This window comes from Sebastes fasciatus, chromosome 12, assembly GCF_043250625.1.
Source record: "Sebastes fasciatus isolate fSebFas1 chromosome 12, fSebFas1.pri, whole genome shotgun sequence".
Classification (NCBI taxonomy): Eukaryota; Metazoa; Chordata; class Actinopteri; order Perciformes; family Sebastidae; genus Sebastes; species Sebastes fasciatus.
Window position 1 is genome coordinate 16,069,491 of NC_133806.1, and position 142,535 is coordinate 16,212,025.

General features: G+C 41.7%; 9 protein-coding genes across 18 annotated transcripts in view; 4 read left to right on the forward strand and 5 right to left on the reverse strand.

Moving 5' to 3' along the window:
- Positions 1-9,034: 9,034 nt before the first annotated feature.
- crabp2a (cellular retinoic acid binding protein 2, a) lies at positions 9,035-17,451 on the forward strand. The gene is made up of 4 exons (XM_074653556.1): positions 9,035-9,385; positions 13,908-14,086; positions 14,617-14,733; positions 16,743-17,451. Exons 1-4 carry the CDS (start codon positions 9,304-9,306, stop codon positions 16,791-16,793), a joined length of 429 nt encoding a protein of 142 aa, XP_074509657.1. The 5' UTR covers positions 9,035-9,303; the 3' UTR covers positions 16,794-17,451.
- A 13,218-nt stretch (positions 17,452-30,669) lies between these two features.
- itga10 (integrin, alpha 10) lies at positions 30,670-61,842 on the forward strand. The gene is made up of 30 exons (XM_074653548.1): positions 30,670-31,564; positions 39,609-39,720; positions 39,836-39,945; positions 40,034-40,122; positions 42,473-42,587; positions 42,686-42,813; positions 43,398-43,546; positions 49,575-49,725; positions 52,809-52,974; positions 53,972-54,045; positions 54,133-54,277; positions 54,750-54,898; positions 55,033-55,176; positions 55,885-56,091; positions 56,189-56,319; positions 57,551-57,717; positions 57,862-58,004; positions 58,096-58,206; positions 58,288-58,373; positions 58,480-58,621; positions 58,715-58,807; positions 58,927-59,003; positions 59,545-59,634; positions 60,242-60,326; positions 60,454-60,567; positions 60,643-60,750; positions 60,830-60,943; positions 61,035-61,130; positions 61,218-61,331; positions 61,417-61,842. Exons 1-30 carry the CDS (start codon positions 31,513-31,515, stop codon positions 61,468-61,470), a joined length of 3,516 nt encoding a protein of 1,171 aa, XP_074509649.1. The 5' UTR covers positions 30,670-31,512; the 3' UTR covers positions 61,471-61,842.
- On the reverse strand, positions 61,708-69,745 carry polr3c (polymerase (RNA) III (DNA directed) polypeptide C). The gene is made up of 13 exons (XM_074653549.1): positions 69,584-69,745; positions 68,684-68,830; positions 67,786-68,050; positions 66,993-67,294; positions 66,751-66,855; positions 65,378-65,551; positions 64,842-64,893; positions 64,670-64,730; positions 64,437-64,587; positions 63,441-63,542; positions 63,261-63,310; positions 62,182-62,331; positions 61,708-62,078 (listed from the first exon to the last, which is right to left on the reverse strand). The coding sequence occupies exons 2-13, from the start codon at positions 68,828-68,830 to the stop codon at positions 61,997-61,999; spliced, it is 1,641 nt and encodes a 546-aa protein (XP_074509650.1). The 5' UTR covers positions 69,584-69,745; the 3' UTR covers positions 61,708-61,996.
- A 613-nt stretch (positions 69,746-70,358) lies between these two features.
- Positions 70,359-79,983, forward strand: rnf115a (ring finger protein 115a). Of its 2 annotated transcripts, none has more exons than XM_074653558.1 (9): positions 70,359-70,517; positions 73,953-74,011; positions 74,218-74,299; positions 74,548-74,831; positions 74,997-75,065; positions 75,155-75,227; positions 75,310-75,403; positions 76,894-77,009; positions 78,788-79,983. In XM_074653558.1, the coding sequence occupies exons 1-9, from the start codon at positions 70,440-70,442 to the stop codon at positions 78,905-78,907; spliced, it is 975 nt and encodes a 324-aa protein (XP_074509659.1). In that variant the 5' UTR covers positions 70,359-70,439; the 3' UTR covers positions 78,908-79,983. The 2 variants fall into 2 exon arrangements, with proteins under 2 accessions (XP_074509659.1, XP_074509660.1); XM_074653559.1 differs by having other exon boundaries at positions 70,360-70,517; positions 74,218-74,272.
- A 5-nt stretch (positions 79,984-79,988) lies between these two features.
- Positions 79,989-91,149, reverse strand: gba1 (glucosylceramidase beta 1). Its single transcript, XM_074653557.1, has 12 exons — positions 90,986-91,149; positions 90,717-90,797; positions 88,013-88,204; positions 87,786-87,932; positions 86,270-86,403; positions 85,575-85,747; positions 85,400-85,489; positions 85,167-85,314; positions 83,137-83,361; positions 82,507-82,670; positions 82,284-82,400; positions 79,989-80,669 (listed from the first exon to the last, which is right to left on the reverse strand). The coding sequence occupies exons 2-12, from the start codon at positions 90,790-90,792 to the stop codon at positions 80,564-80,566; spliced, it is 1,572 nt and encodes a 523-aa protein (XP_074509658.1). The 5' UTR covers positions 90,793-90,797; positions 90,986-91,149; the 3' UTR covers positions 79,989-80,563.
- A 1,185-nt stretch (positions 91,150-92,334) lies between these two features.
- On the reverse strand, positions 92,335-99,734 carry dap3 (death associated protein 3). The gene is made up of 13 exons (XM_074653560.1): positions 99,574-99,734; positions 99,353-99,394; positions 97,649-97,762; positions 97,407-97,508; positions 97,187-97,295; positions 96,989-97,081; positions 96,781-96,911; positions 95,214-95,294; positions 94,059-94,223; positions 93,889-93,948; positions 93,702-93,791; positions 92,680-92,797; positions 92,335-92,571 (listed from the first exon to the last, which is right to left on the reverse strand). Exons 2-13 carry the CDS (start codon positions 99,389-99,391, stop codon positions 92,486-92,488), a joined length of 1,188 nt encoding a protein of 395 aa, XP_074509661.1. The 5' UTR covers positions 99,392-99,394; positions 99,574-99,734; the 3' UTR covers positions 92,335-92,485.
- A 4,458-nt stretch (positions 99,735-104,192) lies between these two features.
- On the forward strand, positions 104,193-121,090 carry LOC141778977 (uncharacterized). Of its 5 annotated transcripts, none has more exons than XR_012596163.1 (14): positions 104,193-104,692; positions 107,785-108,633; positions 109,510-113,548; positions 114,997-115,339; positions 115,521-115,694; positions 115,784-115,878; positions 116,374-116,447; positions 116,582-116,627; positions 117,756-117,796; positions 117,887-117,957; positions 118,053-118,244; positions 118,743-118,834; positions 118,951-119,087; positions 119,173-121,090. XR_012596163.1 is itself a non-coding variant. In XM_074653567.1 (14 exons), exons 2-13 carry the CDS (start codon positions 107,989-107,991, stop codon positions 119,071-119,073), a joined length of 5,922 nt encoding a protein of 1,973 aa, XP_074509668.1. In that variant the 5' UTR covers positions 104,193-104,692; positions 107,785-107,988; the 3' UTR covers positions 119,074-119,087; positions 119,173-121,090. The 5 variants fall into 5 exon arrangements, 1 of the variants encoding a protein (XP_074509668.1); XM_074653567.1 differs by having other exon boundaries at positions 118,053-118,231; XR_012596164.1 differs by lacking the exon at positions 119,173-121,090 and having other exon boundaries at positions 118,053-118,246; positions 118,951-119,000.
- Positions 121,091-122,662: 1,572 nt separating this feature from the next.
- rusc1 (RUN and SH3 domain containing 1) lies at positions 122,663-139,979 on the reverse strand. 4 transcript variants are annotated; one of them, XM_074653568.1, is made up of 13 exons: positions 139,827-139,979; positions 134,733-138,094; positions 131,386-132,186; positions 129,631-129,753; positions 129,442-129,518; positions 129,213-129,230; positions 128,803-128,977; positions 128,354-128,459; positions 128,159-128,205; positions 127,607-128,085; positions 127,294-127,520; positions 126,989-127,156; positions 122,663-125,505 (listed from the first exon to the last, which is right to left on the reverse strand). In XM_074653568.1, the coding sequence occupies exons 2-13, from the start codon at positions 137,965-137,967 to the stop codon at positions 125,340-125,342; spliced, it is 5,622 nt and encodes a 1,873-aa protein (XP_074509669.1). In that variant the 5' UTR covers positions 137,968-138,094; positions 139,827-139,979; the 3' UTR covers positions 122,663-125,339. The 4 variants fall into 4 exon arrangements, with proteins under 4 accessions (XP_074509669.1, XP_074509670.1, XP_074509671.1 ...); XM_074653569.1 differs by lacking the exon at positions 129,213-129,230; XM_074653570.1 differs by lacking the exon at positions 131,386-132,186 and having other exon boundaries at positions 139,827-139,978.
- Positions 139,980-142,393: 2,414 nt separating this feature from the next.
- Positions 142,394-142,535, reverse strand: part of fdps (farnesyl diphosphate synthase (farnesyl pyrophosphate synthetase, dimethylallyltranstransferase, geranyltranstransferase)) — a 4,717-nt gene continuing 4,575 nt past the window's right edge. For both annotated transcript variants that reach the window (XM_074653562.1, XM_074653561.1), the window contains one exon: positions 142,394-142,535. This exon is cut by the window's right edge and continues 639 nt beyond it. The gene's annotated coding sequence lies outside the window, so the exon portion shown is untranslated.

The window sequence follows — 142,535 nt, forward strand, 5'->3', positions numbered from 1 at the left end:
TTTTTCTTTCTGAGAAAAAATGTATTCTACCTTAATTTGAGAAATTCCAGTCATCTTTCTTTGCGTTGTACTCCGGGGCATTTTCTCTCTGCCTTGGAGCACATAGCCTAAATGCAAAGTAACAGTAGCTTACTGAGCAGAGTAGACAGCCAAAGGCATACGGAAGATTAGTAAATATATTACTATTAATGAGCCTCAACACGCTCTCCTCACATGCTGAGACTGCAGACACACAGATGATGGCAGTATTGCACAACTTTGTTTGTCAACTGAAAGAGGTCAAAGAAAAATAGCCACTTTTCTATTATTTAACATTTTTAACTGTGTTTTTAGATGTATGTGTATAACTGTGGATGTAGGCTGACGTTGGTCAGGTTCGTTTTGTTTTTTTATATCAGCTGTTTGCATCCACCAAATCAGAAATGCACATTTGAGCACACGAATCAACCAGGTACGTCTCAGATGGATGTTCTCCATCCCTTTCTCGCTCTCTTTTCCACACAGATTCTTGAATGTGTGTATCCATGCTAGAGGCCTACATACATTGACTAATTCTCTATTCCTTAAACCTTACATTTAATCCTTTAAAATGTAACTTTAAACTATTTCAAAGGAAACAATGTACATTAAGCAACATTCAAATAAATGTAAATGTACCCGAGTTAGCTGAGAAGCCAGTTTGATTTGAAGTTGATGAAACCAGACAGACCTGGAGGAGCTGAATCATGCATAATCTTATAAACTAGACAGACGTTTTTGTATTTCATGAGGTTCTCCAAGCTAACCTCTTATGAGTTGGGATTAACCTACTGTTAGTAATTAATGATTAAAAAGTTGATTAAGCACAGATTTATTTAGTAAAATGCACGATGTAAGCACAATATTTATGGAAGCAACGAAGCCTTAAAACTAGATTATAATTCAGGGACCCTCTTAAAGATTATGTAAGAATGCAGGTGTTGCCTTGAATACTTTTTCCATTTGTATTTATTAGTTTACTGATAGGTCAATAGGGCATGCAATAGGTCCAGCTGATTATGAAGTTTAAGAGTGCCCTCTGCTGGACCACAAGGCAAACTATTTCAAATGGTGTGTTGTGCTTATAGACTGTACATTTTCTAACAGGTCATTACAGTTTAAATATAACATTTTTCCCATGTTCAAATGCAAGTTTGAATTCCGAATAAAAAGTGACAGCCTTAGTGTGCAGTATTAAACTATTTTTCACAATCTAATTGCCACACAGTGAACCTGAATCCTTTGAGTTACCTGCTTTGCCTGGTTGCCAACCCAGCCTTCACCTTTTTCACTGTCTAAACTCTGGTAACTTTGACCTAACCTTATTTCTATAACCAAGTCCTAAACCCCTAAAAGGCTCTGTGACAACTGGAGGTTGATCCTCATCAAGAAATATGCTGAAACCTGTTGTCTAAAAAAGCTTTTTCTGAGGCAATGAACCTGCCCATCTTTGCTTCCAAAGCCGATTATATTCCAGTGCCAAGTGAAAATAACTCCACACACTGTGATCATTGAAACGAAACTTTTGCAAAAAGTTAGTCTCACTCAAGAAGCAGATGAGAGAGAGAGGAAACTTTAACCCACCAACAAGCTCTTATTTTTGCTGCAGGATCTTAGCGTGCAGTTGCAGCACAAAAAGTTTGCTAAATTGGTTTTGGTGCATCGACTGCATTATGTCTGAGTCTGAGCTGGTATTCGTGCTCACAGATGATCCCTTTGGAAAGAAAAGCAGCCCTGATCTTGTAAAGCTTGTATAACTTTCCATTCTGCACATCCTTTCCTTATATAATTTTCTGCTTCGTGATTCTTTTACAGAGACAGAAAAAGAAAAATTGTTTCTTAGTTTATAATTCCGTTTTCTGATTTTTTTTATGCTTTCATTTTCTCACAGGCCGTTGGCAAAGTCGTATGATCATAAAGGAATCACAGGACACACCTAAACTTGTTATTTTTCTGTTTCCTGCCCAGAGGCACCAGGGAATGATATGTCTGCTGAGTGCTATACAAGACAACTAAGAAAAAACAATAAAACACATAAATATGTTACCATGTCGTCAGGTAATTCTGGAGACTTGAGGGACCTAAACTTGTCACTTACAGTAACAGTGACCGGAGGCTGACCTCCAGTGAAATATTCAACTATGACCATTCCTAATCCATGACATCATCATAGTGTCTCACACACACATGCACATACAGTATAGTCGCATATAGCACACATTCAGTCACATGCATACACATGCTGACTGCGGACACACGCACAATCATGGGTGAGGAAAAAGAAAAGGCGAACAACAATCGTTGACTCGGGTCAAAGAGGAAAGGCGACGAGAGAATAAAAGAATGAGTGCGGAGTGAGAGGCGGTGTGAGGGTGGAGGGGCAGAGCGGTAGGATGCAAGAAGAAGAAGGAGGGGTAAAAAAAAAACAGGGCTGCACTTTTATTGAACTTTTTTAGCGGTTTTTAGAAAAAACAAAACACATGCACATAAAACAAGGTGGAAAGCAGCGAGAGTATGGGAACCAGCGCTTGTTTTTCTTCTCGGCTTTCCACCTCTACTCCCGTCCACTGTACTTCACACATGAACATCTCTATCTACTTCACTTCCTTTCTTTACATATTTGACCTCCCTCTTCTCAACGCTTCCCTTCTGTTGTCCTCTATATCTTCCTGTTGAGCGTAAAGCAATTCAGCATCATTCAGCCCATTCAATGCTGTTTTACAGTGCTGTTGTCACGTAGCACCTCGGAGGGGCCCGTGGGCTCGTTAAACCGTAGGTGGCAGCGACCGAGTGGACAAACTGCAAAAACAGAAGGGAGGTTTGGAACAAGAATGGGACCAAATTAAAAATAACTTTCACAATATAAACTTTTCAAAAAAAGTTTTCAGTTTTCAGCAAATCTTCAGCTTTCCTCTTTTCCTAATCTAACCTCTCTCAACTCTCGCTCTCCCTCCGTCCAGACCAACTCATAACAAATGAGCACGATAATTAGAACCACAAAGACTCGAGGGGGAGGGAAGAGAGATTTTAGGAGTTGGGTAGGGTCGGGGGGGTGAAGGACAAAAGGAATAGAGTGTGAGTAATACAGGCGTCTGGGTGCAACTGCCCAGGCATCTGGAGGTTTAGTCTCATGTACACAAGGAGACTCAGCTTGACTCATACACACACAACACAAAAATTCCCTGGTAGAGTGACGAGATGCGTGTGGGCAGGATTTTAAAGAAATGTCTGACACTTGATTCCCTGTAATATCTGATTTTACCCAAGAATAATAATAAACGAGTAACAAATGTCTGGTTGATTTCAACACACACACACATGCATGCACACACACATATATTTCTGTAGACAAAGCTGCATTTACAGCATTCACACAAAGCTGACCTCGTCTTGCCATGAAAACAATGAACTTTTGCCCCCTAAACTTTTTTTTCTTTTAGGATTTTGGCAAGCTGTGATTACACACATTACATTCACAATACCTCAAGCACACAAGGGCACACTCCTGCACACTTTCAGTCTCAATTCTCTTTCTCAGTTCCTCTTTTCTTATCTTTTTCCTCTCTGATGTTTGGTCTGCACACAATTTGGGCTGTGAATTTTTGGCTTTTTGGACCCGTATGACCTCTTAAAATGAAACTCTGTGCCTCCCGCTGTATACGCCTGTGAGCCCTGAGTGGTTTCTGCATGTCAGACTGTAATTTTTAGAGGCCCGAGGAGGAAGAACTGCGCAGTATTTCATAAGGAAAGAGCAAAGATTAAAGAAAAGGACACCACTTTGTGTCACAGAACAGTCTTTGTTTCTTTCCTGTCCAGTTAATCCGTGCAACCCTTCAGATTTATCGTACGACCCCTTGGGGAGGTCCTAACCCCCCGCTGACACAGAAGTAAATCATAAGCGGAAAATACTGTAATTCGTGACACTTTTGTCTGCATGCATGTGCACTTCTTGCCCAGTGGCTTCCTGTGAGGGTAAAGGCCACCGATAATGACTTCCAGGAGTTGGCGGTGGGGAAGACCAGGGTCAAGTTCACATCTGGGATTACCGGGGTTACTGGGGTGAGCAGTTTTTACTAGAGGTCATATGGATGATAAAGTGGAGAATGCCACTGAAGTGTGATTTTACCACGGGCTGATCACACACACACACACACACTTTCACATGCACAAGCTTTAACGTGTGCAGACAAGCAGCTCCTTTCAAAAATTGCGATTGCAACATGAATGCAATACAGGCCACATCTGCAATAGGACACCACAACACTAAACATGCAGCAATTGTTGCATGAAGTGTAATATGGTGCATGTAGTTTCCCAGTTCTCTTTGGGACAATAAATAGTCTGTAGACAGAGTGGATGTTCCACAGATATGGTTCAAATCTGTGTCATTTGAATGAGGAGAGGAAATAGGAAACAATAAGCAGCACAAGAGGAAGTGAGCGGGGAGATATTGTAGAGTTCACCCCGGGGAGAGTGTTGATACAGGGTTCAGCCTGACTTGAACGAGACGGAGTGAAACCAAAGAGAGAAAGAGAGAGAGAGAGAAATGGTCTCTCTCTCTCTCTCTCGTTATCATGATTTCATGTTTTTCGAAAACAATCAATTTTCAGATGCCTGATTAAATTATGGTGACAGAAAAATATAAAGATAAAAACACGAATTAGGGGGATATAAAAAGTTAAAACTGGAAGTAATGATTATTTTCATTGTGGATAAATATGTTGATCATTATGAAAATAATGATTTTCTAAAGTCTAAAGTGACGTCTTTAAATTGCTTGTTTTCTCCACCAATAGTTAAAAACTCAAAGATATTAAAACTAAAATGATATAAAACAGAGAAAAGCAACAAACACTCACAGTGGAGAAGCTGAAAATCAAAATAGTTGGTGATTCATTTTCCATCAATCAATTAATCAACTATAATTCAGAACTTCCAGAAAATATAATATATAGTATATAATATGTATAAGTATCAGGATGTCCAAAAGAGAAACAGAACATTCAGCATTAATAAAGCTGTTTCTTTCTGTTATTCTTTCTGGTGTCATCGGGTGTGTTTCTGTCGTGAACTCGGTCTGATGAGTCAAACATTACTGTAAACAATTCACAATACTCTTTGTTTTTACTTGCTAGTGTGAATCTCTGCGTTGGCAGTTGGAGGTATCAGTTACCAACGAGGTTATTAGTATGAGAGAGAACACAGATGAAGATGACAGAACAAAAGAGGTGAACAGTATACGGGTGGATTTTACTTGGAAGGGAAAATAAGGAAACGAAGATGAGTGAAATAAAGTTGGCACCGGAGGAGCAAACTAATACCTCTCACGCCTCCAAAGACAGAGGAGTCTCTCTTTACATATCTGTGGCCTTCATTCTTTCTCTGTTTCTCAACCTCTCCATCTCTGTCACTATCTGTTTGCCTTTGATCTCCCAGCTCTCTCGCTCTCCGTCTCTCTTTGCTGACTCACACCCTATCCTTTTCTCCGCAACAATGAGATAAAAAATGACCTGCACTCCAGTCTCTAACTTTCTCACTAACGTTTCCCCCCCTTTCCATCCTCTCCCCTTCTGTTTTCCCCTTCTCCCTCTCTTCAGTGTGTTTGAGGAATGTGTCAGAGCAGCACAAAAGAACAAAAGCTTGACAGGAGGAGGAGGAAGAAAAAGGAGAAGGGGGGGGCAGAGAGAAAGTTGCGTGAGGTAAAGGAGAGGCAGAAAGGAAAAGGGGGAACGGAAGGGAAGGAATGAGCGGCGAGAGAAAGGTTGAGAGGAGCAGAGCACGGTCCAGTGGATCTGAATGCTGAGCGGCGCTTTGTCATCACGTGCTGACATGCAGCATCACACACATTTCAGAGCTCTTTATCAAGCCCCCCCCTCTGGACAGCAGGCACACAAGATGGGTGAGGCTGTCGCTGTGCTATACTGCACGGCTGCCTGTTTGATTCAGCGGCCTTTGATGCATTTCTTGTTGTGTCATGGTAATATGCTAATGGCCTGCGGCGAGGCTGAAGATGAATTTTCCACAACGCCAGACAGCTCTCTATTGTGACCTTTGTGTTTGCATCAGTCACTTTAAAACTGGGGGCATGATCAATTCCCTCTTTCTGAACAGACCATGTTCGACAGACCACCATAGCAGCAGTGAGTGCAGACTGATACTGTGCTATAAATATATATATATATCCAAGGCTTATATTCTTGTTTTAGATGTGGAGCCATTGTGCCTTTACACTGTACTCTCCTACTTTACTGACCCTTTATTTCATTGTTGTCAGAGCCAACCCTCAAAAGGGTTAACAACTGCAAGTCAGCTGCAAAAAGTGAACGACGGGAAAAGAAACAGAGAGGATGGGAGGCTGGAGAGGAAATTACAGTTGATTTGTCTGATGGCTCACCTCTGTTGTTTGGACCAGGAGTAACTTGTGAGGACATGCTGTGACTGTGGCACGGTGTGTGGCCAATGAGGAGTGTGTGTGTGTGTGAGTGTGTGTGTGTGTGTGTGTGTGTGCTGATAAAGGAGACAATGTGAGTGAGCTTTGTTCACATCAAACAGAGCTGCAGGGCCCGATGCAAGATGCTGGATTTGGACGCAGGCCTTGTGCGTAAAAGCGTGTATCCCGTTACCAAATATCAATCTGAGGCTAATATCCACCTTTGTTAGCCAGTGTGTCTGTGTTATAAGTCTGGCACTGATCCGGTGTATTAGCAGGATGTGTATGTGTAGCCTATGGCTTTTTTGGGGGGGGTGGGGGTGGTGCCTTTACCTCGCGCTAATTCGCCGTGCAGTGTAGCGGATGGGATCATCCATCAAGAGTCAATAGTTAACGTCGGCTTTGTGCCGTTGCCATCCATCATCCACGCGTGCGTGTGCGCAGACATACAGTGTGTGTGTGTGTGTGTGAGAGAGAGAGTGTGCATGCTCTTTATAGGACTACCTCCTATGAGTAAAAGTTAATTTTTGGTTTAATATGTAGTGCATGTTGTCTAAAAAACTTTCCATTGTATGTTTCCTACAACTGGAGCATGTTCTCACATTTCCAGCTAAAGTCAGGCATCATCTCTTTACTAATTCCTTTGATATGCACGGCCTATAAGGATGAAGCATGCGTTTACTTATGTTAAACCACAGCTCAAAAGTGATAAAATGGTTGTCCCTGAAGCCCAGTTTATTGTGGCCTCATGTTGTGCAGAACCAGTATTTCTACTTTGCATATCTGTGATGGTAGTACTGGCAAATGACAGTGGAGGACTTGATTGGGGCCATCTTTTAGTGGGCCCGTGCCCCTGACCCTGCCCCACTGGCCCGTCTGACGCGCTGCTCCACATGCCCCGGCGTCACCTCCTCCTCTTCCCCCTTTCTTCCGTCCGAGCAGCGGGGGTGGGGGGGTTAAAAAGCTCTGAGGAGACGCCGCCGACCTGCGCCAATCCCACCTCTTATTTTAATCTCAGCCTCTCTCTCTCTCTCTTTGCCTCCCTCCTGGGTTCAGGGTGTTTTTTCCTCTGACGCAGGTCCCCGTTAAATGGATAGCCCACCGGTCGAGGGCCAGAAGCTGTATCCCATTACCACCGCTTTTATTTTTATGACACACCGCCGTGGCGCACAGGAGGCTGGGGGTGAACTTGGCCTCCCTGTCTCTCTCCTCACACACACACACTCTCACACTCTCTCTCTCACACACACAAACACACTCTCTCTCACACACTCACACTCACAGCAGCTCTGCCATCCACTCACTCAGTCTGCCAGTTGACTGGTTCTTCCTTCGCACCGCCCTGCCAAGACGACATGTTCTGTCAACAGACTGGCCTGGCTGACATCCTCCCTGCTTTGCACTAATAATGTTCAGCGCATTGAAGTCATTCATTCAACCGAGCTATTACTGGCTGCATCACAAGTGTGCAAACACATCACACACCTGAACATTTTATATAATATATATTAAAAGGGACTATTTGTAACTTTCAGAAATGCTTGTTAACAGCGCCACCTGTGGCCGTTAAGCCAATGAAAGTCAGCGTCGGGCTCGAGCTTGCTCGCTCTAAATAGACATGAACGAGCATCGCTCAAAACAGTGAGGCGACACACGTCAGCTAAAACCACAATATCACTCTATATTTCACCTGCTTGGCAGTAATGTTAGCTGACCAGATGAAGATCTCTCCATGAATCACTGCTGATCCTAATGTTGGCTTTTCCTGCTTCAGCCTCCGGGGCTGAAAAAGGAAAAGCGGGTCGGTGCCAGGGCTGAAGCAGGAAGAGAAACGTTATCGCCTCCCGACTGCGCCCACAGGGAGACACCGGCACCCGATCGGAGACGATAACGTTTCTCGCTGCGGAGCCCCGTCACTTCACAAGACACGGAAAACCTCTGTTGGTCTGGAGGAGCTGCAGCAGTTATTTCTGCACAAACGTCCACTGTACATTCACTAGATATTCTCAGAGCTACTAACTCTTCTGCAGTGTGTAGTGAGCGCGCGTTCACGTGTAGAGGTGGAGCGAGACAGCGAGCATGCGCGCGGTGTGAATGAAGGCAAGCAGGCAGAGGAACAGTGACCCCAGCCATACGGGAGCGCGCATGGGATCCCGACCCGAGATAGATTTATACGCTTAAAAAGTTACAAACAGTCCCTTTAATACAAAATATATTCACATTACATTCAAATTACACATATTACTGGGTGCATTCCATATTTAAAACACAAATATTGACAATTTATATAATTTGTATTATTATTAGTAGTAGTAGTAGTAATAATGTTTTTTGATATAAAGTCTGCACCGGAGGTTTTTCTCCAGAGCGCACAGGACCATCTGGGCGCGGTCACTTTTGGCTGATTCAAGGTCCGCGCGTGGATGAGAGGCGTCTATGGGCAGCAGCTCTAAAGTGCACATGTTGCCTTCAGGGGCGTGGTCAGGCTGGTGCACTAAGGGCACTTTGCCTGTATAGTCTGTTGGCCTGCGGGGCGTGCCCGTATAGAAAGGAGGCGTGTTCATCCCTACACAAGTAGGTTTGCTCTCAGTGCCATTCATTTGCAGCGCAGCCACTTATACAGCGCACCGGCACATAGGTGAGATCAGAGCTCAGACTGTCGCTCACTCATCCTGGGAAGAGAGCAGAAGGAACTGGACCGGCAGAGTCAAACCATCACACACACACACACACAGACACACAGACACACACACTCAGAGATATTCATAAGAGACAGTTTTTGTCTCAAGACGCGCACGGACCGCAGCGCACCGGCCTCTTGGACCTGACAGTTCAATTACCTGCAGCCTAATAACATGGAGCGCAAAACCCCCGATTTCTCCGGCACCTGGGACATGAAGAGTTCAGAAAACTTCGACGAGCTCTTGAAAAAGTTGGGTAAGTGTTGGAAATTATTATTCTTAAAAAAATAAAAAAAACTCACTGTGGCCGAATGAGTCAGTTCTATGGTAATTTTTTTTGCGCAAGAGTGGTTTCTTATAAAGCTTTTTTTTTATCTGTGCGTAATAATGAGATCAGATGTGTCAGTTTGCGTCAGCTCAAACTGCATGGAGCTTTCTCAGCACATTATATTATAGGTCAAATCTTCCTCTGTGCCCATTGCACCAGCAGAGGATCACCCACTGTACTGCATGGGTGGGGGGTCTTTGTCATTCTGCACAAACTCAAAACTCAATGCTTGGCCCACAGCCAACCTCACTCACCCCTCATCCTCTCCTCCTCTCCTCTCACCCTTTGGCCTAACCCTGACAACACAATAGAGACAAACGGCTGCACATCTGTCTGTGCTGCAGCCTCAGATTGTGTGTGTGTGTGTGTGTGTGTTGAAGAGGACCGTTATGGGATGATACAGTGCAGGACAGCCACCACATTATCTGAAGTGACAGTCACCTGCTGCTGAGATTCACACTGTTTTGTTATAGGCTACATCACTGGTGCATATGGAGTCTGGATAGGCGTCAGGTGTGTGTGTGTGTGTGTGTGTGTGTGTGTGTGTGTTAAAGAGGACCGTTATGGCATGATACAGTGCCGGACAGCCACCACATTATCTGAAGTGACAGTCGGGGAAAAGGACAAAAACCTGCTGCTGAGATTCACACTGTTTTGTTATGGGCTAAATCACTGGTGCATATGGAGTCTGGACAGGCGTTGGGGTATGTGTGTGTGTGTGTGTGTGTGTGTGTGTGTGTGTGTGTGTGTGTGTGTGGAGTCAGAGCCGTCTGTCGTTAGTAGCCAATTCCCATTAGCTGACTTGCCAGGGCACCTGGAATTCATATCATCACATAAGCGCACACACGGAGAGATGACTGAATGCCACACACCCGCACACACACACACACTGTCCACTGCATATAGATGTTATTGAAATAGCTGTCAAGTGGCACTATTGTTCTGAATATAGACACATCACCACTTGGTGGGACTGTGAATTCCAACTTCTCTGTTAGACTGATGCACCGATTAGCGTTTAATATGCAGTCTCTAATTCTGTCTCTTTATCTCCACCTCCTTCTGCGGAAAGTGGGTGGGCTATAACAAAGGAAAAATGGCAATGTGATGATATGGCACCGTGCGCAATAGTGAGAGGGGCAGGTTCGTTCGTTTGTGCGCATTTGTGCATGATTTTGTATGGGTATATGCTTGTGTGCAAGAGTGCCAAAGAGAGAGGTGTGATACAAGTATTCATGGAGGAGGAATTGCAACAGGACTGCACGCTAAACACCACTAAGAGACACTAGTCTATCTTTCACACACAGCCACAGACAAAGTACCACCATGTGTCATCCCTCTGCACGGGCATGACTGACGGAGAGCAATGGCCCTCAGTTTCATTGGGGGGCAAAGCACAGATGGACGCAGCCTGTCACCACCCTCCTCCTTCCCTCCATCCTCTCTTCCTTTCCTCACTCCTGCTCTCCTCCCCATGTCCCAAATGCTTCCTCTGCCCTCTGCTCTTTGACCTCTGACCCTGACCGTCTGTCTATCTGTGTGTCCTCATGTGGTCAGGTCTGTGTGAATTTAAGCATTTTGGTCAAAAGTCTGTTCAGGTCATTTCGAACTTCTAACAACTGGTAGTTACTTGAGAAGCTTCCCAAATGGCCCACAGGCTGGGACTCGACTCCTGTCTTCAGTCTGAGCCGACAGACTGACGAGGTCAGTTTAGTGTCTGCAGGTCGGTTTGTTGCCTGAAATAATCTGGACTTCTAGGAAGGACAAATGTGTTCTCAAGCAGTTATATTTTCAACTAAAGTTCCTGGAGCTATAAAGCATCATTTTATAAATAGATCATCGGAAGTGGTACCAAGTTTAAGTATTTTTTGGTTTATTTATAGGTTATTTGTGTTTTAAGTCTAAATCCATACGTTGACTATAATTTTTGATAATATCTTTTGTTTCTCAATAGTTATAGGAGTAGTGGTCACCTTTAAGTGATACTTTCCATTATTAACTAATGTGTCAATTATTTTAAACTGCTAAATTACTTAGTCCAAAATGACACAAAATGGTTAAAAAGGCAAAGAAACCAATGATAGAAGAGAGAAAAGCTGCAAATCCCCACATTTTTTGAATCTGAAACAAGCAAAATTGGTGGAAATTAATTTTCTATTGTTTGACTAATCGATGCAGTATGCAGTGGTGGAAGAAGTATTTATATCCTTAACTTAAATAAAAGTTGCAATGCCACAATGCAAAAATACTTAATTGTAAGTAAAGGTAAAAACTTTTCTAAAATAAAAGTATTGTCAGCAAAATGTATACGTACCAGCAGATTCTTTTATATATATTTATATATATATAAAAAATAATCACACTTTTGTGTGAATAAACAGTAATATGTTTCCGGACTCACTGAACTGTAATTACCACGTCACTTCCTGATGGCCACCTTGCCGGTTGGAGACGTGTAACCATGGTAACTGGTACCAACCTCAGGTGACCAAACGATGATTTGTGAGAATCATCAAGTCCAAACTAATTTAAACTACTAATTTTAACTATATTACGCCTATAGCAAAGTGGAATCTTATACTTACACTTAACTTGAAGTGTTATTGACGTTACAGAGCTGTCCTCCATTGTCTGTTATGAGCGTTGTCGTTACTACTGCATTGCATTGTGGGATATTTATGCCACCGTAGTGTCCACTGTTATAACCGGAAATAGTATGTAATTTGCATACTATTGGTTTCCTACGTACAGAAAAAAATCGCATATACTGTATACATGTAGTATATGCTACTAAATAGCATGTTGTATGGAATTTTGGACGCAACCCGTATGTCTGAGAAACTGGTACTAAATATAAGAAAATAAAAATGACGTTAATAAGACACTGATTCGGATACAGTCCGATGCCAGAGGTAACAATCAGTCTTTTCAGAGTTTTACACAACACAAAATTAATCTGCACATGATGACGATGCACATAAATATTGCGTTGTATGTGCAGCACATACAGTGCATACAGTGTACAGCCTGGACAGCCTGGACATCCTGATGCAGGCTGAATGACTGTGCATTTCAGAGTGTGTATATATTTACCCTTGGTGACAGGTGGGAATGTGTGAGAGGTGAGGAGTGCGAAACCCAACTCGACGGCAGATACACGCTGGACGACGTACATACACACTTCCCCCTCACACTTGGGCCGAGATCTTCACACACACAGACCACTGCACCATGTCTGTCTGACTCCCCTCCCTCCCTCCCTCCCTCTCTCCCTCCCTCCCTCCTTCCCTCCATCCATCCATCCACACCAGTCTGCTCCTGGTTCCCTCTCTTTTCCCACACTGTATCATCAGTTTTACTGCATAGGAGTGTGCTATCTCTCTGTGTGGTTGAAGAAAGGGGAATAACGCAGATTGCATTGCAGACGGTACAAATCCCCATATTAGTCTGTGTGTTTGAGTCTGTGTGTGTGTGTATAGAGATGATTAAGTCAGAGGGGAATGCAGATGTGCTGGGCATGACCTCATTGTTTCCTCTGTCATCATTATTGGACAGAGCTGTGCAATGCTAGGCTGCTCCTTTTACACTGAGTGTGCAGGGGAATGCTATGAATAAATAGCAACACCACAAACACACACACACAGACAGGGCCTAAGGCCTGTGGTTATACATAGTTTGGTAAAAACTGGTTTAGTTTGCTTTGCTCCTTAGGGATGAATCCTATCGACTGCTGCAGGAATGAGTCCTAAAATTTTAACACTTCCGGTTCCCTTGTCTTAAAGTCAATTTTATTCACATTTTTTGAATGGGTATTTGGTTAGGATCCTGAAATAAGGTCTGTGGTTAACACAAGCTTAAGAGATTTTCACGTTTTGTTTCGTCTTTTAATATCCCACTCGTGAATTTTGAAGCTTTTACGTGTCTTAAAAAAGGTAGTTTCTAACAAAAGGCTAAATGAGACTATTAAACATCATCACGCCAAACACTAGTCCACCTTTAGCTTAGTGAGGTCAAGCCTTGCAACTGTGTAGTTCGCTAACGTTAGCTTTTTACTTCTGGCGATTGCATTCACGCTTCAAAAATCATAAAAGTGGTGTTCATTTGAGAAGATTATCATGCTGAACAAAATGTGTAAGTACCAAAAACGTTCGTTTGCAACAGAGTTTATTTTGTGCAATAATCCAAAATCCAATGGAAAAATCCCATTGACTCTTTGTTGAGGGAACCTGTGCGATGCTAACGTCCTGGTTGGCCCTGCAGCACTCTATGAACCAACCCTGTGACCCAAAAAAGATCTGCCTTGTTCATTCAAAGTATCCACAACAGACTGTGGAAGAACAAGTGTTTACTTGTGTCTTTGTGTTTGTTGTCCTTTATATGAACCCCAAATCTCTTCTCACATATACTCTTTCTTACTGTCTTACGTGTGTGTGTGTGTGTGTGTTTTTAGGTGTGAACAAGATGCTGCGTATGATTGCGGTGAAGGCAGCCTCCAAGCCACTGGTGGAGATCACGCAGGACGGAGAGACGCTGTCCATTAAAACCTCAACCACGGTCCGCACCACCCACATCACTTTCACTGTGGGGCAGGAGTTCAATGAGGCCACGGTGGACGGACGTCCCTGCACGGTACGTAGCACTACTTTCTCTGCACACACACACACGCACATAAGCAAACACACACACACAGTGAATAAATGGGCGTTTGGGGAGGCAGCTGTCCAGATTACATCAATCTGTTTAATTTGGCTTTTCATCATATTTGGACTGATAGCATATCTTTAATCCTCCCTTAGTCTCTGAAGGCCTATCATGCTACGCTACGCTCCCTCACACTGTTTACGAGCCCTTTCAACTTCCCGTCTTCCCTCCGTTTCCCCTTCTTGGCCTTTCCTGCCCTCCGTCCCTCCCTAATTCTCCCCGTTGCTTTCCCCGTTTTCCCATACATGGCCTCTGTTTGGCCGTCTCCAAAGCAAACACATGCAACCAGATGAGCGCATCACAAGTTATCACCTCTCAGTGATCCCCCCGCTCCACCTTTGTTGTTTTCTCGCTCTCATTATCTCGCTTTCCCTCTGAATGGCGTCGTATACATCTATAAATCCAACAATTAACATGTGTCTAAAGGTTTTTCTTCTTCTCTCCTTCTCTGTCGTCAGAGTCTTCCATGTTGGGAAAGCGACAGTAAGATCAGCTGTGAGCAGACTCTGCAGAAAGGAGAAGGGCCGAAGACGTCCTGGACCCGAGAGATCACCAATGACGGCAAACTGATCCTGGTAAAGCACACAAACTATCCACTGAACCAGAAATTAGATTTAGAAGCAACAAGCGTAACACTTTACTGTAGATTATAGAGCACAAACTACAGTGTGAGTTTGTGGTACACTTGGGGTATTAATACAATTCTTAACCGTATCTATCTGTAGTGTTGTGGACATATTTTGGGAATGAGTCAGTTACATGTCAAATCAATTAAAGTATTGCTTTAAGCCTCATGAGGGCTAAGTAACTTTGCTAAAATTAAATCACCGACTTTATTTCTGACCGCACACACGCAATGTTCAGCTGCATCTTCCTACCCAAAACTGCATTACTATACCCCAGTATTTTTAGTAATTAGACATATAACAATTAAATAACAAATGAATGTACCCTTTAGTTATTTAATACTCTTTACAACATATTTAAAAACTTCTTAAAATGTAACATTTGTTTTGTAACCATGCTCTGCCCAGGATTTCATACATTTAAAATTAATTATACCTAAACTATACTGTAAATTCCCCGCGATATCAGTTACTCCACTTACTATTTAGGAATGACATTATTGTATCTCGCATCTCATATTTAATAAGTACCAGGAAATTAAAAAAAATACTTGCAGTGTATTTTTCTCTATGCCACTCTTAAAGTCTTCCTCCCTTGTACCGACATTTTTGTACTGGCAGCTTCTGGTATTTTATTATCACCCTATTTGGGCAACAAAATTACACTGTAATTTGCAGGCTATAACCTAAAGCGTTGCCTTTAGATTATATAATTATATATTTGTGCTTAGGGTACTGGCAGAAGATAAAAGAGCTTCTGTCGTGATTATAAATGCATATACAGGCATCAGCTTGATGTCATAAAAGCAAGACATGGGAACTGATCAGAACAGGGACATTTTTTCTTTCTTTCTGACAGCTACCAAAACTATCTTCTGTGAATAATAAGATGCCTGTCCCACAAACAAAACAGTATTTAATAAGAAACCCCACCAAGCTGGCACTTCACGTTGACTAAAAACAATTTTGATAAGTATTTAAAATAATTATTTGACTAAATGTTGGTAAAGCAGTGCTGTGTCTCAATGCCCGTTCTTCCGTACTTACACTTGCTATTGAGTGCATAAGTGCGTTCACACTATGAGTACCCGGATGGTGTACCCATAACGCTCAACAAGTTGAGTGTGGAACACTGGACACTTCTCATCCTAAATGGTTCCCATCTTTGTCATGTAGCGGAAGGGGAGGCGCAGATAGGGGCATATTTTCTACCTTGCGTGAGGGAACACACAACACAATCAAATGAGCAAACAAGCCAGCTAATATTTTGGTGGGCGACTATCGTAGTCAAAGTTGGCAGTTATGATCTGTCCGGTTGCAATTTGCCATTAAAAGGAAGAAGAAGAAGCAGTCAAATGTTGCAATCATAACTTATGTTTAGTGCACAACAGCCGCGTTCGATTTGAGACAACTGCCGAAAATCACACACTACGCAAGTAAGTACATAGTGTACACAGTGTACTACATGGACGTGTGCTAACGGAAGTATCCGAATGGAGACAGCACAGTTCAACCAGAGATGACACATGCATCCTACAAAGTCCTCTCTGGAGTGAATAGCTGTTTTTTTCACAAACTGTAAACAGAAGAAGTATTTATGGGGCGCTGGTTGCTTGAGGGTTGGCAGGAAGTTCAACTCCAAGTCTCCTGACGTGCTTTTAAGCACCAAACCCACAACGGCTATTTAGAAGCCAGCAGTAATAGAACGGTGTGAGTGTTTTGCACAGAGTTGCATGTTTGCAACAACAACTTTCCGTAAATGAGGTTTGTTCAAAACTGTTTGGCACAGTGAGATTATGTTGGTCTTAAGTGCTGGAAAAATAGCTCAATTTGGAGGTTTAGAGAAAATCCGCATTAATGACTTGTTCTACGAAATACTTAACTTTTAATATGAATTCACACTGAACTGTAGATAACCGTGCCAGTACTCTAACGTCCACATTCTCCTCTGTTTTCAGACCATGGGAGCAGATGATGTGATATGCACCAGAGTCTACGAGCGACAATGAACAAGAGCACTTCTCACTTTTCGTCCTTCCAGCCCCCCCCACCAGCTCGCCCTCCCTCTCCTGCGTCACCACTTGCATCTCTACGCTGGGAGATAGCAGTCTATAGTTTTATTCCAGTATCTCTGTTAGCTTCACTATGTAATACGTGTGGTAACTGTATCTAGTATGTCACATATCTACACGATGGTCTTAGGTCCTGAGTTATCTGCCTGTCTCTCCAGCTCCATCAAACGTGACCAGCTGGGTTTTAAACATGAGAATGTGTGTTGGATTTGTTGAGTGACGGCTCATTTATTTGGCATTGTATGTGTGTGTGTGTGTGTGTGTGTGTGTGTGTGTGTGTGTGTGTGTGTGTGTGTGTGTGTGTGTGTGTTTGTGTGGCACCAGACGAGGTGTGAGACTATATTTGTAGATGTGTAAACCAATCTTTGAGCTCTTCCAGTTTCAGGTCAGTTTTGATGTGCCCCTCCTCTCTGTTCCTGTAGCCGCCGCCCCACAACTTTAACCTTTTCTATCTCACGCGAACATTTTATATTTATTACTACACTAGGAGTCTGATACAGTACTGCTAAAGTTTTTACTTTGTCTCTTTTATATGAAATGTGATCATAGGAAACAACACTTCTATGTGAAAACAATAAAGCACGATATTAACTCAGCCTGACGTCGACTCTTGGCCCTCCTGTACCGAAAACCATTAGGGGCATAACAGCATTTAACAGCGCACATGTTTTATGGTTTGTGAGTGTAGCTGTGGAATATGTGCACATTAGACGGCTCCATCTTATTTTAGGCTTTCTGTCAGCTGTCTGCAACTAGAATAACTTGTCTGCCCCCCCCCCCCCCCCCCAGTCTCTCTTGCTCCCTCTCAGTTTTTTTGTCTCCCCATCCCTCCCATCCATCTCCCTCTGTCAATCATCTCTGCCCTCGTTATTCCTCCCTTGCCACGCTTCAAGGCTGAACATTTTTCCATTTTACTTTTTCTCTCCGTCTGCTCACTTTTATCACACATTTATATGTGGATCTGCTCATCCTGCAATTTTCCCTGGCATGTGAAGCGACATGCACAGAGCCAACCAGTTGCGGGAATGCCACTGTTGGACTCTGCTTATTTCCATTTCACTTGCCAGTTGGTTAAATTTGGTTCATATTTCTCTGGAAAGTCTTTGAAGGCTGTTTGACTTAAAGGAATAGTTCAACATTTTGGGAAATACGCTATGCGCTTTCTTGACGTTACTTAGATGAGAAGATTGATACCACCCTAATGTGAATACTGTGTAAATTTTAAACTAGAGACAGCAGGCGGTTATCTTAGTTTATTACAAAGACTGGAAACAACTGGCTCAGTCTGAAGGCCTACCAGCACCTCTAAAGCTCACTAATTAATGCGCTACATATTGTTTGTCTAATTCACACACAAACGGAAGTGTAAAAATTACAATTCACCATGTTACGGGTGTCCGAGTGTGCCAGACCGGGACCTACAACTTCCTGGAGTCTTTGCTGGTTGCCAGGTAACTGTTCCTGGCCAAGAAATATAATACCTTCATACGAAGTCGTGTTTACCGTGTTCACCTAAAGAGTCCATATGAACGCTCCCCTCTTGTCGTATTCACGACCTTGGGAGTGGAACATTTCTGAAAGCTCAGAGTTCATGAGTTGTGACGTGTTTGCTGATGTTTTCAGAAATGGCGGAGGCCATAGAAGTTACGTTTTTGGTGGATGGTAAGTTAATTTATAGTAATATGTTTTGGTAAAGGAGGTTGCGCTTCAACAATGGGATTCACAGTGAAGTGCTAGATCCAAAGTCAAATAAGCATAAAAATGTGATAGGGTAGCACATCCCAGATTTAAAAATCAAGGAGGACAAAATACTAGCATTTCACTTGTTTAATTGGCTCACATCACAATAGACTACGTTACGAGGGCCAGCGATCGGCTTGGGGTTATCTAGAGTCACCAAAGTGGCCAGGGCACCCTGGAGGGCACCCCTCATGGGCTTTGGGTCTGATAAATGCATGCATACCTGAAGGTCAGCGCTCATTGGCATGTATTAGCTCCTTTTGCTAATACATTAGTTCCAAGCTTCCTTTGATCGCTCTCACGTTACCTGGATAACTGTGGCAATTCTAGAGCTAATACATGCCAACGAGCGCTGACCTCCGGGGATGCGTGCATTTATCAGACCCAAAACCGATGCGGGGTGCCCTCTGGGATGCCCCGGCCACTTTGGTGACTCTAGATAACCTCGAGCCGATCGCTGGGTCTCATAACCTATGTCTTTCATGATGTGAGCCAATTAAACAAGTGAAATGCTAGTATTTTGTCCTCTTTGATTTTGAAATCTGGGATGTGCTACCCTATCACATTTCCATATATTGTAATCTTAGTGGTCTGCAGCTTGACAATATTTAATTTAAAATGGTAATTTGACACACATTTGACCTTTAACAAATATTGCACCTCCTGCGATTTGAAAATTGCATCAGGCCATACTTTATTGCCAACTATTATATTTGAAGGCAGCAACAGTCCAGTGCATAACCCCCTGAAATGGCGAATTGTTGTTATTTACACTTTGTTTTTTTACGGATTAAACCTACAAGATATAACATGTTAATTAGCGAGCTTTAGAGGTGTTCATAGGTGGATTTTGTCCGTTTTTGTACAGAGTCAGGCATTACTGCATGAGGGTGGTATCAATCTTCCCATCTAACCCTCGACAAGAAAGTGAATAAGCCCAAAATGTTGACCTATGCCTTTAAACATCCTAATTTAAGGAACATTTGTTGTAATGGTAACCAAGAATGTTGATAGGACAAACAAAGGTAAACTTGGGAGCGTTATGGGTCGGGCAGTGAACTACCTGTCCAATCATCAAATGATTAGTGGGCGTGTCTATAACGGCAGGAAATGCCATTTGGATTACAGGGCACAGCTGATTGACAGCAGATGTGCTTAACAAGGAGTGGGCTGTTAGGGGACCTGGAAATGAAAAGAGGGCTGTGGCGAAAGATGGATGACTCCGGGTTCACACACATACTGTATACATACATGTACATACAGTCATACAACAAGTAAAGACTAGATTCCTGAGAGAGGAATTTGATGTAAAACTGCTTCTTTTTTTTAACAAACTATCTCTTCTTTATTTCTCTTCTTGCCCTGCAGCTGTGTGTAGTTACAGTGTGACCCCAATAAAGTCCCCTCCTCTGCCTCCTGCCCTAATAAAAGGGGTAAATAACTACCCCTCCCTCACTGTTTATTACCCCCTGGGGCAGTAAAAGGCAGCTGTCTGGCCTCCTTCAAAACGTCAGACCCCTGTAAAAAAAAACACACACACATGTACACACACACATTCACATACCAAACTAAAAACACACATTCTGGGAACTCGTCACACATACCATCAAACACTCGCACTGTACACGCGCCTCATAAAACACTGCCGTGGCTCACCCAAAAGGTGGACAGACAAACTGAGAGTGTAGGAGTGGAAACTCCTAAAAGACGTAGCACCACAAGAACGTTTGAAAAAGCCGAGAACAAACTGAACATATCATCTCTGCTGGTGACATCCTGACTGCATCGCTATCCCTGCAGGTTGTTGACTTTGCACAAAACGTTAACAAGGAACAGAAGACAGATTGGCGACGTCGGTACAAATATACCTCACTCCTACACTCCCTGTAAGTCAAGAAATAAACAGGGACACACTGTAGAAAGAGTACACGCACGCATACCAACAAAATAAAAAACACCTGTACGATGAATGAATACGCCTACGCACAACTAATGCACTTCATCCATCAGAATTAGATGGATATCAGATACCCAGTTTTAACATGTCTAACAAGGTAACCATAGTAGCCATCTGAATAGAAACCAAACGTTGGTGCTATTGTGTGAGAGCGGGTTAGTTTAAGTGCCTCGGGGCCACGGCTGAGTCGGGTTGCCGTTTGATAGATGACTTATGAGCGGGGAGGAGTGGAGTGTACTCGTCTGCATACTTGAGAGTATGTCACAAAAAGGCAAAATGGGTGATTTGTGATCTGGTTGACGCAATTATTGCCACGCAGGTCAAGTGCATACTGGGTTAGACAGTAAAGAAGAGGGAGAGCTCGTAGAAAAATGCCCCGCAGGTTGCTTAGCGGGAGAGAATTCTGGGAAAAAAGTGGCACATAGTCTGCAAATTCATAGAGAGAGCATGCGTGTGACAGCGTGATGACAGGTGAGTGTCATTAAACACCCTCACATACTGTACTGTCTCTGTCCAGGATATTGATTTACACCTGGGAGCCTGCACAAACTGATACACTCATCTAACAGTCACACGCACACCGTGGTTAAAGTGCACCAATCTCCTGTGGCAAACGCAATTAGACCACCCAGGAAACCTTTGAGGCTGCTTGTAAAACATTGGTCAAGAACAGTACACATGAGGGCATACCACACACACATACTGCTGCTCTAACATCGTTACAGTCTGAATGTTTACGGGAAGGAGAGTAGAAGAAAGGAGTCAGTCTTCAAACCCACTTTTACACACATCCACATGTTCACATAAAGAACATTTTTTAATATGATTTCAAATTATCTCCCTATCTTTCCCTGTCAACATGCAGAGTTAATAAGCCACAGGAGAGGCATGAGAGAGCAGGGAAGGTATGCAGTAAAGGTCACACGAAGACGTCTGGAAATCAAGAGTATAAGGTTGGCACCTGAGCCGCACAGGACACTCAAACCAACAAACTTCAAACGCTCTTCTCTTTAATGTCCTTCCATTAGGGGAAATAAAATCAAAGAGGAGTGGAATGGAGAGACGAGGAGACGTTGAGTCAGAGACTAAAGGAGGGGTGAGGTAAGGAGTTAAGCTTCCCTTTAACTTCCTCGTCTAATTTTATAAAATGTGACTCATTCGCTTACACACAAATGGGCCAAAGATTTTGCTCAGACATCTGCAGATCTACTGTCAGCTCAGTGGGGAGCATCATCACTCTGTTCCTCAGGGCAGGAGGAGGGTGGGACAATGGTCTCACAGTACACCAGGCTGAATGAAGTCTTTGTAGAGATGAAGAATGTAATATTAAATCTGATTACAGACTCTGACGCTGACCTCTGGATAGACCGATGGAGACGATGGAAAGATGCAAGATAAAAGAAAGGGACAGAGTGTGGGAGAAGTTAAAGAGAGAGAAGAAATCTCTAGGACATAGACTTTGCATTATTATTTTAGATACAACTGCTTTGCTAAAAAGTATAGGGACACTCAAACACTGCAAAGCATAGAAAGTTGATAGAGTGCACTTTCAAACCCAGTTGGGTACAGGTGCAGGACAAAAAAAATAATAATACAGAGCTGCAACGATTAGTCGACTAACTAATTAGTTGATTGACAGAAAAATAATCGCAAACTATTTGGATAATCATTAAAATAATCTTTTATGCAAAAATGTCAGAAAATACTGTTTGCAGCCTCTCAAATATGAAAATGACCTGCTTTTCTCTGTTTTATATTGTGTTAAAGTGAATATCTTTTGGTTTTGGATTGTCAAAGCGACACATTTAAAAGACATCTTTGACTTTGAGAAATTGGAATGGACATTATTCATTATTTTCTGACATTTATAGACCAAACGATTGATCGAGAAAATAATCAACAGGTTAATTGATAATGAAAATAATCGTTAGTTGCTACCCTAAAATAATACTTACAATCTATTGGAATCTAATACGACTGTCTATAATGTTCAGTTTTTGTTGACACTGTCAGAAATGTGTAAATTCAATTATATGTTTATCACTGAGGTCATAGCTAAGGTGGTTTTGTACTGGACAACATTAGATGAAAGATTTTCTTTTCCCTTCTTATTTACATACATGAGGGGTCAGAATATTAGAATCATGATGCATCACTTCCTCTGACCTGAATGCTAAAACATATAATTCGATTAACACCTCTATGACAATGTCAAAGAAAACCTGAGCATTATAGGCATCATAAAAGTAGACTTTATGGAAGAACAGTTGTATTGGATTGCATTAAACTGCATAGGTGTTAGGGCTGTCCTCGACCAAAAGAAATTCCTCCTAGTCGACTAACAATCACTTTGTCGATTAATCGATTAGTTGATATCATCGACAGATCTGCGAAACAGTTTCTCCACAAAGAATCACACAAAAGCACCATTTAAATCTCATGTTTACCAGAGATGTGCTCACAAGTTTCTTGGAAATGAGTCATTCAACATGAAAAAAGCATGTCATTATAAAAACATGGCCGTTAATATGCTGCTTCCACAACAAGTTCTTCCACACCAAACTCAAAAAAACATCTTGTTTTTGTGCACGGGGACATATTCTGTACTCAAGTGTGGGCACATACACTGGTCATGTAGTGTAGCATGTACACATGTAGCCATCAACATAAGAGCTATATGTAGAGATGGATAAAGGGAAGAGAGGCGCCCAGGAGGATCATCAGGCATTACGGGGTGATCAACTGTCAGAGCTCCATGACTCATTCCTTTTTTTATCAAATCAGCTCACTGCCAAGACACACTCTCACACACAAACACACACGCAAGCATATGCCCATTTCACCCATGACTTGTTTTGTTAAGGTAAGCCACAGCTACTGTGCTTTTGTTACGGATCAACAGGAAAACCTGGAGATGAGTGCTTTCAATACATTAAGCTTCAAGTGATCCCTGAGAGCCTCCAGGGAATCAAAGAGGAGGTTTAATGAGGTATAATATTAAGAACTCACTGGTACTTTTAAAAAAACCTGCATTTGATTACCACATACATAAGGTACAGCTTATCACCTTCTCTTTCCTTTCCTTTTTTTTCTTCCCTTCCTCAATCGCTCCATGTCTTTCCTCTTTTGACCAGCTCCAGACGGCGGCCTGGCCGACACATACCGGAGACCAGCATGTCATAGCTGCTGGACACACTGACTGATGTGTGCTGTGGTGTTGTTTGATTGATTGCAGAGGACTGTGATTTCAGGGGTGGAGGAAGCACACCTTGTAAAAAAAAAAAAAAAAAACTGTCTGCTGCACATGCAAACTCACACAAACACACTGAAACATGTGTGTGCATGAAAAGATATCTGCTCCCCAACACAAATTGTTGTATGCGTGAGAGAGAGCAATGTCACTGCACACTGACATAAAAAAACGGGCGGAACATGTTGGCACGGCTGCTGCCAAACCCAACAGGATTGACGTCGCAGAAGCACCTGGTGACGGATAGAAAACAGGCTCGTCTGCTAACACTACGCTGTCACTACCGTTCGACTTATCCACAAATCACAGCTACTGTACTGCACTGATGATATGTAACACACTTGTGTTATGGTTTCCTACTGCCCTCCGTCTATCCATCTACGCAGCCGCGCTCTATGTGTGACACTGATTTACTGATGAACAGGCAAAATATCCCATGGACATGCCAGCTAACGTAGTACGCCCAGACATTCCTTCTGCTCCTCATCCTAAAATGTGCATTTGCTTTGAAAGGTGGAACACTGAGCATTAGATGTCAGCTCAATGTCTGATCTCTGCTGCAGCCTGTGATACAACACACATGAAGTTTAGAATATTTTCTGGTTGTGCATTTCTTGATTTTAGACCAGAAAAAACACAATTGCACATCTTAAAGGGATAGTTCAGGTGTTTTGAAGTGGGGTTGTATGAGGTACTTATCCATAGTCAGTGTATTACCTACAGTAGTTGACGGCCGGCACGCCCCCATTATAATATGCATAATCAGGAGTAATCATCAAATATGCATCATAGAACTAGTCTAAAACACTAGTCTAAGTAACCTTTGCTTTTAAAGTCTGTGTAGAAAATCTAAATGGCTAATCAATGTCAATGTCAAATTCCTTAGTAGGAACACGGAGAATAAAGTACGCTGTCCACCTGCATTCACTCTCCTGAGCAGTTTGTAAAAGCTGTAAAAGTTATCTACTCTTCACTGATTCATATTGTGTTGTTACAGCAGCGTGACACTGCAAAGTTAGATTTTATGCCTGACGTTAATGGGCTCCTGCAAAGCTCCCAGTGGTGTGAAACAGTCTGTATGTGTGTTTATTTTGGCTCTCCCTCCAGCTCCACCTCTGTGCAGGAGTCTGTGGTTGTGTACAGTCAGGTTTGGGTGTGTGTGAGCAAGCGCATCTAACTTAACATACGGCTGCCAGTCAGCATGACTATGATGCCAGTCGAGTTACAGTAACAGCTGCCAAAAAACAAGCCAATGTGGGTCACATACATAAAAAAGTGTATGTGTCTCTTGGTGATATGAGATGAGAACCGGAACAACTGAGAAGACAGAAGGTGGAGAAAGGAGAAGATAAAGATGAGGAATAGGAAGGCAATAATGGCAAGGACACTGATGGAGACCAATGTCAATTAAGCAGTAACTGTAAGAGCAATGATGGAGAGATCGAGGTCAATTATCCAATAATCATTATCTTTTCCCCCACTGGATTCATAAATCAAAAGCTAATGAAGTTCTTCTCGTTTCCAGATGTGTTGGCCACTTATGAGTTTACTCTCCAAACCCATTGCACTCTCTATCCTAGCCCAGGCAGAGATCCATCACCACATGATGAGTCTCGAGTGGGAGAGGCGATTTGCAAGAGACAGAAAAAGACACTCTGCAATATTACTACAAATGTGAAAGGAGGAATTCAGCATAATATGAATGAGTCATCAGCTGACCATCGTGGCAATCAGTAGGCAAACTGGCCTCGGATGATCTTTGTAATTAGCTATAAAAGGCCAGCTGTTACAGTACTCAAGAGAAACCATGAAGCTGTTCAGACAGGATTGGAAAAATACAATAATTGGAACAGAGCGACACCAAGTGGTGACAAGTGAGAATTGTTTTAGCAGCAATAGTTTTTGCATTGACACCACACAACACCAAAAACCTCTCTGGTTGAACCTCAGACCAAAATCCTCAAAATCTCTCAGTAAACCTCACCTTCAGATGATACATTAACACTATTAAAAACATGAAATACTGTAAATACCATTGCGAACTAGAGGCAAAAATATAGAAAAACACCAACACCAAAGCAGACTATATATGTCGATAAATCAATAACAGCAGGCCTATGCTTTTTCACAGGTATTTATAGACTATACCTTTAACTTCTGCAACAGCCTGTTACCAAATAGTATCAGATTTCAGCAGCTTCTGTTTCTGAATTTTGTCATACAATAAATAAAATATTATATCGCAGTGTTCAAAGATCCAGATCCAGTCCCTCCTATATTCTCCTATATTGAGTCGGGATGCACCGATACCGGATCGGATATCGGGCCGATACTGACTCAAATAGCTGGATCAGGTATTGGCGAGAATGGGGAAGATCTATTAAATTCAATTTGATATTTACAGTATATACTATATACATTATATACTGGAATTTCAATTCCAGATTTTTTTGCCAAGTTGTGTACAATTTATTATTTAAAAATATATATATACTGTATCAATTCACAACATTTTTATATAAATATTTATGTTTTTTTTTTTAGTACATTTTGTTTTAAAAAGTTAAGAAAGTGATGTTTAAGTCAAGTCTGATGTTGCCTTACACATAACAGAATGATCCCAGTCACTTCCACACAGCTAGGCATACAGCTTATTAATTAAAGACAGGTATCGGATCTGTGCTCAGTATCTGACGATACCCAAAGCCCAGGTATCACTATCGGTATCGGTATCGGGACTGAAAAAGTCAGATCGGTGCATCCCTATAGTGAGTTGATCAACAGACATAACACAGTGTATGTAAATAACATCAGCTGACAGGAAGTAAACATGGACTCAAGCTGTTGCCTAGCAACGCAATTCCGTTGCAATTTTACTGAAATGTTCTAAAACTGAGCGTTTCAGACAGAGGGTACATACAGGTATATTCAGGCAGACAGTACGAGGAAAATAATGTGTTTTTTGAACATTACAGCATGTAAACATGTTCTAGTAGAAACACAAAATACAAGTATGAACCTGAAAATAAGCACGATATGGGACCTTTAAAGCAAGAAGTTCAAAACTGACCCAGTTTAAAGGCTTTCATGTTAGTTATAGTTGCAGTTACAGTAATTCCTTGGTGTAGTGATTCTTGGTCACAAGGTGTCAGAAGGGACAAGCTGACAGAAGTGAGGATTTAGTTTATGAAGCCAGAAACTGTCTCTACTTACACATCCAGCAGAAACACCCTGGAGGTCTTCTTTATGGCACCTGAGGAATATTCACATAATGTTATAATTCTCATTTGGTCGACCAAGTCTTAAGAAAAATATCATAAATATTCCACTTTGTTCACCTGTCACTCACCTGGCTGCTGGGGAAGTAGCATTAAAATACAGCCAACCAACCGTCGTTGATGGTTACCATGGGAAACCGACCACTACTGCCCCTAGTGGAAGGAAGTAACTTTTATTTATTTATTTATTTAGCTATCTAAAACCAGTTATCAATACAATTTGTATATATTGTTACTTTATATATTTTGCTTCTATAGTTACCATATACCAAGTACTTCCTTTATTATTATACTGTATATTATTTGTAAATACACCATTATTTTTATTTTTATTTTATTATTTTTTGCTACTTAACTTACTGTTTATTTAATGGAGCTTCCCAGCAAAAAGTATTTCACACGATTGTACTTGTATAACCGGTGGGACAATAAACATCTTGAATCTTGAATATTGAATCTTGAATCATGAATTTAAGATTAAACCGATAGGATAGGTAAATATAAAAGCAAATGACGTCATAAACATACACTGAAATAAAATAGACTAAAGTAGCCTTACATAAAACATTCCACGGATCAACATAAATAAATGGAAAGGAACTTTAAGTAAAACATTATATTGGGAGCACAGTCACTTTTAACAATCCCAGTTTTTCGGCAGATGAGATTTACATTATTAATTTGATTATTATCTTAGCAAAATATTATATACATAAAACTATGTGGCTTAAAAGAATACCCTCCTTTTATAATTTTAAAGATACTGATTTTAAAACATATTTGACTATGATTGAAAACTTAAAACTCAAAAATTCTAAATTGGCAAAAACTGTTAGATTGTTTAGAAGTTTCAAATTTATTACAATTGTTAAACAGACCCCGATTGTTTTTTGTTTGTTTTTTATTATTTAGTTTTTGTTTTTATTCATATTTTCCCTTCCTTACATTTTATTTGTTGTATAATTTATTTAATTTTTATATTATTTTTATACTGTAAAATATATTTGCAGAATTGTATTGAAAAATCTGAACATGTTTATGAATCTACTGTGTTGAACTTTTGAAATAAAGTATTAGAAAAAAAAAGCCGCAGTAACTGTAGAGGCCTGAGAGTGGCGCCCAAGAGCTTCACAAGAATATTCAGGACAGAGAGGTCTGTGTATTAAGTGCAATTTATTATCCATCGTTGACATTATTTCATTATTTGATTTCAGTTTAACTCCCTAGGTCCAGGTCAAAAAAGACACTTACGTTGCCAGTTGACTTTCACAATACACAAATTAAAAATGTAATTCATGTAGTGCAGTAAAAGTATCCCTATGTATGAAAGCTGCGTTGATAATGTTTTCATTTTGCCATGCCAACAACAGTAAACAGAGCTTTCATCTGACAAAACCCTCCTAGATGGTGGCACACCAAACTAAATCTAAAAAAAGAGATCAGTGGATTGATGCTAATTTGAGGACGAGGTTTAAGTTGGAGAATCACAACATATTAAAATAAAATGGGCATTTTCATGTGGTCCATCAACACAGCCATGGCATCCATTCATACTCTAAGTTTCTACAGTTTATACATGTCCTTTATTTGTGATCATTTAACCCTCCGAGACCCACAATAGACCCGTTTTTGTCCTTTTTAAGGGGGGGACAGGGGGTCTTTAGTGGGAGATAGTAGGTCAACAGTAGAGGTCACATAGAAGTGGTGTACATCATCTGAAAGCTGGGAACCTGAAGATTAATTTGAGATGCAGCTCAGAGCTGTGTCAAGTTGTTCTAGTCATAAATCAGATTTAAACATGAATTCATTAATTATTTAAAATAAATAATAAAGCTCTAAGCTGTCGAGCTTAAAACATTATGATCGAAGTATATGATGACCATGATGGCAAGAACGATACTGCTTTCTGGCAGCCGTTATAAATAGTTTATAAGTTGTTGTTATTAATTACTTCATTAATAATTAATAAATCAAATGAATAATCTAATACAGCCATAAATAAGAACAACTTCACTTTTGGGTTGCCAGGTTGTGGAAAATCCTCTTCCAGCATGATACTTGATTTATCATTTTAGCAACACATCTCCCCAAACTTATTTTCTAGAATCTGAACTAGAATCAGACTTGATGGATTGTTGTAGAAACCCTTTATTGATGATTTATTAACATAATAAGTATTTAATACGCTTATCAACATGGGAGTGGGTTAATATGCTGCTTTATGCAAATCTATGTATACATTTATTATTGGAAATCAATTAACAGCACAAAACAATGAAAAATATTGTCCAGAAACCCTCACAGGTACTGCATTTAGCATAAAAAATACGCTAAAATCATAACATGGCGAACTCAAGCTCAACAGGCAACAACAGCTGTCAGTGTGTCAGTGTGCTGACTTGACTATGACTTGCCGCCAAACTACATGTGATTATCATAAAGTGGGCATGTCTGTAAAGGGAAGACTCGTGGGTACCCATAGAACCCAACTTCGTTCACATATCGTGAGGTCAGAAGTCAAGGGACCCTTTTGAAAATGGCCATGCCAGATTTTCCTCGCCCAAATTTAGCAGAAGTTTGGAGCGTTATTTAACCTCCTTTTCGACAAGCTAGTATAACATGATTGGTATCAATGGATTACTTAGGTTTTTAGTTTCATATGATGAAAATTATTTATCGCGTTAACTTTGACAGCCCTAATAATAATATTATAAAAATGATTTAGTCTCTTCATGAATCAGTGCTGATCCTAGTGTTGGCTTTTCCTGCTTCAGCCTCCCGACCGCGGCTGGAGGAAACAGGGAAGACACCGGCACCCTGTCGGAGACAACAAAGTTTCTCGCTGCGGAGCCCCGCCACTTCACAAGACACGGGAAACCTCTGTTGGTCTGGAGGAGCTGCAGCATTTATTTCTGCAAAAACGTCCACTAGATATTCTCAGAGCTACTAATACTCCTGCAGTGGGTAGTGTGCGCGCATGCACGTGAGAGTGGAGCGCGAGAACGAGCGCGGTGTGTGAGTGAAGGCAAGCAGGCAGGCAGAGGAGCAGTGGAGCAGAGGAGCAGAGTACAGCAGAGACTACGGCCCTGTAGACCAAAGCTACAGTCTCCCCCGCGTCCTCCGACCGCGGCCAACACTGTTTAACAGACGGGCTTCACTAGATATAACTTTGTGGTTTTGCTGCTTCCGTGTAGTTTGTGTTGGAGTCTTGTCTGAACAGCGTAACCACACGCGAGCGCGCATGGGACACCGACCCTGGTGATTTATACGTGTAAGAAGCTACAAACAGTCCCTTTAAGTTATCAATTACAGCTTATATCCCTTTTATAAAAGGCGCTTTATTAGAAAGTGTTACTTAGTTATTTTCCACAAAGTTGGAGATCTCATGTGTGAGGGGGGAGCTCAAATAAATAAATCAGTCAGAGGTGAGTAAATTGAAAGATTTGACAGAGAGAAAAGAGTATGTTTGAAAAAGCAAGAGAGAGAGAGAGAGAGAGAGAGAGAGAGGGAGAGAGATGAAAGAGAGAGAGAGAGAGAGAGAGAGAGGGAGAGAGAGAGCGAGGGAGAGATGTGGGTTTGAGGTTTGTCAATGTGCAGCAGTTGCTCAGAGAGGACTCTGGTGGATGTTGGAGGACGAAGGGAGTGGAGGGAGTTGTGGAGCTCTGAGGATAAATGCGCTCTTTCATTTCTAAGTGAGAGAAATCCGTTACTAGAGGCACATATTCACATCGGCAGAAACTCCAGGGAAACAACCCAGTTTGTTCTTAATGTGAGAAAACCAGTGGAGAGGACCATGGAGAAGAATTTATCAGAGGAAACTTACCTCAAACTTTTGGCTTGATGAGAGGGGTTTGTGTCCACAGGAGAGCTTGATGTTCAAAGACGCGCTCCGGAGTCTGGAGGGATAAACTCACTGTTTGGGAAGCTGGTTCACATTAGTAATGGTTTAGTGACTGCGGGCTCTTGTTGGATGGGACAGGTGCAGGATTTTCACGCCCAAAACATGGGTCAATGAGGTGTCAATTAAGTTGTTTTTTCCTTCTCTCTTTATCCTAAAGAGCTTTATGCGCACTACATTATAATTTTCTCCTGTGGTGCCACTCAAATATTCCCACAGGGACTTTTAGAAAGGGAAAAATCTTGTGTTTGTTTTATTTTCATCTATAAATTTAACAACTCGAGACTGCTTTTGTAAACGAGCCCTCACAGGCACAGCAGACATGCCACTGCAGCACCGTTGGACTGGATTTTACGCATCTCTTGGGGAAAGAGAGCACTGAAAAAACGCTTTTTATATATATGTGTGTGTGTGGTGGTGGTGGACGTCGATGCACTGCATTTTCAACAGCTCAGGGGAGACCACTTTGTAAGCAGAGAAAGACAGAAAAGAGACAAAAAGAGGACAGACTCTACATTCATTGGGTTGCATAAATGGAGCTGCGTAAATACCTGTTGTGCCTGGAGTTCATCCTTCTCCTTAAAGGTAAGATCTACTTTATAAGTTTTGGTTTAGAACTCAACTTTCAATTTCGTTTTTTGCACATTTGCTGTTCTTAAAAATAACTGAACAGCAGGAGGGGGGGATTTTAGACAACTAAAGTCAACCTCTTTTCCATGATTGATGCCTCTTCATTTCCCAGTTGCTCTCCTCTCCTCCAGCACTGTCTCTCTGGGTGACATGGACATTAACCTCCACAACTTCTGCACTTTAACAGACAACATGTGTGAATGATTGTGTCACACGTGCCTCCCTCAGAGTCTCAAAGAGCTTTATTCTGTGTGACAGTAAGCGACTGACCATGAAGACATTCCTAACGTGATTGTGTGCAGGAGAGAAGTACATTATGGTCACACTCCATTTGTCAAGCAGATCAAAGGTATAGAGGAAGTTGTGCATGAGTCCAACAAAGTATATGGGTCCTTGATCAAAGTCTGATCCTTTAGTAAATCCATCAGTTATGACAGTACTGAGGAAGCATTTCATTCTCGTTGGAGGCCTCCAGCTACCAGAAGATGTTTGGAGCGATCAGAGATCCTCTGCCAAAAGGTTACTGGTTCATCTCCACTTACAGCTGACACCTTCTAACCCTGGCAGCTGTGTAACTCAACCACACCGGTCATATCAGCCACATCCATCGCTTAGACTTGAAGTCTAAAGTTCCCCTAATAGGGCGCCTATGCCATGCCATGAACATCAGCCACCCTCCTGTGCTCATGTCCGTCGTGTCAGGGCAACCTCACACACCTCATTGAGCTGCTCGCCCGGCAAGGAACCTAAAAGAAAAAGACCATTGTTGTCTACCAACACTAAGTGTTTATGCAGCTGATAAGCAGCGGTTTAACTGCTGCATTGTAGCATGAAGCAAAATGAGATCAATAGGCTGAGATATTATGTCGTGCAAGGCATGTTAAGTTTGTACCTGCTCTGAATCACACAGACAGTCGCTGAAGTCAGAATAAGATGTTGGCATCTGTGCCAAACCGTAACACGTATAGACTGAAAAATGATAATCCACGCAGCCAGTTTTCATGCTATGCGGAAATGCTTCTCATCCAGAAGGAATGAGTGAGGACCACATACTTCTACACACACCTATCTACACATGCCAGCAGCCAAATGTTGCCTGTGGTTTGGTTTTACACATGCCCCTCCATTATCAGTTTAAATGAAGCATGTACAGGGTAATTGTTCCCCTTTTCTTTAACTGTGCAACCTTTGATTGAATTTGTACTGTAGCTTATGTGATCTTAGTGTAATGTGTGTGAGTTGTGCATGTGTCATACAGGAGCATGTAGGTGAGCGAGTATGTGTGTAATGTTAATGGTTTGAGCAGAGCTCCCCTGATGTGGACAGCAGGCCTCCCATGCCTGTTACACTCTGTTATGTTTTACTGAGATGTCGAACACAGGTGTTTTTTTGACTCCAGTTATTCATACATCTTCGCTATTATTCTCCCAGCTATCTTCTTGTGTTTTTTTTTACTCTCCCATAAGTTGCTGACTTTCATTCCTACGCCCCCTCTTCTTCCTCCCCCATTCCCCACGAGAGGGTGACAGAGATGAGAACACAACGCGAACGAGATAATGGAGAGAAAATCTGTGAAAGGGGGTGAGAAGAGGTGAAGGAAGGGGATGCATGGGAAACACGAGTCGGTTAAATAAAGATGATAGAAACAGACAGTCGAGCAGACATCTCCACTGCAGGACATTTCACAGAGGTGCTATAAGTCAGGGATGTAAATGAAAGGGACAGAGAAACAGACAAGGAGAAAGGGAAACTTAAATATGTTAGTCCAATTAAAACAACATACATCAAAGTCTCTGCATATTAATATAAGTGCTGGCATATAGTAAAACATTGCAGTGTTAAAGGGGACATATCATCATTTTCAGGTTCATACCATAGACTGTATATAAGAAGTAAACGTAATCACCGTGACGTCACCCATTGGTTTGAGGACTGCCGTTTTGAAGCCTTGAGTTCAGCATTTTGGCCGTCGCCATCCTGGTTTTTGCAACCCGAAGTGACACAAGAGGGTGGAGCTAAGTACAACCGAACGTTGATTAAGACATTTTTAGGCGTGTTATCATACAACGTAACTTTCAATAACTGTTGCTCGATATACGACGTCACCTGCTCTGTGCATCGCTCGTTGTACTATGTCACTTGCTGCAGCCGTCCGCGGACTTACAAACGTATGTGCGATATGTCAAAAACAAGCGTCCTTCCAAGCGTAATTGAGAATGCATTTAAGTTGTATGGGAACGTAATTATTAGGAGACAGGGCTGGCAAGTGGCATAGGAAGGGGAGCCAAATCTGAATGGCTTGTTGAATCAGGTTTTCTGATCGGCAACCCACAAATACTCTGACGCGGTTGTCTTATTTCACAGTTTGTGGTTTGGTAGGCACTCCAGATACCCAAATGTATGTGCACCAGCACTGAAATAGTGAGTTTTTCATGATATGCTCCCTTTAAGTTCAGTTTCTGTGCCCAGACCTATACATATACTGCACAATCACAGCCATACGCATCCAGCAGCGGTAGCGCCCAGAGCCGAACGTGTGGTTGAGAGAATCTGGACCCAGTTTGACTTGATAAATGTTTGCCGCCAGTAGTCATGGCGATGGGTGGTCAGACAGGCTGCGGTACAGTGTCATATATAAACCCCAATGAAAATGAAGCCAGAGGGAGGGAGGACAGGACAGGGAAAACAGGGAACGATGGTACAGTTTTGTGGGCTGTGGAGGGAGAGGGGGGCCTTGTGGTAGAGTTTCAGGGTGTGTGTGTTTTAGGAGAGGGGGGTAAAAGAAAGGAGCAATTTATGGTTTATGAGTGAAATAGGAGGATGACAGAGAAAATCAGTAGCATGGGTTGTTATCAGGGGGCCTGGTTTGTTGGGGAAAGCAATTTGGAATCGGAGAGGGTGGGTGATGTTGCCACAAGAAGAAACAGAAATATTTAACTACACTATGTATAAGAGGGTTGGTGGGAGAGAATAACGTGTTGCAACAAGGCTAGATAGAAAGATTTTTATTCATTCTGGCCATGGAAACGGAAGGTTTAGTATTAAGGAATGACTCTGTCCTTGCCTACGCATCTTCCCATCGGTGAAGTGTATTAAACATCTGTGTAGAATCCGGTAGATGGCTGAATCTCATCCAAGTCACTGGAGGTTTGGATGTTGAAATATTAGCTCACTCAGATCTGCAAGATGAGCCAAAACAAGACTTGTGACTAGCGTTTTTGGATCGCCTTGCTTTCCAGCATCGGACGCTTGATGGGCTGCCACTAGACACTAGGCACCTGACTGGATGAACACTTTCCCTTGTGGGCTACTGCTCCCAGCTTTCAAACCGGAACGGACATGGTGGCTCATTTAGAAACTCTTTTATTACGAAAATAGTTCATCGAAATGTGTTTCTGAAAACATTTCATGCAAGAAATAAGCCATGCAGCTGCTCAGTCTGTCTTTATTATAGATCGACGACGGTTAGTTTAAAGGTTTCTAGGGAGTTTCCAGAGGTGGCGAGTCAGGCTGGATTTGCATAAAGTAGCCTAGACCTTGGCCTACAAATTAATTTCGTGGGATATATGTACAAATTACAGTTCATTACTTTTTCGAAGGTATATATGGGCATATGTATGAGAACAACCTGCTTTGGGGAACATGGAAGACTGTACGTAATTTTATGACAATCCATCAAATATTTGTTGAGATATTTCAGTCTGGACCGAACTGGTGAACTGATCGGCTGAACGGCATTGCCATCTTTAGAGTCACACTATAAAAACACACATATTTGTAGCTGTAGATGTTCAGTGAGTAAATCTGAGTACAAGAAAAAGAAGAAACTTGGCTGAAAATGCAATGACATTACAGGGAAAAACATCTGTACAGAGGAGAAAACGAAAGAGCAGGTAGAAAGACAACAGCATGTGAGAAACGCAGAAGCAGAGATGGAAGAGAAACATTGCACATATCTAGTTTCCCACTCAAAACCAAGTGGAATCCCCCTCTGATTGGCCTGGCCAAGGTAACTGTGGCTGTGTGTGTCAGTGTGTATTTGTGGGGAAGTATCTATATACAAGTGTGTGAGTAGCTGCTGTATAATCACGGCAGCAGTGTTCTGGTCTTGTTCCCCATCTGGACTACTTTTCTCCAGTGGAATCACTGAGTTATGTACAGTAGGAGAGTTACTGTGGATGCCCCGGATGCTGCTAAATTACATGTCAACTCTAATTTATTTAGAAATCCCCTTTAGCCAAGCACATCCTACACACCCTGCTTTCCAGGGCTACAAATAACAAACAGTAGATGCACAAGTGGGAAGAGTTAAATACCAACTGTCAAGAGTAGTATAGCATTTCTGAGACTGAACAGAAAATACTACACGATGATGCTCTTTAATTTAGGTGGAATTGTGGAGGAAGAAGGAGCAAGGACAGTTATTCCTGTCAGCTACTGACAGCATCAGCAAACACACTGAAACAGGAAATAAACGTGGATGCATTTGTTGTCGGTCTGTACAGTACACGTTGCACTTTTATTAGGGCTGTCAATCAATTAAAATATTTAATTGTGATTAATTGCAAGATTGTCCATAGTTAATCGCGATTAATCGCAAATTAATCACACATTTATTATCTGTTCAAAATGTACCTTAAAAGGAGATTTGTGAATTACTCAATACTCTTATCAACATGGGAGTGGGCAAATATGTTTGCTTTATGCAAATGTATGTATATATTTATCATTGTAGATCAATTAACAACACAAAACAATGACAAATATCATCCAGAAACCCTCACAGGTACTGCATTTAGCATAAAAAATATGCTCAAATCATAACATGGCAAACTGCAGCCCAACAGGCAACAACAGCTGTCAGTGTGTCAGTGTGCTGACTTGACTATGACTTGCCCCAAACTGCATGTGATTATCATAAAGTGGGCATGTCTGTAAAGAGGAGACTCGTGGGTACCTATAGAACCCATTTTCATTCACATATCTGGAGGTCAGAGGTCAAGGGACCCCTTTGAAAATGGCCATGCCAGTTTTTCCTTGGCAAAATTTAGCAGAAGTTTGGAGCGTTATTTAACCTCCTACGCGACAAGCTAGTATAACATGGTTGGTATCAATGGATTCCTCATATTTTGTAGTCTCGTATGATGCCAGTATCTTCACTCTAGCTTTAAAACTGAGCCCACTAGAACAATTCACGTTAATGCGTTATTATTGCGTTTACTTTGACCACCCTAATTTTTTATACATTTTAGTACAAAAATTGATCCAAATGTGAAACACACAAACAGCCTTGGTATGATCCTGACATTTCCTCTTGCGCCACCATGAGGTTCACATGTTCTGAGTGAAATGTCTCAACAACTGGATGCCTTAATGCCATGAATTTGTCACACACACATTCATGTCCACCTCATGATGAACTGTAGTAACGTTGGTGTTCCCCTGACTTGTCATCTAGTGCCATCATCAGGTCAAAATGTTTATTTGTCCAATACTCTGGTTAATGACTTTCCCATCCGGTAATTAGGAAATGTTAGCGTGCTAACACACTAATGGTATTCATGATAAATCTTATACCTGCTAAAAAGTCAGCATGTTAGTTCTGTCATTGTGAGCATGTTAGCATGTAGCTCAAAGCACTGCTGTGTTTACAGCCTCACAGAGCTGCTAGCATGCAAAATATCTTATATTGGTAAAAAGTATGAGCAAAAATTATTGTTGTATTTTATATCCAGTAAACTATTTATGGTTAGTTACAGTACATGTTATGCTTTAAAATATTACATGACTAATTGATGGACTGTATAGTCTATAAAGGAACCAGAGACAACCTGAGACCTGAGGCATGATGTAGATAACCAAAGAACTGGAGAAGAGTTCTGTGACTTTTTTTGATTTTGAATTACATTACTGTTTCCAGAAAACTTTAAATTCCTGGATGCACCAGCTCACAATAAATCAATTTACTAATGTGAAGACCTGCAGTGATGAATGAATGAGTCATTCATCTTAAATCTTATTTATTTTGAATTCTAAAAGGTCATCAGAAAGCTCTTGTTACTATTTGTTCATTCAGTTTCACTCTGATTAGCATAACAGGAAACATTTAATCCGTGTGGCTGTGTATTAATCAACCTTTATGTCTTTTTTCTGCTGTTGGAAAACCGTATTTAGACTTTCCCCTTCAGACTGTGAAGAAATAAGAGTGTGTGTCTTTCATTTTGCCAGTAGCAACATGTTTTCATGCGTCAGTTTACACCTAAATGTTCACAACTCAGTGAGCTTGTCTGACTGCCATCTTGTTGCTCTCTGTCTTCTCTGTGTCTCCCTCACCTCTCGCTCTCGTTGTATGAAGGGCAGGCTTGTGTGTCACAACAGGGGGCTTACTATACTCCATAGTTTTTCTAACCCACACCCTTCCCTGCCTTGCCTCTTCTCTCCCCTCTCCTCTCCCTCTTTCCCCTCAGACTGAACTCCCTGTTTCTTCAGAGGTTGCCTTTGGTCACTCTGTTTATCCATCTTTTTCAGCCCCCCTCTTCTCCCTCTCTCAAATCCCCTCTCCCAAGGCCGAGAGGGAAAATAATAATCTGACTCTGCACTGTAGATGTTAAGTTGTGTACACACGGTTTCCAGCTCCAAATTTTGCAAGTTTTTGACTGATTTTAACGGCTGTTTAATATTGCTTATGTCAACTCGTATTCTTAATACCTTAAAGCAAATTGGGAAACACGCTTATTCACTTTCTTGCCGAGAGTTAGATGAGAAGATTGATACCACTCTCATGTTTGTACAATAAATATGAAGTTACTAAAAAGTCTGGCCTATAACCCCTTGTAAAACGGCGATTTGTTCTGTTTTACACTTTGGTTTTGGTACTAATTGAACAAGCGAGATATCACGTGTTAATTTGTGATGCCTCAGATGTGCTGGCAGGCAGATTTTGTTACCTTTGGACAAAGCAAGGCTAGCTGTTTCCAGTCTTTATGCCAAACTAAGCTAGCAAGCTACTGGCTATAGCTTCATATAGGGCTGGGCAACATGGAGACAATCAACTATCATGATGTTTTTGAACAAATACCTCGATATCGATATTGAGACGATATTGTAGGGTTGACTATTGGTGCTTTCACAAAATATTTACACAATGAGATTTTTGATAAATAATCATCAGTAATGTGGATATAATGACTAAGTGGATAAAGACAAATAATAGAACAGCTGGAACAGTCTAAGTTCAGAAAATTACACCACTTTACTGTAAGGCAGCCTTTAAAACCAGGAAAAGACAACACATATGCCATATTACAATATCTAAGATGATATCTAGTCTCATATCACGATATCGGTATAACATTGATATATTGCCCAGACCTAGCTTCATATTTAAAGGACAGATATGAGAGATGCATCGATCCTCTCATCCAACTCTCAGCAAAAAGCGAAAATCCAGTTTTCCCCTTTAAGTTGCTTTAAGGTTGGAACAATCATGTTATTCTACACTGTCTGGAAGTACCACATCTATATTCTGTATCAGCCAGTTCCAACTCTTCATTTATGCTATATTATGTCTACACTGAGTGAAACCAAAGACTCAAACCCAAGACTTGTGTTATTAATAAAGCTCTGTGATGTTATATTATGACTGCACCATCTCATCATATGGAAATATTCTAGATGTCATATGGATCATTTTATATATACGTTTTCTCAAAATTCAGCCTGACATATTTGGTATCTTTGGAAACTTTGGGATCTTCACTACAATTTAATATTTCGACACAGTTCTGTGGGACTGAACAAAGTTTGTCTGCAAAGCATGAGTTTGTGATGACTGACCCACGTGCCCACGGGGTATTAGAGGTTAAGGGAATGCAAATAAAAAAAATACAAAAACGTGTTGTCTCCAAAGAGATGAATTGAACAGAGTCACAGTAATCAAGAGTGAAATAATGATAAACTAATGGTTCATGCACGCTTACTTTCACATTATGTCTTTCAGGGTTGTGTCAGTGTTTCAACATAGATGTAAAGCATCCGCGCATCTTCACCGGTCCAGAGGACGCTCTGTTTGGCTTCTCTGTTTTACAACATGAATCAAATGGAGAGAAGTCGTAAGTTTGTGTTTGTGTGAATGAAGAAATAATTAAACTGTCATGATACTTACACAAAGAGGATGTACAATGAGTGTTATGATGATAAATGACTGACTGTGTCGTTCTGTTGCAGGATGCTGGTTGGTGCTCCGTGGGACGGGCCGCCCAACAACAGGAAAGGAGACGTGTACAAATGCATCGTGGGAGAGGAGAGGAACTCAAACTGCAGCAAAATGAATCTAGGTGAGAGAAACAAACATCCTTAACAAATCAACTCTCCCTGACGTGTTACTCAGATGCTACAATAAACTGGTCTGTTTATCTATGTCAGGTGAGATTGCTCTCCAGAACATCTCTAAAAACCTGAGGAATTCTCACCTGGGAATGACGCTGACTCCAGACTCACCTGACGGCTTCCTGGTAAGTGGTTTCAACACTGACAAACAAGATTTTTGCTACGTGAGCATTGGGGTTGTGTGTGGGAGCCTGAAGGGATGTGGTGAGACCAAGCTGTGTTTGTTTCACAGAATTTTAATGAATCATCTCTGTGGGGTATTTTTATTTGACTTTATGTGTGACCATGTTCGGTTCACTGATCCTCCACTTCCTGGACACCTTTTTGGAGATTCATATGCACATTCAACCAACTAAACTGCGTTTCGAGGGAAATGTATTTTCTCCCGGATTACGGTCGCAGTTTTAAACACATGCTTAACATTGTAAATTGAAACAATCAAAACAAAAAACGCAACAACACTACTTTGTTACGTTTAGTTAAAAAAGCATCATGGTTTGGCTTAAAGTGACAACGACATTGAACCTTGACTTTTAGTTTCACACGGGTCTCCTGGGGGAAAGTCCTGTGTTTGTTTAACCCGCCCGCCTGTAATGGACTTTCTTGCTAATTATACTAGTTATTATACCATGTAACTTTCAATAATGGTCGCTCGATATAAGCACCGCCCACCAGCCGGAGCACGCTTTCTCATTTTACAGCTAAACAGTACACTACAAGATGTTTCTGAAAACATTTGAGGTGATTACAGTAGTAGATAGGCATTACAGTAACATCAGTGCTGCCTAGTTTGACCGTTTGATCGGAGTTTGCAAGTGATTGACAGCTGTTATTGAATGAACAGCCAATAGGAACGCTCTCTCTCTGAAACGACCTGTGATTGGTCAAAGTCTCCCGTCACGGACTAGACTTTTTAAAGCCTGAAAACAGAGCAATGAGGAGGTGCAGAAGTCTAGTTATCTCTCAGAACACTTGAATTACAATATGTTGAAAGGTTATTATGGATGTTTTGCCCAATGATGCCAAAAACATTCTGCCTACTGCAGCTTTAAGTGAAAATGCAGTTTAGTTGTATGGGAACATCATTTTGAGGAGACAGGGCTGGCACATTTACAATGTCAAACACATAGACTGAGTTGGCTGACTGAATTGAGACCATGCTTTCAATGCGTAGGCATAATACCGTAATTACTGTAATTGTGCAAAGCCCGCTTCCTCTGGCCAATTTATGCTCTATTTTTGTGAGATTGTAGGAGGTACAAATTTAAGACTAATACTGATTTTTGTTCTCAAGTCAAAGTCAAATCTCAGAGCAGTCAAGTGCAAGTCCTCCTTTTTGTGACTCAAGACTAACTGGAGTCTATTACTCTGATACACACATCTCGCTGTTGCTCTCCAATTTCTCCAGTTTTGAGGCTTCTGGCTCGCAGAGGAACACACTTGTGCCTGGGCCAGCGAGCAGAAGTGTGTGTTTTGTACGTGTGTTTGTATGTTAGTTACTGTGTCTAAGTTCATGTGTGTGTGTGTGTGTGTGTTAAGCAAGTGTGCTCGCGTGTTTTGCTGTCTGCCTGGTTTTTACTGCTTCTCCGGGTGTGGAGTCGTGTACAGTTCACGAACGCCATTCAGTTTATCCCACTCTACTGTGTGTGTGTGTGTGTGTGTGTGTGTGTGTGTGTGTGTGTGTGTGTGTTTATCTGAACCCCAGTGGTCAGGTCTATAACAGGATCGGAATGCGTCTCCGGCCCTTTGTTAATGACAGACCTACCAAAAGCCATAGCACCTCTCTCGCTTTCCTCCGTCCTCTCCCTCCTTCCTTTCTCTCATCCCTTCTTCTCTGCCCCGTCTGTACGCCTGAGGAGAAACCCGTTCATAATGACAGGGCGAGCAAAACCAGGATGTTCTCTTTCTCTCGTTCTCCCCCCATTTCACCCCACTTTCGGTCTTTTGTCTCTCTGCTGTATGTACGCTCTTTTATCTTCTCTTTCCGCACTTCCCCCCTTATTCCTCCCCCTTGGTATGAAAGCCAAATAAACGGCATGCTTTGAAGACAGAAATATTTTTATACGATGCCTCCCCCCAACCCCACATTCACCCCCCCGACACACAATCAGATTTAAATTGCTCTACTGGTCTACTGTTCCAGCTCTGTTAAACCACTCATGACAACAGCGACTGCCAACACGTCAACAATAGTCGCTCTTTTTCTGTCCCCCCAAAACCACACTATTGTAGTTTTTCCATGACTTATTCCCTCTTGTTTTTGTCCTCATTTAGTCTTTATTTTCTGTGTTTATTCAGTCGCCCGACCACATTTGTCTACGTGTTTAAACCCTTTGATGACCACCTACACGTCTTGTGAGAGGAACACAAACACTTGAAAATATAAACCGCTCAAATTGACTGTAGATGCTCCCGGAATTGCTTCACCTGTGCGACAGATGTTGATGTGTTTGTATATGTTTGTGTGTTTGGCAGGCATGTGCCCCTCTGTGGTCTCAGGAGTGTGGTACGTCTATGTTCAGCACCGGCATATGTGCCTCCGTCAGCGATGACCTACAACCAAGAGCGACCATCGCTCCAACAGCGCAAAGTAACCACACGTTTGCACACACATTTAAGCAGAGAAATGTGCTGCACAGGCCTGGTTTAACCAACCAAATATTTTTTTTTAACTCCCACATGTGACAGGGTGCTCCACATACATGGACATCGTGATCGTGCTGGATGGCTCCAACAGTATCTACCCATGGTACGAGGTCCAGAACTTCCTCAGCAACATCCTCAGCAAGTTCCACATCAGCTTGGACCAGATGCAGGTAAAAGTGCAAAGCCAATGTGTATTTGCACTGCCTATAAATAGTATTTACATTAGTAATGGAAACTTGTGGGTTTGAATTTGAGCGAGTCTCCCACTTAAATCTCTGGAACCCCTTTTAGCTGTTGCCCAGAGGAGTAAGACAAACTAGTCCCTTGAGTGAAAACATGCGCAGAGTGACACAGGAACCAGTTTGGCAAATATGAGCAGAATGAATTGCTTTAGTAATGTAAAGGGACGAGAGCAGAGCGAAGTTGAGGTTTAGGAGGAATGGAAGTCGGAGGGGGGGATCTGGGGACGTTATTCTGAGCTGAACAACAAGAGGACTGAGAGGGGGTTTGGGTTTAGAAAAGGGAGGGTAAGGGGTAGCAGGCAATGTGAGGTGAAGAGGAAATACCTCTGGTTTTTGAATTAATTCAAAAATTCCCCAAGTGCACTGTTTGCTTAAAGAACAGGATTGGTACTTAAAGAGATAGCTCACCCCAGAAACAAGAGTCTCAGATGTTGCTTTCCACAACTATGTGCCAGCACAACCATGAACATGTGGCATCGCTGAAATACTTATGTCTCTGTGTGCACATTCAGGTTGGTATACTGCAGTATGGCGAGGTAGCAGTCCACGAGTGGTCTCTGAAGGATTACCAGACCACACAGGAGGTGGTGGAGGCCGCCAAGAACATCAGCAGACAGGAGGGACGAGAGACGCGCACTGCCTACGCCATCCACACGGCCTGGTAGGCCTGTCAATCACTGTTACTTCACTCTTACTGGCTGATGTTCTTTGTACTAAAACATACTGTAGATTTGGCTGGCTGACTGGAAACTGTCTGGCTGTTTAGATTCTGGTGAAACATTCTCTAAATATATCACTGTATAATTTGTAGTTATAATGACAATCAGGACTGTTTTTCTAGTCTGAGTATGAACCCATGAGGCTGATTTTGGCTCACAAAGAGATCAGATAAAATCGCATACTAACGTACCGCATACTAACGTACCGCATACTAACGTACCGCATACTAACGTACCGCATACTAACGTACCGCATACTAACACCCCGCATACTAACGTACCGCATACTAACACCCCGCATACTAACACCCCGCATACTAACGTACCGCATACTAACACCCCGCATACTAACACCCCGCATACTAACACCCCGCATACTATACTCACTCACTTACTAAATTAACGATTAACCTACTGTTAACACTAAAGTATACTCAAGCAAGACGTATCACATGACTGACGGCTGCACCCCCGCCAGCGGCTCAGTCACATCTCCGAAAACGTTGCAGCAAATTTCCAAACAGCCGTTATTTGGATACATTTATTACATATTGGAAATCTTAATTTTTACTTTCTTGCCTGAAAACATATTAAAACTTAATAAAGTGACATATTAACAGCTTAGCCTGGCTCAAAACCTCACGACGTGACGGCCGGTCTCAAGGCACCCAGACGCAATGCATTGTGGTGCAGTTGAGTATGTGCAGTAAGCTCACGTCACACACTCAGAAATTCTTGCTAATGTAGTATACATCCGAACATTTCTCACGTACACAAAATCCAAATACTATGCAGTGTGAACGTACTACATACTTAATTTACGTCATACTTTAGTATGAATAGTACATTAAGCCCCGTTCTGCCCGTTGTTGTGTGCGTTTCCATAGTGGTCTATAGAGCTGCGAAGATTAGGTAAATTAGTCCGCTGATGTATGAAAAAGCAACATGATAAGGGACGAGGGCTGCTGGCGGTCGCAGTGGTAAACACACTCTGCAGCCTGCAGTTCAGTGTGTCTGCACACACATTGTAACACGGGAAACATAAAGCTGCTCCAAATTGTGCGTATACCAAACAATACCAAATGTGTTTTTTTCCTCAATCAAAGCCTTGACTCATAGTCAAGTCATTTTCAAGTCTTAGTCAAGTCATTTTTTATGCTAAATGCAGTACCTGTGTGGATTTCTGGAGAATATGTGTCATTGTTTTTTGTTGTTAATTGATTTCCAATAATAAATATATACATACGTTCTCATAAAGCAGCATATTCTCCCACTCCCATGTTGATAAGAGTATTAAATACTTGACAAATCTCCCTTTAAGGTACATTTTGAACAGGTAAAAAATGTGTGATTCATTTGCAATTAATCACGACTAATTATGGACAATCGTGCAATTAATCGAGATTAAATATTTTAATCAATTGACAGCCCTAGTTCAAATAGTTGTTTTTTTAAGCACCTGCAATCGGCAGTTACTGTGATAAAAAATTATAAAAAAAGTGTAGTCCATTTTTAAAATACTCTCCTTTAACTTGTATTGCTGCCCAGTTCATGACTGTTCTTTGTAGAAGTATGTGGGGGGTTTTTAAGCCGGTAACCAGAGTCTAAAGAAACAGCTCTATACGTTGAGGGTCAGTGGCTGCGTGAAACCTCCAAGTCTTAAAATATCTCTTTCTTTTCAAAATAAAATTCCTGCTTTATTAAAGTCATACCCACATGGAGCACCACACCCAGACCCGATGTGTGGCCACAGCTTCCTTCTTGGGATGTGTGTGTGTGTGTGTTGGAGAGGTGTTCTACTTCTAGACACACACACACACATACACACACACACACACACACACACACACACACACACACACACACACACACACACACACACACACACACACACACACACACACACACACACACACATAGGTAATTGGAGAGTTCCTGTTTTCTGGTACATTTAAAGGTAAAAGTTGGAGGAAGTTTAGGAGGAACATTTAAAAGGTAGTTGAAAAGAGGTGACTGGAAAACGGAGCCAGTAAAATAGTGTAACTGTGGCATTAAAACGCCACTGATGGGAAATCCAGATACTACTACTGCACACACACACACACACACACACACACACACACACACACACACTCTCTCTGCTCTTTACCTTTAAACGTCACTACCTTTCCCACCCTGTCAGATGGTGAAAACACATCAGTAGACTCATCAGTGCTCATGACAAGAAAAAGAAATACTGAACATTTTTAAAGTGAAAGTTTTCTCAGGTGCGTGTGTCAGGGTAAAGAAATCAACTTACACAAACATACGTACTCCTGCTCATACACACACACACACACACACACACACACACACACACACACACATACAGATGGACAGATAGCAGCGCTGGCACGAGGCAGGAAAGTGACGGGGTAGAAAAACAGTGAGATTAGCTGAGCTGGACCAGGCGGCTGCTGGCTCAGCACGGCTGCAGGTGTGGCACAGCCTGACCCAGCCTGGTCAGCCAAGTAGTGCTCCTGCAGCTGTACAAATACACACACACACTTACAGTACACACACTTACAGATGAACACCGACACACATATTAAGGGCTCACATCATACACTCAAATTCCCATATTTGTATTACTATGCTTACAAGGACTGAAGGTATTCATTCCTTGGTCCCCCCCCAACCTCAACTTTAACCCTCTTCACTGCATCTTTGACCTTTAACCTTTACCCCTAACCGTGTCCTTATTATAAACTTAACCCTAAACCCAAGCACTTAGCTAACATAGCTCCTAAATATATCTCTCCGGAGGCTTTTTTGTGTGGAGAGTCAGTACACACTCATGCAAAGCTCAAGAAAGCTCACAAATTTGAAGACTTAAGACTTTGACTTTAGCTCACTCAAGTCAGTAGAAATAAACCCACCAAATATTCTGTAGGTTATATAACTTAAAACATAAATGCTATCAAAGTGTAGTGATACGTGGGGAGAATCAATAAAAGGCAAAGAACAGTTTGCAATGGAAAAGATCTCAACAAGTGTGAAAATGAGGACGACACCGGGGTCAAATTGGACCAACAAGACCACATGGAGGCACTGCGAGCTATGCTAGCTAACATTAGCAGAGATATAAGAGATCTCAAACAGGGACTCCGAGATGACTTAACCACATTCACAGACAAACTCACAGAACATATTCAAGCGTTATAAGAGACTCGGCTGTAGAGTGTTTGACATGACTTGAGGTGACAAAGCAAGCAAGACATTAAACAAGACAGCAACATAAACTAGAAGTGCACTCGGAGAGCGCAGACCTCCGTCAAGGCAGGTTTCATGCAGATCCTGTCAGGATGAGACAGAGCCAGGCTAGCTGTTTCCCTTCTTTCCAGTCTTTATGATAAGCTAAGCTAATGGCTGCTGGTTGTAGCTTCATGTTTACTCATATAGACTATGGGTGTCACGAGAACCGATACTTCGGTACCAACTCGGTACCAAAATTCTAAAAATGTGACGGTACTCGTTTTCTTCGGTACCGAAGATGCCTGTAATGGTCATTTGGTACCGGAGCGGAGGTACTGGAGATGCGATTCTTCCGGATCTAATTGGGGCAGTATACGGAACAAGTGTTCTCATCTGCTGTGAAATGAAGGAAGAAGAAGAACGCCGTAACAGCACGGAAAAAAACAACAACCTGAGACGTGAAAGATGGCAGCTGCTGCAGCGCTACATCCGCCTCAGCTCGTTGAGAAAACAAATAGCAAGAGTCGGGTATGGAAGTACTTTGCGTTCGAGGCGGATTTACAAGGAGCAATAATAGATTCGCAAAAACCAGTGTGCGGTGCAGTAACGGTGCCGTCATACTTTTCTTTCCAAAGGAGGAAATACTTCCAATTTAGCAAAGCACCTCAAAGACAGACATCCAGACAATATGGTCTGTTTTAAATACTTGAAGGGGACATGCCACTGTTCTGTTTTGCAATGTTAATAGACGTTTCTTTTTATTTATTACTTAAAGGCTACATGCCTCTGTTTCTTGTAATGTTCAAATGTTTTAATAAAGGAGTGCGTTTTGAATTACATGGGATTTATTGTTTTTTTAGTTTTTTTTTACCGTGGTATCGAATTGGTATCGAGAATCGTGTAAATTCACTGATATTGATATCGACTACTAGATTTCTGGTACTGTGACATCCCTAATGTAGACTCATCTAAATAACAGCAGGAAAGAAAAATAGTGTATTTCCCAACAAATCATTTGAAAGGACTTGAAATCAGCTTTAAAAAGAACTGCGATAACACAGTTTTAAAAGGAAAACCTGGAGCTAATTGAGGTCCCAATACATAAAAATGTGTGTCGGGAAAAGTTGCTTTGAGCCTGCTAACAGTGTGATGTTGACATGTAAATGACAGTATAATGACGGAGCACATGCACGGAGGACAGTCTGAATGCAGAGTAGATGACAGACTGGCGCATGGACATCAAACAGCCCTCTACAATTGGATTAGCCACTGATTTTTTATATTGCTCCACCCGTCTGAGACGCTCCCGCTCACCCCCACACACACACACACACAAAAGTACACACACCGACCACTGTGCCGTGTCATTACCACACTGCTGTGACTCCATAAAATGCCTTGTAAATACAACCAGGCCTCCCAATTAGCTCCACTCACTTTCTCTCCTCTTTCATGTCCCCTTCCCTCTTTTCTCATCTCTTTGTTTCTTCCATCCTAATATTTCTCTGCTTCCCTCTTTTCCTTTTTACTCTTCCTTCCCTTCTTACCTGTTTATGTCTGTTCTGTCTCGTCATATCACCCCCTCTCCTCTCCTCTCCTCTAACACTTTCCTTCCCCTTTTATAACTCTCTCTTCTCTCTTTCCCACCAGTTTTATTTCGCTGTATACATCACCCAATATTAAAACCACATCAGAGCAGTGTTTGCACTTCTGAGTTGTGATATTTGGCTTCATTTTACGGTCTTTTATCATTCTTTTAATTTGGATTCCCAACCCTTTTCCCTCCCTTCCAGTTACCTTCCTTATTTGTTTCTGTTTCTCTCCCTATTTTCTAGCTATTTTTCCATCTTTCCAGACTTGTTGTTTGCCATTTTTCGTTTCTCATCTTATCCAATCTTTTTCTAGTTGTTCCTCTCCATTATTGTTCTTCCATTCCTCTCTTCTGTTTTCTCCTCTCCTCTCCTTCTCAGCAGCACCCTATGTAATTTGCAGACTGCATAGGGGAAACGGTTGTTTTTAACTCTGAGTTTCTTGCGGCTGACCACGATGTTATATTTAGACAAGGGCTGGAGTTAGGCCTGAAAATGACTGAGTTCACTCGCAGTGACTACTCTCCCCAGTTCACTGTGTGTGTGTGTGCGTTGGTCTGAGGCTTACCAACCCTATTCAGCGCTTGAATCAGGTCCCACTGAGAACAGGTTTCCTGCAGACAAACAGGGTGCGGCTTCGGTCCGTTCGTGTGTGTTTGTCATTTAGGTTTCCTCTCTGTATCATGGCACAACAGGATGGGAATGCACAGATGCGGTCGCTGTGTGCAATGACACATGCACGCCGCATGCGATGACCAATTCGAGGCAACTGGCAGCTGATGTATGTGAGCCAAAAATGACCAATATAGTAGTGGAAAAGTCCAGTTGTAATTTGGATCATTTATATATCTGGCTCGATGGGAATTTAAGTCCAATCTCCGTGTTTCACTGGCTGTTCATTTTCTCAGAGAAGCACTTGAAATTGTATATTATCTTTATCGGGGAATGTTTATTTGAGATTTTAGGAAACCAAGTGACTGATACTCCCTTCTTTCCTCCCTCGCCCTCAGGCTCTTTCACTCCTTTCCTTCTATTTTCATTCGCTCTCTTTCTTGCGTTCTCTGTCTTGATTCAAAATCATTCAGCTGGATGTTTTAGTAAACTAGCACAACATGTTTCATCTGTCCATTTCTTTCTTTCTTTGTAGCACGGAGGCGTTCAGTGCCGAGCGCGGAGCAAGGGAGGGCGCCACCAAAGTGATGATCGTGGTGACGGACGGAGAGTCACACGACGGGGAGGAGCTGCAAGACGCTCTGGGCGAATGCGTGGACAGAAACATCACCAGATACGCCATCGCTGTGAGTACACCTCATCAAGTCCGATGGGTCATTCTGCTTAAAAGGACCTGCTAACGTAAAATAATCCTAATTTCTGGGTGAGTTTTATGCTCAAAATGTTGATTCGGGAGCTTTCTACAGTGACAAGAGTGAAACCTACATTATCAGCGGGGTGTGTACTGTAGAGCATCCTTGACATTCCTCACACATTGTGTGAAAGTGGTACGCCGACCATACACCCTCAAGCATCCACACAATACCACCACCACTCCCCCTGAAATAACATGTCTAAATTACCAAATGAACCTCTTGGGTCTACTAAAATAGCCAAGTGGGAACTAAAAGTCTTCCTTTCTAGCCCCACCCGACCCCCTCAACACACTGAGTGGAGGCAGAGGGGCAGACAGGCTCTCGTGGCTGGACTGGTTGCAGACCCCTCCCTTCACCACAAGAGAAGCTGGGGAACGTCCAGACACCACTGGGACCACAGAGGAGGAGAGCATGAGCATGAGGAGTGCCACTATAGAAATATGTGCAGACGATGAAGATGCACTTAGTAATTTATGGATGGAGAAGTTCAGCAACAAGCAGTCCCAGTTGGTCACACCGTGTTTGGATAGTCCTGAGGGTTGAATTATAGTTTTTTGCAACAGCTAAAACACAATTTCTGAAACTAGGGCCCTCTTGAAAAACATACACAAAAAATACAAAATATCTTACATCTCTTGCCAAAGAAAACACTTCATTCAAAACTATATAAACTCTTGCCAAAAAAAAATAAAGTTCTGAATATTTTCTCATTTTAAGAACTTGAGTGCAAAATGAACACAACAGTTTTAAGTGAAATTATAGAGAAAAAATAAATATATAAATACAGGCCTAGCCTACATCGCAATAGAGACAATATAGAAAAAAATATATACAATAGACATTTTTATATCGTTTTGTCGTTATCGTTTTATATCGATACCTTAGATCATCTGATTGGGGATTAAAAAGCAGAAATCCTGATTTTAATAACAACATAAAAGACTCTAATATCTGTCTTAAGAGACAAGGTACAGAGGAGACAGTTCCACTGGTTGTCCTCATGGTTACATTGAGATTATTATTCCATCAATTAAACTCCAAACAGTCACCCAAGGTATAGGGACGAATCAAAATTATCAAAAAAGTAAAATTCTATATTTGGCAGAAAATTAAAAAATAAATAATATGAGCAGAACAACATGTCTTCCTATGTAAAACTTACAAAGCCCTCTCAGAATCCTCCTACTATAATATATCCAGTAGTTGTGGTATTTCAGTCTGGACCAAAGTGGTGGACAGACCAATAATTCCTAGAAAATTCAACAGCAACATCTTTCCAGAAACAGTGTGCTCTGTTACTCTGGACAATCCCCAAGAGGTGTGTGGATTATCCACAGAAACAACAACTCTATCTTACGTGCACAACATAATGCTAGGTCAGCAAAAGTTTAATTTGAGAGAAGTAACCAGCCAACCAGAGATAACGAGGCATACGCAGCCTTAAATGCAAAAACAAACAAACAAAACTGCACGAAGAAAACAAGAGAGAATGAGTTGGGTTCTGTGGTCGAGTGTTTGTCCAAAAAGTCAAAGTGATGCATGGTGACAGGTAAGCGCCACTTGTTGCTCTCTGTGCTGCTGCCTACAGTACGCGGGTCGGTTGTGTGTGTTGAGTGAAAACGGCTCACAGGGGAGCGAAGAGCTTTCAAAACAAGAGCACGGTCACTGCACACTGTGTTTTATACATCAGTGCAGGTCAGGGGCTGGAAGTGTGTTTGTGGGGGAGTTTACGCAGGGCCATGCATGCATATACAATAATCAAATGCCATTGTGATTTAAGTCCCTTAAATCTGGAATTGTGCTTTATATTTTAAGACTTTCTCTTTCCGGTCTTCTCTGTTCATGACTATGTAAAAAGCCAGCAGCAGTTGGCAGCCTGAGTGGAATTTAATGTACATATTTATATGAAGGCTCTTTACACACTACAGCCCCTCTCCATCCCATACCCTTTTGAAAACAGAGGATTTCCTTAGTTTGCTTGGCAGCTGGAGTCACAGGGGGAGATTCTTGGGTTTGGTTTCTCTTATGGAATTTTCTCATTTGTACTTCAGGCGTTAAGCCACAGGCCACTGCCGCTACAGTATATCTCCTGCATCAGTCATCTCTTCACCTCGCAGCCGGGCCTGCACTCCTCATTTACAAATCCCCGGTGGCTATCATTTCCTCCGTTCTTATGTTTTCCAGTTGCCTTTAGGTATGGCTTAATTGCCAGTAGATTACACAGGCAGTGACACAGCTATTAAGTGTGTTTATTAGGGCTGTCAAAGTTAACGTGATAATAAAGCGTTAACGCATATTTTCTTTTTAACGCCACTTATTTCTTTAACGCATTAACGCAATCAATCTTTCGGAGGTCGTAGCGAACTCACTTCTAAAGCTAGAGTGAAGATACTGGCATCAAATGAAACTAGAACAAACTAAGGAATCCATTGGTACCAACCATGTCATACTAGCGTGTTGGGAGGGGGGGTGAAGAACGCTCCAAACTTGCTCCAAATTTTGGTGAGGGTTTTGATTTCCAGTAATAAATATATACATACATTTACGTAAAGTAAGCATATTTGCCCACTCCCACGTTGATAAGAGTATTAAATACGTCTCTTAATCTCCCATTTAAGGTACATTTTGAACTGATAATAAAATGTGTGATTAATTTGCGATTAACTACGGACAATCATGTGATTAATCGCGATTAAATATTTGAATCGATCATTTTATTTACAGTTAAATCCTGCAGCTCCAGATTACTTGTGTGCTACTTCAGTACATCTTCCCTCAGACTTTTATGATTTCCCTCTTCACTGTCCCTCAGAAACATGGAGAAGTGATTGCTCCGATACATGCCAAAGTGTCTGTGCATGTGCTCTGTTTTTGCCGCTTTCACCTCCTTTCTCTGCTTCCAGCTTTATCCGTCAATGTTTTATAGAGCTTGTGTTATCTGCTTATCCATTTACCGCATTTTCTCTTTTTTAAAATCTTTTTCCTCTCTCTATTTTTCTCACGCTGGCCTCCAGGTTCTGGGTCATTACATCCGTCGGCAGCAGGACCCTGAGACGTTCATTAAAGAGATAAAGTCTATCGCCAGCGACCCAGAAGAGAAATACTTTTTCAATGTGACCGATGAAGCCGCGCTCAATGACATCGTGGATGCCCTGGGAGATCGCATCTTCACTCTGGAAGGTTTGTGATACAGGGAATGAGACTCATGCACTGTTTTAAAAAAGAGAAAGAAAGAAAGCAGCGAAGTTGTAGTTCTGAGACGTTTATATCTACGTAGGCAGCGGCTCCACTTCACAGAGTTCGCCATGTTGCACCGCCAGGTTTCTACAGTAGCCCAGAACAGCCAAACCAAACACTGTTGACATTTCCTGATTAGGCCAGAGTTGATAACCTTACCTGGCTGTCGTCGCCGCCGCTCTCTTTCTCTTGCTTCACCACTCACTCCGCTCCAAATGACCTACGCTACTCTTACAACAACTGGCTCTAGAGAGGGCCATTCACGTTTTCACGTCAGCAACCCTAGCTCTTCTACACGCTTGGCACACGGGAAAGGATTCAGTTGGTTGTAATCTGCAACCTCACTGCTAGATACCTCCAGATCCTACACGCTGCTCCTTTAAGACGTACAACACCTATAAGCCTTTTATTAAACTCTGTCACATTTTTTACAGTATCACTGTCAGATTAATCAACATACTTTGATTCATAAATTAGATTGATTAGTCAAGCACAAACATGAGGATACAAAAACTGAAAGTCTGAGAAAGAAGAGGAAGAATGAAATACAAGAATATGAGATGGAAGAGAGAGAATATTTAAGAGGGTGGAAGGAGGATTAGGTCCATGTGAGAAAATACACAGTAGTCCTGCAGCGAAAGCAAGAAAAGTGAAAGACGGTAGAGGAAGTGTACAGCAGCTATCACAATAGTTGCGGGAACATGAGAGGAAGAGTGATGAAAAGCGATGCCACCTTTAAATGTTTAGGGAAATCAGAGAGGAAGGGACCGGAGGAGAGGAAAGGGTGAGGCACGTCTGCCACCTGTGGTCCTCAGGGTGAGCAAGAGCGCTGATCATGCCATCTAGATCTGATCCTCAGAGGGAGAGGAAGGAAGGGAGGAGGTGTGTAAAGAAACGTGACGACGGAGAACTCTGACTTGCTGTCTCTGTCCACCTCTAGGCACACTGGGCAACAACGAGAGCTCGTTCCACATGGAGATGTCTCAGATCGGCTTCTCAACACACTTACTGGATGTAAGTCCGGTAGCTGTTCGTATCTATGTGTGAACTGTGCATGTTTTTTACTTGTGTGTCTCATCCGTGCCCTCCTCCATTCTGCAGGATGGCATCCTGTTTGGGATGGTGGGCGCCTATGACTGGGATGGTGGCGTGTTGAAGGAAGGGACCAACGGACGCATCATGCCGCCAAGAGAGGCTTTTGAGAGCGAGTTTCCACTGGAGCTCAAAAATCATGCTGCTTATTTAGGTACCCGCATTCATCACATCACTGAACATGATGCTAAAAGGATCACACTTGTGGTTTCCACATGTTAATGCATTGCTATCATAGACCCCCCTAGCGGCTGGGCCCCAGAAAGCTTTCCCCTTTCTCCCCTTATGGCCGGGCCTGCTTGTGAACGAACTCCAGCTCTGGAACCAACTCTCACATCACACGTCAGATCTCTTAACCACCAGCACGTAAAAACACATCGCCCTCAGAGCAGGCTGAAGTCAGACCACACTTTCAGCTGCATGAACATGTACTATGAGGCAAACATTACCAACATTTACGGTCAACAAGATGTGACGCATTATTTAACTGAAGCACAAGTTGATTTTCACGGTAAAAATGGTCAACAACACCAGTATGACTCTTTTACTCTTCACTGAAGGCTATAGATTAGGTTGTAGTAATAGATGATGTGCATGTATATTTATTTATTTATATGTGTTTCCAGGTTACACAGTGTCATCTGTGATAGTTGGGGACTGGAAGAGGCTTTATGTGGCTGGTGCTCCTCGATTCAAACACAAAGGCAAAGTCATCCTGTTTGAACTCAGCGATGAGGGTGATGTCAACATTGTGCAGGCCCTCAATGGAGAACAGGTAAAGTCCCCCCTCTCCCTTCAGCCTCTTATTTGTTTATTCACCAGAAAACAGCCAGAGTCTCATTTGTCAGAGATTACAGCAATGACTCCACCTGGTGGCATCAAGCTGAAGGAGCATGTTTCTGTCTGTAGATTGGATCTTACTACGGCAGCGAGGTGTGTGGGCTGGATATCGACCAGGATGGCATCACGGATGTCCTTCTGGTTGCAGCTCCAATGTATCTCGGATCAGGAAACAAGGAGACTGGTCGAGTCTACATCTACACCCTCAGTGGGGTAAGACAGCAGTGGCATGGATCATTATTTTCCTTACGGATTATTATGCATCAACAAGAATACACAACATTTCTTAAACTGCTGTTAGGCTTCCATGACAATTTCTTAAAAAGACTGATGTATCCTGTATCCTGTAATTGACAGCGTGGCCCTTCAAGGAATAGCAAAAGCAATAAGGGAAAAGCAAATAGGGAAAAGAATAAGGAAAAATGAAGGGATAAAAATAAATGATTTTTAAAAATAAATACATTTTAAAAATATATACAGAAAAAGTCATTTAAATGCAAAAAATATATATATTTTAAAATGCAGGAATAAATATATACAGAAATAAATAAAAAAATAAATTGAAAATGAATAATTATTCTTTTCTATTTTATTTGTCTTTATATTTCGACATTTATTTATTCTTTTATTTTATTTCCAAATTTGTATTTACTTAATTAGTCTTAATATATACACATTTTTAAATTAGTTTTATATATTCTTTTATTTATTCCTCATTATATTTTCCACATATTTAAATGAATTTATATATTCTTTTATTTATTCCTCATTATATTTCCACATTTTTGTATTTACTTATATATTCTTTAATTTATTCCTCTTTCTATTTCCATATTTATTTTCTAATTTTCACAGATTTATTCTATATTATGACACTCTTATGACTCCAAACTCTTCTTCCTCCTCTTTCTTATCACCCAGGAGGAGGTGTTTGTATCCAACGGTACTCTGAAGTCAGAGGATAAGTCCCAGGATGCCAGGTTTGGTTACGCACTGGCAGCCGCTCCAGACCTCAACCACGACGGCTTCAATGACCTGCTGGTGGGAGCCCCGCTGGAGGACGAGCACAGGGGGGCCATCTACATCTACCATGGATTCGGTATCTACATCATCCACGATTACAAGCAGGTACTTGTCATTTGCCTACAATTACATTTTCACTGGTGTATTTCAGGATTCAATCAAACTGATTTTTTCTTTCTCTCTGCCTCTCCTGTCCTCTCAGCGTATTTCAGGGTCATCGATTTCCCCCTCCCTGCAGTATTTTGGCCGCAGTGTGAGTGCTCGGTTGGATTTGGATGGAGATGAGCTAATAGACTTGGCAGTGGGAGCCCAGGGCAATGCTGTAATGCTCAGGTAGGTAGAGGCAGAGTTGGGGACGGAGGGAAGGGCATTACCAGCACAGATTTTATTTTATAGCTGCAAACACTGGAAGATAATGAAGGTAAACATAAAATGCACCACCTATAGACAGCTGGTTTACACATTTTAAAAAATTATACATTTATTTCCTATGTAGACTGAAATCATCTATTGGCTTCTATATTTCTGTGGTGTCACATGGCTAAAACTTAAAGAGGACCTATTATGCTTACTTTAGAGAGCATACTTGTATTTTAGGTTTCTACTACAACATGTTTACATACTTCAATGTTCAAAAAAAGCTTTACTTTTCTCATTGCGGCTGTCTTTTCACCCTCTGTTTGAGCTCCAGTTTGCTTTGATTGGTCAGCTGGGCCTCTGTTGTGATTGGTCAACCGAACCAAACACTTTGAACTCCACTCCAGCTCCGCTCTAACTAGCTTTGTTTGAGGGCGTGCCAAACTAGCTGCTGGGCCAACCAGGTCTCCCACAACGTTTTGAGGGAAACGTATTCTCTCCTGGATTACGGTCGCAGTTTTAAACAGTTTTAAAACACGTGATTAACGTGTACTACGGTTTACTAAAAAAACATCAGGGTTTGGCTTAAAATGACGTTGAAACAAACCAAAACGAAAATGCAACAAATGACTGCGTTTCACACGAGACACAAACAGCGGTCTCCTGGGGGAAAGTCTGGTGTGTGTTGGACCCATCCACCTTCCCTCTGGCCCACCAGTAGTGGACTCTCTCGTTTGTTATACCCCGTTATTATTAAATAACGTTATTATTCAGAGTAACTTTAATTCACTGTTGCTCAATACATTACGTCACTGTGTCACAGATAAAGGTATTTGTGATACATAAAAGACAAACGTAATCCGCAACAAGACGTTTCCTTCCAAATTAGAATGCAATTTAGTTATATGGGAACGTAGTTTTTAGGAGACAGGGTTGGCTAGGCAGGTCTTATGCAAATGTGTTACTTGGTGACATCACCACGTTACGTAAGAAAAGGCGGGACTCCAAGCAAGGTGTTTCAGGCAGTTCAGGAGCAGTGTTTCTCTGGGGGTGATAATAACTCCCTTTGGTGTGGACTTTGTAATTTGAAGACCTTTTACATGCACAAAAAACTATGTAACACACTAAAGGAAAGAGAAAAAGCACAAAAGCATAATAAGTCCTCTTTAAATCCTGTTTTATCATCCACTTTCCCTCCTGTCCCCAGCTCTCGGAGCATAGTCCAGATCAATGTGAGTCTGTCCTTCCAGCCGCACTCCATCAACGTCATTCAGAAGACCTGCCAGAGGGGAGCCAGAGAGTCGGCCTGTCTCAACGCCACTGCCTGCTTCACAACCGTCTCCCGCTCCCCCGGACCACAAAGCAACAGCTTCGGTATAACTCTTTATTTTCTTACCCTCTCTAATCCTTATAAAACGAGGACTGTGGGTGCTGTGAATTGGCACAGACACACACACTAATTAGAGTGGGAACTTTCCAACACTCACCATCTGTCCTAATTACCTGCTCTCTCCTCAGATCTGTGGGTGTCGGCTATGTTGGACGACAGGAAGTTGTCTGCGAGGGCGCTGTTTGACGACAGCTCCAACCGACAGACCCAGCTGGCAGTCCAAGTTCACACAGGACAAACTCTCTGCTACAACCTGCCCTTCCATGTCTATGTGAGCATCAGTACACACATCAACCACACGTTTGACATTGAAATGATTTGGTGACTTTATTCTGTCACTAACATTTCTGTCTTTGTTGTAGGACACCGCAGATTACATCCGTCCAATTAGCTTCTCACTGCGGTTTAAGATCAACGATACAGAGAGCGGTCCAGTGTTGGATGAAGGCTGGCCAACAACAGTCAAGAAATCTGTGAGTGGTTATCATTTCTAGCTTCCTTACTGCATCACATTTCCTCCCTCTGTTCTCCATCAAACATGTTGTCCTCTCCAGATCCAGTTCTTTAAAGACTGCGGTGAGGACGATGTGTGTACAACAGACCTGGTGCTGCAGGCTCATATGGACATCTCTGGGACAAGGTACACATTTGAGATATCCCTCTTGTTCTATTTCCTTTCTGCATGACAAGATCAGATATGAACTCAGTAGTTGGGTTTCAGTGAGTTTTCATTGTTTCCTCCACAGACAGAAGCCTTATGTGATTCGCAGCCCTCGTAGGCGTCTGGCGGTGGAGGTTCAGCTTCAGAACAGACTGGAAAACGCCTACAACACCAGCCTGACGCTGCACTATTCACGCAACCTGCACTTCTCCAGCCTCAGCATTAGGGTAATAAACCACATACACATGCTCGCCATACACATTTACACAGATCGAGAAACTAACGCACAGTTTCTGCTTGTCTCTTTCTTTTTGCTGTAGGAAGATGCCCACTTTAAGATTGAGTGTACAGCACTTGGTGCCAACAGTCACTCGTGTAACGTCAGCTATCCAGTGTTTCGCTCCCAGTCAAAAGTATGTCCGTGCCGGGGAAATAACTCCCATCACTCTCGACTCAGCCCACTCATACTTCACTTCCTCCAGGTGAAATGTGTCACTTCAGCAGGCTTCTCTTCTCTTTTTTTTGTTTGCAGGTTAACTTCATGTTGGAGTTTGAGTTCAGCTGCACATCTCTGCACAGTCGAGTGCAGATGAAGCTTCATGCTGCCAGGTAGCTCACTCCACATACACAAATACTGGAAACTTCAATAAAGAGTTTTATAAAAAGTTTTTTAAAGAGGACCTACTATGCTTTTGTGCTTTTCCCCTTTCCTTTAGTGTGTTTCTTCAGTAGTTTTTCAGTGCATGTAAAAGGTCTGCAAAGTTACAAAGCCCAAAGTCCACAAGGGAGTTACTCTCCCCCACAGAAACACTGCTCCTGAACTCCCTTTTTTCGGTAACGTGGTGATGTCATCAATTAAAACATTTGCATAATACCTGCTAGCGGGTAGTTTGGCACACCCTCAAACAAAGCTAGTTAGAGCGGAGCTGGAGCTGAGTCCAAAGAGTTTGGTTCAGTTGACCAATTACAAAAGTGGGCCAGCTGGTATGAGAAAAATAAAGCTATTTTTTTTGGACATTAAAGCATGTAAACATGTTCTAGTATGCACCTGCAAATGAGCATAATAGGCCCTCTTTAATATTGTTTCCACAACAAGAGATTAAAAGTATTGCGTGAAAAGAGTTTACGTAACCCTCTTGTTCTTTTACAGTGACAGTATCGAGAGAAAGGATACTTTGGGGGACAACAGTGTTCAACTGCAGAGCTTTGTTCAGTATGAACCAGATTTGTTTGTTAGCAGGTACGTGTGCAACATACTGTATGTATTATTCAACAATCAGATATTTTTGTGTTTAAAGATGCTTTGAGCCAATATGATAAAAAGTATTTTTTTATAAAACTGTCACTATATCCTGACAGGAGTGCATGAGACATATAATCTGGGAAAAAAATCCTCTGAAAAATTAGTGTACCGTTTAGCTGTAAAATGAGAAAGTTTGTGAACCAGCCACCATGTTGAAAACAGTCAAGCAAAAACCAAGCACCGCCCACCGGCCAGAGCAAACTTTCTAATTTTACAGCTAAACAGTACACTACAAGATGTTTTCTGAAAACATTTGAGATGAGAAATAGGCATTACAGTAACAGAATATTGATTCATATTTGATCAGCGCTGCCTAATTTGACTTGGAGTTTGTGAGTTTTGTGAGTTGATTACTTGTTTTCATTCTGTGCTGTGAAATCTTGCAAATGCCATTCGGAGCACAGGAGAACACGGAGAAACATGATTTTTTTTCCAGATTATCTGTCTCATGTTTTATAGAAATATATATATTTTTTTAAAATCATATTTACTCAAAGTTCCCCTCTGCCGCATTAATGTGTTTTTCAACTGTTTTTCTGTGCAGTGACTCTAATTTAAACCGATATGAGGTCCACCCAACTCGGACAGTGTCGGAGGCCATCGGACCAGAATTCTACACACACCTCAGGGTAAAGCTCACATGCTCTTTTTATACACTTTAATGAAACCCATGGCTTCAAGTTATTCTAAAACTAGTCATCATCACTGTAAAAAAAACTAGGGCAAACCTAGAGCATTTCTTTGTTTGTGTTTTAGCTGCAGAACCTCGGCTGTTACTCTGTGAGTAATATGGAGCTGAGGCTGCATCTGCCCTCTGTGGCTGCAGGAGACAGAGTCTTCATGACTGTCACCGACGTCTCTTCATACAACGTGAGTACTGCTGCTGTATGAGTGTTTGCATCTCTCTTTTAGATCAAATCTGACATATTTAAATTGCCCCCGTAGGCCACAGGGGTGAACTGCAGTGTGCTGAGCGATCTGGCCCAGCTGAAAGCCAGACAGAGAGACGTGCGCTCCCTTCATCCTGAAGACATGATGCAGAATGACATACTGGTGAGGCCCCTGGTAACACGGCAGCTACTCAACACTGTGCCGCATCAGTATACGTGTTAACATGCATCTACGTGTTTAGAACTGCAGCAGATCGTGGTGCATTGAGGTTGTGTGTGAAGTCCAGCAGCTTCTAAGAGGGCAGTCCGCCGTCATTCGCGTCAGCCGCAGAGTTCATGATGATTTTTTCAGAAAAGTGAGTTACACAACAGCTCTCAGATGCTCATTTCAGCCTTTCTGTCCTATGACACAAACATTGGTCATCACCTCTGTGTCTCTTTTTGTAGGCCAAATATAAGTCAGTGAAGATAATAGGTGCCTATCACCTCGCAGCTCAGGAGACTAACCTCATCACTCTGGACACGGGAACAGTCTGGAGGGAGGTAAGAAGACTGTAATGGGATTTTGAGAGGCAGAGTGGGAATGGCGTTTACTTTCTCCAATCTCTCCCTTCATCTGTTTTTCTATAGACTGTACTGGAGGTGCTAAAGGGCCGAGCTATTCCCATCTCGCTGTGGATTCTGATTGGTAGCATCATTGGAGGTTTGCTGCTACTGGCCCTCATCATTTTCATACTATGGAAGGTATTTTGTTACAATTACCTTAAAATTTCTTCAGGAAAGTGAGCGTGTTGTGGACAGAATATCAATTTATCTCGCTTCTCGTCAGATGGGATTCTTCGCACGCAAACAGAGAGCAGAGGATGAGAACCATGAGGACTGAGCCCAACTTTTGCTGCCATGACAACAGTCATTTGCCATGACAACTACCACACGAGCCGAGTCCACCTCTTTACCAGGCACAGAGACAGTTTGGACTCGACACACAGACGCAACAGGGACCTCCAGGACCAAAGAGAGCATCGAGAGGGTCCAACAGAAATGCACTACCCACTATTTCCAGGGTCGGGAGCACTTATGTAAATAATCTTTTTTTTGTAATTTTAAGGAAAAACCAAAGTGTATTAAACCACAATTCTTCTATTTAATATACAGACATCTTCACGGTTTTGCATTTCAAAAAATCACTTTGTTCTATGTTTGTCTTACAGTTTTGTGTTTGTTCTTCAATGAAATTAAAAATTGTTGTAAAGAAGTATTCTTGTGCTTAGTTTATTCATTTGCTGCTAAGTGCACTAAAAACAAGCAATCTATTCAGATTTGACTGCACTGCAAACTGAGTCAATCCAGTCACAGAAACTATAAAACAGCCACAAATCTTCAGAAGTACTGTGTGAGTTGTGATGCTCTCAACTTGTGGATGCGGTGGAGTTGATGTAGGACTCTAAAAGAAAGATGGTTTCATCAACCTGGTTCTCTGCTGAGTCTAACCTGGAGGGGAAAAGAACAATAGTGAGGATAGTAACACCAACAGACCAAAGAGGTGATTCAATAATGGCACCTGTAGAATTGTAGTTTTGTTTTGTGCTCTTACTTGTTGATGTGAAGCCGTAAGGCTTCCAGCTGTTGCTTCTCAGGAGCAGTGATCATCTCCTCGACCTCCGTCAGCTGCTCCGGCTCGGCCCCGCTGGCCTGCAGAGATGCCAGAATGGCCTCGATTCGCTGGGATTTCTCCAGCAGACGCCTGTGAGTCAAGCAGGAAACCAGTCAAACATTGATCTGTGACACAGTGTGTGGGCCAGATAACTCTTAAAGGGTAACATCGGTATTTTTCAACCTGGACACTATTTCCCCATGTTTCTGTGTCTAACTGACTAACGAGGGACAATTTCTGAAACTGGTCCAGTATTGAGGGTGAGCGCTGTAGACGGCAGCTGCTCACAGGCTGAAATATGGTGCTATAGGGGCAAGCTGGCACCGTCATTTACGTCCACTAAAAGTGCTTGTTTCTCCCATGACAGGCTCCGATTGTTATTATAAATGTCTGACATTATGGAAAGAGTCTTGCTCAAGGAAAGGTTTCTTTCAGAAATCTGACGAACGGTGGAATAGTGGAATACATCCATAGGGGAAACCTGAGTGCCAGCCGGAGTTGGGTTGGAGTACAGAAAGCGTAGCTTAGTTTTATCTAAAAGATTTTCAATATCATGGCTGAATATTTAGATGATTTCAACAATGTGGACGAGCTCTTTGAATACGATGGCAGCCCGTATTTATTTGAGCCAGTGTATACGGATATTCAGATTTCACCACGAGACTTCTCCTTAAGCAGGACTTGGACACAAAATCAGACCAGATCAAGTGAAAGGTAAGGGTCCTTTCCATAATGTTGTCAGACACTTATAATAACAATATGAGCCTGTCAGTGGCAAAAACAAACACTTTTAGTGGATGTAACGTTACATTGATGCTGCTCACTTGCCGGTTACAGCGTTCTCCCTCAATCCTGGAAAAATATCAAAAATCGTTGTCCCCATCAGACACTTGGGAAAACATGGGAAAATAGAGTCCAGGTTGAAAAAATACCAAATTTATCCTTTAAAGCTGATCGTGTGAAATGATCTGGCTTGCAAGAGCAGAAAACATGGCGACATACAGCTATGATGAACTCACTTGCTCTCTCTGGACTCAAACAGGCGTCGCTCTATGAGGTTGGCGACTGTCTGCACAGAGAAAAATGTCCATAGACAAAACATTACTGAAGGCAAAACCAGCATGAAAGACATAAAACATGTCAAAGGTAGTCCTCTTCTATCCAGAGCTCTGAAAGTTACAGCATGTTTGTCGTTTTACCTTGTAGCAGTTCTGAAGCAGCATTCTTGCAGTTGGGAGTTGGTTGACGGTGTAGAGATAGAAGGTACGAGAGGGAGCGTAGTCGGGAGTCTTTGGGATTTCCTGAAGAATAAAAAAAAAATATGTCTGTCAAGTGTGCCCATTGAAATTGTCACTATGTCAGTGATGCCAAATGGTCACTTTTGTTAAATTATTCCTGCGTCATTATCCATAGAAACACAGAACAAAAGACTAGGCTACGGAGCTAGTTTACAAGTCTAGTTTTTAAAATATCTCATTCACTTAGTGCATCTTCAAAAATTGTGCCAAATCATTTTCAAAGTAGGTTTTTGGATCAGGTTGTTTTCGATTACTCCTACGTTCCAGGCAGTCGCTCATAATAATACACTAAGAAAATTGGCTTGAAGAGACTTTGCATATTTATATCCATCACAGTGTTCAGTGTGTCCTCTTAATTTAGTCAAAGTTACAGATAATTTGTGGCAACAGTTAAAAGCAGGGTGGGCGATCTTGAGAAACTAGTAAGAGTACACTAGATCTTTAAAAATGATCCAACCGAAAAACCCAGCCCAATGTTGCCAACTCTTTTCCAATGAAAGTTAACAGCTTGTGGAAGACTCCTGTGACGGAGTGCACGCAGGTGGACAGACAGGTAGCCCATCCAATCATTACAATCGGGCCGAATGAAATGATTGGACGGGTTTATTACAGTCCTATGACAGCCAGAGATACTGGATTTTTTTCTTATTTTTGTCAGAGCCTTTGATTTATTGATTGCTGTCAGGCTGACAGGAATTTCAACTAATATAACAAAAAAAGTTTCTAAAATCTTTACAAACCCTGCCTTTAAGAGGGAGGACTGTTTTGGAAGCTCTTACATGTTAAGTGTTTAAATGTTTGTGGGAATAAAGAGAAAAAGCGTTCAACAATCCATCATCCTAAGAACACATATAAATGCAAAGAGGTGAATCCTGAAAGCATCTTCACGTCTTGTACCTGTAGCTGGACCAGGTTCTGGGAGAGCAGCGTGTAGAGCATGTCTTTGGCCTCTTTGGCTGGAATCATGGCAAAATCCTCCACCTGCTTCTGCTCCAGGTGACGTTTCCTTAGCAGCAGACGGAAGATGCGCGCCGATCGGGAGCCAAATCTGATGACAGATCAACAGTGATTAATAGTGATTTGTTGCTGATAGGACAACCGCATGTATACACAATTAAAAACACACTTACCTCTCCTGTACTACAGACTCAAGCGTGGCCCGAGCCAGATTGGCCAGCGCTCTGTTTATGACTGAGAGGTGAGTTATGAAAAGCATCCGTGCCTTGTGTTTCATGAATAAAAATGGTACCAAACAGTGTGCCGGTTCTTGACAAAATGACCGTCTAATTTAAAAAAGGATACTGACAACGTACATCCCTCCTCCACTTTCACCAGCCTTCCCCACAAACTCCATCTAGGAAATGAAAAGAACAACCTGAAATCTTAGTTTCTGAACAACTAAGATTGCCAGCACTAAATATCAATTCAGTCTTTCTCTTATTTTAGTGTGTGGGGTGCATGGCCCTCTCACTGTGAATGACTTGTGCACGTTATACTAGGCAGGGGGTATTTTTACTGTCTTTATTTGTGATAAGCTGCTTGACTGAAGTCTGTCATATTTGTAATTGTTTTATATGTATTTATTGTATTTTGGATTGTACTTGACACTGTGATGTTATATTGTGATCTTGTTGTGATGTTATGTAGTGTGTTGTTTCTGTGTTTAGGACTACAGATGGAAATTAGCTTCCCATCTTTTTGTTTCTATGTAAATAACTAATGTCTGTGCACACAGTCCTTTGAAACCAAATAAATTAAATTAAGTAGATCTAAAAGAAAAATCTTGCAGATACAAATGAAGATTGTGAAATGTGACAGGTGCCTTGCAGAGGTCATACCGGGTCATCAACCAGTAGCGTGAGGTACTGGTCTAAGATGGGTCTGGCGATGTTGTAGCTGGCTGGGAGGGACCTGAAGATCTCGTTGGCTGAGAGGGGCTTTGTGCAGGTGGCTGTGGGCGAGGTCGTCACCTCACTCATCCTCAGCATCGTCCTCACTATCTCACTGCTAGTCTGGGTTATTAAGATTAAATGATTTAGAAAGACAATCATTATAATCATAAACAACCATAATGATATTTTTTCTCTGTATAGAAAACAGACCGGCAGATGGAAAAATGTAGTTACAGCACTGCTGAATGTGACATGACTGGAAACAAGGTCAAACAAATAGCCTGGTTCTGTCTAAAGGTCACAAAATCTGCTCACCAACACCTCTATAGCTCGCTAATTAACAAGGTATACATCTTGTTTGTTTAACCCGTACAAAAACTGAAGTTTAAAGTGGCAATCCTTAACTCAGTCTTGGTTGATTTGGCAACACCATATATACTGGTGAAATGTGGTTTAATACTACACGTCCCAGAATACTGGAGGCAGCAAAACAAACTATTGTCGTTTTAATAAAGAAGTCAAGAAATAATTGGCCTTTTTCCATAATTTTTCTGCAAACAGTGAAAGTGAAAGTAGTTGGTTACCTCACTGAGAAGTTGTAGTTGTGTAACCTGTCGCCTGCAGCTCTTTATCCAACAGCTCACTGTGGCTGCTACTTATTGCTCAATTACTCCTTGCAATATTTAAAACTGATCCGCTTTCAAAACATGCCGAAAATGACCGTTGTCTTGTTTAGTAGATGCATTTTTGATGAATGATAGCGGTCGGTGTCAAGCTCACTGACAAACATATTGCATTTCCTGTGACTAGTTCATAATAAACGTTCACCAGTTAAATGCTTTTACTGTGAAAGCTACAGCAGACGAGAAATGTTCGGTTTGCATTAGCAGTAGGACTGTCCTCGACCAAAGACATTCTTAGTGAACTAACACTCATACGATTTTGTTGATTAGTTGATTTAATCGACAGATCTGTAAAACTGAGTTTCTCCACAAAGAATCACACAAAAGCACTACTTTAAATCTCATAAGTTTCTCTGAAATGATTCATTCAGCATGAAAAAAGCATAAAAAAACGACTAATCAACTAAAGAAATCGTATCTTTTGTTATTTGTGCACAGACCCAGGCTAGTTGCTTCCCTCATTTTTTGTCGTTATGCTAAGCTTAGCTAACATAATGCTAGCTTCATATAACAGACTGACATGAGTGGTATCAATCTTCTCATTTAAGTCTCTGAAAGAAAGCGAATCAGCGTATTTTCCCAAAATAGCTATTCCTTAAATATTAGATTTTAAGCCTCCATGTGTAAAAACCTGACCTGGTCCAGTTTGTTGGCTACAGCACTGATGATGGCCTGGTCTCTGAAGTGGAGATGGAACCTCTCAAAATTCACCTGCCAGCAAATCCCCTCATCACCGTGTGCCTGAGCATAAGAGAGACAGACACACAGAGAGACGGAGGGTCACACAAAAGATATGCAGCACGTTATATGTAAGGGAAATGAAGAGGTAATTGGAGTTTTAAAAGCGCAGCAAATGTGTTAAAAGTATAGCATCCCACCTGTGAATCCATTTTAGGCTTCTTTGCGTTCCTTTGGTCCTCTCCGTCCTCGCTGGAGAGTTGGCGTTTGCCTCGCCCTATGAGTGTCACGTGAGGCACCTTGTAACAGTCGGGGAAGCTCTCTGGCGTGGGCGGGGCGGTGCTAACGGGGCGATCAGGAGCACCAGGGGTTGCGGGCGTTGCTGGAGTGGCACTGTTTGTTGGTCCTGCTGCCGTCAGAGGAGGGCAGCGCTGAAGAAAATGGGTCTCCACCAGTTTGGAGAAGGAAGAAGACACTTCACTGTAATCCATGCTGTGACCCTCTAGAACAGGAAAGAGAAAATTGTTGCAAAAATTCTTTGTAGATTTTACACAAATCCCATGTTAACCCACAAAGTCATATTTATTCTCTACACAGATGTTAAGATTTTTAAAGAAGTGTATATTTTAGTGCATGTTTGCTTGATTGACAGGTGTTACGTGGTGGTTGCCACTTGTTCATCCTGCCTGGTTACTTTCCACTAAAGGTCGTGTCTAGGAGGTAACCCTAAAGCTGCAAAACTCTTGTGAGATGGTTGAGGTTAGGCATTGACCTCGAATAGTAAAGGTTAGGATAGATTGTTGGGCAAGTCTCGCAAGAGTTTTCACACGTTTTCCCAACTTGGGGGTTACCTTCTAGACACGACCTCCACTAAGGCCTTCCTCCCATTTCACCAAATTTGTATTTTCTGGCTCTGGTAACTGCCAAGATAGCGATGAGTAGTAAACCCAAAACCAGGGAGAAGCTTTTGCAGAGTCTTTGATTGATACTGACCCTCCATGTTCTGTGTGAGGCGGTCGGCGACTGTCTTAACCGTGCTACACATGGCCATGTGACCTCTCTGTAGTAACTCCTCTATGATTAGCTCTCCGGTATCACCATACAGGGTTTTTGCGGTGTAGATGTAGCGCGGGTATCTCAGAATTCTCAGAATCCGGTCACAGCCGGTCCGATACTCTACGGGGCTCCCGGCTCCTTTACGGCCTGAGCTGAACACACAAGCGCCATGCTGCACGAGCACACACAGGGACTTCTTTACCTACAATGAGACAGAAAGGGGGAGGGAAGAGGTGTTTTACCTTCATGACTCCAGTTCCAAACACAAGATTACCGATCAAATTAAGGCAGAAAATGTATTTGTATGTTTTACATCACATATTAGCATGTATTGTGCTACTGTTATTGCTCCTATAAGCCCAGTAAACAGCACTGTTAATCAGATTTTTCTGTACTGAAAGAATATGATGTCTACCTTCTTTGTACTATTGTATAAAAAAGAAAAAAAAACATATAAAAACTGATTGTTATGTTTTTATTCTCCCGGGAATTGTTTCACTTATGACATGGTGTTAATATAATCAGGTTTCTGGAGCATAAATCTACCGGTCATGTAAGGGGATACTAGGATTTAATTTGCATTTAAACAGATGATGCAAAAACTGCTCCTGTACTACGGCTGCAGGTGTGGAATAATCAGCGTATGTAAACACACTTCAAAATTACGACTAGAAATAGCTTGACTGTCCAACAATGTAACCTGCTAAACTCTGCTTGAAAATGCTGAGAACCAGCAGTGTATATAACACTCAATACATCATGTATAATAATATCTCTTCCATGGTGTGAAGTAGAGACAGTAACAGCCTAGAAACAGTAAGTGTAGGAGCAGTACCAGGTCCAGTGAGATGCCAGTCTCATTAATGATGGTTCTTAAGTTCTGTGCTCCACCTCTGAGTAGGTGTGTTCCCACTTTCTCCACCACTTCTCCAAAGTGCTCCCGCAGCAGGAGACCACACAGACGCACCTCCTGGGCAGTCATCTGCACAGAAAAACAGTCACTGAATGCAATTTTTTTTTTCCCTGTTAAAAGTTTTTTGGGGGAGTTTTTCCTCATCCGATGTACAGATTATAAAGCCCCCTGAGGCAAATTTGATTTTGGGCTAAATAAATAAAATTGACTTGACAAGGATTTACAAAGACAGTCATCATGGAAAACAAAGATTAGCAAAAAGCAATATGTCAAGATTGCAAGAAATTAAACTGTTACTATGTGCAAAACACTGGTTACTAAATTAAAAATATACATACAAATTATAAATTTGCATCTTATTACTGTATATTGCAAACAAATAGTGGAAGAACAGTCACATCATGTGTTTCTGATGTTCTGCACTGTATATTATTATTTTTTTAATTATTATGTTTGTGTAGTAATTTGTGAAAAAATAAATAACAAATAAACATATTCCTTACTTACATTTTCTAATTTAGTGTACTTATAAGTGCTAATATAGTGTACAGAAGCTTGCTTGGCAGTGTCATCATACATAATGACAATATAAACAGAAAGATAGGGCACAGTTTCCAATGTCAGCAGTTCAGCAATAAATAGCTTGACTAGTTTAAAAGAGTTAAAAGACAGTTAAGCTTATTGTAACAGTCACAAAGCTGCAGCAGGTGAACGTTTTGTGCTGCGCAGTCAGGTCAACACATGTTACATACTAGCCAGCTAACAGTTACACTTGATGTCATCAGAAAAGTCTGCTAGCTACTTCAGTATTTTTTCACAAACCTTTCAACAACTTTCAGGACAGAGAGGCAAATCCTTGCTTTTACAGCAGATAGTCGACTAAACTCATGCGGCTTCTTGTTGGTTGACAACACATGAACACATGAACACATGAACACCTCTACTTCTTCTTCTTCTTCTTCTTTAGTGTTTATTGGTGGTTGAACACTAGTGATGTGGCTGTCGCGAACAAGCCGGGTCTTTGAGCCGGCTCTTTTAAGTGAACGATAAGAGCTTGCGTAGCGTTGCGTGGCGTTGCGTGGCGTTGCGTGGCGTTGCGTGGCGTTGCGTGGCGTTGCGTGGCGTTGCGTGGCGTAGCGTGGCGTTGCGTTGCGTTGCGTTGCGTTGCGATGCAGTGCGATGTTTTGCGTTGCGAAAGAGATTAAGGATTAAGGATCCTTAATCTCTTGCGGTGCGGTGCGTTGCGGTGCGGTGCACGAATAGCAGACAAGATGATTGACAGTCGGAAACGAAGCAGCATTTAAAATTATGGTATTATGGAAATTATAAGGTTTAGTATAATTATATTGAATAATTTAAGTAATATATGTGCACACATACTAATCATGAGTCAAAACTGCGCTAAATTTGGCTGAATTATAAAAAGGCAGAAGTGGTAAAACGAAGAGCCGTTTGGGAGCCGAAAGAGCCGGCTCTTCTTTGGTGAGCTGAGCCAAATGATCCGGCTCACTAAAAAGAGCCTGAATTCCCCTCACTATAGCACACATGAACACTTCCGGTGCTCGGGCTGCCGCTGGGCGGTGCCGCGGTGCATGCCGGGCTGCAGTCGGACAGCTGTCTCCAGTCTGGAGGACCGACGTCATCATCATCAGTGTTTGTGTGCTGGTTGTGGAGGAAGATGGCGGAGGCTGCGGCTGTTCCACCGCATCGGTTCTTCTGTCACTGCTGTAAGGGAGAAGTGAACCCCAAACTCCCGGTAAGGAAGACGGTTTTTCTTTCCTAATCTAACATACTGTCTTTGTATAAAGATGTGCGGTTGTCAAGGCAACCTTTTCTCCTGAAATAGCCGTTTGTTTCGCTCCTAATGCTACAGCTAAACACCAGCTAGCCTGTTAGCAGGTAGCGAAGGTTTGTTGTTGTTAACTCTCTAAATAAACTCGTGACACAAGCTAAGGTCTTCGTTAAAAATAAGGCATCAAAAGCAAGTATGGATTTGTTAGGCTGTTATGTTTAAGACAGTTTAGCCACTGTGCTTTGACGCCTTTGCTTTGACAGCTTGAGGATATTGTGTTTTGCACAAAACAACACAAACAGCTGAGAAGAAGCTCTCTGTTGTTATCTGAGTTTATACACAGTATTACTAGTAGTTGTTTGATTAATAGGCTACTTTCGCTTTCAGGTCTGTTTCTGATAAAGCATACTCTTTGGCAGGACGAGTTGGGGGAATTTTACAGAGATATAAACATGTCGTGTTAGTTTCAGTTTTGAAGTTAAAAGTGAGAGTGTTGAGCTGCTGACTGGACCCACAGGCTTCACAGAGTTTTACTAACCTCAGGATATATTTAACACATATTTTCTACATCCTAGATATTTGTTAGGGTTTCCTATTTTACACTCAGTTGCAAGTTTATTAGCTACACTTAGCTGATCCAGTCTAATACAGCAGTATAGTAGTACACCCCAGGTTCATGAAACTGAAACTGTTTAAGAGAGGTGTTAATTTAAATGTTAATATTAATTATTAATTCAATTTGTAGTTGACTTATAATGCGTTAAACTGACCAGAGCTGAAATGATTAGTTGATTAATAGATTAGTCTATTGCCAGAAAATGAATATACCTGATATGATAACCTATTAATGTGTTAAGTCACTATAAGGTAAAATGTCAACATTTTTCTAGTTCCAGCATGTGAAGATTTTGCAGGTTTTTATAGTCTTTTATGATAGTGAAATTAATATTTTTGGTTTTATGTCTGTTGGTTGTACAAAACACAAGCTATCTTTCTATTTCTTTATTATATCTCCCAAATAAATTATCCATTAAATGATCAAATTGTCAGATTAACCCGAAAATGAAAAAAGGAGTTAGTTGCTGCCTTGATATTGGTTTACTAGACAACCTCAGGATATATTTAACATATATTTTCTACGTCCTAGATATTTGTTAGGGTTTCCTATTTACACTCAGTCTCAAGTTTATTAGCTACACTTAGCTAATCCAGTCTAAAATACAGCAGTCCAGTACTAAATCCTAGGTACATGAAGGCTATAGTGGTTTTGTTGAAACTGTTTTAGATAGGTGTTGATTTAAATATTAATTATTAATTCAATTTGTAGTTGACTTGAGCTGAAATGATTAGTTGATTAATAGATTATTCTTTTGACAGAAAATGAATTGCTAACAATTTTGATAATCTATTAATTGTGTAAAGTCACTATAAGGTAAAAATGCCAACATTTTTCTAGTTCCAGCATCTCAAATGTTCAGATTTGCAGGTTTTTATTGTCTTTTATGATAGTAAAATTAATATTTTTGGGTATATGTCTGTTGGTTGTACAAAACACAAGCTATCTTTTTATTTCTTTATTATGTCTCCCAAATAAACTATCCATTAAACGATAATTGTCAGATTAACCGAACATGAAAAAAGGAGTTAGTTGCTGCCCTGATATTGGTTTAATAGACAACCTCAGGATATATTTAACATATATTTTCTTAGTTCCAGTACTAAATCCTAGGTTCATGAAGGCTATAGTGGTTTTGTTGAAACTGTTTTAGAGAGGTGTTAATTTAAATATTAATATTGATTATTATTTTAATTTGTAGTTGACTTATAATGTATTAAACTGACTAGAGTTTAAATGATTAGTTGATTAATAGATTAGTCTATTGACAACAAATTAATTGACATTAAATGACAAAAAGGAGTTAGTTGCTGCCCTGATATTGGTTTAATATTTACTTAGTCTATCTTGATTGATATAAGTGGACAAAATGTACCTAATAAACCGGCATTATCTTTGTGGTTAGCAGTCATTGTGTCATTAAGTCAGGCCACCAGATTATCCAGTTGTCAGCTGAATCCTTATTTTTATGGTCTGGTTGAGGGTAATTCCAGCCTGCCCTGTCACTGACTCTAAACTGGCCTGCTTGTCTCAGGCACACTCAATCCTGTGGCATGTCTTCACTGAGCCAAGTGACTGCAACACCCACACACTACTACAGTATATCCCGAGGACCATCTCTCTGTCATGTATTATACAACTGATATGATGACCTGTCTATGAGCAAATGACACACAACTCACTTGAACTGTTTCTGCCTATCGCAGGGTTTCTCAACCAACTCTGAACATGACCATAGTTTTAGATCCTCAAATTTTTGCAAGTCAAGCTAACAGAGGGTTTTAAATTGTCATGTGAGCATGGTATAATTAATTTGTACTCTGTTGTACACTGTTTTCAAAAACATCCAGTGAGCTCCAAATAGAATAGAATATAAATATAGAATAGAATATATTTTTTACCTATTTTTTTTCTTCATGAATTTATGTTATAAAACAAACTTATCAGTTTAATCTCTCATCACCCAGTCTGTATATTGAAGGACCCCACTTTAATTCTGTTCCTATTGTTGGGAAACCCTGTCTTACACTGAGGGGACAACAGATGATCCAGCTGTACAAACTAGCAGTCGAGTTTTCCTCATTCTATTGTGGTGGCTTCTTGCTATAAAACTCCACACACTTTACAGTTAGGTGTGGTTGGTAGACCAGCTCTACCTCCTGGGCTACATTCATAAAGCACTGGTCGTCATACAAATCTGACTTATATCATCCTTGTAAAGATAAACTCACAAAGTCTTGTTTTGTTGACCAAACCAGTCAGCATATTATCTTAACAATGTTTTTATGATTCCCTTCAAAGGCTGAGCGTTAGAAATATATATATATATATATATATATATATATATATATATATATATATATATATCAATATATGGTTATTACTTTTTAAAAATCCAATTATGTTTATTTCTTATGCATAACGTCAGACAAAACCTTTCATATGTGTAAAACAAAAACCCCATGAGTTTTGTTGTTCTTTTAATTTCTATTTTCTTGTAATGGATAACAAAGTAGAGCTGAAACAATAATCAATCAATAGGCGCTCAACAGAAAATTAATCTGGAACTACTTTTGATTATTAATTATCCATTTCCGTCATTTTTAAAGCAGAAATTGACAAATATTTTTGGGGTTTTGGCTTCTCCAGTGTGACAATTTGCTGTGGACTGTTGGTTGAACAATACAAGACGTTTGTATATCTCACCTTGGTTTTCTAGGAAATTATAATGAGTATATTTTTTCTCACCAGTGTGACTCAGTCTTTGTCGTGATTCTTTCTAGGAGTATATCTGTCCGAGGTGTGACTCAGGGTTCATCGAGGAAGTAACAGAAGACTCCAGGTAAGAGACATGTATTATTCTACGTATCTGCCTCACTTCTACAGACAACACTTTTAGTGTTATTCTGGAACATAAGCAGGTAGAAACTTGTAAGATTACTGCGCAGTTTTGTCCCAGGCCAGCACTAAACCTGAACATGTGTATAGGGTTCAGTGCTGGACGTTGCTAATAATGTGTCTTTTGTCCCCTTGTGCGGTTTCCCTCAGTCTCCTAGAGGGTGTCGCTAACGGGATAGATGACGCAGCTACACAATTTGCAGAGGTACACGCTGACCTCAGGGATTTTAGGGTGAATAGGGTGGGGAAGTGGGCAATGAGGATTAATTGCAAACATTTATGTGTTTTAATTTAACTTTGTCTTCTTCTTCTTCCCCTGTCCTCTTCTCAACCCACGTTTCTGTTTGCCCCTGTCCTTTGTTGCTATTGCATGTCGGCCTCCTCTCTTTTCCCATTTTGCTGCCTGCTCCCCTATCCTTCATCTCTTTCTCCAAACCCTTACTTGTCTCCTCCCCTGTCCAATCCCACCTCCCCTGTTAGCTATGGCACCTGTTGTTACTGGAGCGGCCATTTACAACAGACGCTGACACACCTGACTCAGAACCTCGGCTCCCAGGAGGGCGCTTGGGGGGTCTCAGTGACCTGGGGGGGTTGGGAGGGGGACCAATCGGGGGGTCAGTCCCAGCAGGCCTAGGGGGACCTATGGGGGGTCTACTAGGAGCCGGGGATCACTGGGGACCAGGACGCCCCCCTCGCCTGCACAGCCAGAGAAGATACCGGTCCAGAGGCAGCAGTAGACCAGACCGCTCGCCTGCTGTTGAGGGGTGAGTAACTGACCAGTTCAGCTTCAGTGTGCCTCTTGGCTCTCTTCTCCGCCTTGCATACGCCCACTTATAATAATGACGGTGCTATTTATGCTCTTATAATCCTGACTGTTCTTATTTTTGGTGATGACATTAACGGTTGTATATTTTCTCTCTGTGTCTCAGGATTGTACAACAGTTTCTCGCCGGCCTCTTTGCCAACTCTGGAGTCCCTGGCTCACCTCCCCTCTCATGGTAAGATGACATCACAGTAGCATCACCGTGCTAGCGTCACAGTGCCAGCGCTATTTCTTATCAACTTGTGGTGTCTGTGTCTCTCTCAGGACGGGGATGCTGCACTCTAACCCAGGGGATTACGCCTGGGGACAGGGAGGGTTAGACGCCGTGATAACACAGGTAAACCAAACTCAATACAACTTTATGTCCCTGTCACCTTTTAATTTAACTGCAATTTAAAAATGCGTTTCTGTGTGTGTAGTTACTAGGTCAGCTGGAGAACACAGGACCTCCTCCAGCAGAGAAAGAGAAGATCTCTTCTCTCCCAACTGTCAATATCTCTCAGGAACAAGCAGGTCAGTAATTCCTTGTTTTCCTGTTTGTCCCACTCGATCTCACCATGTTTCTCTAAGTACAAATTGCAATATTGCTCATGGACATGACGGGGTACAATGCAAATGTTTTTTTCACTCGGCCGGTTGGGCAAGTGGGTCAGAAATCTACTTGCCCAAAGTAAATTTTTTCCTCCCCCTATACAAATTGTTGTCATATTTAATCTTTATTTAAGTAAATTAATGTAGAGCTTCGCCCACATCCTCTAACACCACCCACCTAAATCTAAATATACTGTTTCCAGGATAATTGAAATGCTCGCTTGCGCTTCAGCTCATGAACTTTGGGTTGTGTCTAGAAGGTAACCTGCAAACTGCGAAATCTGATCTGAGATCTGCAAAAACTCTTGGGAGACTCGCCCAACGACCTATCCTAACCTTAACTATTCGAGGTCAATGCCTAAACTTAACTATTCAAGACCAATGCTTAACCTCAACCATCTCGCGCGAGTTTCACCAATTTGTTGGCTCCCTTCTAGACACGACCTAAACTGTACACACATTTGCAACTGGTGGCTCACTCCTGAGCTAATCCACCATCAACTCCAGAAAAAACAATGTATTTAATTATTTTATATCGGGCAAGTGATTTGCTAGATTTACTAGCCCAACGTGGCATTTTACTTGCCCCGGGCAAGCCAGCAATCCTTATTGTTGAGCCCTGCAAGACTGGAGCTGTCAGTCTGATCCTCTGTATGCAAAAATGGTATTTAAACAATTATCTAAGTACACACCTTGGGTTGGACCAGCTGTTCATGAATCTATTATTAAGTTTGTATGTAAAGGCGTCACTAAGTTCTTAGTAACTACTGGCTTATATATGCATACACAGGGGCGTGTCCTCATCTAATCTCCTCCGTAAAAAAATGCTAATAACGCATCTGTCATTACGTAAATAAATGCTTTTTTGTTTAGAAGTCCGTGTAGCACATATATACAGTATGAAAAGCCACTTGTGTTTATAAGCTGTTGCCGCCTGCCAAGAGAAGCCGCTGAAACTGTCCGTTAGGGACGAAATGCCCATTAACCTTGAGAGCATCAACAGTGTTCCATAAATTACTCTGAGATGACGTCTTTTGGATCTGTTCTTCTTGACTTCCTCTTCTGTCTGTGCTGTCCTATTTTACCACTCAGCTGTAACTGGTTAGTTATTTAGCCCAGCTTTTGCAGGGTTTTTGATAGCTGACGTCTTTGGAGAAATGTGCCTTTTTTTCAGGCCACAAGGCATTACATCGTTATCTTTTTGTATTATTGTTTTTAGTAATTAGTAAAAACCATGCTTGGTACTGTTTAACTGTTTTACTGCTAAGAAACTTTATGAGTTTTGGTGCTAATGATCTGCTGCACATCCCCCAACAAATGTAGCAAGTCATTACCAAGTGACTGAATTGACCCTAGAAACCACTATTAACCACACAGGTATTGATAAAACATGTCCGTCTTCTCTCCTGTAGACTGCTGTATGGAATGTCCGGTGTGCAAAGAGGACTTCGCAGTGGGAGAGCCAGTCAGACAGCTACCCTGTAACCACTTCTTTCATTCAGACTGTATAGTACCATGGCTGGAAATGGTGAGTCATAACAAAGAGGGTTGAACTTTGTAGAGTTAGATCCAACATGTGATACTGTAACTGAGATAATCACAACGCTCATGTTGGTATTGAGACCATAAGGAAATGTGAATCATACATATCGCCAGCCTTACACTTAGAATTGCCTTAAAGGTGCAGTGTGTAGGATTTACCAGCATCTAGCGATGAGGTTGCAGATTACAACCAACTGAAACCCTCTCCAGTGTGCCAAGCATACAGGAGAAGACGTGAATGTCCCTCTCTAGAGTCAGTGTTTGGTTTGTCCGTTCTGGGCTACTGTAGAAACATGGCGGCCGCCTCCGTGAAGAGGACCCGCTCCGTATGTAGATATAAACTGCTCATTATAAGGTACCAAAAACACAATGATTCTTATTTTCAGGTGATTATACACTAAAGAAAACATTTTTTTATTAATATTATATTACATTTGTGCCAATAGATGACCGCTTTGTGTTCCGTCATCTAGCAGCGCAGCCATTACTGCAGTAGCAAGTCGTAGTGACTCTCTGCTAACAGTATTAACAGGTGATTTTCAGTCGAGTGCGTCCGTGGTTGCTTGTGGTAACTTACGTAAATGGTTGGAGTAGATAATAAACAGATGCATATGCATTTAAAATTGATTAAAGTAAAACTGAAGGCTCCTGAGGACACAGCTGCCGTCACTACGAGCAACAATGATGCATTCGGATGAGAGTCAGTTAACACTCCGTTAGCAGACACTTTGTGCGTGTTCCGTTTGTGATGCTGCCCTAGTTAGAGCAGCTAACGTTATATTTCACAATGACGCCACAGTTAGTTGACTGAGTTAATTTATTCTGTGGGGACCACTGCAGCCCCTAGACAGTGAGTCCACTAACGCCGTTAGCGAAGCAGTGTTAACTTAGCTGGCGTTAATTGTTGAGTGAAGAAAGGAGGTTAAACACGCTCCAACCGTTTCACAAGGAATAGTAAGCCTGTCCGGTGCTCACAGAATAGGGCAGTCTTGTAACAGGAGAGACTTCAGAGACCAGGTCCAAAGCCCACTGGAGCACACGGATTTAAGGTAATTAACTTTATTAGAAGACTAACATTAGTTAGTCAAGGACTCTTGGAGTCGAGGACTCAGATGAAGACGCAGTTGGCGTCGAAACGTTAAGTCTTCTAATAAAGTTGATTGCCTGAAATCCGTGTGCTCCAGTGTGCTTTGGACCTGGTCTCTGAAGACTCTCCTGACATTAATTGTTTCACCATGTCAGGCTAACGTCAGGCAGCTGAGAACTGCTCAGGTTCTTCCTGAATTTTTAGACATCGTTGTCAAAAGTAACGTTTCATAGAAAGTAAAAGTAGAAAACTGTACAACTTGCATTCAAACGCACGCGTAATGGGAGACACTGCAGGGAAGTGCGGGAAAGTACCGGAAGTAAACAAGTCTCCATTAGCGACTTGTTTACTTCCGGTACTTTCCCGGATTCGTATAAAGATCCCCCTAAATTATACACTCTGTTCCTTTTTAAAGGAATATTAAATGAAAAATCAACAATACATGGGTAAACTAATCTTGCATTTCACAATGCTGAAGTTTCCCTACTCTACCAGTGATTTAACATTAGCAGTGGGGAATTTTGCTGAGGTTCATTTGACTGACAGAAACATCCTGGCATTCAAAGTCAAAGAACAGCCTGAGCATCGTGTAAAATAGGACTAAAATCCACTTGTTAAAACTCGTGAGAAAGCTGCCCAAAGCTAATGCTATCTATTTCTGTTCTGTGGCCACACAGCATGACACATGTCCAGTCTGTAGGAAGAGTTTGAACGGAGAAGACAGCAGCAGCCAGCCCCCATCAGAGTCCCCCACTCTCTCCATGGACCCCCGCACACAGGAGAGATGGTCCTTCTGAGACACCCACCCGTCTCATCCCTCGGTTCTCCTCGCCTACATCCAACAACACACCGAGAAGACAGAGCGCTTCTCACTCTCCTCTTTTTCATCTCTGTTGCAGTCATAATCATCTCGGTCTGATCTTTTTTGTATTTTTATTTTCTATTTTAATGCCTTTCTCCTCAACCATGTATACCGATACCCGTACAGACGTCTTAACAGGTCTGCTAGATCTCTCTTTTTTTTGCCTCATAACAAACCAGCCTATATTGATGATGATCAAGCCCATGTCTTCTCTACTTCCACCTCTCAAGCAAACTCCTTTTCCATCTCTCTTGAAATGCACTGCTGCAATACACTATTGTGGGGAAATGCCAGACTTTATATCATAAACCACGCCCTCTTTACTCATCGGACAATTAGCTAAATCCTGCAACTGAGCCCTGTACGGGGTTTGGGAATACTATAGAGGTTACTTTCATTCTTTGCATTTACAGGGTCTGGACCTAACAACATGAACACCTATAGCCCTGCAATAAATGTTATGTTTATGAAGGGGATAATGGTTGAGATTTTGTCAAGAAGATCTCGACTAGTTATTTATTCTGGTGGTGTTTTATTGGATTGCATTGTACAGGTGTTCATGTTATTGCGTCCACCCTCTGTAGTGTACTTCAACAACAGTTTTTTATAGGATCATGTTGAGTCGCTGCTGTTTATCGGCCACAAATGGAGGCTGTGACATCGAATGAAAGCAAATTCCTTACAAACTTTTGGGGAATAAATGAAATGTCCTACCAGTAAGGGAATGAAATTGGCCCATTATCTAAACCTACTTCTCCTGGTGTATATATTATAAACAGATGGCATCCCTCTGTCGTTTTATTCCTCTGTTTATGACCGTCTTTTGGTTCACATTTTTTTATTACTTCTTTTTTTATGTAAATAATTTTAGTCCAACAACTTATGGTTTGCAAAAGGAAAAAAAAACATTGAGAATGGCGACACAAATGTGAAATACCTGGTTATCGAACTGTATATTATATATATGAAAAAAATGTCTATGATGTATTAATAAATTGACAAAAAAATGGTCATAGTTGAATTTTCATTGTTTGTATTGATGATTTTTAGTGTCATTAAGATACAAAAAAGTAGGATATTTTAAAACAATACACACTTCATTCAATTAAATAGCAACAGCAGAAGGCATTTACAATTTCTGTACATTATTTATATGATTTCTTCAGAGATGGTGAGGACACTTAAAGCATCTTATTAGCTGGAAATCAAGGCACCAGTTACGCTTCAGCACAGGTCATTCTGGTGATACATTCATTACTTTCAGGTACCATTCCTGATAGGAATCTGTGCATAAAAAAAGCATTTTAGGCTTTTACATGAAAATCAAATGAGTTGAGGTTATTCTGGTTTGCTGAGGTTAATTTAAGTGACCACTGAAATCACCAAAGCTGTGGAGGAAAGCACAGCATATGAAAAAATAAATAAATCTTGCACCAGTTAATTAGAAAATGTGTGAGTGGCTTGATACCGACAAAGCACTCAAAGTAATAAAAGTGAAGGTTCCAACATGAAATGCTTACTGCATTTTGAATTGTGCATAGAAACATTTATGGTAGAGGTGGAACAAATGAATGTGAACTTGTATTACTGATCAGTGTGTGTTCCAGGCAAGTGTGAGCAGTGACTGAGCCGGTGCTGTGGAGGAGATGTAGCCCACAGCGGGATCCCAGACTTCAAACTGGATCACTGATGAAGACCTACAAATAGGGCCACACAATTAATCAAAATATTATCATCGAAATCGCAATTATGTCTACTGCAATTTTCAAATGGCAGGAAGCGCAATATTTGTTAAAGACGAAATGTGTGTCAAAATCCCATTTTACATTAAATATTGTCGTGCTGCAGAGATGTCCTGGCCTACACGTCATATTCTACAGACTTAAAGGGATAGTTTGGGTGTTTTAGAGTGGGGTTGTATGAGGTACTTATCCATAGTCAGTGTATTACCTGCTGTAGTTGACGGTCGGCACGCCCCCAGTTTGGAGAAGCAGACAGGAGTTACTGCACGGGAGCAAAGCAATGTACTGCTGTGGACGGGGCCAGCAGCAAAACGTATTTTAGCCACCTAAACGCCTGTACACTATATTTAGAATATTTTATGGTATTCTGGTTTATCCTGCCGCCAGACAGCGATACAGTCTATGTTTCCAATGGGCAACTGAAGCCGTTATCTATGCTCTGGCCAAAGTAACCAGGCTTCATTGAAATATGTTACCTCGCAGAACACGGTGGTTGCTGGTCTACGTTGCCTCGATCCATTAGTTTGTTTAAGCTATTGTGCGACTTTGGTTTGTTCGGATTCACCAAAGTCACATTAAAGCACAAACAAACCGATCGAGGCAGCGGTAGACCAGCAACCACCATGTTCTACGAGGTTAAAGTAAAGATTTTTCAATGGAGTCCGGTGGCTTTGGCGAGAGCATAGATGGATACAACGGCTTCAATTCCCCGTCGGAAACGGCTATCTCACGGCAAGTGGTGGTGAAAATGTTCCAAATATAGTGTACACTTAAACTGATGACAATTTTTTAAGTGGGTCTTTCTTTTAGAAGGCTAAAATATGTTTTGCTGTCGGCCCCGTCCACAGCAGTACATTGCTTTGCACCCGTGCGTCTGCTTCTCTTAACTGGGAGCGTGCTGACCGTCACCTACTGGACGTAATACACTGACTATTTATAAGTACCTCATACGACCCCACTTCAAAACACCTGAGCTCTCCCTTTAACAAAACATATTTGTTTCAAACAAATCCCTGTGAAAATCACAGCATAATCATTTTAGAATTTTTTTCAATGAAAATGAGAATAATTATGTAAAAATTATCATTCCCTCTAATATCAGTTAACATAATCGTAATTACATATTTTTTCAAAACTGTTCAGCCCTACCTACAAAAGGCTGGGCGATATGTAGAAAATAAAATATCAAAATATTTTACCAAATACCTTGATATTGAGACAATATTCTAGGGTTGACTATTAGTGCTTTCACAAAAATATTTACTCAATAAGATTTTGGATAAATAGTCATCAAGTAATGTGGATATAATGACTAAGTGGTTTTAAGGAAATACTAGATGTGCTAGAACAGTCTGGTAAGTTCAGAGAATTACACCACTTTACTTATTACGTCACAGCCTTTAAAACCAGGAAAAGACAACACCTATGCCATATTACAATATCCAAAATCTAAGACGATATCTAGTCTCATATCATGATATCAACATTATATCAATATATTGCCCAGCCCAAGATTGAGTAGAATGAATTTCCTGTAATTTGCACATAAAAACATATGGTTTCACGTACCTGTTGAGTATGATGAGCACTACTGAGCCATCTGTTCTGATGAAGGCAGAGTATTCCAGGTCTGTTTTCTGACTGGCGGACACTCCCACTCTCTGAGACCCTTCCCACAGGAACTTACTGTGTAAAAATTGTGATTTGTGTGGATTTCATTAGACTGCCTCCTTGTAATGATGGAACAGGTGAAAGATGCCATTCAGTGTGAACAAAGATCATGTGAGACTACCTGAAGTGGGCCATGCTGTAGAAGTGTGGCTGCTTGTAGAAGACGTCCCGCTGTGCATCCACTATAACAGGGCTGTCCACAAAGTTTTTAACCCAGTTTGGCCCACCAGTCTGGTCCAACGCCAGGTTCCAGTCAGTCCAACCCACCACATAGTGGTTTAAGTCCTGCCGGGGAGAAAACACCCACAGTTTAGCATCTAGTCTGTGCTTTGTAACTTTGTAGTAAGAGGTGTTGTTTCGTTTAGATGAATCCACTGGACCGGCGCCTGGTGTTTTGTTTAAATGTCACAAGGACAGCACATCTACATAAACAAAATCCCTCCTGATTCTCAAGATGTCTGGCGTCTGAATGCACCCATGCAAAATAGATAGAATGGAGGGAGTCCAATTTCATTTGAGAGAGAGAGAGAGAAAGAGAGAGAGAGAGAGAAGAAACAAAACACCAGTTCCAGCTTGCTTTGGTGGCCTGCAGGCAATTTCTGAAGAGTGTGTGCAGCAGAGTGCAACTCGTAAACCGGCACTGCAGCATCGAGGGAGGTGATTCACCTTTCAGCAACAGCTCACAGCTTGTCAAATCTGTCACAGTGGATCTGACTGAACAAGCCTCATGCAAACGATAAGATGATCTTACCTCTATAATGTCATGAGCGTACTCTTCAGCCCTGTCCCAGCTCCCTAGCTTCACTCCTCTGTCTAGAGGGCTCCAGCCGGAGCAGGCCTCTGTGCCAAACAGGTAATACTCTGGGTAGAGATGATGGATGACTCCCAGGCTTATCTCTGCTGGGACCATCCCGTCCAAGTACCAGTGAACTGCAACGCCATGAATGTACTTTCCTGCATGAATGTCATTTAGGACCTGGAGGGACAACGGGGAAAAATTACTATGAGTTTCCACTTTAAATGAATGCAAAAAAGGGCACCAATGTTCTCCTCTTTCAAGGTATCTGCAGGTACTTGAGAAGTCATAAAAACATTGAATTCTCTTTAAAAGTTTCTCAGTTTCTTAAAAAAAGGCCCTATATGGTATTAAAAAGTAATTTATAATAGTCTTAAATATTTTCTCTTGCCTGCTGTAGACGGTAATGTCAGTTAAGAAATGTTTCTGAATGCAATTAAAGGCTGCCCGTGTGATGGAATCGACATTAACTATAGAGTTTCAGTGAATTCAGTCAGACGTGTAGAAAACAGTCACTACTGCTTGATAGAGTAGCTACGAAGCTCATCATCTCACAATGGGCAAGTGTAAATTTTAGCAAAAACTTAAATGAACATAAATTAATTTATCATTTTTAATTGGTTAATCAATCCCTAAATTTGATGCTGCTCATCCAGGTCCAGGCTGCGTTAATATAATTGATTATAGCATTAGGGATTATTGTTATACACTGCTGGAATGTGCTGCATCAACTTTAATATAATAATAAATAAGTCTAGGCCATATCATCCCTACTGGTTTTCCATCATACTTTAGAAATATTAAAAAAAAATAGAAAATAATTTGTGTACAAAATGCAGATATCTGTCTTTGGTTTGCATGTGCAAAGACTGCTATTAAAAATGGTACTTTAAAACACAACATATCACATCCAGACAGGACACAATAAAACACATTTATATAAAAATATAATACACCAATAGAAGCTACATTAATAGGAGCAGCGGGTACACGGTGATGAGGACTGAATCAAGGTTAAATAAACAGATATAAAATGCTGTGTGCTGAGGCAGCAAGCTGGCTTCAAAAAGTGTCTGTCCTTACAGCTTACACTCATACTTTGGTTGGCATGATCATGGTGAAACAGGTATTACATTGTGTTCTATGTGGTAATAAAAAGGTCTTAAAAAGTCTGAAATTGAACTTAGTGAACCCTGCAGAAATCTGTTGTTTTGTTTTTAACAGAGCATTGTTTAATCTTGTCCTTGACTCTTGTGGCGTGGTTTAGGAGCCTCTTTATGAAAAACAAAAATCTATCTCGGCTGCTACATAAAACACTTTCTTCATGTTGACTCCTATCTGATACACATTGGTAGTTTTAGACTCTTTCCTCCAGAGAATAAAGATGTGACTAGAAGATGTAAAAGGTCCTTCATTCCTGCAGCTGCTTCACTACAGAGTGAATGGAAGCTAACTGCACTTAGTTTACCTTTCCCCATGCAGCATCTAAACAATTGCTTCTTACCTTATATCATCTTTACTGTGTTGAATGCATCTTGTATTGTGTCATACATTATATCTTAACTTATCATGTTAAGATCTTTTAGTACTGATTAATCCATTTTATTTTTTCATACTGATTTTGCTATATCAGCATCTTGTTTTAAATGACTTATCTATATCGAAAGACTTTCTTATAATCTCTCCTTCAATTCTGAGGTTTACTCTAATTCTCTTTTTTTAATTCTCTTAACTATTGATTTGCACTGTACAAGTTTATTCCTCTCCCCCTACCCCCATGCCTTTTGTATTTTATTGTTATGTTTTATGTGTTTCTTGTAAAGCACTTTGTCACGTGGGTTTTGATAAGTGCTATTTAAATAAACTATTATAATTATTATTTATGTTTAAAAACTCCTCATTTCTTGCCAGCACCACCAGAGTCGTCTCAGGTATAACAAAGTTTGCAATGACTTTACATGCTATCTCTCCGTCCTTGGACTCACCACTTTGGCCCAGTGCGGCAGCAGCAGGCGGTTGTCATCCAGTATGAGGACGTGTGTGCGTGGGTGTGAAGAATCGTGCAGGGCAGGGCCCAGGTCCAGAGCCACCCAGTCCCTCTGCTCCTCGGGAGTGAAGCCAAGAGCCTGGAAACTGCAGTAACATACGTCTCAGTCTGTTGTGAAATTTATGAGCCACGTTGATTGTTAATTCTGCGTAATATCATGTGAGGAGAGACCTGTAGTTTGTCATCCGTCCTGCAGAGGGCTCATTCCCTGTGGTCAAAGCCCAGAAGGTCAAGTTATATTTAGCGTATTCCTCAAGGAACCTGAGAGGAAAGAATAATAAGTTCCCCCTTGTATGAAGCATTACCAGCGTGTGACATTGCATTTAGGTAAAGCCCGTCATGTCACCTGATATAGTACTGAGCCCAGGTTTTGTGCTCCTTGCCCCCAGGCTGGCCCTTCAGGGAGCCTTTTCCTATGAGAGCACCGTTAGTTTTCATCCAGGCGGGGGCGCTCCAGGCGCTGGCCAGCAGAGACAGAGGGCGAGGAGACAAGGCCTGAGCACGCTGCAGGAGAGGGATCTGAGAGGAGGAAGAGGAGGAGGAGGAGAGATAAGAGCTATGGATGTTTCAAATGTTTCAAAAGTCACTTAAAGGGTTATTTAAATGTTGTCCATGTATCTGTTTTTATGTTTTTTTATTTTTTCCCACTCACAATGTTGTTTGGTTACGATTAACCAGAACTCTTTATAGATATTTAAATCAATATCCTCCTCACAAACACTAACCATACACTTCCACGCTACACACACACTTGTCTTTTTTTAAATATATTTACTGTATTGTTATTTTTGTTATTATATATATCTTGTCCTAATTGTTTGTTATCACTATCATGTAGCCATATTATTTCTTTTATATTAATCTTGTCTCTATAGGTGGAGGCTTCAGTTAAGCCCAGTGTTTTTTTTGCCTCTTCCTGCACTTTATATTATTCATTTATTTTTGTTGTTATGTTGTATAGTCTTAAATTGTGCAAAATAAATAAATAAATAAATGGAGTGATGGAGATGTGTGTGTGAAAGAGTAGGAGAAGAGAGAGACCTTCATGTTGATGTCCTCGGGGGCCAGTGTGAAATTGTCCAGGTTGTAGTCTCCAGGTGTGTCGGCGTACGTGTACAGACGGGTGGAGAAGTCACAGCTGGCCATGGGGACACGCACCACGCTGTAGCCGATACCTGCAAAGAGACACAGCATCAATAACGACTCAATGTCATCATTTAGCATATCTGTAATAAACTCCTAGAAAACTGCAGGTCAGCTGCAACTCTCACTTCTTTTAAATCAAGGCTGAAGCTGCTTTTTATTAAATCATCTCTTACAACGCACTGCAACTTTTATTCTTGTATTTTACACCAGTCGTATTCTATTTAGCTTGTTTTTATTTTTTATTCTCTTGGATTTTAATGACAGATGTATTTAAATGTCCTTTTATAATGCGTTTCTTTTGCTCTTTGTCGCGATGCTTTTGGTGTTTTATGAATTGCCTTGCTGCTGAAATGTGCTGTATAAATAAACTTACCTTGCCTGGCAACCTTCTGATTTTTATGAGATTCTATCTGCGTTTCCTTTTTGCTATGTGCACATAATAATCACTAAAAACAGTTGATCACAGAATATATCCATCATTGTAATGCTATTGTGTTTTATTATTTACAAATTTCTGTTGTCGAAGTAAATTATTCTTATCCTTATGGACGACGTGGATGCTGATGATGATTCTGTTGATGTGGGAAACAAACTAACGAGGACTACTCCACTAATGCCACAATATTTTACTGCCTACGTTTCGATCCTACTTGGATCTTCGTCAGGTCAAAGTGTTTGAAAAGTGGAAAATTTGGTGTGTCTATTTTCCATATTGGGATTTGATATAGATAACTTAGAAGGGTGTTTTAAACCCAATTTCTGTATTTTATGTATTATTTTCTTCTTTCCTTTTTCCTCTACCTTAATTGTTATATTTTTGAACGTAGGTGATGTATTTTCTGATATATGTGATGATGAATATATGACATAATGTTCATAAATAACATATGTATGACATTTAGAAGTATGGCTTTTGTATGACTGTTTTTATATACTTATTCTATGTACTTTATCAAATTGTTAACTGCTTGTGCATGTTTTATCAAACTGGTGTTTTGGATGAACCACACCTGCCATCATAGAGCTTGTTTACCTGTTGGTGTGCTGTATGTATAAATATGGGTGTGATTTACACTTTGACCTGACAAGGATCGAAACGTAGTCAATAAAAATATTGTGGCATGGAGTAGTGTGCAGACGTTACCTTTTTTTCTTTAGGGACGCTGTTCTAATAGCCTCGCACCTACTAACCTGCACATATAGACACCTCTCACAGAACGTGTGAAATGTATTTTTCATTGCGTTGAAGCAGGACAACCGTTGCTATGTGGGAAAACACTGGTTGCTATGTGTAATAGTACACAAACAAGAATAATAAATGTGCCTCTTATTCCTAGAATTTACGGTCACATTATGCTTTTCTGATCCATTACCCCACTATTTGCACATAAAGTGGGCGTTGTGAGTGTACCTTCAGGGGAGAAGTACTGTCGCAGCAGCTGGTCCTGTGCACCAGCAGAGAGAGACAGGATGTTAATGGCTGCTGCGTCTGTCATAGCGCCACCGAATCCCCTGATCCTCTGGTACTTCTGGCTGGGAACGATAGTCAACCTGAGGCCTGAAAGAGACACAAAGAGATGAGAGAGATGCTCCAACACCACAGACAGCCCAGATAAAAAGCCTCACATCATCTCTCACCTGCTCCGGTGCTGTTGGCCTGGACTTGACCCCGGCCCGCCTCCAGTCTGCTGCCGGCCCTGCTGCTCAGGTAGGAGGAGTACTGGCCCAGTGGAGGCGAGGTGACCGACCCAACGCTGTCACAGTAGGTTGAATTACACTCACACACCACCGAGTCATGGCCAAAGTTTCTGGCAACACATTCATTGCTTCCTGGAAGGAGAGGAAGCCATAGAAACATGATTTTCTGTCTGAAATAGTCGTTGAACAGAAGTTAGACCTTTTCATACTTGACAAAATAAACATTTTTTTTCAAATTATTATTTATGAATGAAGTTACAAACAGTTAGGCAACAATAATTACAATAACAAAGTTATCAGCCTCAAAGCTGAGCAAATATCACAATAGACATTTAACATTTACACAGACAATAAAATAAAAAATAAATTAATAAAAAAGAAAGCATGACAAGTAATGAAATATAAAGAGATCTTTGGCATATTTTTATTTAATTAATTTCAGGGACTTAATATAGAGTTGAGTTTCATTATAGCAGCAAATGAAGATGAAAGGGATCTTTAAAAAGTATGCCTTATGAATAAAGAATATGGCTAAAATTAGTAAAACATTATTCATTAGGTCCAATTTTTTTTGTCTTCAAATAAAACACTAAAAATAATACGATCATGATCAATAGTGGGCATTGCTGTGGATTTGCTTCTTAACCATTCCATGAATCGTTTCCAAAACAACTGAGTATGGGAGCATGAAACAAAAGAGATGCTCTGTGGTTAACCACAAAATAAACATTAGAAATAGGCCCTTTTGTATTTCCTGTTGTAATGTTTATTAATCCAGTAGCTGACAGGAAGTAAACTTGGACCAAAGCTGTTTCCCTAGCAACTGAATGGCAAATGAAAAAGGTCTATAGGAGGTTAAATGCAAACATTCTCTCACAGATGTTTAGTCAGTGTTCAGATAGAGTGAAGATGTCTCTGTTCAGAGCATATTGTACACCACTGTATACAGCCCATTTGTGGTCAAACTATAAAAAAGCGAGCTAACAGAGACTTCAGGTCGCATATAATGATGCAATGAGAATATAACTAAAAAGACCAAGATGTTCCAGTGCAAGTGAAATGTTTGTGTCTGCAGGCATAAATACTTTTCAAACTGTATTAAGAAATCTCATGTACAAATTTATATGCCGGCTTAATCACTCTGAGAATGACATAATCTTGTGGTTGTCTAACATCAGATTTAGCACTACACAGCTGTGGAGGCACTGGTATAGTTCTTTATATGTAAGGCATTGATGTATGTATATATTTATATTAATATTAATATTTATAATATATTTTAATCATGACTTTTTATAGTGCTTCCTGTATTGTAATGTATGTATATATTTATATTTTTAATATCTTTTAATCATGACTTATTATAGTGCTTCCTGTATTGTAATGTATGTATATATTAATATTTTTAATATCTTTTAATCATGACTTATTATAGTGCTTCCTGTATTGTAATGTATGTATATATTTATATTAATATTAATATTTTTAATATCTTTTAATCATGACTTATTATAGTGCTTCCTGTATTGTAATGTATGTATATATTTATATTTTTAATATCTTTTAATCATGACTTATTATAGTGCTTCCTGTATTGTAATGTATGTATATATTAATATTTTTAATATCTTTTAATCATGACTTATTATAGTGCTTCCTGTATTGTAATGTATGTATATATTTATATTAATATTTTTAATATATTTTAATCATGACTTATTATAGTGCTTCCTGTATTGTAATGTATATATATATTAATATTAATATTTTTAATATCTTTTAATCATGACTTATTATAGTGCTTCCTGTATTGTAATGTATATATATATTAATATTAATATTTTTAATATCTTTTAATCATGACTTATTATAGTGCTTCCTGTATTGTAATGTATATATATATATTAATATTAATATTTTTAATATCTTTTAATCATGACTTATTATAGTGCTTCCTGTATTGTAATGTATGTATACATTTATATTTTTAATATCTTTTAATCATGACTTATTATAGTGCTTCCTGTATTGTAATGTATGTATACATTTATATTTTTAATATCTTTTAATCATGACTTATTATAGTGCTTCCTGTATTGTAATGTATGTATACATTTATATTTTTAATATCTTTTAATCATGACTTATTATAGTGCTTCCTGTATTGTGATGTATGTATATATTAATATTAATATTTTTAATATCTTTTAATCATGACTTATTATAGTGCTTCCTGTATTGTAATGTATATATATATATATATTAATATTAATATTTTTAATATCTTTTAATCATGACTTATTATAGTGCTTCCTGTATTGTAATGTATGTATACATTTATATTTTTAATATCTTTTAATCATGACTTATTATAGTGCTTCCTGTATTGTAATGTATGTATATATTTATATTTATATTTTTAATATCTTTTAATCATGACTTATTATAGTGCTTCCTGTATTGTAATGTATGTATATATTTATATTTTTAATATCTTTTAATCATGACTCATTATAGTGCTTCCTGTATTGTAATGTATTCTATGTAATGTATTGTTGTTTCTTTTTTCTTATCTGGACCTTGAGTCTGCAATAATGTTTGAATTGAACTGATCCATGCATTGGGTCAACCTGTGTTGTGTTACCTGTAGAGAGGGTCACTTCTGCTGAGAGGAAAACAAGAGCCAAAAGTACAGATGATGGCAACAACAACAACGCCATTTTATCTGGAGACAAAGAACATCTAAATTAGACTACAGTCAGATAAAAACATGGGATGAATCAGTGACAGGCAGCACTTCAAACTGTAAAATACAAGTTAACAAAGACTCAACTGCTCCATTCATCTAGCTGCTGACACACACACATTGTATTGTCATATCATTGAGAGCTACTTTAGAGAAGAGGATCTCACCTCAGAGGATGCTGGTAGAAACTCGGGCATGTCACGAGGGTTAATGTTAAAATACTCTCACTCTACAGTCACCTTATCTGTGTACAATCTGCCATAGCAGCGTTTCCTCACACCACTTCTGTTTTAGTGAGCAGATGAGACTTTGGTCCGGTCATGTGACTTCATAAACGATCACGTGAACAACCAGGTAATGATCTGACCCACAGCCAGGTGGCGCTGTGATACAAAACTATACGACACAATAAAGGAATGACTGTCTCACTCAAGGTTAGGTTTGTTTTTCGACCCTTGTAACACGGCTTTTGAATATATTATAGTCACGTTTTCAGTGTCTTTATGCACATTGTAAAAGCTTTGTCAAACTAAGGAGTGTCACCTATCAAAATATGTGTATATATACACATACATATATATATATATATACATACATATATATATATATGTATGTATATATATATGTATATCAATTTTATATATATATGTATATATATATCAATTTTATATATATATGCATATATATATATATATATATATATATGAATATATTATAGTCACGTTTTCAGTGTCTTTATGCAAATTGTAAAAGCTTTGTCAAACTAAAAAGTGTCACCTATCAAAATATGTATATATATATATATATAATGTATGTACATATATATGTATAGATATATATGTATGTATATATGTATATGTGTATATATATCTTTTTCCAAGGCATCTATCTGGCTTTCATCTGATTACTAATAACTGTGAACGAACCAGAGTCATTATAGTAAATTAAAATTAAAATGAAAATAAACATGAAACATATTGTCAGTTAACTGAAACCAAATAAAAACTATATAATTTGAGAAAAACTAAAACTAAACTGAAATGATATATCCCGGTTAAAAAATTTTTTAATTAAATTAAAATGGACATAAATTAACTAATAACAAATCTCTGCCAAAAAGGCATTAGTTTCCATCAACTCTCATGACATTGAACCTCAGAAACTGAACGAACTTCCAGGAGGGGGCGTTGGTCCACAAATGCTTCACACCGGACACTAAAGTAGCACAAAGATTAAACATTAAACTTTAGCCTTCTGCCATTCCTATACAGTTCTCCAACCATGTACTTTGTATGTATATGTACTGTAGCTACTTCTGAGACATTATAGCTGGCCCTAACAAAAACTACACTAAATATATAAAAACTATAACTAGTAAATACACTGTGAAACTAACTAAAACTAAAATGAAATTAAAAAGTCAAAACTAAAATAAAATAAAAAACAATCGAAAATGTTTAAATATTTTAACCTTGGAACAAACTACTTGCAATGACAGATTGCATGTTCAATTTAAGTTGTTTTTTTACTTTATTCAACATTTTATTATCAAAGTTACACACATGCGTCATAATTTACAGATATTATAGACATGGACATTTGTATATTTATGTATTTCTAGGACACTGATATTTATGTGTGAGTGTGATTTAAGTCTTTATGTGACTTCATAGGAAGGCACAAATTCTGTCCAACATCGCTGGGTTTCTGTTGCTCAAAAAGATGATTTCTTTCTTTCCTTCCTCTGTTCGACCTGATGGGGGAAAAAAATAATTTGAAGTTACTAAAAACAGCACCGCTTAAATGTCTTCTTTTTTTTTTTTTTTAATAAAGAAAAAGCATCCACAGCATCGTCACTCACTCTGTGGATGCTGCAGCCACCGGCGGTCCGTGAAGTAGAGGTAACAGCTCTCAAACTCCTTCTCGCTGTAGTTGGGCACCGACACCGGGATAAACGGGTCCATACGGTCAAACCCTCTCTGATGAGCAACACACAGACAGGAAGTCAACATGCGGGACATCAAACATGTCTTTAAATGACAAGCTCAGAAAATATCACAAACACGATAAACACCATTTAGATGCAATAAATCATTAACTCTTAGCACATTAATCGAACAATACAGACAAGCATATCATCATATCTAATGCACCACAGGCCATGTTATAATATTTAACTAATAGAGATATTCAGAATTATGTAATTTAAAATGCAGAATATGCATATTTTAAAGTATTTTAGTATATTATCTTTAAGTCCCATGGTCAGTGGTCAAGAACAGAAGTTTAAATGATTAATATTATGCAATTATAAAACATTTATTTAATTTGGAGAGACAAGAATGTTATATGACACCACTTTGAGTTACAGTTCAATTGTTGTGCAGCATAAATGGAAGGAGTGGGTGGCAATGATGGATTTATTGGTCCATTAGGAAATTGATCTTATGACATGCAGACGTTGGATAAATAAGGCCGCTATAAATAATATGACAACCCACTGCAACAACACAACCACACGGTAGAAGACTGCAAACAGGTACAGCTTTAGGCATAAAAGGGAAATTAGTTTCCGTTCAGCAATGCTCTGTTGACAAATGTCACAAGTAATCTTTACACTGCCAATACCACTGGATGTACCGGCTGCTTTGTTGCTCACAGACACAAAGCAACAACAAAGCATTACCATTGTATCTGTTACTTAAATCTAAAAAACTATTTCTACACTGGAGGCCTGAGGATTGGAGTGCTGCAGTCTCGAGGCCAGGTTCGCAATTTCCCGACTAATGATCGAAGTTAGAAAAGAGAAGGAAAGACTAATCTGCTGTCAGAGCTCGAGGACAAATGCTACAGATTATAAAGTACAATAAAATGATCTCTGACCTCTCCCAGCAGCTCTTGAGGCAAGTAGGACGATTTTGAAGTGTAGAGAGACCCCGTCTGAGACAGACTGGTGATGATGGCGCCTCCAGTCTGAGACAAAGAGAGCGAATGTTAACGGGGGGAAATAAATTGAAATATAATATTCCCATGCAACTGTGGTCATCGCCCTTAGTGCGTTTCTTCTCACCCAGTCGTTCGCCATCAGCTTCTTCAGGTTATAAACCAAAGTAAGCTCCTCTGGATCCACCTGATGACAGTAAGGAAAAGAGACGTGTAAGACTTCTTATCTGTGGAAACTGAAAGAGAAGCATGAAGACAAATATGATGTTTGACAGGATTGTGAATGTGTTTCCTCACAGCGCTCTTATCCTCCTTCGTGATGGTGGATCTTCCCCACAGGGCGTTGACACCATCCACCGCCACGGCCAGGCGGAAGTCTGACTCTGGCTGCCCGCTCTGCAGCCTCAGCTCCTTCATCACCGCCCCCACCACATCGCTGCTGCTCTTCACACGAGATATACCCTACGGCAGAAGAAAACACCATCTGATGAGAATCTCTTTAAAGAGACTAAAGGGCAACTCCACCGATTTTACACATCAAAGTCTGTTTACAGGTCTTGGCGAGTACTACTGCACGCGTGGAAAAAGTTGTATAGTATAGAGCAGCTCGTACATTTGCCGCTACTAGCATAACACACCCGAATCAACTGAACTGTAGGTGGTGGCGTTGCACTGTGGGTAATGGAGGCACCAGGTTTTGACAAGATGAATAAATAAAAATACCCTTACTACCATGCTATTTAGTATGCCAGAAAAAGATTTAGTATGTCCTAACATAGTATGTCAAATGCAGTATGGCAAAATACCAGTATGCCCTTCTACATCCGGTCGTATTTTACAGTATGCAAGCCAGCATGCTTTTCTGGGTAATCTGACCCACAGTCCTCTGCGCAGCGGATATATAAGCAAGAGGGTCAAAATTCAAGGCGCAATGTTATGAGGAAGTATGTCCCAACTATATGCATACTGCATGCAACAGTACACACCACTTTGGTTTCTTTCGTCTACTAATGTGCTGTCAGAAGGCCGGCTATTAATATCAGATCTAATTACAGCCTACAACAGGCTCACAGTAACACCAGCGGTGAACAAAAATGTAGTTTTCCTTATTACAGAGCACATGATACAGAGCTAGATGACGGATTGGAACGGGCGAAAAATTCACAGGCTGAACATAAATCTACTGCTCCTTTCCGCCTTTGTCAGTGAGTGTGGTACAAAAATATAGTGCTGATCCATCCCCATGCTCGGTTCATTGGCTATTGATCACCACTAAGCACAGGCAAGGTGAAAGATGAAACTTTAATGACCCCCTGTGGGGAAATCGGTACGGCAGAAGAATGTAAGAAAAGGTAACAGAAAGAAAAAATAGAAACTGATGAAAATGTCTCAGAGGGTGAGATAAACCACATCTCAAATGAACACAAATAAATACTCTGTGAGAAAACTCACCTGATCCACCAGCTCTCCTAGTGGACTTCCCTCCTCAGTTAACTCTCTCTTTGTCCACACATAGCGCTGTTTGGTCTTTATCTGGGAACGAAAACGTATCGTTTCAAAGATGGTTTCATATCGGCAGGGTCCTCATTTTAACTTTGCTGCTTTTCACCCTTCACCATATTATCCCATGTTTTTGTGTCTAACTGACAAATAGAGACAAGAATATCTGAATTTGGTCCAGTATTGAAGGAGAGCGCTGCAGACGGCAGCTGCTCACAGACTGCAATGTAATCCTTTTGGGGCAAGCTGGCACCGCCATTTACGTCCACTAAAAGTGCTTATTTTGGCCATGGCAGGCTCTGATTGTTATTATAAGTGTCTGAATCTCGCTCAAGGAGAAGTCTCGTTCTGAAATCTGGCGAGGTGACGTGTTGCCGGAAGACAACGGTGGAATCGTGGAACACATCCATGGTGGAAACGCGAGTGCCAGCCGGGCAGAGTTTGAACTGCTGGAGTACAGAGAGTGTAGCTTAGTGTTATCTAAAAGATTATCAGTCTCATGACTGAATATTTAGGGAACTTCACTAATGTGGACGAGGTCTTTGAATTCGATGGCAACCCGTATTTATTTGAGCCAGAATATACAGATATTCAGATTTCACAACGAGACCTTTCCTTGATTGGGACTTGGACACAATAAACAGACCGGATCATAAAAGGTAAGAAAAACACTTAACTTCTCTGTAGGGTCCTTTCCATAATGTTGTCAGACACTTATAATAACAATCTGAGCCCGTCAGTGGCAAAAACAAGCACTTTTAGTGATCGTAGCGCTACATTGACAAAGCTCACTTGCCCTCGCAGCTCGTGCTGGTTACAGCGTTCTCCATCAATACTGGACCAATTAAAAAAATTGTTGTCCCCATTAGTCACTTAGACAAAAAAACATGGGAAGATAGAGACCAGGTTTGAAAAATACGGACGTTAACCCTTTAATTCATCCACCTGGTGTCCAATGTTGTTTCACATTAAGCTAAACAAATTCAGTTTGTTCCATGATGCAAATTACATTAATAAATATTTCAACCATACCATGTTCTATATAAGACAGTGTTGTGATGAAGATGTTGCATATGCAACTTTTCCATTCATATATTTTTTCATGCTAAAGAGCAAAGCTTGCCGAGTACTTAAGATGCTCCATCCTCCATACATTAAAATGTTTCCTTAATAAACCTCAAACCATATCATGCTGTGATATTGCTACTACTCCACCATGCAAAGACACTTCTTCAAACTTGCTGCCTTTTACAGCGGTACATGTGGGTAAATTCAGGTGGTGCCATAAAGCAGTTTAATTATGTATATCAGCATGGGACCTACACCGCTGTGAAGATGCAGTCAAGGCTCATTTAAGGTCTATAAATGCTTGTTAATGTGACAAATTATGTAATACTCCACAAGCCTTAATTTTGACTATGTATACTCAAGAGTCATCAATTCATATTGAAGAATTGCAGCCAAGATAAAATATCGTCTGATGACTTCATAAAAAGGCACACTGCGGAAAAATCATTACCTTTGAAAGGAAATGCTCATTGGTGATTCTGAAGTTGCGTAACCATTCGGTGGCTTGTAACGGCTGATCAAAGCGAGAGGTGTTGTAGGATGAGGGCAGCAGCTCCTTGCAGTTCTTCACCCAGAGGTGAGCTGTAATAAAAAGACGGAGGGTCACTTTCTGTACAGCGGTAGCAGTCGGCCACTTGGTGTGATTGTGTTTGTCTCACCATCAGGAACATGCAGCACCAGCCATCCTTGTGTGTAGCAGAAGTGGACTGTGTGACAGAGAGACAACGTCTTCCCACTGCCCTTCAACCCATCTGGACAACTTGATAAGGTTAATAACAGGTTTATTCACAAGCATCAAGAGAAGAACAGTATGATTATCTGTGTGTGTGAGTGCGAGCATGACTTTTAAAGGATACAAAATAAATATCGCAGAGAAGGTTTGCTGTAGTCTGTTTTCTTCAGGTAAGAGATGACCTCTAGAGCCGGCTGCCTCACCATCATACAGGCTTCATTAAACGTCTTCACCTAAAAAAACATACATTTGTTTTCATGGTACATTTGACCCCAAAAAATAGACACAAAATATCATATATGAGCCAGTAAGGTTAAAATGATGTGCATGTCATAGACATATACCTGCTGTTGATAGCGCCAAGGGAGGCTGTGAGGGAACAGAGTGCGGGTGTGTGCGGAGGGCAGCGTGTAATACTGTCCGATATGCTTCTCTGACTGACATGCCTGGAAAGAGACAAACAGTGAGCTCGTCAGCTGAAAATCATACAAATGTACAGACAACTGCTGCAACTACGCAGCTGTGCTGTGTTTTCCCCCCTGCCTGTTAGCATGATGACTACATCTGTCATGTCAGATTTGCTTACCGGATCATTCTCCTGTGCTCTAAATACTGAGAAGGGCTCCGGTTCTGACTCTACAGCCACGGCCTCCTGCTGCTGCCCACATCCACTGGTATGAAGGGTCTTTGCATGTGTAATCTGTAAAGAAGAAATTTAGAATGAATACTTTTATTCAAGAGTTATATACATCCAAAGGTGTCTTACCCGCCACATGGGCTTACAAGACAGTATTTATTAACAGAAAAATAACAGAACACATGGTACTGTATTGATATGTGTCAAAACATATTATATCAGATATAAACCTAACAAATTAATTACACAGAACAACACATTAATACACTGATGGAACGCTTTCAACAAAAACTGAGCCAAGTCAAGCAGCTGGTATGTAAACATAAACTGTAATCTACATTCATCTGTCATGTTGATCAGACTTGGATAACTGGATTGCATTTACAGGAAAGGATTTACTCAAATATTATGATAAATAGAAGATCACACAGGTGATGCTTTCTGTCCCCCGCTGGGTCTGAATGGAAGCAACCAGTGCCTGTCTACATGTGCTTAATAATGCAGTCTTTTCTAAATTTTGGTTTGCTTGAACATTTTTAAAACACAGTTTTCAAATAAGCTTTACCATAATTAAAACTTTTTTTTGTGTCTGTTTTCTTCTGTTATGACTTAAAGTTTCCTTTCTATATCTTCTAAAGTGTGCATGCATGACACAAGTATTGTATTCTGGACAGCAAGTGGGTCATGTTTCCTATGTGTTAGTTGGCGTTAAAGAAAATAAAAAATAAAACTGTACAGATTGTGATATTATATGGATACCATGTGGAAATGTGCATCTATTTCTTTGTACAGGCTAAACATCAATAAAAAAAAAAACAATAACTAAAACTACAAGATAGTTTATTATATACTGCAAACCAAACCATGCAAGTTATCTTACCCATGGATAGTTATTTTAACAACCTCAGAAAAAAATATTTGTATAAGTTTATAGGTAGGCATGTAAATTAACCTACTGCCAATCTCCACATACTGTACATTTTGGGACCATGTAATACACTAAAAACAATATAGATCTAGGTTTTTTTACACCAGTTTAACACCACAAACATCAATGAACATATTTCTTGCGTCCTCGCTTTGTAAACAGAGCAGCTGTACCAGGTCTAAAATATCTAATAAGGGACTCTGCACATTTATAGACTGGTTTTTACTGTATTATACCAATAATGTACAGCTTTATTCTGCACTTTAGTCTATTTAAAAAAAATAAACTCTCTACCTCAGTTCTCATTCTACATTATATTCCATATTTAACATTTCTTAATCCCCTGGTCTCTACTGTAAATCTTCTATATTTTAATATTCAGCACTATATCACTTTTTGCACTATATTCACTTTTTTAATAGTCCTGTATCTCAGTTGTTACCCTGCACTATATTCAGTTTTAACAGTTTTCTTCATCTCCTTGTATTTTTATATTTGGTATATTTTTTTGTACTTTGCACCACTAACTTTTTTACTGCCTTTTTATCTATCTATCTATCTATCTATCTATCTATCTATCTATCCAACTATCTACCTACCTACCTACCTACCTACCTACCCATCTATCCACCTATACAACTATCTATCTATCTATCTATCCTGTCCAGGTTGTGTCTGCAGCTTCTCCATTAGTAACTCGTATCCTCTGTTAGCAGTGATCTTACCGTGTGTCGTAGTCTGAATGACAGTCTGTGGAGAGCCATGATCTGAAACATGAACAACATGCCGTTTAGTTGTGTTTCAGGGGTCGTGAGTAGTGTGTAAAACAAACCGGTGTCCTGTAACCTTGTATAAACACTGAGGCTAGCTTTAGCTAACAGCTAGCAGTACATGTAACCATCAACATTAGCAATAAGCAGCTATTTGAGCTCACAAAGCTGTTTACCTGCGATTCAGTTCATTTAATACTCAGGAACAGATGAGTTCGGTTAAGCTCATCTATTGATAAATGCTCCCAGAGTGGGTTAAAGGAGAGACTGAACTGCAACACCTCCAGGAGAAGTCAATGTGCCAGATCTGTCATGGACACCACCATCATGCAGCTCAGAGCAGGAAGTGACGTCACGACTCTCTGTAGCCAATGAGGGGGCGAGAAGCCAGGGCGACAACAACTGAGGAAAATGGAGTTTGTCAGACTTTGACACATTTCACCTGTAATAATAATAATAATAATAATAATAATAATAATAATAATAATAATAATAATAATAATAATAATAATGATAACAATAATAATAATAATAATAATAACAATAATAACAATAATAATAATAATAATAATAATGATAACAATAATAATAATAATAATAATAATATTAATATCAATAATAATAATAATGATAATAATGATAACAATAATAATAATAATAATAACAATAATAATAATAATAATAATAGTAATAATTATTATTATTATTATAGTTATAATAATAATAATAATAATAACAATAATAATAATAATAATGATAACAATAATAATAATAATAATAATAATAATAACAATAATAATAATAATAATAATAATAATGATAACAATAATAATAATAATAATATTAATATTAATAATAATAATAATGATAATAATGATAACAATAATAATAATAATAATAACAATAATAATAATAATAATAATAATAATAATAGTAATAATTATTATTATTATAATAATTATAATAATAATAATAATAATAACAATAATAATAACAATAATAATAGTAATAATAGTAATTATTATTATTATAATAATAATTATAATAATAATAATAATAATAATAATAATAATTATTAATGCAGGTAGATTTGTGACAGCACACTGTGGAGGATGTGCCATACATAATTAATTGTTTGGAATAGGACAGTGCTCTTTTAAGGGATTTATTATTTATTTATTTATTTAGATAGATAGATAGATAGATAGATACAGACGTAGGCAAAGTTGTTGGTAACGTTCCGTTAAAGAGAGAAAAACCCACAATGGTCACTGAAATAACTTGAAACTGACAAAAGTAATAATAAATAAAAATTTACTGAAAATTAACTAATGAAAATCAGATATTGTTTTTGAATTATGGTTCAGCAGAATCATTTAAAAAAACAAACTAATGAAACTGGCCTAGACAAAAATGATGGTAACATTAACTTAATATTTTGTTGCACAACCTTTTGAGGCAATCACTGCAATCAAGTGATTTCTGTAACTCTCAATGAGACTTCTGCACCTGTCGACAGGTATGTTGGCCCACTCCTCGTGAGCAAACTGCTCCAGCTGTCTCAGGTTTGAAGGGTGCCTTCTCCAGACAGCATGTTTCAGCTCCTTCCACAGATGTTCAATAGGATTTAGATCAGGGCTCATAGAAGGCCACTTCAGAATAGTCCAATGTTTTGTTCTTAGCCATTCTTGGGTGTTTTTTGCTGTGTTTTGGGTCATTATCCTGTTTGAGGACCCATGACCTGCAACTGAGACCAAGCTTTCTGACACTGGGCAGCACATTTCGCTCCAGAATGCCTTGATAGTCTTGAGATTTCATTGCACCCTGCACAGATTCAAGACACCCTGTGCCAGATGCAACAAAGCAGCACCATAACATAACCGAGCCTCCTCCATGTTTCACATTAGGTACAGTGTTCTTTTCTTTGGATGCTTCATTTTTGCGTCTGTGAACATAGAGCTGATGTGACTTGCCAAAAAGCTCCAGTTTTGTCTCATCTGTCCAAAGGACATTCTCCCAGAAGCTTTGTGGCTTGTCAATATGCATTTTGGAAAATTCCAGTCTCGCTTTTTTATGATTTGGTGTCCTCCTCGGTTGTCTTCCATTAAGTCCACTTTGGCTCAAACAGTGACGGATGGTGCGATCTGACACTGATGTACCTTGACCTTGGAGTTCACCTCTAATCTCTTTGGAAGTTGTTCTGGGCTCTTTGGTTACCATTCGTATTATCCGTCTCTTCAATATGTCATCAATTTTCCTCTTGCGGCCACGTCCAGGGAGGTTGGCTACAGTCCCATGGACCTTAAACTTCTGAATAATATGTGCAGCTGTAGTCACAGGAACGTCAAGCTGCTTGGAGATGGTCTTATAGCCTTTACCTTTAACATGAAGGTCTATAATGTTCTTTCTGATCTCCTGAGACAACTCTCTCCTTAGCTTTCTGTGGTCCATGTTCAGTGTGGTACACACCATGATACCAAACAGCACAGTGGCTACTTTTCACCCTTTAAATAGGCAGACTGACTGATTACAAGTTTGAAGATACCTGTGATGCTAATTACAGGACACACCTTAGTTTAATATGTCCCTATGGTCACATTATTTTACATCTTTTCTAGGGCTACCATCATTTTTGTCTAGGCCAGTTTCATCAGTTTGTTTTTTAAAATGATTCTGTTGAACCACAATTCAAAAACAATATCTGATTTTCATTAGTTCATTTTCAGTAAATTTTTATTTATTATTACTTTTGTCAGTTTCAAGTTATTTCAGTGACCATTGTGGGTTTTTCTCTCTTTAACGGAACGTTACCAACAACCTTGCCTACGTCTGTAGATAGATAGATAGGTAGGTAGATAGATAGATAGATAGATAGATAGATAGATAGATAGATAGATAGATAGATAGATAGATAGATAGATAGATAGATAGATAGATAGATAGATAGATAGATAGATAGATAGTAACTTTATTGATCCCGGGGGAAATTCAAGTTTCCAGCATCACAGTTCCATCGTGCAAACATGTTAGTAAAAATACAGTAAAAAAGTTAGTAGTGCAAAGTACAAAAAAATATATACCAAATATAAAAATACAAGGAGATGAAGAAAACTGTTAAAACTGAATATAGTACAGGGTAACAGCTGTGATACAGGACTATTAAAAAAAAGTGAATATAGATCACTCCCTATTTGTTCATACTGTTGTTTTCAATGTTTGTTTTTATGTGTATAACAAATTTTAAAATACGGCACTTTAGACAGACATGGTTGGGTGGTGTAAGTATACAGGATCTGTAAATTGTGTCATGTATGTTTGTTGCAAAGTGTCAATAAAAATATAATAAAAAAATAAATAAAAAAAGAATATTATATTTTCACTTGGGTATTTATACTAAAATGTTGCCCTATATTACAAATATGTTTTGTTGTATAGATTTTGAGTTATTCCTGCTGCATGAGTGCAGTGCTTGTAGTTTTGGATCAATGTTTCCTGTTTAACTGCTTTTCCCAGCCTGCCTTTCTCTCCTCTCCCACTAGAGTGAATCCCATTGTTGAAGCGAAACCTCCTTTACCAAATACTCCTAATAAACAATAATAATAATAGTAATGTCATTTCCATATTATTATTTTTTATCATCGTTATTACTATTAAATTACAAACCAAGCAAAAAAAAAACATTTAAGTGTATTTAAAATTGAAATATAGCAAAGTATGTTTCAAGTACATTTCTATAACTATGTACTTATTGAAAATAGATTGAAAGTATATTCATTTTAAACATTTAAAAATTAAACCAAAAACAATACCAATTTTTAAAAAAAACTTTTTATTTTAAACACAAACACAAACAAACATACAAACCACAATACAATGATACAATAACGTTACAAGACTGGTCCATAAAAGAGAGAGAAGAATAATAAATACATTTCAAAATAAGTTAAAGCATAAATAAAATTGAGGCACTGCACTTATATAGAAGAAAGTATGATGAAATTAAAATGATGAATGAAGTCAATAATTGTGTGAATACACTTTTAGTAAATATTCTTAAGAATAATATTTTTTCACTTGGGTATTTATTCTAAAATGTATGTAATATCTATGTAGCCTATTGCAAATATGTGTTGCTGTATAGATTTTGAGTTATTCCTGCTGCATGAGTGCAGAGCTGCTTGTAGTTTTTTTGGATCAATATTTCCTGTTGAACTGCTGCATGATAAACAGCGCTCACATGTTAACTTTTAACCCAGCCTGCCTTTCTCTCCTCTCCCACTAGAGTGAATCCTCATATCACATTACAGCGACACAACTTTCTGAGCTGCTCCACTAAATGTCCTCCCAGCAGCAGCCTACTTTACACAAGTCGTCGCCATTTTATTAAGCGACTAAATACTATGAAGCCCTCCTCGATCTGATCGCACTATTATGAACCTACAATGAGATCCTGTGCATGCGTTTTATCTCCTCCTCTGGCCACATGAAAATTGCCACGCAATTGCATTCCCGCACATCCCACCACCACCATCACAACTAGTACCTCCACCAGCAGCCCCTCCACCACCACCAGCACCAGCACCACCAGCCCCTCCACCAGTAGCCCCTTCACCTACAGCACCAGCACCACCAGCCCCTCCACCAGTATCCCCTCCACCTCCACCACCAGCCCCTCCACCACGACCTCCACCAGCACCAGCACCAGCAGCCCCTCCGCCTCCACCAGCAGCCCCTCCACCACCACCTCCACCAGCAGCCCCTCCACCAGCAGCTCCTCCGCGCTGTCACAGCCTGCTGTAACCCCGCACACACACACACTGCTGCAGCCCCGTCATCCTGACACGTTAACAGCTTGTGTGAGCAACAATCTGAGCCATTATTATACAGGCTGGGTGTAGCAACTTTCCCCTCCGAGAGAGAGAGAGAGAGAGAGAGAGAGAGGGAGAGAGAAAGTGGTGGGCAAAAGAAAAAAGAAAAAACAAGCTCTCCAGCAGTGTAACCAGTCCGCCACCTAGCTGCGGAGCCGCGCCGACGGAGACATCTACTGTCGACTAGTATGATTATGAAAACACCCGCGCCAATGTTGTTGCACAGTGTAGGCTCTGCTCTGCGCTCTCGATGAGGCTGAAACTCGGTGTTAGGAGGTGTTTTAACCTCCTGTGGCCTTAGTTATGTAACCAAAACAACATCTAATGCACCAAAACAGCTCCGTTTGGTGCGCAGAGGAGCAGAAGAGCCGGACACCTTTATAACCCTCATGTCTGAACGCAGTTGAGCTCCGGGACGCGCTCTCGGGTGAGTAGCCTACGTAGCCTTATTACAGATTTTCATGGCAGTCCGTATTAATGTGTGCAAGGCCCTGTCATCAGCAGCGGGCTCGCAGCGCTTGTAGGTTACTAGTAGGGGATTTTATGCATCCGTGTTGCGCTAATTTTATCCCTTGTTGTTGCTGAGTGTTTCTCCTCTGCTGTGCATGGTGAGATATATTTCTTATTTCCATGTTGCTGACACCAGCAAGAAGAAGGGCTGGCAGAGGACAGATAGAAAAAGGTGGCTCTGGTGGCCACATCACAAACACATTTTGGACGCTACGTAGCGCACTTCCATGCTGCTATTTATTATATTTTATTATTATGATAGGAGGAGTGACGACAACAACAACACGTGTGTATCATTTGTAAGTGCGACAGCATCAGTGATTTTTTTTTTTTTAGAGGTGCGCAAAGTCATTATGGAGAAGGAAAAGGAAGGAAGCCCCTGTTGACGTCCTCTCAGTAAACCAGTGATAGGTTGCTCCAGTGCGGTAACACCCACCACTGACCATACTGTATCTACAGTAGCAACATCAGTCAACCTACGCAGCTGCGACCTGGGTACACAATGTACGACCAAACACACACTAACTATAGGAGAAAGTGTGTGTAAAGAGGATGGACTCATGTGAGAAACTTCCCCTGTATATGTGTGCGTTCAGTATGATAAGAGATGCCATCACAGCAGGGCTCACTGTGCTTCTGTTGTCAGGCAGAGCATAATGGTGTTGTAGTTATTGATGAGAACACACCGTCATGGGATGGTGATGGTGATGATGGCTGGAAATATGGTGGGGTTTGGCCATTATCATGATTTAATCGTCGCCTCAACTATAGGAGAAAGTGTGTGTAAAGAGGTGTACTCACGTGAGAAACTTCCTTATGTGTGAAGTGAGGGGTTCAGTATGATAAGAGATGCCATCACAGCAGGGCTCACTGTGCTCCTGTGCTGTTGTTGTCAGGCAGAGCATAATGGTGTTGTAGTTATTGATAAGAACACACCGTCATGGGATGGTGATGGTGATGATGGCTGGAAATATGGTGGGGTTTGGCCATTGTCATGATTTAATCGTCGCCTAAACTATAGGAGAAAGTGTGTGTAAAGAGGTGTACTCACGTGAGAAACTTCCTTATGTGTGAAGTGAGGGGTTCAGTATGATAAGAGATGCCATCACAGCAGGGCTCACTGTGATCCTGTGCTTCTGTTGTCAGGCAGAGCATAATGGTGTTGTAGTTATTGATGAGAACACACCGTCATGGGATAGTGATGATGACTGGAAATATGGTGGGGTGGGCCATTATCATGATTTAATCGTCGCCTCAGCGCTGCCGAGGAACCCCACACCGACTGCGGTGTCAAGTCCACCCATCATCCTGTCACTGGAAATAGCTTCTGGTCTAATGTTGGAATAATTTTGAGTTATGTCGGAGAGGTATAGCTCTGGAGAGAGTATAAAAAGCTATTAGTATATGCACTTTGACTGATGTTGAATGGCGCTTTGCCCTTTTAAGTTTGAAAACCTGCCACTCTTCTTCTATAGTCACTTTGCAACAACAAGATTGCAACCCCAGACAAGCGCCTGCATCCTCGTTTTCATGCAGGTCAGCACCTCTGGGAGTAGAGGTCACGATAAAAAAGCACCACTGTCCATCTCTGTGCTCGTTTTTATTTGATTGTAAGGAGGTTCGGCCTCGGAAATGCTTTCCCCCAAACTCTTACATAACAGCAGTTACTGGAACAGATGTTTGATTTGCGCTCTGTATGAAGGGTTTTTGGGTGTGGAGGGACCAAGAGGCAGGAGAGATAGATAGCCCACTGAGCTCTTAAATGAAAACATTATCTGAGATGCTCTTGTAAGTTTAAGGGGGCAGTCCAGTGTGTTGAGAGACAGATGAGCTATTTCGTAAGAGGCTCTCAGGAGGGAGCTGCAAGAATGCTTGGCAGGGTGTGTTTTATTAGAAAATGGATGAGCGTCTCCCTTAATGAGAGAGAGAGTATAATGAAGGCAGCATGACAGAAGATGCTGCTTCCCTTTCCGATATGTTAAAAACTGGGCGGCTGAGCGAGAAGAGAGTGAAAGTTTTTTTCTGGTGAACACGGAGAATGTTATTTTAGGGTGTGTTACTTGCCGTAATGTCACATTAAAAGTCAATTTACAATGGGGTCAATGAAAAGCTTACTTGACTTAGAGGAAGCAATGGGAGGAGGAGGAATTTGCGCTCCTTTCCAAAAATAAGTTTTACCCTTTCCTACGGATTTGTGTTACCACTACTGAAAGGGGAGGAGGGGAAATGGTCGGAGCCGTGAATGGAGGGATTTAGGTTGGAGAGGAGGAAAAGAACGAAGTGGAGGAGGAAATATGGTTCTGATTAACATGGATACAGTGTATGAGTTGACCATTTTACTGTGTGGTCTACACAGAGAGAGAAAGAGAGAGAAAGAGAGAGAGTGAGAGAGAGAGGGAGTGGATGGGACTAATAGAGAATGCATGCAAAAGCTTTCTGCCAAACATGAAAAGGGGAGTTTCGGAGAGAAAAGAAAGTACAGCAGAGGGAAGGGTGGGAGGAGAAGTGCTTGTGGGAGTAGCTGAGAACAGAAGGCGCAAAGACAGTGGGGAAAGGAGGGGAGGAGACTGGATCAAGTGTTTGAATTAGTCAGGAGCTGATTGATTGATATATTGATTAGGGTAGAGTGAGGATTAGAGCTTAAGTAAAAGTGCAGAGGTTTAGGGAGGTCTCTCAGAGCTGCCATTATTTACAGATTGTTAGAGAAAACCAGCTGTTTTTTCTCAAGAACGTGAGTAGGTCTTTCTTCCAGTTAGTGCCGACATTCTGGGAATCGGTGGCGCTGATTGGCCCCCTGGGTGACGAGATTTGTGTGATGAGATCATCTCTGTGGACACAGACTTTAGCACCTCTCTCTCTACAGCTGCCTGCAGGAAGGGGACTTTCCCCCTCAATTCCTGTACTGCTGCTTCTCAGCATCTGAGCTCACTGAAATGACTAATCACCGGTCTCTCTATCTTTCTGTCTGTCTGTTCTTTCCCCCTCTCTCTGCCTCAATCTCCATCTCAGTTCAAGCCTAAAGGACAACAGAGAGACCTTCCTTCGCTGGATGACGGAGGGCAACTGTACTTGGACTATTACAGGATCTTCTTTTTGAAATCTCCTGACCTACACCTACGTTTTGCTCTTGACCCCAACAACCCCACCGGGGTCATTTAAAAGTGTTATACTGGGAACCCCAGAGCATCCTGCTTCTCCCCCCTGACTTCTCTGATGGACCAGAGAGTGAAGGGGGGGACCCCTCCAACCACAAACTCCACCCTGGACCCAACCTCTGCATCTGAAGACTCTGAAGTGGCGGAGAAAAAGAGGAAGGGTGAGGGGGAGAATGGAGATGTGGGGGAAAAGGAGGAGGAGAAAAGAGGAGCAGGGAAAAAGAGAGAAGGAGACAAGGGGGCAGTGCTGGAGTTGCTCATCGAGGGGCGCTGTGGGAGCGCAGGGCAGCAACAGCTTCAGATCTCTGGCAGGGAGACCAGCTGCCCCGAGGGGAATGTACGACTCCGGATTGGACTCCAGGCCAAGCGCACCAAGAAACCGCCGAAGATCTTGGAGAGCTACGTCTGCAAGCCAACCATCAGGACCTATCAGAGGCAAGCCAGGGGGGCACAGCTGAGGGGGGATGGAGACGGAGGACAGCAGAACAAAAACAGCTCTACTCTACCAGGCGAGACAACCAGAGATCAACGCTCAGGCTTGGATGCTGTCCAGACCACATCCAAACAAACTGCATCTGCTGCTTCACCACCACTTGCATCATCGTCGTTATCATCATCATCATCGCAGCCACTGTCGTTATCAGCTTCCACGACAGCCTCAGTCCCTGCCATAACCAGCCAAGGGACCAAGTCTGCCAAACAGGTAAGTTATGGTGCACACACATACAGATAAACATCATGTCAGCTGTCAATATTAAACCTGCTATTATTTTATAGCTTAAAAAAAAAGTGTCACAGTGACTGAAGGTGTGCAAACGTGCTGTAGCTCTGTTTTGTTTTTCTGCAGTTAACCACCAGACATGCCTATAGGGTGCAAAATCGCCCAGCTTTGTGCTCCGTCGAAATAAGGTCAAATGAGCTATTGTCTCAATACAGAAACCTAAGCAGCCCATTTAAATAAACAGACCCTAAAAATAGGACAACAGCACGGCAACCACTTGGAGCTATTACAGACATTGGTCCATCAGTCCCTCTGACAATCACCCAAGGGGAAGCTTATTGCTTTAGCTGCACAAACGCCACTCAAGCTGCAGCATACCAAAATTACAGGACAAGTACGAAATGTCAAGCCTTCTCATCTGTATTAGTGGCAATTTATAGCCACCAATAGCACCGCTTTCTCTCTCTCTTCCTGTCCCTGCTTGGCTCTCTATATCTGTCCCTCTCTTCTATTTTTACATCCCCTCTTTTCTCTACCTGCTCTCATTTATCTTTCACTCCCCCTCTGTCCCTGTCCCACTCCCTTCCTCTCGGTTTCTCTGCCTTTGTATTTCTCCTTTTCTGTGTCAACCCCATTCCTGTTTCCATCACCTCACTCTCTCCTTCTCTTCAGTATGCCCTCTTTTCTCTGCCTGATTGAGTCATTTTGTCCTCACTCCCTCTTTTAATGGGCGGACAAAAACAAAAGCATTTCAGTTGTTGTCTCTTCCCCGTTGTCCTTTGCTGTCATCGACAGCAAACTAGTGGATGTCACAGCTATTGTTGTCTATGACAGAGATTGCGTGTTTGCCCTCCCCAGGTTCCTATCAAACTGGCCGATAAGACAGAGGTGAATTCAAATGGCTCATCTGAGAGAGTGAAGAAAGAGAAGCTTCCTAGTGTGAATGGCCAGCCTGACTCTGCAGGACACAAACCCTGCTCGCCGAAAACAGACCAGACAGCTTCAACTTCTCCCTCTACCGCATGCATCCAAGCCCCATCCGCACCGGAAACCAGGAATGAAGGGAAGACCTCCAAGAAACATAATGGTTTGGTTCAGACAACAAAACAGAAGGGACTATCTAATGGGAAAGGCTCTGCCGACATCCTTGGCACTTCCACCTCGTCGAAAAGCAAAGTTGGAAAACACAGCATTTCTTCCATGGATTCCTCGACAAGACTCCCAGCCTCCACCAGCTCCCATAAAGAACTGTCCAATAAGAGTAGGCCAGCCTCTCCTTCCTCTTCTTCAGTCACCCCTAAACCACAGTCCTCGCCCACTGCGGATCCCTCCTCTGCCCAATCCCAAGATCAGGAGCCCCCACTAGTGAAAAAGAGAGACAAAGAGAGGAAAGCAAAAAAGGAGAAACGGAAAGACAAAAAATCAAAGCGAGATAGATTGGAGGCTGAAAGAGCAAAGAGTGAGGGCAGAAAGGAGGGAGACAAGAAGAAGAAAAAGGTGAAAGTGAAGGGGGGGAAATCAAAGCACGGTAAAGCAAAGGATGAAGGACATAGGACTGATGATACGTGGAGGGATGAGTTAAAGATTGAAAGAGGAAAGGCTGAGAAAAAGAGGGATAAGCTTAGCCCAGACAGACAGAAACCAGAGGATAATAAATTTGGTGAAACAGTTGATAAACTAGATAAAACCTGTAAAGTAGTGAATCCAGGCAGACCAGATATGATAGACAAGACGGATGACAGTTGCAAGCCAGTCAAACAAGCTGAGCTAGCAACAGCAACAGGTGACACCAGTAAATCAAAAGAACAAGATGTCTCAAGACATTCAACTGTGCCTCCAAGCCACCCCTCTTCGTCTGCTCCTCCCTCTCTGCCCACTCCCTCTGCCCGTGCAACTGTTTCTCCCCCTTGTTCCCCCCAAGAGCAGGACAGCCGTCCGCTTAAGAAACGTAAAGCCAGACGGCCCAGCTGGACCAAGCTGGTGCACCGGGCTCAGAGGGCGGAAAATCAGGAAGCCCCGTCAGATTCCCAACATAATCCTTCACTAAGTTTCCCCCAGAACTCCAAGACGTCCCTTCCTGCCAAGGCCACTGTTCAGCAGACTGATGACTCATACCCAGCTCCTTCTACCGCCTTAACCAGCAGCTCCTCCCCTCTCTCTTCTGCAACCAAACCTCCATCCCCAAAGCAGAGTCATCCCACGTCAGACCCTAGCCCCCCTGCTTCCAGATGCCCCACAACTCCTGCCCGAAAAAGGGGCCGCCCTAAGTCCCGCAGCTCTAGCTTAGACGAACCTCCCCCGAGACTTTCCCCAAACACTATCCCAACTGATGTGCCTCTTCTGGGGTGTGAAAGAGTTCAGAAAGCCCCTGTGTTGGAGCCAAGAAGTCCAAAACTGCAATGTTCCACTCAGTCTAAATCCAGCCCCAAGAAGCGTGGCCGTCCTCCCAAGCGACCCTTCCCCGAGGACCAGAGTGGAGATGCACTGAATCGCACTGACAGGAGTAAAGATTTTCATCCTCCTGAAAAGGGGAACAGGCAGCTAAAGATCAGGAGGCTGATTAATGAGATGAAGAAAAGAAAGAAGAGGAGACTTCACAAGGTGATGCTGTCCGGGTATGTGGGCAAGGAGGGAAGGGGAGGCCAGGTGGCAGATGGCGAGACCTCTCCGAGAATGTGTAAATCGATAGAGGCTACAACAGTACACTCGCTCTCAGCCTTGTCCTCCTCCTTTGGGAGTAAGTTGGGCCCTCAGATCAATGTGAGCAAGAGAGGGACCATCTACATGGGCAAGAGGCGAGGACGCAAGCCTAAAGCCCAAACAGCTAGCTCCAACTCCCAGAGCGCCACTCAGTCGTCCCTGTTTACCAATCCCTCTGAAACATCTCTCTTCTCATCCAACCAACCCCAGCCTCCCTCTCACCCGTTTCCCTCCCCATCTCTCACCCACTCCAGCGGGGCCCAGAGCCCTTACAGTGAAGGCAGCCTCACAGAACCATCATCCTCCCTACTTTTTCCTCACACCTTCTCCCTCCCTTCCCCGTCATCCTCCTGCACCTCCCCCCGTCCGCCTTCCTCCTCATCCCTCTCTCCCTTTGTGAAGAAGAGTTGTCCATGTCAGGGAAGGCATCACTTCCCCTTTCACCAGTCATCATGTAAGCTCTCCTGTCCGACCCCTCCGCTGCACCACACGCCCGGCTCTCCTGGCCATCTGAAAGAGGCCACCCCCTCCCCCAGGAGTGAGTCACACAGCGAGGAGACGCTGCCTAGCGATAGCGGGATCGGGACGGATAACAACAGCGTTTCTGAACGAGCGGAGATGAGGGGAGTTCGAGGCATGCTCAGGTTGGGTCAGGGGTCAGGAGCGATTCTGGGGGGTCAAAGACACCCCTCCTCTCTTGTGGACCGTCCCTCTCCTGTCTCTTCACCCCTCTCTCTCATGCCGAGACACACAAACCCCATCACCAACTCAACTACTGCGGAGCGGCACAGAGACAGACACAGGCACAGGCGAAGGGACTATGACTGTCCCTCCTCCTGTACTTGCTTGTGCCCGTGCCCCTGCCCAGGACACAACAAGTGCACTCATTTGGACTATTACCCTTGCCTTGGGCACAATGCACTGAAGAGACAGAAAAATAAACACAAGAAGAAGCACCAGCAGCTGCACATGCAGGATCCAGAGTTTCTGTCTGAGCTGGAAGATCTGATCGGTCAGTTCAGCGAGGTCCACATCGGACGGCGGAGTTGGGCAAGGACAGGAATGGGACAGGGCTTTGATGGGAGTGGGAATGCACCTGGAGGAAGGCGCCATCACTCCTCCCATTCTCTCCGCTCCAACATCTTCAGGATCAATCTGAATGGCTTCTACTCTCCTCACCCTTCATCTTACTCTGCTAATCCCTCCTTTTCCCCCCAGCCTTTCTACCCATGCCAGCCCGTGCATTGCAACAGGAAGCCAGACCGCAGGCAATGTGGTTGCCCGTCAAAGTTCCAGGAGACCATTGAAAACATGGGCTTTTACAGCGGCTACCCCCCAGCCACGACACTTTACCACCACCTTCCCAGCTCCTACCCGCTTCCATCTCCACACCAGTACGCCCCCCATCAGCCCCATCACGCCCACTTCCTCCTCAACCCCGCCAGATTCCACAGGCGGAGGAGCAGGTTGCTAAGGGAGGGAGCTTTAGGAGGAGAGGTTGAGGGAGATAGTGGCGGAGTCCCACACCTCGGCTCAGGGTTCACATCCAGCCTCTCCTGTGGCTGTGGGAGGAGCGAACACAAACACAAACATAAACACCGGCACAGGCACTGCGAGCGAGACATGGATGACGAGGAGGAGTTGCACGAGGACGAGGAGGAAGATGGGATGGAGAGAGAGGGGTTGGCCAGTTCAAAGCCGAGGTCAGGGTTCATTTTGGGGCAAGGAGAAGCAGGAAGGAAAGGGGCAAGAGGAATGGGGTCCGCCGCTGCTGCCACATCATCAACATCATCCTCAGCAGAGCGGTACAAACATACGTCTCTCACCTCGCTGGGGCTGGGTTCCTCTCACCTGTCTTCATTTGGAGGAAGCTGGGGCGGCCTGGGCCAGAGCTGGACAAAATTCGGGGGCCTGGGAGGAACAGGATTTGGAAACTCAACCCCCAGCTGGAGAAGCTTCACTGGGGAGCAACACACAGGCAGACCGGTCGCATCAGACGGAGAGGATGAAGACGGCGAGGACGAGTCACACCTGTACAGGTCGTCCCCATCCCCAACACACACCAACCTGTTCACATCCGCTGCCACGGCAACAGGGGGGAGGGGTCTGAAGAGCGGATTGGCCGGTAGGAATCCAGGAAGTGGGGACAGGTCATGGAGGAAGGATGAGCCAGCATGGACTGAGAGGAGAGAATCAGGTGAGGATGCATGACTGGTTTGATCAATAAATGTGTGACTGAATAGAAACATGACATCATGTGAGGTCATGTTAGCATTAACGCTAAAGTTGGTGCAATTACTGCAATGTTAGTATTTATCTGTCTGTGCTGATAAATGCAAAAGTCTTCATTGTTAACATGCTTCTTGAGTTGTGCGTGTTGTATTCTGTTATCATTTCACTGGCAGAAAACATGCATACCAGAATACTGACGGTAATTTAGATAATGTGGAAAATCTAGCATCAACTGTGCTTATCACTGAAATACACCAACAGCACTCATGGCAGCAAGCTTAGTGAATAGATTTTATGCCAAGAGGCTCTTTTCACTTGCACAGTATGACAGATTCTTATATTTGCACAATGTGGAGATGAGATTGTGGCACCAAATAGTTTTTGCCCAATATAGTGACAGCATTGCTTTTTCTCAGGTGTTGTTGAGCCACACATCAAAGCCTGGAGGGTGTTTGGGGGGAAATCAGACTCCGTTCTTTTTATAGCCAATTTCAGACTCCCTCTGCTGTGCAGGAGACGTGACTAACACACACACACACACATAAACGCAACCACTCAGCAACCACTCTGTTGGAATTTTTAAAAAGTGTTATAGCAGGAGGGCAGCATCTTGGTGGGAATCTTCCAGAAAATCTTTGAAATCTTCCCCGGCCTGCAGCGAACCGCACGCTGTTTCAGCCCGGGGCTACCCAGTGAACACAGTCATTAGTTAACCACCAGATTGTCTATTTAAAGCCTGGCCTACCCCTCACTGCTGGCCAACAGGGCCTATTTGACTTGGAAAAATCCAATAAGGAAAGAGTGGTCAGTCTTGTGAGGGACTGTGGAAAATGGAACAAAAAGATAGATGACCTCAGGAGTGATTGATGAAGGAATAGCACGGAGGTCAGAACGGGGGCAAAGAGAGCGGAAAATGTTGTTTTTGAACGAAGTGGAATACATTTGACATCAGTTCATCATCTAACTAAACACACATGTGTTCTGAGGTGCAGCACGCTACCACGGGCACACTCATACACATTTTTTCTCTCTGTCTTTGTCTGCTCAGCCTTTTGAGATTGTGTTCCACATTAAATTTGCGAAAACAATTTGTGTGGAAGAGTGCATACGTGTGCATGTTCACAGTAGAAAGTATGCATTCTGCACAGTGCTCATTCTTGGGGTTTTCTTTTTTTTTGCTTTGAATGTGCGTACATAAATCACTTCTTAATGCATTTCCCAGAAGTGAACTGGTCAGAGGAAATGTTGTGACTCATAATCTGTGTCCCATCCGCATGACTCAGCCTAGACTGGCCTCACCTCACACCTCCCGCTGGCTCAATCACTGATCCACATCTGTCTCATTTCCTCTCCGCCACTTACACCCCTCCTGCCTCAACCCCTCCCTCCCTTTCTCCATTTCAATGACTGCAGGTTTACAAGGTGATTCAAGAAGCCGGGGGCAGCAGAAAAGCGTGCCAACGCCAGATAGTGTGGCAGGGGAGAAAAAAAGAAGGCCAGGGCGGCCCAGAAAGCACCCGCTGCCCTCCACCGTATACTCCCCCACGCACTCCTCTGCAGCTCCCTCCATGTCATCGCCCGACCTCTTGCCAGGACACAACCGAGATGGGAGAGAAGTGGGAGGGAGGAAAGAAGAAAGAGGGCCAGAGAGAGATAGAGGAGGCGACATGGTGCAGCAGGTGACAGAGTTGGAGCTGCAGGCCAGGAGGAAGAGAGGACGCAAGAGAAAACATGGTGACTCTCCTTGTCATCAGAGGTAAACACTCACCCCTGTACTATAAAGTACCTGAGCTGGTTGACTTGAAAATTCAATACAACCACTCACTACTGCTATATTAACCCACTGTTTTCAGCACTGTGTGCTAAACCAGTGCCTTTTCTCTCTTTCTCTTTTTCCTCTCTATCATTCTATCTCTCTCTTCATGCTTTCCTTTTAGTGTCGCCGAGGATAAACCCGAGTGTGACACCCCCCCTGAATGTTTTAGCCAATCAGACGTCGACCCGGCTCCATCTCAGCCAGTGACCATCCAAAGAGAGGAGAGAGAAGATGTGCCTCCCAGGAAGAAGTTTCTGAGGGCGGGTCTTTACTCGGATGATTACAAAACTACAGAGTGAGTCGACTGAATTCATAAACAAACTATTATAAAAAAAATTTGTTATCAGGTTCTTTGTTTATGTATTTAATGCGTGTCTTTCCCAGCCCGCCCTCCCAAGCCCAGCAGTCGTGCAGAGAGAGTATGGAGTACACACCAGGGGAGAATGAATATAGCCTTCTACCTGCTCCCATACATGTTGGTGAGTAATTAAGAAAATTAACCCATTTGTGTCGCAACTGAAAGACATTTTTGGTTTGGCTGAAAAGTGAGTCTTTCTTATCAGACTATATCTAGTCTTTGGTACTACTGTTTTTGCAATAGACTCCATTATATTTTAGGAAAAAACAGTTGTCCCATGTGCCCAAATACTAGATATAGTATGATAACAAAATGGCTGTATTTCAGAAACTAGAAGGAGCACAATCAAGTATTTGGTATCCATGAACTCATAACAAGTTGAATATCAAGAAATGCACACATATGCAGTGTAAAACAAATATTTCATATGGAAAACATTTAATAAACACAAGGTTAGCATTTTTCCTAATTTTCCAAAAATCCTCACTTATTAATAGTGTGATTTTTTATGTGATCTAAAACTTTCAATCTTTGGGCACAAATTGGTCAAATCTATAGGCAAACATTGCTGTAGTCTGTAGTAGCTATTCATCTAAACTCCCTTTGTGTCCTCCAGGGAAGTACCTGAGGCTGAAGCGGATTCATTTCCAGTTACCTTATGATGTTATGTGGCTGTGGGAGAACAATCAGGTACAGTAGAGCCCCATACAGAACCAGGAAGTTAGACGGTCAACCTGAAGCATCGTTGGAGATAAACGAGTGTTACAAGGAGATTAGTGGAGTGTCATGAATGTGCATGTAATTCTCACGTTGTGTTGTCGCAGCTTGAAAGCCAGCCTGCTGTCCCCCTGAAGAGGAAGCGACGTTACTGTGAGTTGCCAGCATTGGATGTGTTATCTTCAGGTTTAGTTGATGGATCAGACCATTGGGCCTCATGCAAGAACATTTTCGTATTCTTATCTTCACTTTCTCTTACTGTTTTTTCGTACCATGTGCTCCTACGAGTGTGCCACGTCAGATTCAGCAACCGCTCCTAACTTCAGATAACGGTGTAAATGACCTGCGTAAACATGATGAATGCCATCTGTGCGTAAATGAGCGCACATTCATGAGAATTGTAAATTAGCATAATTGTCGCCCCATTGATACCATATAAGGCTATGCATCCTGCCCCATTTATCTGTCTCTGCCAATCAGCACGCTGTCTAAAGACACGCTCTCTTCCAAAAGGGCCTGACGCACTTCCTGTTGACCTTATTATATACAGAGACAAATTAACCTTCAATTAGTGCATAATGTAAGTCGTTTTGCAGTTTGAGATATTCATATTGATATTGCAGAGTTATACAATAGCATCAATGGCCAATTTGAATTAATGATGAGATCGTTAGGCTGTATGAATACATTTAGAATTATATTATAATTCAAATTACAGAGTCAAACAGGATAATGTCAACATCATTATTATAAGTGTAATTTATATAGGATTTTCAAACTCAAAATTGCTTCAAAGTAATGAAATCCATTCATAATCCATTAGTGAAAAACCAAGGAGGGTGAAAAGAGAAGATGTCACACATCATCATCGCGTCATATCATTGGGGGTACAACACATGCAGTGAAATCTGGTCTGCACTTGCCGAGATTGAACCAATACTGTAGCAACCCACAACCACAGTTCCAGTTACACCGCGCATGTGTCATACCTCATAGCTCAAGACCAATAGGACCCCGTGTCCCAGCCTCTTTCAATAAGCCTTGTGAAAACCTTAGGTTTTAACAGCAGACTAATTGCACATGACTCCTACGACAACATCAATTGTATTCGTGCCTCAGAGAAAATTCTAAATACAAGAAAATTGGAGAATGCTACAAGTTCTCCTAAATCGCTCGTAGAAGCCACTTAAGGGTGAATCTGTTCGTGCGAGTGGTTCTTGCATGAGGCCCAAAGCTCTCATGCAGCGTCTTACTCTGTTTCTCTCTCTCTGTTTCACTCAGGCCGGCTGACAGAGAGGCATGTATCCTCTCATCAGACAGCGGTGAGTTTGTGTGGCTTCAGTTTGTTTCATTCTAGTGAAGAACGCAGCTTTAATAAGTGTTAAAACTTACATTTTCTTTTTAATTCACAGGAGGAGAGCTCTAGTGACATCGCCAGCCTGTTTCCTCACCTCGACATGGAGCCTTTGACCAGCATTGAGAGGTATGGAAACGACTCAGCGACTCACATGTGAAATAATAAACAATTACTGAACTAATGTCAGTGAGCTAATGTTTCTCCCTGTGTTGCCGGGCCAGGAGCTTTGTGGTGAAACACCACGTGTTCCTTGTGAGGAACTGGGAGCTGGTGAGAGACAGACAGATCCGACTAAGGATAGAGAGGGAGAGAGACGCAGAGGGGGAGGAGGGGGAGGAGAGAGACTCGCGACGTCCGTCCTGTGATGGAGCCAGTGGGGACGACGACCACATCAAGTCAGGTCCATGAAGCAAGTGTGTGTGTTAGTTTTTGTTTCTGTAGGTGTTTGTGTATGCATACGTGTACGTGGTTGAACTCATTTCAACATCTGTATGGATTTCTTCTTGTGTTGTCTTTTATTTTCTGTGTGCATGTACGTGTGTGTGTGTGTGTGTGTGTGCTCTGCTTTCAGCCCGTCGTCCTCATATTTTGGCTTGTCTCTCCATATCATACTCAGCAGCACAAACTAAGTGGTTTTCCAACCACAGAAAGTCAGCCTGCAGAAATGTTTCCCCGTTTCTGTCATCCACCGCTGGTGTCCAAGAACCCAGCAGACATCAACTTTCCCCCATTAGCAGTGAAACCACACCGTTTTCATCAAAGACTCCCTGACTGATTGCAGATAGGAATCAAGGGGAAATAACGACATGCTCATAATTACAGATATATCTGTAAAATTAATGAGCTGCTGTCATTCCCTCTTTCATCGCCCTCGCTAACATAGAAAATACTGTTTGACCTCTGACCCTCAGATCAGCAAGTGGGGGTGGAGGTGACGGTTATCAGCAGTGACCCCCTCCATGAGAGTCAGGACACCTCCAGCTCGCTCACTGCCAGCCCCTGTGTGAGTGAAGCACTACCCACGTAGACAAAAAAGATCTGTCCTTGTAAGAGTGCAAATTTATCCACAAGGATAAAAATCTGCTTTTGCAATTAGCTGTGCATACTTGTTCACCACAGCCCACCAAAACCCAGAACAGACAAGAGGAGGAGGAGGAAAAACGAGGGGAGGAAGAGGTCTGTAGCAGAGAACAGAGGAGGAAACGGCTGAATGATTTACTTTTGACCCTGCAGCATTCATAAGCTAACAGAGAGAGGTAAGTAGAGCATCACATACAGATACAAGAGGGACTCTGAGAGGTGTATGCATTGTCTTACTGACAGTATCTTGCCTTTACGTAGGTGGGATGAGAAAGGGAGCAGCCCCACCGCCGGACAGATGGACGGGAACTGATGTCACAACACTGCTATTAACAGTAGCAGTGCCGCAGAGGAAAAGGGAGAAGAGAGATGGAAGATTATAGCGGCTGAAAAATGCAAGAAAGACATCTCACACACTGACAGATGAGTGTGGTGAACCTAGCGCTCTGAAGGGCATCACACCAAGGATGAAACCATGGCAACACATCTTTTGTCCAAGTGGCGAGGGATGAGAGAAACTGAGATAGACTGTCCCGGATGAAAGAAAAGACAGAAACAGACCAGCTGAAATGAATTTGCACTAGTGCTGGATGATGAAGCACACTAAAGACTGTATGTATGTATGCAGAGTGGACACACTATAAACACACACATATACATTTTGATTGCTCTTACTTAGGCACCTTAAGCAAACGTTGGTCGGAGACTGAAAGTGGACATATATGGTACTCAGCATTTCAGCTCTGACGTTTCCAAGAGACGAGGAGCTCAGGAGCTGCCCGGGGGAACAAAAATGTAGCCTGGGCCCTAAGTAGGTCAAAATCGAACCCTCATTTTACTCGCTAAGCTTTCAAAGTCACATTGCACCTTTGGGAAACGACACAAGGAGAAGTGAACCAGTTGAAAGCTGTCGAGACAGTGGTAGGGTTTTTCTTCACTTTCACCAAGACAGTGTCTGCTATGTACCAGTGAATAGGCAGGGGAGGGGGTGGGCTTAGTGATAGGAATTTTGGCATCGCTGCAAGAGAATTTCTAATGAGGTTTTAAGAAAGAAGTTATTTTTGGACAAAAAAAGACAGCTTGAGCAGTGAGATGGGCAAAATATATTCACGATAGGAATGTTTATTGTTGACTATTTTCAGTATTGCTTCCTGGGGAAGGGAGAGAGAGAGGTAAAAAAGTGTTTTGTTTACTTCAGACTGCCTTTGAGAATGTTTTTGCTCCAGAGCATTGACAATCAGAATGTCCTAGAAGGGGAGAGAGGAGAGAGAAGTAGAATTGATTTGCCCCAAATGCTCTGTAGAAGTGCCATGTTGTCTTGTGTACGTACCTAAGCGAACTCATGCAGTCTTTAAAAGCAATATCTCCTCTGATAAGGACTATATAAGGACTTCCTTTGTTATGTTTTTGTTTTTTATTTAGTTGTGAATATTTGAGGATTGGAGGTCATTTTTCTGTACAGTTGCATAGTCTCATTTTAGGAGCATTGGGCTAATCCACCTAGTGGAAGTAAGCGTTTAGTTTCATGTGAATGTACATAGAGAGAGAGAGAGAGAGACCTGTTTTCCTTCTATCAGCAGTAGCGTGTAAAATGAGTATTATACATGACAATACTATTGGGATTATACATACAACATAATAATCAATTTCATTTTACTAACATGTTTTTAACAGATTATACCGCTGACCAATATATCAGTCATTTGTCCTTTAAAATTGACTATGATTGTATATGATTTTTTTTGTAGAATTACATGATTTGTCTCGTTTGTTAGCTTTTTTTATTGGTCAGACAATCAGTGACAGTGAATTAGTTTTTCCAGTGTTAAATTTCCGCTCTCTTTCAGTAGTGTGGCTTCTAATAACAAGCCAAGAAAGTGCAATTTCTTTGACTGTTTACATACTGTATGTATATTTTTCCTCTTTCCTCTTTTTTTAACTAAGAGCACTACATTATTGCCAGTGGATGATTAACTTTATAGCAAAGGTACACATAAAGAGTTATTTATCTAGTTTGCATGACATAACCGTAACCTTTGCCTGTCGCCTCTGATAACGTGCATCTGAAAAACAAAACATCAAAAACAGTTATAACTCAATGCCATAGAATGTCAGCTCAGACTTTTTGCCTCTATAACCATAATAATAATAAAAGCATTTTATGTCTACTAGTACTAAACCCTGCAGACTCTTGGTGTATCCGTTATAAGGCCCGTGTGTGTGTGTTTTGGGAGGTTACTGCAGTGATTTTAATCAGCTTGAGCTAACAGTGCTATCTAGTGGTGTTAGATTGTATATCTCGCACTGTGTTGTCCTCCATAATGACCCACAATGGAGGACGCTATCAGAGGAACACGGTTACAAGATGGGGGAGGGCTGCAGCTCACTCAGGAGATTTATTCTCCTCTTTCTGCCCTTCACAACATCCGAGGGCATCCTGCGATCGTTTGATCTCAACAGAAAAGGGATAGAAATCTCCTCCATGAGCTTAAAAGGGACAGAGTGTGTTGTTAGGTATTTAGAGTATTTTACAGTCTTCACTTCCTCTGCAATCTGACACATGCAGGTTGTTTCCTGTCACATTTCAGATAGCAATGAATACAAGACAAGTACTTTATGTTTTTCTGAGTGAGGTGTATATACTGTTGACCTATATAAAAATGATTTCATTCATTTCTATGAAGCAAATTAAATGAAACTGTTATTTTTAAAGTTGGGATTATGATTTAAGATACAAGGGCACAGTGAAGACCTGAGCACAAGCTGTATTCAGAGCCTTCCCTCTCTGCTGAACAGCCTTGTCCTGCATTAGAAAAGTACAGTTAAAACAACCCAAAACAATAGCCGAGGGAGAAGAAAACACTGAATTCAATTTATCAAAAAAAGAAGCCTATTATGTATGATTGTTAAAAATAAAACAATCATCTCTGACAATATTCACAGGAAATAATCTGCTCAAAATTCATCCAAATCGCTTGTTTTACACAAACTTCCTGCAGTTACTGCGTTCACTATTTGGGTTAATTTTACAGCTCATCAGTTGTTCTGTACTATTATTGTTGTTGTTGTTGTTGTTGTTAGACATACATACGTCGTCAGTTTACTCAATGATAGAAAAGGGAAGGAAAAAGGTTGGGAACCACTGGCCTACTTTTTTTCCATGATCGCTTAACCAGCTGATTAGACTGTTGTCAGGCTATTAAATAGGCGTTATCAGTCGCTATAAGCCCATAGATGTGGATCAATAAGGGCCTACTACACCCACTAGTAGGTTTTATCATCTATTCACATGATAGATCACCGAAATAAGGTATAAAAGAGCACGACAGCGACATCTAGCGACTGTAGTAATTATGACAGGAGCAAAAGCGGAAGTCAGCCGCACCAACAATGTGTAGTTGTCTTTGCGGTCGTAGTTATTTTAACCCAATTCACCATGTTTTTCCTAAACTTAACTGTTTTTTGCCTAAACCTAAAGAAGCCTTTTTGTTTGTGCTCAAAATGTGACGTTTCATTCAGTTTTACAACATGTTAGAACGTGTTGCTTTTAAGTTTCGCTTTCACTTTTACAAGGTAGTACACGTAGTAGGCCCCTATTGACCCACATCTATGGTGCTTATAGCGACTGATAATGGCTATTAAATAGCCTGATAACAATCAAATTGGATGGCTTAACATGTAAACTCTGACTAATAAGGCTTTTTAACATGGATATTAAGGGCTAAAATATGACTCAAACAGCTGCCCAGGCTTGGTTTATACTGATCATTTTATTTGGTGTATTTACAAACAAGCACATGCAGGAGGTGGACAGTGACTGACACTAGAGGGGCACTGAACTATATGCAGTAATAGTAGGACACAGGGATGTCTACAGGCTACATGACACCAGAGAGAAAGAGGAGGAAGAGGAGGAGGAGGAGGGAGGTACAGATCTCATTGTTACACTTACACACACACACACACACACACACACACATACACACACACACACACGCACACACAAGTGAAAGTGCAGGATGTGCTCACACTCATCTCTGCTTTCATTGCCACACACATTGCCATGTGCACGCTCACACACTCACACACTCACATAAAGAACCCAGATAGATAGAGAGACACTAGATGGGTCAGATAGAGCTTTTCTTTTCAGAAACCTCCAGATCAATAAATAGTACATCCAATAAATTAACAAATGCATTTAGACCAGAATCTCACAAATAAAAAAAACAAAAAAATATAAACGTGTCAACTGATATTTTATCTTTATCTAGACATTGTTTCTCGTAAACACCTATCCATTTTATGGCATCTTATTGTGATCATAAGTTACAAGTTATGAGCACTGGTTATCGCTACTGGACAGTTGCCATAGTGACGGTGATGTCATGCTACATGGCATTGACACAATAACACGAGGAAACTTTCCCTGATTGATCAATAGCAATGAATTCCTGCTGAATTAAACGGAGGTCCTTTAGTGTCAGCCTTTTCTGACAAGTTAAAATCTGGCTCTTTTATATTAACTTTAACTATTTAAGTTGTTGTTTTAGGCTTCAGGTGTCAACATCAAATCAAAACCGTGACTTTAAAACAAACAAAAAGGCTTTTTAGTTGTACATTTAACCATATGCATAGTAATCAATACAGAAACTATTGAATAAATATATGACATAAAGCAATGTGGTTCAACAGTAACATCACTTCCACCACAACCAATTCTACTACCACTATCATTAATATCAATGATTATGATGAGCAAACATGGCGGGAAGGGGTTAAGAGTAGGGCTGTCCCGAATATCATTTTTTGTGCTTCGAAGCTTCGGTGAGAAATTTTCAAAGATATTCGACACACGCACCTCTACAATAACTAATGATAATTAATGTTGAATATGAATAATGAATGATGTTGTCGAATTATTCCTTATTTCATGGGCTATTTGGGGATTTATACATACTTAAAAAAAAGAAAACGAAGCATTCGAATACTGATTTGTAGGTCGATTACCATGGCAACGGTCGAAGCTTCGAAACATTCGGGTCAGCCCTAATTAAGATAAATACAAACACTGAGGTACGAGGTGAAATTCAGCCACCAAACCTACAGACTTTGCTGTAGTATTTATGAGTTACATACATCTGGGATCTTCTCACTCCATTAAAGTTTAAGGTCAGATAGTGTTGAACAAGAGCCGAGCATAGTTTGGTGAGGTGTTTTACTCCGACACACGTTGGCACCGTGAGGTTTTGGACGCGATTAGCTACAGATTGCTGTTGTCTGATATTATCTCGTGTGGGATGGATAGATAGATATTTTCTGGCATTCATTCAAAGCATTCATGGCACATTACAATGCATACAGTGTTTTAAGGTATGAGGCTAAATCTAATAATGTTATGAATATGATGTCAGGACCATAGCAATACATGAAGCAAACAGGAGGGAAGATACTGGATTTAAAACAAACACATTTTTTTTGCATGTATGACAACCGCTTGATGTGTGTGTAAAGTTGCAGATGTAAAGAATTCATTTTTTTAATCATCCACTTCCTCAGTGTGGCCACAGTATTAAGCTGCTGCTTGTGTTTTACTATCTGCTTTCTCTTGTTCATCTATCTTTCTATCTATCTTGGTAATATCAATCTCATTTTATATACTTATATATATATTTTGTATGTATATTTATACAGTCAAATATAGTAGCAGAAACAAACACACATGAACCAGGCGATAAAGGTGAGAGGTCGATAGGGGTTAAAGGTCAATAAAACACAGATCTACACAGCTACAGTTCACTACATTACTACGCAGTATGCAACAGGAGCTACGGCCCAGTACTCTCACGTGCTTCCTCCACTCGACAACCTGCGAGCCGCGGCTCTCTACAGCTGACTACAGCTAGAGATATCAACGCGGCTACTACCAGGCTGTCGCCTCCTCATGGCCTCTGATCTGAAAGCACTCAAGTGGTTGACAGCACAGAATTTCCCCTGTGATCGTTTTCAGACCAGCGGCCGACGAGGAAGGCAGAAATTGAGGAAAGAACATTTTAAAGGGATACTTCACTACGAGATCAAAGGTCTTCCAGTATGAAATTTGACTTGAGTCGTTATTTCACAGCATCTGCTGCATTCCTGCTGCTAACATCCATTAGTTTAATGCTACCAAACTGGATGGATTGTGAATGGGGGGGAAAAAAGCTCCCATATGTTCATAAAGGGAGCGGGCTGCAGACTGCTCCTGATGCACGTAAAGCAGAACAGATGGTGCTATGCGCTCAACTCAAACTCGAACAGAGCAAGCGTGAAATATCCCTTTCAGAGTAGTGGAGCCCCGCCATAACCTCTCAACACTCGCCTAAAATATATATAGATTTTTATTTTGTTTTTTTAATTGATTGAGTGCAGCAGTTATGGTGCCGAAGTCACATGATGAGAGAGGTGTAGCCAATAGGTACCAGTCCCTCTTTGTCTCCCTGACGACAGCGAATCCAGTCCTGATCGACTCCTCCTAACACCACCAGTTCCTCCCCTTTGCAGAAGGTGAGCTCTGAACCAGTTCCCGAGTGGTCGCACAGCGTTCGTATGGACCTGAGGACAGACAGCAGAGATTTTCTCAGGTCTACACACCAACCACAGACAAGAACGTCAACTCCAACATACGATGTAGCCCTATCTTGGATGAGTCACAATGCAGGGTCGCTGGTGAGTCACCAATTATAGTCTTCCAAAGACAAAAAAAGATAACAGGAGCATTTCTGGTGTCTCCTACGCCCACTGGTGCTCTTGGCGGGGGAAAGATGACATTTTAAAAGAGAAAAAAATACGCCACAACTAGACACCCTGTAGGCTGCTTTAGCTCATACTTAAAGGTGCAATCTGGCCAGAATTTTAGTTTAAATCATTCAAAAAGAGGTCATTGATAAGAGATTACATTTTTGATGTTATGTCAAATATGTCTATGTGTTGCATTGCAGAGATATCCGCTGAAATGAGCATGCGAGTCACTGTAGCGTCCAGTCGTCTCTCAAAAGATGGAGAAGTAGAGCTGCCCCGAGGGCTTGTCAATCACGTTAAAGGTACATGGTCTGTGTATGTTTTGATAGTTGTTTATTGGATTAAATCCAAAGTGGCAGAAACAAGAAAATGACTCGCATTTTCGCTTTGTCCTCCCCTCCACCAGGAGACTATTTCGCTGTGAGGAGAGCGGGCAGCGGCTCCGGGAAACTTTCAGTTAGCAACTAGCTGTAGTAACTCGCATTCAGCCAGCGCAAACTCCAGCTACTAATAAACATGTCCCGTAGATCTCAAGAGCTCGCACTCGACGCTGCACTTCCTTGGGTCCTCAGCAATACACCCTTCAAGTGTGAAGTCGATCGGATGAACGGTTGGTGAGAAAAACAAAATACAGACAGTGTACCATCACTGTCAATTTATATCAGTGTTATTATAGTAAACTAAAACTGAAACAAAACTAAAAATAAGCAGTTAAAAATATTTTTAGTGAACTGAAACTAAATAAAAACCTTTAAAAAAACTAAACTGAAATGATATTGCCTGGGTAAAAACTAATGAAAATATAAAATGAATGTAAAATCATTTCAGTTTTAGTTTTGTTTTAGCTATAATACATCACTCCTGAAAAAAGGAGTCAGCATGAATTTCCGTCAACTCTCGTGGCTACATACCTCTGAGGCGTTATACCTGGCCCTGACAAAAACAAACTAAAACTAAAATAAAAACTAAAACTAAATTTTTCTGAAAAATCTTAAAACTAAAACGGCAAAAACACTCTGAAAACTAACTAAAACTGAAACTAAAACAGCAAAAACACTCTGAAAACTAACTAAAACTGAAACTAAAACAGCAAAAACACTCTGAAAACTAACTAAAACTGAAACTAAAACAGCAAAAACACTCTGAAAACTAACTAAAACTGAAACTAAAACAGCAAAAACACTCTGAAAACTAACTAAAACTAAACTAAAATTAAATTGAAAAGTCAAAGCTAAAATTAAATAAAAACTAACTGAAAATTCAAAACTATTATAACCTTGCTTTATGTCCGTTGTACCTGAGTGGTCTGGGTTTGTCCTTCATCTCCATTGCGTCAACCTCTTTCTCTGCCTCGGGCTCACTTCCTCCCTGGGGCTCCGGGGCCCTTCGTATTATCGGGGTGGAGTTGCTGCTCACCATTCGTGACAGTGCGGTGACACCAGGAGACAGCCACTGAGAGGGACGCCTGCAGAGACGGACACAGAGAGGACAAGAGGGATGGTTAAACAGAGAGAGAGTGTTACCATTCATGCAGAAAACAAGTCACTACAGTGGTTGAATCCACTAGTCCATTACAGTTATGTGGTGAATTCATTGGCTAACCTGGTTGGCGGTGTGTGACCTGGTGGGCTGCTGAGGCTTTTAGAGGCTCCAAAGAGCCGCCCCATACCCCAGGGAACATGAACACTGCTGCTGACCGGAGCAAACTCGCTCCCTGCTGTTGCCTGGAGGTCCGTCTTCAACTCCTCCTTTTTCAGGCTCCTCTCAGACAGGTTCTGGCTCAGTCTGCCTCCCCAGCGCATCACAGCCCCCCATCCGTGCTGGATCACCTAAGATTAAAAGAAAGGTCAGCCCTGCACGATCACACAACATATTTGACTACAAACACTGAAGAGCTGCACAAAAAGGTGAGTACCTGTCCTGCCTGCTGAGCGAGGCTGTCCTCCTCAATATCATGAAGAGGTAAGTCTCCAATTTCCTTCTCCTGCACCCACAACAGCTGAGGACTCGTCTGCCCAATAGTGACCGGTGCTTTTATGGGTGCAGCACTGCTTTGTGTTGATTCCCATGTTCCTCCGTTCTTTGGCGATTTTTCTTTGGCCGCCCGATGCTCTGGGCTTCCAAAGTCTACCTCTGAGAGGCTTTCAATATATTTACAGCCTGTGATTTTGGATTGGGACCCCTCTGTTGAAACGGCGTCCTGACAAGGTGGACTGGGGATCTCCGGTGTGTGACTGTCCAGCTCTAAATGGTGGTGCTGGAAGAGCAGGTCGAGGTTGAAGGTCAGCAGGCTTAGAGGCTGCAACACGAGGAGCAGCTCCTCGAACAGAGGCTGGCAGGCGGTCAGCGACAGACGCATGAAGGAGGCGGGGCGGTGATATGTCTCCAGCACATCTGAGAGGAAGAGAGGTCACTGTTAACGCACATGCACGCGCACGAGAATGAGACGGAAGTGATGGAAACTTACCACTGCAAGACTGAAGGTGAGACAGCCAGAAATCAAGAAGCTTGGTACTGGAAGAAAATAGAGAGAAGAGGAAAAGTGAGGATACAAAGAGGACAAGTGCAGGGAAATTAAAATATAGTATCAAAAATATTTTTTAACTACTGATTTGAGCACTTTTCCTGCTACTAGTGGAGAGGATAATGAGCCAGAACTCACTTCAGCAGGCCGAAGAGGAAAGCGTTGAACCTGTGTTTGCTCTGTCTGAGCTGAGGCAGCTCTCCAACACGAACTTGTAGGTTGAACAACGCTTGAGTTTTAGGACCTTGAAAAGTGTGTTGAGAGGAAGAGGAGAAAATATATATAAAGAGACGGAGAGAGAGAGAGAGAGAGAGAGAGAGAGAGAGAGCGATCAACAGAGGAACTTTAAACTTGGCACTCATAGGCCAATCGATATCTGCATCCTGTTGTTTGCTTAATTCAGCATTTTAGATACTAAAATCAACAAGTATTGACCGGTGTGTGTGAGAAAATGTCAGGCAGACAAAGTCCAGGGCTTATTATTATTATCATCATCAACCAGGAAAAAAAAACATGACACAACTAATATCAAATCCTTAATATCCAGGTCTATAAATGCTAATTTTCCTTTGATCTTGGCGTGCTACCTGGCCTGGTGGAGGCCTGGACCAGACCCCAGGCGGAATTTGGCCTCCTGCCTGCAATCAGGTCACTCTGGTGAGGCTTCAAGCCATCGGTCAGCAAGCTGTGCAGGGCTGGGCAGAGACACTGCAGCACCAGACGGCCCAGAGATGGATTTATAGTGCTGTCTCCTGATAAGGCCTAGGGAGGGGAGAGGAAGGGAGAGGAAGAAGATGTGCAGTGACAGGGAGAGACAGGGGAAAGGACGGCACGAGAGAGAGAGAGGGAGGGAAAGGAAAATGGGACACGTAAATGAGGACCAGGGGAAGACGAGGGTCGGTATGATGTGATGAGACATGATTTGGGGGGGTTGGAGTTAGTTGACAAAGAAATTCTTAAGACTACAAGATTGGGTTATCTAAAGATATTCTAGTACCTTGTTAACTGAGAGAGACTGAGGAGAGACGGAACAAAATATGTAGAGTCAGAACAAGAAGGGAGGGGGGGGAAGCATTTTCAAAGATGAATTCAAAAGAAGATGACATTTTGTTTCGTTATCGAGAGTGACGCCTCGATAGTGAAACAAACAAAGCAACAAAAAAAAATGACAACTTAATTCTGTTATTCAAAATCCCTCCGGTGACGTAATGTAAGCAGTGACTAACCTTCTGAACGACAGTCCGAGAAGAGCTGAACTGGGCCAAGATGGCTTCCACTGCCACGCTGACCGCACTGACCAGAGCTGGAGGGGAGAACAATGGTTAAACTGTAAGAGCTATAGACATCATCAGGGACAAACATACACAGATGGACAGGTAAACACACACACACACACACACAGGTGAGACGCACACCTTTTTTTTCCTGCAGGCACAGAGAGGACAGGCCCAGGCCTCTCATTGGATGCTTCACATCTTCGCCCATCCAGGACGTCTCTGTCCTCTGTACAGAGCCAGCGAATGAGACACTGCGAACAGCTGACAGCGACAGCAAAAGAGTAATTACTTACTTCAAAAAAATACAAATTCAACAGCAGCAATAATGAATCACCACAGACATAAATACCATAACTAAAATATTAGTATTATTAGTAGAATGAGAAGCATTTGGAGGAGGCAGACAGAAGCAGATGGTACTACTGACAACAAACAGTGTGTGAGGACATCCTGTAAATATTGGTTTGCTTTCAACATCTGGATCTGTGAAGACAACTTTCTGTATGCATCGGGAATAAACAGGATCCCATGCATTAGTCTTGACTCGCGCTCAAACACACAAATACACTCATACATACCTAATATAAATATACATACTGCAGAGCTAGTGGGGGGAACAGGTGTATAAACTAGCACATCAGTCAGGTCAGATACAATTATTCACATGTGCAAAGGGCAGATGTTGAATACGGTGTGATGTTCATATAAAAGGATTTATATAAACTAGTTATATAAATACAGACATTCATATAATGAACAGGATGCAGTGGACCTTAAAGGGATAGTTTGGGTGTTTTGAAGTGGGGTTGTATGAGGTCAGTGTGTTACCTACAGTAGATGACGGTTGGCATGCCTCCAGTTTGGAGAAGCAGACAAGAGTTACCACACGGAACCAAAGCAATGTACTGCTGTGGACGGGGTCGGCAGAAAAACTTATTTTAGCTTCCTAAAAGAAAAGCTCACCTTAAAAAATTGATAACGTATCTAAACTGTTTTTATCATCTGAGCCTGCTGGCTTTGGAAAGAGCATAGATAAGTTCCACTTTCAATTCAGTTCCCCGTCGGAAAGGAGAACAAAAGGGCCGTCTGACTGCAAGATGAAGCGGTGAAAATATTCAAAATATAGCGTACACTTAAAGGGATAGTGATTTTTTTAGGTGAGTCTTTATTTTAGGTGGCTAAAATAAGTGTTTCTTCTGTTCCCGTCCACAGCAGTACATTGCTTTGCTCCAGTTCCTGTGTTTTCTGTTTCTCGATGCAGGGGGCTTGCCGACCGTCATCTACTGTAAGTAACACCTACTACTACTACGATAAGTATCTCATACATCCCTACTTAAAAACACCCAAACTATCCCTTTAATTACTTTGAAAATGCCCTAAATGTACACATATACATACACAAAGATAAAAAAAAAAAAGGTTTAAATAAAAATAATTTACTTTACAACATCACACCGTGCAAAAACAAAAACATGTAGACAGACCAGGCCAGACGAGACAGACACAGAGACAGACAGAGTAAGAGGAAAAAAGAGTGCGAGCAGCTCTGGACGCCCTCTGACAGGAACAGCTGTCACCCCTCTGAAGGCCCTTTGCAGATTTGAAAGGACGGCGTAGATAAGACGCATTAGATGACCTGCAGGGATCTACCTTCTGCTACATAAAACAGCTTCAGTTACCCAGTTCTTTCAAATCTGCAAATCCCAAAGGGTCGAAAAGTGACAAAAGTCAGAGGGCCACTATATCCAGGGAGGGCAGAGAACAAAGACAGAAACAGACAGACAGACAGACAGACAGACAGACAGACAGACAGACATGCATGCAAGCAAGATGTCAAAGAGAGAGAGAGAGAGTGTGAGATGTAGGGAGAGAGAAGAGAGAGAGAAGTCTTACTCGCCACGCGTGACTGCGGAGGAGCCTGGTAGAGTTTTGGGGGTAGGGGGGGCGCCCTAGGCGGTATAGGAGGGTAGAGGTTTGGGTAGTAGAGAGGAGCAGCGAGGGCAGGCAAGGTGTGAGAGCGGGGGAAAAGCGGGGAGTTGAGGCAGTAGCCTGCTGCACCTGGCGGGGTTGCCCCAGAGCGCTCGGGTGGGGCGAGGGCGCCGATAGGCGAGAGGCGAGGAGGGGCACCCCTGTGCAGAGGGCAGTTTTTCGGGTGGTACAGGTAATATGAAGGGAGAGGAGGAAGCTCTTTAGATGTCCTGTTGTGGTCTGCGTGTGAGTGTTTTTCTGAATACAGCGAATCTAAAGCGCTGATGCTGTTTGAATATGTCATCATGACATCAATGTTCTTATATGGAGTGGTGCAACCTGGAGCCTGAACAGGTGTGTCTGACTTAGAGTCACTGCAGTACAGAGAGTCAAAATTACAGATAGAGTCAAAGTCTCTGCGTGTGTTAAAGATATCCCCATAATCACAAGGAGAGTCTACATCGAAATCATCCAGAGATTCATAGTTAAAGCTAGAGTTCATATCAGCGCTGGACTCATCTCTTTGGATGCGAGCTGCGCTGGGAGCAGCGGTGGCCCACCGTGTGTTATTACAGCGTGTGTCTCTGGACTCCCTGCCTGCATGGCTGAGGGGTCTGGGATCTGCAAAGGGCTGGGAGTTACAGAAGCCGGGGCGATAGGGAGGGAGGGCAGCGTGGAGGAAGTAGGGTTGGAAGGACTGGGCGAGGGACAGCGGGGGGGAGGAGACTGCTTATTGGGAAAAAGGGTTAAAAAGGCCAAAAAATTGTAAAGGTGCAGGAGGTCAGGATGGAGAGGCAAAGCGACATGAGGGAGCAAAGCGGAGCCGTGGACAAACAATGGAAAACAACCGAATGGGATGGAGAGGTGAGGAAAAACCAGGAAGAGTAAAGTAAATGTGGCAGAGAAATGGGAAGGAGAGAGAGATGCAGAAAATGTTAGTGTCTGTCGAGAGATAAAAATGCACATTCATGAGTGTAAATCAGCAGATATCGTCATCATGTAACATCATGCAGTATTTAAACAGTTGATTGACAGCTACACATTGATAGAGAATGAGTCAATGGAGTTGATTCATGAAGGGCAATAACCACACGTCTCTCATCTAAGAGTTTGACACAACAGGAAATGATTCCCATAAACGCTGCTCAGTAGAAAATATTCAAATCAGCCACTTATTCACCGTAATTAAAATGCCACTATCAAAGATTCATCATATCTCAATGTGGGTTTTCTGGTTTCACTTTCATTTCACACTTTGTACTGAGAGTTCTGAACGTTGATCTAACACAGCACAGTGTTTTGTAATTTACTGCAGTGCGTGCCATCATCACCTCTGGATCACCTTCTCTCTCTTTCTCTTCTCTGCCTTTTGTTTTCTACCTCTCTACCTCTCTACCTCCTCCTCCCCTCTCCAGCAGTACAGCAGTGTAATGCTGAGTCAGTCAACAGATAGCTGACTTCTGTCCGTTCCTGCTCACTCACCATGTCTGCCTCTGTGGAGATTCAGAGGTTGTGGCTGCAGCAATTTACATTACACTAGATCAGCTGTGACAAAGTGCTAGGGTATGTATATATATATATGTATATGGGCTGCAAAATGAGCTAGAAAGCAACCATACCTTGGTTAGACTTGAGCTGTCTTTGAACTGTAACCAACACATGATACTTCCTATTTTTCTGACACTGGCTCTCAGCCATTGGTCCATGTATTAAGATCCACCCCTTTGGTTCTTAAAGGTGTACACACCTATTTTATGTCTGTTGCAGTGGTTTTTGGGGGAAACTCCTGCAGCATGTAACTCGTTAGCAAAATCGTGAAATAATGCCATGGTGATTTTATAATCAAAGGACTAATTTTACAAATTAATTTAGCAACCGACTGGCGGAGAATATGAGCAATTTAAATTAGCGCAGCGACGATTAATCGATTAGTTGTCAACTATTAAATTAATCGGCAACTATTTTGATAACCGATTAATCGGTTTGAGTAATTTTTAAGAAAAAAAAGTCTCTGATTCCAGCTTCTTAAATGTGAATATGTTCTGGTTTCTTTACTCCTCTATGACAGTAAACTGATTATCTGTGAGTTGTGGACAAAACAAGACATTTTAGGACGTCATCTTGGACTTTGGGAAACACTGATCGACATATTTCACTCACGTCACTTCATCTGCTTTAGTTAATCCAGTACAGTTATTGTTTGTAATTCTTTTCATTTAACAAACACCATATAACGCATATGGACGTATGGATTTCTTTGAACGCGTCACGCAGTAGAGAGCCTCTTACCGGCTGTTTAATTGATAGTAGTCGCTACAATTACTCATTTCTTTCTGATATTTTATAGACCAAACAACTAATCGATTCATCGAAGAAATAATCGTCAGATGGCAATGAAAATAATCGTTAGTTGCAGCCCTAATTTAGATCAAACATACACCCTACTGACAATCTAGTGTTTATGAAGCCCACTGCAGCACTGTATGAGATAAGTAACCTGATCTTAGCTATCGGTGCCACTCTAGGGAGCAAAGGTTTGGGGGAAGCAGAGAAACGTGATTGACAGCAAGAGGAAAGCATAAAGTTGATGGGATTTAAAACTAGTAAAGAGGCAGACGAACAAAAAAATATGTTAGGACACACTGATAGAAAGAAAAGAGAAGTTGAAGGTATAAAGAAGGAAGGTGGTGAGCTCAGTGGGCACTCCATTATCCCCCTCCCGTTGGCCTGGAGAGTGGATGAATAATTGAATAAGGCAGTGATGACATCACACTTTGATAACCAGTGCAGGAAAGACTGGCTGGGAAGTTTCCAACCTCCTCTCTCTCCTCATATTACCTCCACTCTTCACTGTCTTTATCCCTCCATCTCTCACTGTTGCTCATGTTCTCTCTGCAGCTGCCTCTGTCTTATTCACATCCCCCCCTCTGTTTATCCCTTGTCATCATTTATCCATCATATCACCCATCATGCCTTTCTGTGACGCATGCTTGCCCTCCATCTCTTCGCTCTCGCTCAATATATCATTTCCATAAATGACTCAACCCTTGGTTTCTTTCTATTGTACTGTCCAAGGATGTTATTTATGCATCAGTCTGTCCTTCTCTCCATCTTCTGCCCATCCCAGATTTGTTGAGATGAAAATTACACTTTGATGTGTTTATCGTCTCCCACGCATGCACAAAAAATGCACACACACACAGACCCCTTCCCCTATGTCATTAAATTCAGCTGCCTGCTTTATTAGCATCATCATGGTAATTCACACTCACCTGTAGTTCTTGATTCAAGACTCCTTCCACCATCGGCTCGTCCTCTCACCTCCACCTCCACCTCCACCTCCTCCTCTTCTTCTTTCTCATCCTTCTCCACCCTCTTAACTTCTTCACCCTCCCACTCTCTGCCCATGGTCCACAGGCTGCTGTCACTGACCGAGCAGCCAATCTTCTGTGATGGGCACAGCTCCGGTTGTCTCCCCTCCTCGTCAGCTCTCTGGAGCATTTCCTTCAGAGCGGCCATCGAGGTGAGGGCCGGCGGCGGCTGCATGAAGAAGGCCTGAGCCTGAGAGGTGTACTCCCATTCGTTGCCGTCACCGCCCGCCATCTCTCTCCTCCACCTCAGGTTGTACAGAATATCTGCGTCTGGCGTAATAACATTCGGGTCGGGGTCTGGATCGGTGATCACCTTCGTTGTGGGTGCGCCGTTCTTGCTGCGGTAACGCAGCTCTTTAAAAGTCGTGACATTTGGAGCTGGAGATGACCCTGAAGAGCTGAGCTTCTTCTGAGTTTCCACTTGAGATTTTCTCATTGCCAGTGGTGGAGGCTGTAGTGCGGCTTCACACTCAGGTGTGAATGCTATGAGCCAATCGAAGCGCTCAGGCTGTGCGGAGTTAGCCACGAGAGTGCTAACTTTATGGTGTGGCACAGATGGGGGGATTGGGGGTAAGGGGCGAGGAGGAGGAGGAGGGGGAGGTGAATCTAGTACCTCGGTAGGATACCGGTAAGACTCAAAGCTCATGTTCTTTTCTTTAGTTTCATGTGTATTGCTAAAACCAGTGCTGTAGTAAAGGTCAGAGGTCAGACCGCTGCCCCTCTTCCTCCTCCTCGCCATCTCAGTGAACGAGGTGGTTCTTTGTGTGCTCTCCTCTTTTGTTTGGCCTCCATCAGCTCTTCGTTCTCCAACCATCTTGCCTCTGCTGCTCCATCCGTCTCTGGCCATCATCCCGGCATCACACTCTTTCTCCTCCTCCCTCTCTTTCAGTCTGAACTCATGTACCTCCCCAGACCTGGACGAGATGACATGATCTCTATCTCCTTCATCCTCTAACCCTCCAACACAAACACCAAGCTCTGGGCTGAGTTTGAGGAGCTCAGCTTGGGTCAATCCAGCGAGCATCAGTAGCTTCCGAATCTCTACATCCAGTGCATGGAAGGAGGGGGGAGGAGGCAGGGCAGGTGGAGGTGGTATGGCAGGGGGAGATGAGGAGGAGATGGAGATAACTGGCGGAGGAGGCAGAGGTGGGGGACGCATGGTAGGAGGAGGAAGGGAAAGGGGGGTCTTTTCGTGATCGGCTTGAAGAGCGGCGAGCCGCTGGGCCTCTTTCCTGGCGAGGTGACGCTTCCGAGGGGGAGGGATGGGAGGAGTTGGGGTGGGGAGAGATGGAGGTGGAGAAGGGGTGGTGTAGAGGGTGAGGTAAGGGACTGGTTTAGAGGTGGGAAGAGGGGGAATGGAGGGTGGAGAAGGAGGTAGGGGTTTCTCACACCTAAAAGTGGTGAAAGTGGGGGACGAGGAGTTAGGGGAGAAAGTAGACAATGTAGGAGAGGTGGAGACGGCCATGGAAGTGGTCTCCCTGCTGATATTGATGTATGTGTGGAGGTCAGAGCTCACGCTGGCGTGCCGCGCTGGAGGTTTGGGGGGTCTGGGTGGCGGCCCGACAGGAGAAGAAGTGAGGGAATCAGGAGCGAGGTGATCCTCACAGTCTGATGGAGCGGTGAGGTCGACCCCTGCGTCTGAAAACTCCTGAGAGTCTCCCAGCGCTCCTCTGCCGCTTTTATACAACTTCCAGGGAATGTCAATGTTGCCCATTTCATCCATGACGTCTGAGAGATCCTGCTCTTCCAGATCTCCGAGATCAAACCCCTTCTCATGGAGTCTGGCAATGTAGGCAAGTTTCACTTCTCTGTTCACCTTCTCCAAGCGATCCAGGTGATCTAGCCGATCCCTCAGAACATCCCAGTGTTGCTCGCCCTCCAGATCCCAACGAGCCACCTGGATCACCTGGCTGAAGCGCTCCATTTTCCCAAACTCCCCGACTGATTCTAGGAAGTCAAGCAAACCTAGTTTGGTGACCTCAGAATCATCTTTGAGTCCTAGGTAGTCAGGAGAAGGGGAGTCCAGGGCGGAGGGGTAGCCCTCATCTGGGGAGCAAGGGGAGGTGGGGGAATGTGATCTTAAGATGAAGGGGTTGTGGCTAAGAGGAAGGGATGGTGGTGGATGGGACGGGGGTGAACGCGCAGGAGGCTGGCATTCAGGGAGAGAGCGGTCTTTGGGAGCCAGAGCGACGGACAGATTATCGTGGTCATGAGAAGAGCAGATGGAGGTGGATTGATCTGCACAGTCAGACTCCAGATCAGAGCAGGAGCTGATGGAAGTGGAGGACGAGGAGGTAGAGGAGGAGAGCGAGAACTCCAGGAGGGAGGGGGGACAGTCACAGCACGAGGGGACCAGAGTGTCGTCATCATCATCATCGTCGTCGTCATCATTGTCAGCCTCTTCATCATCATCAATATCAATATCCCCGCTGCTCTCTTCCTCGTCGTCGTCTTCCTCTACTTTTACATTTTTCTTGTTGTCCAGATCAGCGCTTGCGTCAGCATTCTTGCCTTCATTTTCCAGACTGGCAGCAGGGCGGGCGGAGGCCTCCAACTTGGCCTGTGCTTGGGAGGGAGGCTGAGGCTGCTCCTTGGCCCCTTTCCCATCCTGCCTCTGGGGCAACGGGGCCGGAGGAGGCGGTAGCTGCAGTTGCTGTCTGATAGAGATGGTGTTGTTGTTGTTGTGGTTATGGTTGAACATGCTATTGTTGTCCTGCGGGGAGCGGCCGTCGCAGCACAGACACGGGAGGCTCGGCTCGTTGCAGTTCGGGTCAAGAGGGAGAACGGAGGGGAGCGGAGGCGGAGCGGCTGCTGGTGCAATTTTAGTCGCCGCAGACGCACGAGCAGCCTTAGGTTTGGGCTTGGCTAATTTGGAGATGGTTGATCCCTGTTTTTGTGCGCCAAACCTGGACTGGGTCACTGGTGGGCGAGGCTGCACTCCCACCCTGGTCCTGATGGGTGCAGCGGGAACTTTAGTAGCCCGGCGCGGGGAGGACGAGGTGATCGTGTTCATGTTTTTATCCTCCCTCTGGAAACCAGCGCCGTGAGGCTTTGGTCCAGCTACGGTATTGGTCCGCCTGCTGATGTCAAAGCGCCGCGGCTTCGGAGGCTGAGAGGAGCAGCTAGAGGACTGCATTGTGGGAATGTGGCTTTTTAGGATACTCTTATATTGCTGTTGCTATAGAAACTAGTGTTGTAAAGGCAGGACAGATCCAAACTATGACGCGCCGTGACGGTCACATCTTGGCTTGACTCCCGAGATCCTGTAACATCAAAGGAGACACACAGTGAATAATGACTACGAGCAAAACTCTGCTCTGCAAAGACCGATTTCTTGCTCTACACATGTTTTCATATTAGTCTTTGAAGTTAAATGCATCATCTGGACTATTCATTAAAACTCAATTGCTTTTGGGCTTTTCTGTTTTATAATTATCACAGCCCAAGTCCTGGGAGGCCACAGCAGCGATATGAACACACACACAGTGCTGTAAAAAAATAAAATCAAGGCACATTATCAAACATCACTACTTAAGAAAAATAATTCAAGCTGAAATAATTAATCAATTTATAAATTGACATTAAATTAATCAGCAACGCTATTGATAATTGCAAAAATGCCAAATATTCACTGGTTTTAGCTTCTGAATTGTGAATTTTTGCTTGTTTTCAGAGTCTTTTATGACAGTAAACTGAATAATATATTTTTGTTTTGGACTTGGTTATACAAAACAAGACGTCTGAAGACGTCACCTTGGACTGGTCACCTTGAGAAACAAAACAAAACATTGTAGACCAGTATCCCCACTGAGGCATTAATAAAAGATCATCTTATCTTATCTTATTTTAAATGCTTAATTGATGAATCAAGAACATAATCAGCAGATCAGTTAATAATGAAAAAATAGCTAGTTGCAGCCCTTAAAAAATGGTGCATCTTTTGTTGAACAATATAGTAGTTTTTTTGGAAACAGTGAGGCTTGTTCAGTTAAACAAATACTTGACAGATGGTTTTCATTATTAGTACAACAGATGAAACAAGGCAGACACGTAGCCTATCTATCTATCTATCTATCTATCTATCTATCTATCTATCTATCCATCTATCTATCTATTTAAACACACACCCATACACACAAATCACATGAAATGATCCCCATGATAATAATTGCTGTCTAATTTATAGCTTAATAACAGCCACTCATCATCTTTATCAGCCATGTTCAGCTCCACTGAGCAAGCACTGTTATTCATGAGTTTACAGTAGTCAAGCTGTCTCCATCTGTACCAGCACATCCTTACACACTGATGGCAGCAGGCAGATCTAGATCAAAAGAAATAACATAAAAGAAAAAAAAACAAACACCATAGAGCAATGACTGAACATTTAACTGGAGCATGAAATAATCAGGCAGCAGCACTGAGTCTGCCTTTTTTTAAAGCCCATCTATACGGAAAGCTATTGCTCAGATATTCCTGCACAGTGCCCTTCACATCACTGAGGAATATAAATCACTCAGCTTTAAAACTGGGTCTTCATCGGAATGGCCATTTAAAAGCCAACAAAGCCTTGAAATAAAACAAAGAAAACATGCATTTGAGCAGATGTAATTGAACCCCGTCCTGTGTTCAGTATTTACCCCTGCATGTATTGATCCCAGAGCTGATGGAGACAGGGAGGATGGGAGGAGGAGGAGGAGGAGGGGGTACCACCAACCGCATCGCCTGATATACAGGCCCATCCGCCCTATTATAACTCTAATATTACACATTATATATACATGCCACTTAAAACCGATCATAACAAAACATTTCCCCTATAATGCAATTCAAGTAATATCACTATAAATAGCAGATTTGCATGTCTCTTGGTTGCGCACGCTCCTATGTGGGAATAAGGAGGTTTTGCTTACCAGATTACACCCTGCAGGTTCATTTTAAAAACATATTTTAAAAAAATATACACATAAGATGATAAATTAGGACTCGACTCACGATCAAATTGAGGTAAAGATGGATGAAGGTCTCCATCTCGTCGGGCTCGCTCACATCTCAGTCTCAGTGTGAATGTGAATCTCTCTCTCGATGGTGGCAGCATCAGCATCTGTCTTCTCGCGAGCATCCGACCAACCATCACCCCCCCCTCCAACCCAACCAAACCACACCCCTTACTGGCCTTATCATCACATCCAATTTATCTTGAATCATTATCAGCTTGAAATAATTAGTTTTGAGAGGAAGCGTCTCATTAAATTCCCCTTAAAGCTGCAGTTGGTAAAATTGGAGCAAATATGATTAAAAAAAGTTTTTTTTTATGAAACAGTCACTATATCCTGACAGTAGTGCATGAGACAGGTAATCTGACAAAAAAAATCATGTGTCCTCCGGTGTCCTCCAGTGCTCCTAATGGTATCTGCAAGATTTCACAGACTGGAGGAAAACAACCAATCAGAGCCGAGCTGGAGCCTGCTGTCTCTGACTCTGACTTCCTCCATCACTGACACCTTTGTGTCCATTGTCAAGTTAGCAGTGCAGAAAGGTTGAAGCTGCAGTGGGTAGAAATGGAGCAAATATGATTTAAAAAAATATATTTTTATAAAACGGTCACCATATCCTGACAGTAGTGCATGAGACAGGTAATCTGGAAAAAAATAATTCATGTGCCTCTGTGTCCTCCGGTGTCCTCCAGTCCTCCTAATGGTATCTGCAAGATTTCACAGACCGGAGGGAAACGACCAATCAGAGCCGAGCTGGAGCCTTGCCATCTCTGACTCCGATCAAACGGTCAAACTAGGCAGCGCTGATCATATATGAATTAATGTTTCTGTTAGTGTAATGCCTATTTCTCTCATAAAATGTTTTCAGAAACATCTTGTAGTGTACTGTTTTGCTGTAAAATAAGAAAGTTTATGACCCGGCAGCCATGTTGAGATCAGTTGAGGAAATACCAAGCACCGCCCACCAGCCAGAGCACAGCCAATAGGAACGCTCTCTCTCTCTGAAATGACCTGTGGTTGGCCAAAGTCTCCTGTCACGGGCTAGATTTATTCAAGGCCTATAGAAAGGCGGCTGGGTCACGCGTCATATCTTTGGGGGTATAATACTTGCGCAGTAAAATCTGGTCTGCACTCGCCGAAATTGAGCCAATCGCAACGCACGACCGCAGCTTCAGTTACACTGCGCATGTGTTATACCCCATACCCCAAGACCCATGTCCTCCTGTGACCCAGCCTCCTTTCTATAGGCTTTGGATTTTAAACAGAGCCATGAGGAGGTGCAGAAGTCTAGTTTTCTCTCAGAACACTTGAATTACAATATGCTGAAAGGTTGTTATGGAATTTCTGCTGAATGATGCCAAAAATATACTGCCTATACCCGCACTTTAAATCATCCTATACATTCATGCATTTATCAGTCTGTCATCAAGGAAATTAACTATTCATACCACCAGCTATTGCTTCCTTCCGATTAATCTGTCATCTACATTCTTGATAAACCGATTCATTGTTTAATCTTTAATCATTATTATTTCCCAGAGTGCAATTATTCAATTTGTTATCATGATCATAAAGAAAAGCATCAAATATTCATATTTGAAAAGTTGGAAATGATGACATTTTGTTATCTTTTTTTGCTTGTGAAATGACTGAAACTAGACGGAACCTAGACAGAGACTAGGGCTGGCTCGATATGGCCAAAATCTTCTTTCACGATATAGGTCATTTCATATCTTGATAACGATATATATCACAATATAACATGTTTTCTGGTAATTCAATAGTCTATATGAAATAACCACATGGAAAAGCCTATTTTTGTATACTCCTGTGTGAATTAAAGGTCTTATTGATATTTTTATGTAGACAAGTATTTTTTTTTAAATAACAAACCTACACAGCCTTTAGAAAGGTGGCGAATAAAAGTATGGCATTTTCTGAAAAGATTATGACTGTGAAGTAATAATTAAAAAAATTTTAACGGGTCCAAAATTAATGTTTTGTTTATATCTGTTCCCAATTTTAACGAGGCCTGTGAGCCAATAGTAAAACAACGTTGGTATAACGTGGTCTCGCCGAGTCGTGAGTTAGTGTGTAAAAACGGATAAATGGTTGATATTGACCGTGAGTGCCTGGAAACAACTTGTGAAGTAAATGCAATGGAATGGAGGAGGGAGAATGCGACATCTAGTGGCTGAATGTTATGAATAGCACCTTTAAATACTTGACAAATGAAAAGTACAGAGTATTTTCTCATTTTATAAACTCAAGCGCAAGATAAACAGAACAGTTTCAAGTGAAATTATAGAGAAAAATTAAATAAATATAGGCCTAGCCTATATCACGATAGAAACAATATAGAAAAATATATACGATTGACATATTTATATTATTTTGATGATATATGTATCGTCATATTGCCCAGCCCAAACTGAAACAATGACTCGATTAGCATAATAGAATATTTTAGATTATAGATTTTTGTCTATTTTAATCAACGAGCCGTTTCTGCTCTACAGCCAACACACAAACCAACATCTAAAGGATGAAATAGAAAGAAAACAATACTGTTCATACATTATTTATTAAAGGCAATAACATTCAGGCCAGGACAGACTTTACAGCAGCAATATAAAAATATATGCAATTAGAAAGCTGAGGTTTGACCCTCTGTCAGGATACATCTGCTGTCATACATTTACTTTAC

What these genes read in the sequence shown, in the direction of transcription:
- crabp2a (XM_074653556.1), top strand. Translation starts at nt 9,304, where the DNA reads ATGGAGCGCAAAACCCCCGATTTCTCCGGCACCTGGGACATGAAGAGT. An exon ending in CGAGCTCTTGAAAAAGTTGG is followed by an intron (nt 9,386 to 13,907) that starts GTAAGTGTTGGA and finishes GTGTGTTTTTAG; the next exon opens with GTGTGAACAAGATGCTGCGT. An exon ending in TGGACGGACGTCCCTGCACG is followed by an intron (nt 14,087 to 14,616) that starts GTACGTAGCACT and finishes CTCTGTCGTCAG; the next exon opens with AGTCTTCCATGTTGGGAAAG.
- itga10 (XM_074653548.1), top strand. Translation starts at nt 31,513, where the DNA reads ATGGAGCTGCGTAAATACCTGTTGTGCCTGGAGTTCATCCTTCTCCTT. An exon ending in CATCGCTCCAACAGCGCAAA is followed by an intron (nt 42,588 to 42,685) that starts GTAACCACACGT and finishes CACATGTGACAG; the next exon opens with GGTGCTCCACATACATGGAC. An exon ending in CCGACGTCTCTTCATACAAC is followed by an intron (nt 60,568 to 60,642) that starts GTGAGTACTGCT and finishes TTGCCCCCGTAG; the next exon opens with GCCACAGGGGTGAACTGCAG.
- polr3c (XM_074653549.1), bottom strand. Translation starts at nt 68,830, where the DNA reads ATGACTGCCCAGGAGGTGCGTCTGTGTGGTCTCCTGCTGCGGGAGCAC. An exon ending in CCTCACACAGAACATGGAGG is followed by an intron (nt 67,295 to 67,785) that starts GTCAGTATCAAT and finishes TTCCTGTTCTAG; the next exon opens with AGGGTCACAGCATGGATTAC. An exon ending in TAGCCAACAAACTGGACCAG is followed by an intron (nt 65,552 to 66,750) that starts GTCAGGTTTTTA and finishes TTAATAACCCAG; the next exon opens with ACTAGCAGTGAGATAGTGAG.
- rnf115a (XM_074653558.1), top strand. Translation starts at nt 70,440, where the DNA reads ATGGCGGAGGCTGCGGCTGTTCCACCGCATCGGTTCTTCTGTCACTGC. An exon ending in CGCTCGCCTGCTGTTGAGGG is followed by an intron (nt 74,832 to 74,996) that starts GTGAGTAACTGA and finishes TCTGTGTCTCAG; the next exon opens with GATTGTACAACAGTTTCTCG. An exon ending in TATCTCTCAGGAACAAGCAG is followed by an intron (nt 75,404 to 76,893) that starts GTCAGTAATTCC and finishes TCTCTCCTGTAG; the next exon opens with ACTGCTGTATGGAATGTCCG.
- gba1 (XM_074653557.1), bottom strand. Translation starts at nt 90,792, where the DNA reads ATGGCGTTGTTGTTGTTGCCATCATCTGTACTTTTGGCTCTTGTTTTC. An exon ending in TGGGCTCAGTACTATATCAG is followed by an intron (nt 85,490 to 85,574) that starts GTGACATGACGG and finishes CTTTCCTCTCAG; the next exon opens with GTTCCTTGAGGAATACGCTA. An exon ending in GGACGGATGACAAACTACAG is followed by an intron (nt 85,315 to 85,399) that starts GTCTCTCCTCAC and finishes ATGTTACTGCAG; the next exon opens with TTTCCAGGCTCTTGGCTTCA.
- dap3 (XM_074653560.1), bottom strand. Translation starts at nt 99,391, where the DNA reads ATGGCTCTCCACAGACTGTCATTCAGACTACGACACACG. An exon ending in GGTGCTGCATGTTCCTGATG is followed by an intron (nt 96,912 to 96,988) that starts GTGAGACAAACA and finishes TTTTTATTACAG; the next exon opens with CTCACCTCTGGGTGAAGAAC. An exon ending in ATGAGCATTTCCTTTCAAAG is followed by an intron (nt 95,295 to 96,780) that starts GTAATGATTTTT and finishes TTTCGTTCCCAG; the next exon opens with ATAAAGACCAAACAGCGCTA.
- LOC141778977 (XM_074653567.1), top strand. Translation starts at nt 107,989, where the DNA reads ATGGACCAGAGAGTGAAGGGGGGGACCCCTCCAACCACAAACTCCACC. An exon ending in CCTTTGACCAGCATTGAGAG is followed by an intron (nt 117,958 to 118,052) that starts GTATGGAAACGA and finishes TTGCCGGGCCAG; the next exon opens with GAGCTTTGTGGTGAAACACC. An exon ending in CGCTCACTGCCAGCCCCTGT is followed by an intron (nt 118,835 to 118,950) that starts GTGAGTGAAGCA and finishes TGTTCACCACAG; the next exon opens with CCCACCAAAACCCAGAACAG.
- rusc1 (XM_074653568.1), bottom strand. Translation starts at nt 137,967, where the DNA reads ATGCAGTCCTCTAGCTGCTCCTCTCAGCCTCCGAAGCCGCGGCGCTTT. An exon ending in TCTTGAATCAAGAACTACAG is followed by an intron (nt 132,187 to 134,732) that starts GTGAGTGTGAAT and finishes CCCAATAAGCAG; the next exon opens with TCTCCTCCCCCCCGCTGTCC. An exon ending in GACAAACCCAGACCACTCAG is followed by an intron (nt 125,506 to 126,988) that starts GTACAACGGACA and finishes GTCTGTCCTCAG; the next exon opens with GTCCATACGAACGCTGTGCG.